The sequence below is a fragment of the Cucumis sativus genome, chromosome 3, assembly GCF_000004075.3.
Source record: "Cucumis sativus cultivar 9930 chromosome 3, Cucumber_9930_V3, whole genome shotgun sequence".
In the NCBI taxonomy this organism is placed as follows: domain Eukaryota; kingdom Viridiplantae; phylum Streptophyta; class Magnoliopsida; order Cucurbitales; family Cucurbitaceae; genus Cucumis; species Cucumis sativus.
In genome coordinates this window covers 17,574,304-17,718,482 of record NC_026657.2, presented here as the reverse complement: position 1 = coordinate 17,718,482, position 144,179 = coordinate 17,574,304, and the positions used below count along the sequence as shown (strand labels likewise).

Here is a 144,179-nt window from a genome sequence, read left to right as displayed (position 1 = left end):
CTTGGAAACATATATTTGCTAGTTAAGTTAAGCTAACATTGGAAAAATTAAAAAAAAATTACAAAATTTATATAATTATTTTAGTTTATAATTTTATATTCTAAGTCAATTAATTGGATTAATTAAATTACAAATTTCATATAATTAAATAATATTTTGATAGTGGAAAATTCCAAAATAAATTTAGTGGATTTATCAAACTTTTCATCTTAAATGAATTATGGTGAGTTTCTTTGGAAAGTTATTGTAATTAAATGTTGGGATAAAAATATTTGAACCCATAGACTCTTGTCCACGAGTACATACAAGTGTTGAGTGAGTTAAGCTCATGTTGATGTTTATGATGAATTTTCACTTCAAGTTCAATGTAATTTGAGGTGTCAAATTCTTGTTAACTCATTTCATGCATGGCTAATGCTCATAAACAAGTGAGGATTAATTTTTATCAATTCTGAATTCAATTTCCTTAGTTTACATGTAAATTAATCAAATCTCACTAACAACTCTCTCAATTTGTTGTTTAAAATCACATTTTAACTCTTTTGAACTTTGTTTTTCAAGTTATATATGTTGTAAATAAATCGATGATGACGATCAAGATCAATTGCTGCGTCGTGATGAATCACTGCCTTGAAAGCAAAATTTAGCCAGATCGTGGTGCTAATCTCATTGTCGGTTGCTTCTCAAGGTTAACACAACTCCCTATTTCTGACGTGCACTCGCCGGAAACAGGAATAGAAACAATGAAGAATTGCTCAGAACTATGGGTAGAGAGGAAGATTTAGAGAGAAAGGTAGAGATTATTTGTTTCAATGAAAAAAATGAAGTGGAGGAGGCCTCTATTTATAATGGAGTCCTCCCCAACAAAAATCTAAAAGTTCGTGAAAAGAAGGGAGGAAGGTACGGACGCGGCACTTCATGCAGTATCTGCTCCACAATTGGCTTATCATTTGTCATTTAGATCGTGCATATTTTCCGATTGACAAGAAACAAATAGAGATCTCTTTAAAGATAGTACATGCTCAAAGAATTCTACATCCCTAGATTCATTTATGCTTTTATCATTCAAACACATAAACCTATATGCAACACTATTTTGAGCATAACCAATAAATATACAGTCAAAGGTTTTAGACCCTACCGTGGATTTCTTCAGTGCAGAAAATGGTACCTTAACCAAGCAACCCCACACTTTCAGGTAGTTGAGATTTGGTCCATATCCTTTTCAGAGTTCGTAGGAGGTTTTGTCCAGTTTTCTGTGGGGAAACAAACAGACAACATGGCTTCCCCCCACATATTGTCAGATAGACCCGAGCTTAATAACATAGCATTCATCATTTCCTTAAGAGTTCTATTTTTACGTTCTGCTATGTCATTTTGTTGTGGTGAGTAAGGGGCAATAAATTCATGAATAATTCCATTTGATTCACAATATTCTTTTAGAGTTCTATCAGAATACTCACCACCTCTATCTAATCTTAATCTTTTTATTCTTTTGCCTAGTTGATTTTCAGACTTTGCCTTAAATTTCATAAACATGCTACTAGCTTCATCCTTTGTTTTTATCAAGTTAAATCTTAGTATATTTAGAGAAGTCATCAACAATATATACATAATAATTCTTGTCTCCTCTACTAGGGTGTTTCTAAAATCAGCTAGATCTGAGTGAATTAACTCTAATAATTCAGTACTTCTTGTCATAACAGGTTTATAGGGTTTCTTAATGCACTTACTTTCTACACATACAAGACATTTACCAGTTTCATGCAATTCACATGCATTAATTAGCTTTAAATCCTTAAGCTTCCTAATTGATACAAAGTTTGTTGTCCTAGTCTACCATTCCATAGATCAATAGATTCAATTATGTAGGCAGAACTAGAAACATTTGCATTCATAAAGGCAGTATTCAGTACAAAAAGTCCATTAGACAGATACCCATTATCGACAAACACTCCATTTTTGGTGAGGACCACTTTGTCACCTTCTAGTATAATTTTAAGACTCGCCCTATTCAACAGACTCCTAAACAACAAGTTCCTACGTAGGGAAGAGACATACAAAACATTACTTAAGGATAAAGTTTTTCCAAAGGTTTATTTTAAAATAACCTTCCCTTTCTCGGTTACTCCTGTGGTGGCTGGGTTTTCCATGAACATGTATTCTCCATCAGCAGCGTCTTCGTAGTCATGGAAAAGATCTTTGTTGGTACAGAAGTGTCTTGATGCTCCAGTATCCATAATCCATTCAGTCTTGTTTTCAATTAGGTTCACTTCCACTACTGCACCTATGACTTCATCATCTTGTTCAATAAGGTTGCCTTGAGGTGCTGGTCTTTGGTTATTTGGTTTTATCTTTCTTTGATTGCACGAGTAGGATTTGTGTCCTTCCTTTCCACAAACATAGAAGATGAGTCTCTTTTTCTTGATTTTTCCTCCAAGGGCATTGAACTACATCTTTTTTGGGGTTTTCCCATCCTAGCTTTTATCTTGTTTTATCATGTCTTTGTTTACAAAAGAAGACTCAACTAGATTAGCATTAACAGAATTTAAATTTTTGGAAGCTAACTTATCTTTTAATCGGTTGGCATCTTCTGTACGCATGTGGCTTATAAGATCTTGGAGTTTTAGATCTTTCTTCTTGTGCTTCAAGTGATTTTGGTAGTCGGTCCAAGAGGGTGAAAATTTTTCCAGTAAAACATTAGCTTGAAGTATCTTACACATCTTCATACCTTCAGATAGGACATTGGCCACAAGGTTTTCATACTCATGTATCTACTCCACAATTGGCTTATCATCTGTCATTTGAAATTGCAGCCATTTTCCCACAACGTACTTCTTTCTCTTTGCGTCGTCTTCACCATAACGAGACTCCATAATGCACCAAATGTCCTTGGCAGATTTTTGGATTACAAATAAGTCAAACATGGGATCCAACATATAGTTCAACAGATGCCCACGAACAATCTTGATGTCCTTCTTGTACTTCTTGGGATCAATTGTAGATGCTTCCTTTACCTGGTCAGTAGTGACGACAATGGATCCCGTGGAAGATTCTGGATCAGAAGGTGCTGGAGGATTTATTGATGGTGCTAGAGGATCGATTGGCGGTTCGACGGTGAGAACATAATCGACTTCAAGTTGTTCGAAAAAGATCGATAACTTCTGGGACCAGCGGCGATAGTTTGTTCCGTCGAGTGGCTCCAGTTTAGACAAGTCAGATAGAACTTTGCTTTTGATTGACATCGTGGAATTTTGCTTTCAACTGTTGTAAATAAATAGATGATGACGATCAAGATCAGTTGCTGCGTCGTGATGAATCACTGCCTTGAAAGAAAAATTCGGTCAGACTGTGGTGCTAACCTCACTGTCGGTTATCGAAAATAGGAATAGAAACGACGTTGTCAGGGACACGTGCCAAAACCATACGACTGTGTACACATGTAAAGGGAACCAAAAAGAAAAACTATTCGGATGAGTATCAAAAAGTACATTCTTATTCACATGGTTGCTCAAGCCCTCCTACCCATCTAACTGGGTGACAAGGTCATACTATCACCATCAACACAATTCATATTCCTCTAGTGGTGGTGCTTCACCACTTAAACACATTTGTCTCTTCCAAATTTTTCAACGTGGGACAACAATAAATGGGTAACTTTGAATTGGGCCAACAGGCCCACAGGCTTTTCCAAGTGATATCTAGATCATTTAGCTTTTGTTGCATGCTTTACTACTTCTTCATTTTCTTCTTTTTCTCTGTAGTTGTCTTTTAAAATTATGATTCAAATTCTCAACGTGTTTTTTTAAAATCTCATATGGCGTTTTAACTCAGACTCAACTACTGTTATTTAACACGTTAAAACATTTAAGTTTTAAGGATTATACTCTGTTGGGAAAACCTCTCACTTCTACGGTAGGAAAAATAGAACGAAATTAAAACAAAGCAATGAAACTGAAAACACAAGAATTTTCGTAGAAAACTCACAACTCGAAGAAAAACCAAGACTCACCAAAAATACATATTCTATGTGAAAAATTGTTACAACCACATATAATAATTCTATCATCGATCTCAATTATAAGAACACTTTCTCAATTGTCCCACTCTTAAACTAAAGAACACATAAAAGGAACTTAAACATAGTTAGCACAATATTAAAGTGTTTCTTAACTAGGACAATTTAAAACCAAAGGCATAAACTTCTTTTATAACCCATGATTTTCCTAAACCTTTTTAATGTAGGATAAACCTATGACTTTTCTACCTTTTCAATGTTGGACAAGTTCACGAATTTTCTAAATCTTTTCTATGTAGAACAATTGTGCTTCTAAAATATTCTACTAAAAACACAAAAATTTTCACATTGGCAAGATATTTGAAGAATTCACAGCTTCTGCAATTACATTCATTATCTTCACCAACAATTAGAACTCTCAATTAAGTGAACTATAATTCACTCCACCATGAAGAGTAGATCATTTGGAATACTACCTCCTAGGACTTTCCTCTTTTGTCACATAACGATAAATCATGTTGATATTTATGGTGCAACTTCTATCTACTTGACTCAACTAGAAATCTATTAGCCATCAATATAATATCCACCACACACCTTTCATAGTTGCCAAGTCAATGCGCACATGCAAACTTTTGGACTTGCTAACATCACATTCTCTATTATGGAAAAGCGAACATACCACAAACATGAATTTCACCTTCTTTGGAGGAAGTCATTATCTCCCTTGATGAGAAAGACATTGCCAACATTCAATCTAGAGCCTTAATTTTGATGAACCTAGCTACTATGTTTTTCGTGTGCACAGACTATCCACATCCCCAACATCCTGTCTTTTGCTCGAAGAAAATCTTCTTCGAACCTTTGGAATAATAACTCTTGGACTGCACTAGAACACTATCATAGTTTAATTTGGACTTATCTTAGCCTAGGAATGTATAAACACTCTTTTACTTACACTTGCCACAAGTTGAAGATGATTCTTCCATTATTTTTCTCCTCATCAAACTTTATTGAACTCTTAATACCTGACACATCCGCTTCTCTTTCTAGCAAAAGAACACATAGTGAATAACCCACACTATCCACAAATACCACAACCTGTTTCAAGAATTTTTTCTGATGAGGTGGAAGGTTAGACAATGTTGCAATCATAGAGTATATATTCTTAGAAATTTAGAAACTATGATCCTTCCACTTTGATACCACTTGATGGAAAACCTTCCACTTTTACCCCAAGAAAAAACATAAAAATAGTTGAGAATTTTTTTTAAAAAAAGCATCAAATTAAAACTGAAACACAAGAATTTATGTGAAAAACTTCAAACTCAAAGAAAACCACAGCCCACCAAAAAGAAATCCACCATGTGAAAAATTGTAACAACCACACAAAATAAAATTTTGGATCTATCCCATTTACAAGAGCACTCTCAAAATTTTCATACTACTCACACTCATTTTCCACTTTCAAACTTAAAGTGTTTCTAATTGAGATAATTGAAAACTAAAGGCATAAGCTCATTTATAACGAGTGACTTTCCTAGACCTTTTTAATGTAGGACAAGTCTATGACTTTCTTTAAAAAAAATTAATGTAGGGCAAGTCCCGTGACTTTTCTAAACTTTTTTTTTATGTAGGACAATTGGACTTCTATAAGTTTGTTGAAAAACCAATCCAGTTATCCTACTATTCTGTTATATAGTAGTTGTTATGTTTTTTTTAAGCCTGTATACCTTGATAATCAAGATGACAGATTTAGAGATAGAAGAATGCAAGGGGAGTAAGAAGTTGCATAAAATAAGGAAGAATAGAAAAGTGTTAGGTCATGGATTGAATTAGAGAGAACAGATGTAAAAGAAGATGATGAAGTGTAGAATTAATTATGATTTTTGTCCATAACCTAAGGATCGATGAGAACATTTCTACTATTTCAATTTTGTGTTATGAGTTATGAGGTATTTGGTTATGTCTACCTATATACTAACCCGAGTATTTTTCAGGCGTAATGAAATTTTATAAAATTTAAAAGTATTGTTTTAAAGAAAACTTTTAAAGTATTTTTTAAACAAGTCTCTCTCATTTGTAATTTTTTTTCAATACACTTTGAGAGAACCAATTTTTGACTACCATTTTCACACACTCTTGCCTTCAACGACCAACTACGAGCTTCAACAACCACCTTTGATGACAAATCCAATGGCCAACTCCAACGACCACCTTCTGCGACCAATTTCTGGCTTTAATGATCACCTTCGTGCAACTAACTCCTTGCTCTAACAACCATCCCAAACTACAAACTTTTTAACTAAAATTATACTTGATGATTAATTTCAACCACCACCTTCCATGACCACTTCTAACGACAAACTCTAATGATGAACTCCTAAACCACCTTCGTGTGAACAACTTCGGGCTCCAACACATTTGCTACAAAACTCTAAGAACACTTTTGATAATCAATTTTAACTTACCTTAATTCAAACAACCAACTCTAACAACCATCTATTGCTTTTTAGTATGTAAGTAAATCCTAATGAAAATTTCATGTACATATTCAACTCATACGTTCTATGACTGTTAATAATGTAAAATTCATAAATATTTGTGACATGAAACGATGAAACAAACTTTTTTTTTTTTTTTTTGGTAGTTTTTCAACATAAATTTCTTTAGAAATCAAAATCTCTAAAATGATAATAAAGTTCAAATGGAGAAAAATAACTACATATTTAGTTAAAAATGATAAATTAGTTATGTAATTGGAATTAATAATGTAATTCAAAAGCTTTAATAGTTAATAGTTAATAGTTAATGTACCTATTTTTTTAATTAAAAAGTACTCGAAAACTTCATGAAATTTTGTGGAAATGAGAGGAAAAAGGAAATTTACCCCAAATCAAAATTGGGAGGCCATCCAACTTTGAAATTTTGATAAAAAGTTTTCAACATGGTTGAAACTTGTAAATTTCCAATAGTATTTGATTAGAAAAAGTAAAAAGTTGATGGTAAAAATACTTCAGCCTTATTTATTGATATAAATAAAAATTGGGTTGTAGTTTTAGTTATAAAATAGAATTCTGGGTTTCCTCATAATCACAAATTTCAATATTCAACGGTCAACGGTCAAAATACTTGAATTTGTACAATAAATAAAACAGCTAAGCTTATCTAACTACCGCTCTTCCTCTCATTATTCCATTTCTCTCTTCCCCTCAACTAATCAATATCCTTTTTCTTTCTCTTTTAATATAAAATAAAACTAATTTTCCCATCTTGGCTGATTTTGAATACTATTAACGTGTTTCATTCATCTATAGTTTTTTTTGCTTACATTATAGTTTAGGCTATTTTTTCATATTTATATTTAATATTTTAATATAAACGTTATGGTAAATAATCTTTTTAAAATTATTTACAATGATATCGATACCAATATTCATGGATGATTGAATTTAAAATTTTGTTGTATGTTATAAATATTTTGATTCATTTACTTAAACTTTAATTCTTGTTTTTATATATAAATTACGATTAACTTTTTAACTTTTTTATTTTTTAGATAATAAATTTAAAATTGACGGAGTGATTTTGAGATATATTTGTAAACCAATGTCAATTGGAACTTTTACAAATTATTATTGATTTTACTATTTTGTTTAGTTTTCAAAGTTCATCATCAAAAACAAATTTTGGAATCTAAATATCGACCCTAGAAATGATAATTAATTAGTTAAGGCATAATATTATTATTGCAACTTCACTTCTACCATACTCATTGTTGAACTTAATTAACCAAAACTATAATGTACTAACTAAATACTTTTCATTGAGAACCATTTTAAGCATTAGCAATATGTCTCTCCGTATTATCTTACCTCTTTTTCCTCACAAGGTTGATATATATGATTTACAAGATAAAAGTTTTTATTTATAACAAGAATTGTGCTGTACATTTACCTTATTTTAATATAACTGTACAAATATGCATGTAACATTTGTATGAAGTTTAAATTTCCACTAATGAAAATATAATAAACATTAAATAATAATAATCATTATTAAAAATTTCTAGATATTAATAGATAGACTTTAATTGAAGTTTATCGATAATAAATTTGAAAATTGGTTATATTTTATAATTATTTCGATTCATTTTATCATATTTAAAAATGTTTTCGTATTAAATTTATTTCTAGTTGGACAGTTCATCTTCATTTGTGTACATCACATATGAAAAATGGACCTTTCACATCAAAATTCAGAGTATATACTTGTTGTGAATTGATATTTGACTTATCTAATTGGGTTAATGATTAATTTAATAATATATCGATTTTTAATTGGAAAATCTTAATTTATTTTTCAAAATGACCTAATTGAAAATTTCTTACCAATGAAGAAATTTACCATATGTTGAACTTTCTCTACACATATATAAATACACGTAGATAAGCAATTTAGGATTTGATTTGATGTTAGAAATAATTTATTTTGTCATCAATTCCCCTTTTTTGGGGCAAAATTATTTTTCCCTTTTTTTGGGGGTACTTATCGAAATTTGTCAACATTTTCGGTCGCTTAATATAAAAGAAAGAAAAAAAAAACCCCTAATTTTGAAAATCCCGATCTCTCCGTCCCTTTCTCTCTCCTCCATTAACACGCACAATACAACAAAAAAGCAGTCAAAGCTCAAAAAGCAGCTCAATTCTAAATTAGGGAGCCAGTTCTCTTTGATGAATTTCGAATTCATCAGCGTTGAATTTTGACCCGCGTAACAAATTTTCAATCCATCTTTCTCTCTCTCTCTCTCCTCTTTCCGATGATATATAAATCCACCCCATTCATTTCTTCATCAGCTTATTCAACAGGAACAAGGAAGAAGAAGAACTAGAGAACAGGATTTGTGTTTCAGCATTCGTCTTTCTTCTGGGTTTTCGTTTGATTTCTATTGCGTGGAAGCAGCAATGATCTTTTCATGGAGGAAAAACAAATTGGGGTTTCTTACAAAGTTGAAGAAAGAACTTCCAGGTGTCGATTCCGGTTCGGAAATTGCGATTCCTTCACATTATATGTGTCCGATCTCGCTTGATTTGATGAAGGATCCTGTGATTTTGTCCACTGGGATTACTTACGATAGAGAGAGTATCGAGAAATGGATTGATGGGGGAAATTTTTCATGTCCTGTGACGAAACAGGATTTGACTGTTTTCGACCTAATCCCTAATCATGCGTTGAGGAGGTTGATCCAAGATTGGTGTGTTGCGAATCGTTCATACGGGATCGAGCGGATTCCGACGCCGCGGATTCCGGTCTCCCCGTATGAAGTTAAGGAGATTTGTTCGAGAATATCAATCGCGACTCAAAGAAGCGATTCGAAGAGGTGCAGTGAATTGATGGGTAAGATCAGGAATTGGGCGAAAGAGAGCGAGAGGAATCGGAGGTGTATTGTAAATGGAGGAACTGGGGATGTTTTAGCAGCCTCGTTTGAGCATTTTGCTGGTGTTTCGATTGAGAAACATGTGGGTTTGTTGGAGGAGATTTTATTGGTTTTGACTTGTGTATATCCAGTCGCCATTGAAGGCTTATCTAAGCTTGGATCTGCGGATTCTTTGAAATGCTTGGTTTCCTTCTTAGTCGGTAAAGATCTCTCTCCCAAACAGAGCGCAATTTTTGTTCTGAAAGAACTCTTGGCAGCTGATCGAAGATATGTTAATTCATTGGCTGCCATTGAAGGAGTATCTGAAGCTTTAGTTAGCATTATCAGGGATCCTCTTTGCCCCTCTGCTACAAAATCATCCCTTACAGCGATTTTCTACATGATTTTACCATCAGATATTGGCGAGAAAATGGCATTGAAATTTGTGGAACTCGGCTTGGTCTCTCAGCTACTAGAATTTTTGGTAGATGCAGAGAAAAGTCTATGTGAGAAAGCTTTGGGAATTTTGGATGGAATTTGTGATTACAAACAAGGGAGAGAGAAGCTTTACAATAATGCACTAACTATTCCACTCTTAGTCAAGAAGATCCTAAGAGTTTCAGAGTTAGCCACTGAATATTCTCTGTCAATATTGTTGAAGCTCTGCAAGAGTGGTGAGAAGGGCGAGAATGAGGTGAGAGTTGAAGCAGCCCAACTGGGTGCTTTCCAGAAGATATTGGTTCTCTTGCAGGTTGGTTGTGGTGGTGACATGAAAGACAAGGTCACTGAGATGTTGAAATTATTGAATCTCTACAAAGATAGGCTAGATTGTATTGATTCGTCCATGCATTTTAAGTACTTGAAAAAATCATTTTGATTACTGTAAGAAACACAGATTTTTCTTTTGTTTAGATAGTGAGAAAATGTATATAGATACACAGACACAGTTAAATTAATGATTACAGAGAAGAGAAATTTATACTTTTACTGGCTATCCTCATCATGTCTTATAATTTTTGTCAAAGTATGAGAAACTTATAACAATAATATGAACATTTTCTCATCCCTCCTAACTTTTAGCTACCATTAACGAGTTATAAACAACCACAGTTCTCAGTTAAATTATCACCAAAGACCTTTCGGATTCTTTTCCTAAATCTAAATTATTTTCATGTGCCCTTGATTTTCTTCATGAGGTTCGTTTATCATGAGGAAAAATCAGTAAGCTGGTTTGGTGGTTGAGGTATTCTATTTGGAGGTTCATTTACCATGAGGAGTGTTTGATGGTTTTGAAACTATCCATTGACAGAATGTAGTTAAAATCAACCAGGCCTTCCAATTGCTGAGAGACTGAGATTTCCAAGAATGTGCATGAGGATGACTTGATAAATGGTATTTGTGGTATCGAAGTTCTCCGAAATAGTTAGGCTTCAGACTTAGAATTCTCTCATCCCTTAAAGGAGGGCAGTCCAAAAATATATGAATAACTGTGAACTCTGACAATTATGCAGTGGACTCGGTGGATTGAGCTAGATGTGCCCGGCTTATGAGATTATGAGTGATCTCCCTCAACTTAGGGGAGCTTCTGTAGTTGTCTGCAACATAGTTGGAACATCAACAAGAAACATGAGTTAGTCCTCATTACTGGACTATGTTAAACAAAGTGGTTTACTTTGTGTCTTGAAGTTCTGGAGGGTTCATATGCTGCATTTTGTATTTCAAGCTTTTCCTTGATCTCATGTGGTCTACATCAACTTTTATTGTGTCTTATTGATACAAGCTTTAATTCTTACCTCTTATTTTGAATGCACGAGAATGCCAACTATCAAGGGGTTATCTTCTTGAGCCTCTCCAACTGTTTGCTAATTCTAATGGGGTTTTCCTTTGAGAAGCAGCCTTGGATGGCGGAAGAGGCCAACCATAACTTAGAAAGGTTCAATCAGCAACCGCTCGGACTCCCTTTAAGCATGTCTATAAGAGGAAGGGTAAAAACGGGTTTTCAGCCCAGAGACTTGGTAGATGAGGTGGTCCTAGGGCCTTACGTGGTAGAGGGGAGTGCTAGTATAAATGTGGGCGTTTTGTGCTAAAGTTAGTCATCTTCAACTTTGTGTTTGTGTGGATGAACCTTTGTTAATTGCAGAGAGTACAACCTTCTTATTAGATTGAGTTTCTAAGGGTAATTTTGTGCTGGAATTCAATACACATTTCTTGTGTTACTTGTGCTTCTTTTTTTTATAGGATTCATGAAGCCTTGCAGTGATATTGGAGTCGGGAACTGAACCACTCTAAATGGTTTAGGAATGGTAGTATTTTTATTTTGAAACCCTTAGTGAAATTTTGGTAGGTGCGAGATAAATCATTAAGACCTAATAAACTTGCTAAGCATGCATAGAATCACTCTAAATGGTTTATGAAGGATAACAATTTCAATTTGAAACTCCTAGTGAAATTTTGAATTGTACAAAATAGGTGTAAGATACGTGCGAGATGCATGAAGAGACTTACTAAATTGATGAAGAGACTTACTAAATTGAATTGTTTTTACTCCTAAACATATATTGTAACACCTTTACTAAAATGATTAATAGTAGGAGGAAAGCCTACATTTCCTATGTTTAGGTTTAGGAATAAAACTCATTGACTAAAATGAACGTAGTAAAAACCATACAAGAATTAACAATCCACGTTAAGTAAAATGAACACTGTATCTTAATCTATAGATACTATAGCAGCAAGATAACCGTTACACTTTGATTATACCAAGGTAGCATAAGTAAACTTCCATACTTTTGACATTCATGAAATTACATAGTACATAATGTCCAACTTGGAATTTATATACATTGAAATTCATTGTTAATTTATATTCATTATCAAACCTAAACAATTGTCATGTACCACATAGATATTTGAAAAGATGAAATATACAACTTTATTTTCATCGAATCACTTGTTTTCAAATTCTCTCTAACAAATGAATCCTAAATAAACTGGTTGGACATGAGACGAATTTTGCTTGGTTATACAAGGCAACAAAGGTTGCATTTTATTGAAACTATATCACTAAAAACATCAACAAAGTAGAGAATAACATTGCTCCTTTTGATTATAATATGTGATTAACTCTAAAAATGATAATGTCTTTCAACATTATTCTAGTGTAAGCTTTGCTGAGTTTAGATGGGATACCAAATATGCTAGGATTAATGTTCTCATTTCTAAAGTAAGTATATATATATATATATATATATATATATATATATATATATATATATATATATAGCATGCACAAATGTACTGGATTGTTAAGCCAAAAATTATCTATTATTACAGTTGGTGATGAGTGAAAATGGTTTTTCGTCCAATATGTTTATTAATTATGCTAATAAGTTCATATGCTCTCCCTCCTATCAGTTACTTACTTACCAGGTAATTAAATTCTCTTTCTAATCATATATGTGTGCCTGTAGGAACAAATAATTTTTATAAATCAAGTGTAAACCAATCATGAGAAAATAAAACAATCATCATATCAAATTTCTGGCATTCCTTTAGTATATAATACCGTGGACATATGCATCAATTTGTTTGCTGAAAAATCTCAATGACATCAAAACAAATTGAATGATATATCAAAAATGTGCCCAACAAAAATCTCATATCACAATAGACAACTTAAACAACACAATGATCTATTAAAAGAAAAAAATCAATTTGATTACTCACTTGACTTCAAAGAGGATGAATACGACGCTGAAAACAGAGAGGATTGGAGAAGAAATGGAGAGGTCTAGTGAAAACCACGCTAAAATCGAAAAGGAGTGGAAAGAAATGGAGAAATGTTCACCGGAGTTGAAGTCAAAACAAAAAATAGAGAGGCGTTCACCGAAGGCATCGAAGTTGGAGTGGAAGCGGGAGAGTTCACCGAAGAATGAGTTTTTTTCTTCTTCTTTAAATGTTTTGTTTTGTTTTTAGGTTGAAGAGAAAAAAGAAAAAAATGGGGGAAAATAAATGAAGGGCAATTTGGACCTTTCACTTTCAATTTGTCCTAAAAATCTATTTTTTCAAAAATAATCTTAAAAGTCATTTACTTCTCTCTTTAGCTTATTTTTGACAATTTTCCAAGTTTCTCGATATTCAAGACACAGTACGTTGTCGAGCTTTTTATCTTTGATAGAACCAACAAAGGAATTGTTTCTAAAGCTAAAGAGGAAGTCAATTGGTTAGTTTAGGGAGCTAACATGGGCATTTGTGACACAGTTCCTAAGTGGGTGAGATTAAAGGAAACCAATGACTCACTTGCGTTCCATTAAGCAGAAATTGGAGAAAACATTGTGAAATTACATAGCATGCCTTCAACAGTGTTCTAGAGGTAGAATGTTACATTGACGAGGGAGTCTTAATAGTTGTGAATGGATTGGGAGACGAAAGATTCTTGAGGTCGTTAGGGAATAGAGAAGCCCGATCATTTTCTGTAGAGATAATAATATCCCAACAGTATCACATCGATAAGGATATGAGAAAAGATCACCAAAATCAACAAACTCAGAAAGAAGATTTAAGAGGACAAAATATAGATATGATGACTAGATGAAGGAGAATGAGCTTGAATCCGATCAACCTATAAGTTTGAGAAGTATACCTTAATCGTAATGACTAGAGCCCAAAGAAGTTGTCATGGAGATATGTCACATGAATTTATTAAAAGAATTAGAAAGAATGAAAGTAGAACCGGATAGGAGGGAGAAAGAGAAATATTGCCTACTTTACCATGATCATCATGGGCATCCCACTAAGGTATGTATCCGGATCGAAGACAAAATTGTGAATTGTCAATCAGAAACAAGTTCTTGAAAGAGTACGTGGGTGAAGGAGATAATCAAAGGTAGAGGCAAAGCCAAGGTAATCAATTTCATTTTCCATCTAGAAAAATTCAGACTATCATTGGAGGACCAACAATGGAAGATTTAAGTAAAAATTAAAGGCAAGTGTGCCACAAGTGCGAAATGAAGAAGAAGGATTAGGTGATATACTCAGTAATGAAAAGAAGGCATAGATACAAAATTGGAGTTGAATGAGGTTGAGGCTCAAAGCCTTCATCAACCTCGTAACGTCGTCTCGATAATAACCCTCATGAGTGCATGCAGCTGTGGATGTTCCAACAAATTTTGGTAGATTGAGAGAAACTTTAGCATATCTATTATCAATAGTGATGTTCACAAAGATGGTTCGAAAGGACTCAACTAAAAAGTAGCCCTACTTTTTTTATGGGATTTGGAGGATAAATAAAGTTCATCTTGACGGTATCATAGAATTGCTTGTATACTTTGGAGAACCCCATCTTATAATGAAGATGATAAGTCTTCTTGGTTGTAGATTGTTCAATCGACATACAATATTGCAATTTTGGGATGACCAAACTTTACATGATTGGAAGACAATTCTACCAAGTTATCATTGGACCATGAACTTTCCCACCATTAGAGGAATGTGACTAAGTAATTAAAGGAGAACAAAAGACTGGAAGAGAATTACTTTGTTATTTTACAGAAAAACAAACAAGAAGTCAAGTCGGATGGAGATTTAGGAGGTGGTCAACGTCCTTTTTTAGTTCTCTCAGCTGTATGTCTATAACTAAATACATTTTTATCATTTTGTATAAAATTTTACTATATTTTGTAAATATTTTGTTTCATCTTTACTATATTTGAAAATGTTTTATTATAGAAATTTTTAAAATAAGCATACGTCAAAGTGCATATTGGTAGAGTTAATTCAACAATTTAGAAATATGAAGTCTTGTTTTGGTAAATAATTTTTTGTATTATTTAATTAGCTACATTTAACACTATTTCAAAACTCTTATTTTATATTGTATTTACTATTTTATATTTATCACTTTTTATTATTTAATATTTGATACAATGTTTACTATTTTTTTAAAACTAAAATAGTTTATACCCTAAATACATACTATTATAATTCAAACTAAAATAATTTACACTTTTAACATAAACTAATAAACTAATATTACCCGACTATAATATTTTAGGACTATAATAAACTAACTCCTGAAATAGAATTCAAGCTTTTCCTTTTTTATCTCTTCCTAAGGCTGTTGTGGCCTAAAGAATGTGGAGTACCTCTTCTTCACCAAGACCATGATATCCATGTATGCAAGTCATGAATGGCACGAGTCAAGCTTAAAAGTCAAGCGAATGAAAGCAAAATAATTTAAAATTTAATTTTTAATTGCAATAGTTGTATTAATTTATAATTTCACCGATATAAATCAATTCTTTTTAACAATTCCATCAATTTAAATTTTCAATTTTCAATTTGAATACAAGTATCAATTTATTTTATTGATTAAGTTTTTGGTGAAAAATTTTACACATTCATCCGAAGTAACACTTCTATAATGAGACTGCCAACTTGGCCTACTTTGAATAAGCTATTGTTCCTATTTTGATAGAAGAAGAAGGGAATCCCTAGAACTTGGCAAAGTTGACAACAAATCCAATAGCTAGGGATATTGCTAACAATGAAACTCCTAACCAACGATCATATGACCGAGGATCTTCTCCTCTCTTTTGGCCATTGAAAGCATTTCAATTGTTCTTAGGATTTTTTCAAAAGAGCATTTCCCTAATCTAACACCATATCTTATGTCTTAATCTCCCTATGCTTGTACTCCAATAGCTGACTGGCGTAGTTGGTTTCTTTCCCTTACTTTATTTGATTTTCTTCCCACGCAACATTTGTTGTAATTGGTGTACAGATTCCACCTTTAATCCTTCCTCAATCCTCTTACACCTATCTTTCTCATTTGTAACTACAGTCATCGTGTACTTGGATAATATTTTGGTATTATGCCACTGACAAGTCTTTTTGCTCCAATTGCAAAAATCCATTCCTTTCGCATCATAGAATGATTGATGATAAAAATTGTTGTAAAATGCTTCCTTAAACTCTTCCCAACTAAAGATATTTTGGTTTCCTCGTCTGCTCTCTTCCATCTACCACCAATCCTCCTCCCTTCCTGCAATAGACAGGTAGCAAATTCTACCTTTCGGTTTTCAGGGTATCTCATCACCCTAAAGCATTTCTCCATTACCCTTATTCAACTCTCGACATTTGTAGGATCTGTTGTTTCAGTAAAAGTTGTCGCCCCTGAAGCTTTCAGGTACTCTATCCCAAACTTCCTTTTAGAATCTTCTTGTCTTGCTCTCAGTCTATCTACTAATTATCACTGAGCCACCCTATTAAACAATTGATCATCTACGTCTCTTTCCATTTTAGGGGTTATTGATTGCACGGTTAACTCCATTATTATGGGTTCATTGGTAGTTTCTTGAGTACCTTCTGCATGTTGCCTACGTGCTCTACCTCGCTGCAACATACTCTCTATAATGCACTAATGTTAGACACTCATTTAAAAATGCATATTTTACCTATTTACCTGTTATGCAAGATCTGGTGACCCATTCTTATGTTTTCCAAAAGCTTTGCTCTGATACTAACTTGTCACATCCCCTCCCCATTCACCTACTTAGCGGGGAGAGAATGTGACAGGCGAGAAAAGTGCGGACATACATTGGTGGGATAACACTCCATCAAGGATACAACTTGCAAATTCAACTCAATCTCCAACCTCAATGCATACTCATGCATATTTAGTTGCTCCTTTTAGAACTTAGGTTAATCGCTTAGTATGATCACACAAAGAAACAATAAAATGAGAACCCACACTTTTATTGACTTTAATTGTTTGATACAACCTGATGAGCTATCACAAGCTACATTTGGACCAAAATGAACACTACACTTTTTACAGACTAGCTATGACTTCCAACATACAATGCAGAAAACTATCCGATAAATAAACAAGAACTCTGGCAAGAGCAGACATCAACTATGGTAGGTCGCTTGAAACTTTTAGCTATCTGGGGGGACAAAAACAATTGAAAGAGTAAACTAATAAGCTTAGTGAGCGACATACATCAAAATGTTTCGAAGAAATTAGAAGTTTTTTAATAGAAACCACTTTTTAAAGCAAAAACATAATTTGAAGACCATTTTTATATAACTTAATGTAACTTTTTAAAACCAGTTTTCTTCCTTTGCACTGATAATGGGCCAATCACCAAAAACACCATATGTCAACTCTTCATCAAATCCATAGATTTACACCTCTAAGTCGAACACAGCTCAACACATCCGAGTCTTGAATGTGTATAACAACTTAACACACTCAAGCACTGAGATGGGTAACACACACATTCAATTTTCCATTAGGCACACCTCACGCGGTCAATCCTACTAAGGCATATACATCTGAACGTCTAACGGTCGATCATCTGTGCGCACAAATTCAACATTTTGTTATGGATACCATATCAAATAGTTTTAAAACACCAGTTTCAAGAAAACATTTCAAAACATATTTTAAGAACATTTGCTTCAAATACATTTCAACACATTTATGTTATACATCATTTTAATTCATTTTGGCTCGAAGGGCTAACTCACAATTAACTCCACTTCTCTTCCCAGCTTTTCTTCTTCCTTAGCATCGTCTCAACGTCTTCTTTAAGCTTCAACTCTAGTAGTACTTCAATCTTCCCTAAATCTCTTCTTTTTTTCCCTTTAAAATGAACATACCCTGCTATATGTTTATACCTTTCTTCAAAATTCTTAGTCAATCCTTAGGTCTTATCTTGCTGTTACCTCTTACTAGACCCCGAAAAATGTGAGTCTTTTGGCTATCTTCAGTTTAACACTCCTTAATGTCACCACAAGTCCAAAATCCCAGTTATACAACATCTGTCCCTTTTCCACTCTTCTCTTTCTCTACCCCAAAATCTCTTCACGTCCAGAACTTCAATGTCTAACTCATTGCCAACCATTTTCAACGTCAATATACCTCAACTTCCCTTCCAAAATTTCACTTTATTTCTTCTTCCCATCAAGAATGTCTTCCTTGCCTCACCCCCACTTCATCGCCTCATCCTTGGTACCAACTTTCGATTCAAAGACGAACGCTACAAATCGTAATTCTTGTTCTCTGTATTCCATCTTAATATTTTTACTATTCGTCATATTATCGTTGGTTATCTGACAAACTTTTCATCGATGTTTAATTAGAAGTTTTTTATTACCATGACATGACATATAATTATATGTTAATCATTAAGAAGTAAGAGATTAGATTAGCTTGTAATTAAATCAACATCAATGAGTATTGATTAATCAATTTAGAGAGAATCTGTTATATATTTATCCCAAGTGTAGTCCTCCAACTTAATGTGGTAGCATGCGTGTTTGGTATGTTTTCCATCTAATTAGGACAAGTAATTAGCTTTTGTAAGCAAATTGGCTAGGCCCTAGACAAGAAGTTAAAACCAATTTTTGAATTAGGGAAAACTCCAAAACAAATCCAAGCTAGGTCTTTAATTCATAGTATTTCTCTTTGATCCATTTACTTTTATGCAATTTTGCAAATTTAATCAGCCCCTCGATTACCTTGAAGTAGTAAGTATTCTAACTGAGAAATTAAAGGTTTCTTGTAGACTCGACTCATACTTCCACTGTTACATAATTAAAAAGGAACAAAACTTCATTAGACCCCACTAGAGAGTTTGACATCGTTCAATGTAGCGATCAAAGGATTTTACTTGATCCATTTACTTTCTGTAGAAACAAAGCTTATTTGCACAATATTTTCCCTAAATGAAGTACTCTCATTCTCAAATCATTTGCTAGTAGTGGTTTATTGTTCCTTTTATTTCTCACCAACCTCAAGCTTGATTTGTCTTCCACTCACCGAATGGGCGTGTTGATTTTGAGATTACGTAATGAAACAAACTAAATTCAAAGTTTCCTCATCCACTCTCTTCCTCCTCCTTTTGTTAAAGAGTTTCAGTGTAACTTTCAAAATCTCGAAAAGATTGAAACATAACATAATCATCTGGAGCTTTCTTCATTAATGGAAGACACCACTTTCTATGGGAGTTTTGAAACCACTTTCAAAGATAAAGGCAACAAGATTGGAGGAAGAGAGATGAGAGAAAAATGAATTTTTAGGAAAGAAAGGAAATCTTTAAAAAATGGGGTCTTTTTAGGAAAGGGGAAAATAGGGTTTTTTTGAAAGTATTAGAAAAAAAGAAAGAAGAATAGAGTTTTAAAAAGGTGGTTAAAACCTTTTTTGCCTCCTAAATTAATCGACAAATATCTAAAATATTTGCCTACACTGAATACGTGATCAAAAACTAAAATAAATGTCGATAAAAAATCTTAAAAAATTTCTTTAAGACTATATAACATTTTTTCAATGTATATATTTTTGATGTGCCAGCACAATGAAATTACGTGGGTCCAACGTATCTTTGCCTACATTTTTTTATGTTGTCAGAAAAAACTGTCAACAAAAAACAAAATTCTTATAGTCTACCCTCACCCAAATCACTTTTGCCTTCTTTATCCAACATGGATGTTACCTTCATTCTTTGTGAGGTGGTTAATGCGACTAATAAAACCATCTACACAACTAGTCGACCCTTATATTCATGAGTGTCACTTCGTTAATCGTCACCTTTTTATTCTTCGATCTTGTCAATATTTTAATAGAGCTGAAACTTCAAACAATTAAGGTTGTCATGTTAGTTTGTCATATATCTAGTCATGACAATAAAGTTGAGAGGAATACAAGAGCTTTTTTCTTTTGGGTCGTAGTTTTGCGAGTTAGGTTCATGGCTTTTATGTCGATGGATGATTGTCACTCTACTTGGAATGATTTAGTTATTTTATTAGTATTTTTAAAAAGAAAATATATTTGATATTAGTGCAAAAATGTGGCCTTGAGCATGAATGGAAGACCAATGTGACAGTGTTTGAAGTAAAAATTGATTGTTATTGAAGTTTTAGATTAAAATTAATAAAATTATAAATCCATAGTTAAAAATGATACAAACCAACCATCCAAGTTTAGAGTTAATTAATAAAGTTTTCTCAATAACAAATCTAATTATTTTAAGTCTTAATTTTATGAAAATGTACGTTAATAGATATTTTTTTAAAACAAAATTATAAATAAATATTTTTAAGGTTAATTTTTATAAATGTAACAAAATGCCAAAATATTTACCATCCATATAACAAAAACAAAAAAAATTATGAAGTCGGTAAAATATTTTTATAAATTATAGATTTGTCTTTGATATTGCAGACGGTTCGTCACTTATCTTTCTTCTTCTTATTCTTTGCAATTTATTCATCTTCTCTTCTAAATTTCTTAAGCTCATCTTCTAGATTTTCTTTCTTTTATTTTTATTCTTCTTTTTCTTTCTTTCTTCATTTTCTCTTTTTTTCTTTAGGTCAACTCTTCTTCCAGAATATCAAGATAATTTAAATATCACTTTGATATGATCTAAACGATCACATACCTAGTCAACACGATCATCTAGCATGGTTAACACGATCGTTTAGATTTGAAATTCTTTTTCTATTGTTTAAAAAGAATTACACGATCATGTGGACATGATCTAAATGATTTTTACCATAGTCAACACGATCATTTAGCATGGTCAACACGATCTTGTGGATGTAATTTAAACAATCACTTACCATAGTTAAAACGATCGTTTTAACATGGTCAACACGACTGTATAGATTTGAAGCATGTTTTCCATCATTTAAAAAGAACTACATGATTATGTATCATTTCCTACACGATCGCATATCATGATCGTTTAGAAGAAGAATTATAAGTGCACGTGTGGTCGATTAATCACGTGTTGACTGCGACATTTTTAGGATTTTTCATTTTGGGCCTGGAAACTTTTTCTGTTTTCAAAAGTGTTATATAGGGTGTAAATATTTTGAAAGCTTGTTATATTTTTTTAAAAAAACCCATATTTTAAATTTGGTAAATAAGTTAAAAATTTATTATCTATACTATATATATCCGCATTAATGATATTTAGTTATTAATGTCGTGTTTAGTTGTTTCAAACTCATAAACATATAAAAGTATGGATGAAAATGACCATAGAGCAAGATCCATTGCAATGCTTATTATGTTACGAGCTGCCCACCTCATAAAAGCGTTTGTGCTCGATCTTATGTTTGTGCCAGTGGCAACGGTTGATGTTAATGTAGTGATTCTCTTTCGACTTCAACTGCCCATGGAGTGGTTGCAACCAATGAATATCCAACGTTTATTCTCATAATCTTTAGAAAAGAATAAATAAATGATGAAAAAGAGTTCGTTTCTTAATAAATAGATGATGAAAAAGAGTTGGTTTCTTGATTTTGAACCTTTGAGTATCTCTTATTCTCATCTCCTCCATGACCTCGTTGCCTACTTGTTCAATTATTCTATTATTCAATTATTCAATTATTCTAGTTTTCTCTTTTTTATTATTATTATTTTTATTAATAGAGTCATCTTGAAGCATATGACTCACCTTTTCCTTTTCTCTTTTCTTTTTCCCCTCTTTGCCCCACCTCCGAATATGCGTCCCGATTTTTTTCCCTTTTTCCCTTCTCCACTTTCACTATTCTATGTTATCTCCCCTTCATCAAATTCCTTTCCTTTTCAATATATGTTTTTTAGAATAAAACATGCTTACAAATAAAGTTATGTCTTACAATTTTAAAACAGGTTTGTTATCCATTTACATATTATTAAATAAATAATATACTCTTAAAAGTTTATATTTTATATGTTATAAATAACAAAATATCCTTAAGTGTTAAAAAGAGCTCATTCATGTTATTTTAGATGGAAATAGTTATTCTTTGATGTCCAAAAAGATTTAGAAGTTTCAAAAGTTAAAAAATATCCTTAAATTAAAAAAAAAAGTAAAAAAATGCTTAGATTTTGTGTAAGAACATAAATCGTTAAGACCCTTTAGATTACAGGGGAGAAGTAGGAGTGTACTAGTTATTTATGTTCATATACCAACAATAAGGTTATACCCTAAGACAAACTCGAGAGTGAGAGCAATTATTATGGATGGATTTTAGCCTACTCAAGAGAACCCATGGAAGAGCTAAAACGAGTTCAATGGACCAATGAGGTGTTCAAGAGAAGCTTAGGAGCCAAGGAGAGAGCTTAAGTGTACTTATGGTGAGAGATTAAAGAGCTCGGTGGGGCCTCTAAGAAAGGCCAAGAGAAGCACCCATGTGAGATAACTTAGAAAGATAGTGGTACTCAAGCATAAAGCTCAATGAATCCCATCAAGTAGGTTTGAGAGGAGCTCAAATGAATGTTTAAAAGAGAGCTCAAGAGGAACATCCACATAGAAGAGTTTAATGGAATCCATGAGGTAAGCTCAAGAAAAGTAAGTGTCGGTTTTTTGGCCCTTAATCTTAAATTATTTAATTTTAAGTAATTAATTAATCAATGTTTTGATGATAACAAACTCAAATTATTATATCAACAATTTGAGTGTTTAGATGAGTCTACAGCGTAAAGCTCGAAGCAACAACTCCAACACAATTTTAATCAACTAAATCAAAAGCGAAGAAGTTAAAACAAGTTTAATGGAAAAATACCGAGTGGTGACGTAGTGCCAATCAGAGTCTTGAAAGTGTGACACTTGGTGAAAGTTGATTGGCTTAAAAAAGAAAAGGATTTTGGAATTTAATTAGTTTTAGTTTAAAAAGAAAATGAATTTAATATTATTTTAAAAAGAAAATAAATTCAATATTAGTTTATATTTATGTCTAGCGGTTAGTTTTTAATACACGTTGGATTCTTATATTTGTTGGGTTTAACATAAAGGATTTTATAAAGAGATATATTATTATTCTTAGAGAGAAATTTTATATTTGTGAAGATTGACTTGTTGAGTGCTTTAAATTTATAAATCTACTATTTGAGAGACTTTTCCTTGTCTTGTTCTTCATTTCAAAATTCATTGTTAAAGGGGTTGCTCTTAATCCTTAAAAAGTGTCGTTTATGACAGTTTGATCGCAATCCACGGAAATAATTGAGTTTGCTCTTCAACTTTTAAAAAGAGCAAAATATTGGTTGTCTCTAATTCGTGGAAAGAATCAAAGAATTTAGTGACATACCCAAGAGGAGCTTGGAAAGTGGAAGTAGGACGGTTGTGCCGAACTACTATAAAATTATCGTTCTCAATATCTCTATCCCTCTTATTGATACAAATACTCTATTTTCTTGTTGATCGAAGAATAAACCACCTCTCATTTCTTTAGGATAACCAACAAATTACATATGAACGACAGTCTCTACTGCATACCCCAAATATGAGCTAGGCAATTGAGCATAGCTTATTATTGAACGAACCATGTCTAACAAGGTTCTATTTCTTCTTTCTGATACACTATATTTGTTGAGGTGTACCAAGTACTGAGAGTTGGAATTGGATTTCATGTTCTATCATATAGTCCTGGAATTTCAAATCCATGTACTTTTCACTTAGATTATATCGAAGTATTTTAATTTTTTTACTTAATAAGTTTTCAACTTCAGTCTTATGCTTTTTGAACTTTTCAAGAGCTTCAGACTTATGCCTCATTAAGTATAAATAACCATACCTTTAATAATCATTTATAAAGGAGATGAAGTATTCAAAACATCCTCTAGCTTTTACATCCATCGGACCACAAAAAGTTTGAATATATAAGTTCTTGGGGCTCTTTGGTTTTATAACTTTTCCAGTAAAAGGTCTTTCATTCATCTTTTCTCTTCAAGAAAAAATTCACATGGAGACAATGAACCATCTTCTAACTCATTTAGAAGTCCATTCTTTACCAATCTCTTGATCATATCGAGATTAATGTGACATAATCTTAAATGTCAAATATAGGTATTGTTATTAGGAGAAACTTTTTGTCTTTTATTTTGAGTGTTAGCAGTTTTAAACATCTCATGATTTAAAATCGTTTTTGCTTCGTTAGGTCTCAATACATACAAGTTGTTTTAAAGCTTAGCCAAATAAATATGTACACCATTCTTAGAAATGAGTGTTTCATTTAAAGAAAATGTTACATTATATGATTGTTCAATAAAAATAAGAAAGAGATATAAGGTTCCTTTTAATTTTAGGAACTATGTACAGGTTTTCTAAAAATAGGAATCTATTTCTTAAAGGCAACTTAACATCTCCCACGGCATGAGCTAGAATGACAACTCCCGTTCCAACTTTGAGTGTCATCTTACCCTCCTTGAGCTGCTTAACGAAACTAGTTTCCGGTAAAGAAGAGCAAACATGACTAGTGACTCCTAAATTAAGTATCTAGACATTTTGATTATTTTCAACTAAATATGTTTCTAAGACAAGTAAATCACATGTACCTTCTTTTTTATTATTCTTAAACATCTCTTGGAGGGAGTCCATGATCTGAAGTGGAGTGACCATGATCTCGTGTTTTTTGCTTAGTATATCAGACATACTGGACACAAGATTGAAGCGGGCCTAGTCATTGGCCTTTGTCCAATAGTTATATGCATCTCTGACATTCTGAGATGAACTTCGAGTAGGGAAAGGAGGACATTTCTCCATTAAGACGAAGCATAGATGATAAACCAGAACCATATTCAGATTTGACTTCCACATCGCATAATTTTCATCGGTTAATTTTTTGTTTTTAAGCAGTTGAATAATTGAAGAGGACATGCTGAAATAAATATCAAACAATTGACCGTATTAGCTATCTTTGTCTTAACCCATTAAATAAAATAATCCAATAATTTTAGCAAAAACAAGCAATCAAAGAATCCTAATCAAACAAATGATTTAGTTTGTGCTACGATACTTCAGAAGTTTAGAGCAACAACCATCAAAGGGTGATCAACTACTCCTCTCCTGAATTGAAACAATCTCAGCTAATAACTAATACCAGAGTAACTCATATTCCTATAGTTCTTAGCTACCGTTATTTGGTTAAAGATTCATTAACTAACTTAATTTGTTCTGTAAGAGTGACCCTACCATTTTCAGATCCTAGAGGTACACTTCAACAAGCTACCGAAAGGAAAAACAACTAGTGAAGATTAACCTAAGAAACTCTATCCATTTATGGAGTTTGCATTGTTTCGACTTTTATGATCAGGCCATTCGAAGGGATTGTCGCTCTAGGATGACACACATGTTTATCATAGAAATCTCATGGTGCAACCTAATAGAGGAGACTGTAGGATACGTTGACACACATCCATCTCTCGCTTACTATGAATATTTCTCCTATCGGCCACCTTATTATTGACCCATACAAACACTTTCCGAAGGGAGACCACGCCCAAGGCAACACAAAGTCGAATATGAATCTCACGTGTGAACTCTTAGGGACGTGAGATCTAAAAATTGATATATCATATATACCATTTTTCTCCCACTAAAATGTTATATTAATTTAAGGTTTGTTGTACTTAGCTAAATTTTGGCTAAATGAATCTATTTAAGTCTATTCTTATTATAACTCTTATAATAATATAATAAAACTTTACTCTAAAGTTTCTAGGTATATTAAACCATTTAATTTACCTAGTGACATCTTATACTAATAGAAATAAGGTTAATTGCACGCTAGTTTCAGGTCAGTTTTCAGGTAGGAGGTGTTCCATAAACTGTCAACTTAAGTATCCCAACCTTAGATAAACTTTACCGGTGAAGTTCTCTAACCTTAAATCATATTTGTCCTACTTAGTTTCGTTAAACTAAAATAAGACATAATTATAATCCTATTAGAATTAATGTGATCTTAGGACAATTTAATTTAAACAATTTAAAATTAAATCAAATTAATCCTAAGATCATATGTTTGCATGCAATTCTTTATTATAGGTTGACAGTTTCTAATTATCAAAATTTTAAACTATTATAAAATTAATTAATTAGTCCTATGATATGCATACTATGGATTAATTAATTAAAATGAAATTATAATTAATAAATCATATATCATGCAAAAAAAAATTTACGTTAATATAACAATTATATTAAGCTATGGATGTATTATGCTCAACGCAAATTGGTTTTAACCTTAATTAATATAACACTTATATTAAAAAATATTTACAAAAATCAACAAAGCATACACAAGACATTTATTTAAATATAACAAGTTATATTTAACTAAGTAATGTCATGCATCATGCTTATCCAATTTCGTATATTTAAAATATCATCATATTTAAAAAACTCATGAAATTCAAAATCATGCATTAAAAACCATATATTATAACGTTTATAATATATAAAAATGCATGAACATGCTTAGAAAATCATGCAACTAAAATATAAATATTTAAGAATGATGCATGATAATTATAATCTTAGGTTGAGATTTTAATCTACATGACATACATTATGAATATAATTAATTTAATCAAATATCACATGTAATAATAGATTAAATAATAAAATAGATCGAATTTGGTACCTCCAAAAACAATCAAATTATATTAGTTTAATTAATTAAAATAGAAAAAAACGAAAAAAAACTGCAAACTGGACAATCTGGAACTAGGAACTCAAACCAATAATTTTATGCATCAATGATGGATGAACAACCACTGCACCAAAAACTCATTCATAGTATTTTACACACGTACAAAAGGAATATATTTGTTTCATTTTTCATTTTTTTTAATCAAACGTTGTTGCAATTACGTAGAGATTGAATCTACACAACCATTACATCATTCAAATTAATAAAAATAATTGTAATCTAGGGTGCCAAAATCGAAAAACATCTATTTTGCAAACAATTAAAATTTGAGATGACTCTAATACCAATTAAAAGGATAAAAGTCCTACGCAACGTAAGATTTTACAAAATCAGTTTTCAATTTAATTTGGAATCCAAAAATATCAATACAATGACAAAATAATACAAAAACTAATTTTCTTATTATAACTTAAATGCTAAGTATGCTTTCTAATTATAGATTAGAGAAAGAAAAACTTAGGTAGTTTGATGCCTCTTAATCTATAAAAAAAAATCTAAATTAAAACAACACCTCTTAGGAACTTTCCTATTCTCTAGGATGAGATTGGTGTATGAGAATCAATTGTGATGGTGAAAAGTAGAAAAAAACTAAAACATTGACTTAGTTAATTAAGATAAATTGTTTTTGTTTTGAATATACTTATTAATTAATCAATCAATTAATAATTAATTAAATAATATTTTATTACTATTTTATTTAAATTATATTTAATGAATATATAATTTAATTAAACCATATTTAATTAAATAAAACTATTAATTGATTCAATTAGTTAATAGCTAAATTAAATATGTTATATTTAATTTAAATTAAATTCGGATCGTATTTAAATATAAATTTATCTCATAACCAACAAAAATTTTAATATGAATCCAATTCACATTAAACTAATATTTGAATTCATTCAAATATTTTATCTCTCATAAATTAATTTTGAGTCATATCTAAAATTAAATTTATATAATAAAGGTTGATTAAAGTATAAACTTTATATTTATATTATAATGTATCACCATACATTATACTAATTACTAAAGTAAATTTGAACCTTTCAAATTAGAATAAATATAAATAAATCTCATTACTCTTTACGAGCTAGGAAAAAAACCTAATGAACCTACAGATCATAAGCTATAACGATATGAGATTAATTGGCTAAACTCATCAACCACATTAATTAATATTCGTTAACTGTGTGTACACCCCACTAAAGACTCACAACTGAACTTTTCTCATTATATATATACTTCTGGGTCAACGGATATATACAATAACAATAAGTTAGTCCTTCATGAGTGTTCGCAACACCAGCTGGGTCAAATTGTCGATTTACCCTGCGATTACCTTTAGTCCTTAAATACCAGTGAGTCTAATGAACAACCTGTTTATGGATCAACCAATAAATAGAAACTCCTCTCGTGCCATAGAGAGAGTAGGACCCTCACTTGCATGTTACTTACACGAATGCGTTTGATCATTGAGTTTGTATCAAAAACAAAGTGAGCCGTATTGATAGTGTTACCAAGATAAGGTACCCAACCTTATACTATAGACCATTTTAAGCTGATCTCGAACATTGATTTTTGTATATCTTTACATACTGTTCAAGAATTATCAAGCAGCTTAGGATGTTAGTTTATTGAGGTTATTAATACAAAATTAATAATATAATTAGTAACATTTATTGAAATTATAACAACACTTTATTAATGTAGGCCAATGAATTATATTTACAATCTACGAGTTTTAGAACATAAACTCCAACATATATTTCCTCGACATTTCTTTCTTGTGTGTCGGAAAAACATGGATGATAAATAAAAAAAAAACGAAAAATGATGGATCAGCAAGTCTGACATTTTGTATTAAGATGTTGGACTTGCTTGTCTAAATTGACGCACATTACTTATGTCGGCAATGGTCGTTTGTGTTGACGTTTGGTTTTTTGACGTCCGTCTCGACGTCGAAAATCTCTCAATTTCTTGTAGTGATAAGAGAGTACATCCATAGGAAAGTGCTCAAGAGAGCTCATAGGACCCATAGAGGAAGACATCCGAGCAATTGAAGAAGAAACCATTTGGATTCTGAATGAATGAGAACCATGAAGGAAACATTAAGAATTTGGACAGAAGCACCTAATAAAGTGTCTCATACGTTGTGATAATAATGGTCCAAATTGTCCATCTAGCATTAACTCGATAATTTTGCAAATTAAGAGACACATTATAAGCTTGAGTAACCATTACAATCTAGCATTAATCATATAAAAGTGATGAAATTAGTTATTGGTTGAAAACATGCCTTGAATTAGGGGTGTTTGTAATGTATTTGAAAACTGAACCGATTTGATAATCTGAATCGAACCAAATTAAAATTGATTGTATGCGGTTTGGTGTAGTTTGTGTTATGTTGAAACAACTTCTTATGTTGTTCAATTCGATTTAATGTTTTAAATCGATTCTAAAACCAAACTGAACCGCTTCATTTTTTTTAAAAAATTAAATAAATTTAAAGAAATGTTCATAAAGATTTTGTTTCTAAAACTCGGTTAAAGATGTTGACCTGAGATTCACTAAGATTTAAAATAGAAAAGGAATTTTTATAGATGTCAGTGCTTTGGTGGTTCAAGATTGTCCGAAATTTAAAACAGAAAGACAAATTTTATCGAACTCGATGATTTTGTGGCTTGAGATTCTCCGGAATTTAAACCGAACCGCATATGCGGTTTGGTTTTGATTCAATTTGACACAAAGGAGCGGTTCGGTTAATTTCATATGAGATTTTTTTTTTTTTTTTTACATTTTGTTGTTCGATATAGTTTCAGCTTGAAACTAAACCCGTGGATACCCCTACCTTGAAAGCCCTAATATTTTCTCTATTAATTGTTTAGTTACTTAGAAACACAAGACTAACTCGAACGTCAAAGTATATGTAGTTAGACACACCACATCCATACCTTCTTTCGTTTTGTCGGCACTTAGACAGTTTTGTCTTATAAAACAAACTTGTTAATCTGTTCAATGGTTGGCGCGTTAGGTTTAAAATTTTAAAATAAAATATTTTTTCAAGCTTTAAAATTTATTCTAAACAACGGTTCATATTCAATTATTGCCGTTATAAGTTTTTGTTAATGATGGTTCAAATGTTCATCAATGAAGAGTAACATGCATGAATTTATTTTATTCATAATTGTTTGACAATTACAATATTTACTAAAAGTTTCATATAAGATTTCTTTTAATTAAGGCTGAGTTAACTTTCAACGTTATTAACTACAAATTAATTAACATAGTGATTCAATCACCTATACTCCAATTATTATACTTGAAAAAGAAAGTTGTCTACTAAATGGGAAGTCCACATTCCACAAACGAAATTGGGACTCACCATATAATTTTGAAAACACAAACTCACCATCCTCAATGTTATACTAAGCACTAATTTAGTTTATGAATCTATTTGGTCTATAATTTTTAATTTTGTATCCTTTTAGATTTGGAGCACGATAAAATAAGTTATGATAATTAGGTTTATAGCACACACATTTTATTATTTGCAAAAATGAAAAAACGAAGCCCAACCCACACATCAAAATGTAAAATATCACAAATGTCATTGTTACTAATATACGTTTGATACACCTTATACATGTCTGATACACCTAATACACTCATTGATACACCTAATACACCCCTTGATATACCTGATACATTTGTTTGATACACTTGATGCACCTGATACTCTTTAATACACTCGATACCTTTTGATACATACCTGAAACATTACTAAGATATGTTTGATACACCTGATATAATGCATGTACATTTAGTATTCTTCACTTATACAATTGATTGACTAAATGCACTTGATATGTTTCAAGTCCTACTTATAAACTTGATATACTATTGATATATACTTGTAAACTTTATTCATATACTTGATAATGATTCACCTTACCGACATGCTTTAACAATATATTATTGATATACTTAATAATGATACACTGAGTTACATCATTAATATATTTAATAATACTCTAATAAATTTCATAAAATTTGAAAAAACAAAAATCAAGTGGTAAGTATATTAATCAAATAATATATATAATATAAGTATTTCACAACACTAATGTACGAAACCGAGACAAAGTAAAACAAAAAAATTAATGTAAAAAAATAAAACAAAATAATTTGGAATCATATTCAACTTAAAATACACATCGAAGAAAGTAAAAAAAAAATCACAAATAAAGTTAAATTACTCCGATCAACAACCATTATATTATATTTCATATTATAATTATTGTACAATTGATATTTTAAAATTAAGATTATGACAGAAATAATAAATAATATTTCTAGTATAAAAATAAACAAATAATTAGGACCTTAAAAAGTGAGAGATTAAATAAATAATGAGTATGACATTAAAAAGACGAATCGAAATAAGTTATTGAATGATAGTTTAAAAATAATTACAAATTTAAGATGGAGAAGTGAAAATTTTGCCATATTTACAAAATTCTAAAACAATGTGTTATCATTGATATATCATATTTTCAAAATACTATCATATCCAATTTTTTCTTAAATTTTTGCAACCATTTAAAATTTATAACACTTTTTTTTTCTTTATCAGACTAGATTACTACGTGACAATCTCTCCAACCAAATTAATTTATTGATATACAGTTACAAAATATTCCGATAATTCTAAATTAGGTGTCACATAAGTGTTTGGATGGATGAGTTATTGAATGAGATGAAACATACCTAAGTTTATTGTTTGTTTGGTCTAAGGAGTTTCAAAACTTCTTACCTGTCTTATTCACATCAACTTAATAAATTATTAACTTCTTACCTTATAAATCTACTAAGCAACTTTAATTTTTCTGTTCCAAATATCATTTAAAAGTTCTAAAGATAAATAATTTATTAGGAGACGGTAAAAAATGATAAATTTAACAAAATATTTATAAAATATAATAAAATTTTAAATTTTATTCATAATAGATATATTGATGTACTCTGTAAGTACATTGATAGATACTATAAAAATTTATTAGTGTCTATTATTGATATAATCTAAAATTTTAAATATTTTAAATTTTCTTTTTTACGAAAGAAGACACTCAAATCTCACAACCAAAGTTGTACCAATATTAACATCCTAACATATTCTAAGAATAACATGATTACATTTCAAATAAAGTAATTAAACAAGCATGGGTTTGGGTTATAAAACAAAAAATTAATGAGAACAATGAAACATGATAGAGAATCATAATGTCATTCTCACTCATCTTCAGTACAGAAATACATATTCGACTTCCACAGTAAAAAAGAAAAAGACAAAAGTTCTTTCCTTCCTTGACATGGAAAAGAGATTCGCAGTAGTAAAAGAGTAGAGAAGGCCATGGATGGCGTAAAACAGGCGCTACCTCACAAGACCCCACCGCATAATTTTGCCTCAAATCCGCAAGTAAACCAACCCCTTCTCTAACACTTGTCTTCAATTTCACAAAAAACGCCCACTCACTCCCCACTCGCTCGCCACTCCCTCCTCAATTCTTCTAACCGCCCACCTGGCACCACGTTTCAAATTCCGTGGATGCTTTCTGTTTTTCTCTTATAAAGCCTTCTTTTCTCAATTGAGTCATCCTCTTCCACTTCATCTCTTTTCTCTCTCGCTTTGCATTTCTTTTCTGTTGTTTCGCCATGGCCTCTGCTGCTACTCTTAGCCCTGCTGATACTGAGAAGCTTTCCAAGCTTAAAGCTGCTGTTTCTGGACTTACCCAGATAAGGTATGGGAATGTGGGGTAGACCCATGTATGTGTGTGTATTTGTGGCCTTTTTTGGTTGTGATTTCGATCTGTGGGATCTGTTTGAGAAATGGGTTGTGGGTTGTGATTTCTGTTTCTGATGTTTTTGTGCTGTAATGGGTTTTTGTTGAACTTGGGTTTAGGTTATTGGATCTGATTGTCTCTTGGTTTTGGCAGTGAGAATGAGAAATCTGGATTTATCAACCTTGTCTCTCGCTATCTCAGGTGATTCTAATACGTTTTGTGTTCCTTGCAATGTGATAGGATGTGGTTGTTTTTTGAACCTAAGAAGGTCTAATTGTCTTGTGGAGCTTTCATCGCAAGTGTGGTAGTGTCCATTGAAATAGCTGAAGTCTAATTTCTTCTCCTTGATTTTATGAATTTCTGGTTGAAGTGGGGAAGCACAGCATGTTGAATGGAGCAAGATCCAGACTCCAACAGACGAAGTAGTGGTTCCTTATGATTCCTTGGCACCTGTATCTAATGGTATCGTCAATCGTCAACTGTTTTTTACTTTTTTAATTATTTAGAAAAATGATCTCTACATGGTCTTTTTATCCCTTTGTTTTTATCCTTCTTTCCATTTCTCACAGGGTTGATCATTATTCGGCATTATCTACATCTTAGATTCATGTGATATTTTCTTCAATTTCAAAACCCATCAAGATGGTTGTACAACCCATTGAACAGATCTGTTCATGTGATATTTTGTTAATAAAGGCTTATATAGATCTTTCTTGACTAGATCCTGCTGAAACTAAGAAACTATTGGACAAACTTGTTGTTTTGAAGCTTAATGGAGGTTTGGGGACCACAATGGGCTGCACAGGTCCTAAGTATGTCACTTTCAACCCATTTTCTTTCATTTTTTTCTCCTCATATTGTCTTCTGCAGATGCTGCCGTTTTTATGATGCATTTGATTATTGCTTTGTTTCATTTTATCAGTTTTGCTATTCACTTATTGCTTAGGGAGTGTACTTTGAGTTTCAATATGAGCATAGGATCAATTTTTTGTGTCCCCATAACGTAGGTTGCTTGAGCTTTCAAACCTGTACCCTTTAGGACTTCCACAAGAGGTGGTCTTCCAAAACGTTTACAAGGACAATATAAACATGTAGTTCAACTCATTGGCCTGAAATCTACCACCAAAACAGAATTATTCTATCTGGAGAAGAGAGTAATTTCAGATTCTAATGCGGTGATGCAGATAAGAACTATTGAGAGCAATAAACATGAAAAACTAGGCTTACGTGGAAACCTGATTACCGGGAGAAAAACCATGATATTATTACTTTTATTTTACGATGAATGATACAATAGGCACAATCAGGGAGAATAATACAAAAGTCAAAGTTTGGACCAATAGACCCTAAATATCATTTAGGCCCAACTTGCTAATACAAAAGTCAAAGTTTGGACTAAGAAGCCCCTTGGTAAGAACACCAGGATGTATGGATGTATATGCTCCCACTGTCAAGTCTTTCTTTGATTAAATGTTGATTAATCTCAACATGTTTAGTTCTATCATGTTGAATTGGGTTGTTAGCAAAGCAATACATAACGACTTTATTATCACAAAAAGGCTTCAATGTTGTCTCACATCCCTGATGAAGATCAAACAAGACTTTTTGGAGCCAATTTTTCTCAAATATTCTCAAACCCATAGCTCGGTGTTTGGCCTTAGCGCTGCTCGTGGCCACAATACTTTGCTTCTTACTTCCCCAAGTTACAAGATTGTCCCAAACAAAGGTACAATAGTGAGAGGTAGACTTTCTGTCAACAACAGATCCTGCTCACTCTGAGTCAATATGTGCCTTAATTTTTGTCTGTCTTTCTAAACATCAACCATTACTAGGTGTCGTTTTCAAGTATCTCAAAATTATGTTGATAGTTTCCATGTGTTCCTCGTAGGGAGCTTGCATAAACTAGCTGACAACACTCACAACAAAAGAAATATCTGGATGAGTATAAGATATGTAACTCATTCACCTACAAGACGCTGATATTGTTCTTTATCAACTGGAACTTGATCATCAGAGTTTCTTAGTTTATAGTTGAATTCAATAGGAGTGTCAACAAGACATCTCAACATGCCTGTCTAGGTTATCAGATCAAGGGTGTATTTTCTTTGAGGTATGAAGACGCCTTCTTTAGATTTGGCCACCTCCATTCCAAGGAAATATTTTAAATTTTCTAAATCTTTGATTTCAAATTCACCACCCATTCTCTTTTTTAGTTGACTGATTTTTATCTGATCATCTAGACAAAACAATGTCATCCACACAAACTATCAGAACTGTAATCTTGTTTGTCTTAGAAACCTCTGTAAATAAAGTATGATCAGAATACCTCTGACTGTATCCTTGGAGCTTGACAAATGTAGTGAACCTGTCAAACCATGCTTCGGGTGACTATTTTAGATCATATAGGGATTTCTGTAGTTTACACACCTACTGACCAAACTGGACTTCAAATCCAGGCGAGGGGCTCATGTAGATTTCCTCCACTAGGTCTTCATTCAGAAAAGCATTCTTAACATCCAGCTGGTATAGAAGCCAATCTTTGTTCACAACAATAGATTGCAAGACTCTAACGATATTCAACTTTTTAGCTGGAGAAAAGTTTCTGAATAATCAACATCATAGGTTTGAGTAAATCTCTTTGCAACTAACCTTGCCTTGTGTTTGCCAAATGTTTCATCTGCTTTGTATGCATTTGAGAGAGAACACCCATTTGCATCCCACAATTTTGTGTTCCTTAAGTAGAGCACAAATCTAAGTTTTATTATTTTCAAGAGCTTTTTATCTTTTCCATGACAATATTTTTCCATTCAAGACACTCTAAACCAGTGTAGATATTTTTCGGTATTATGGTAGAGTCCAGGCTTACTGTAAAAACTCTGAACTATGTAGTGAGAATATCATAGGAAATATAGTTACAAATGGGATGTTTAGTACAAGACTTGGTATCTTTTCTCAGAGCAATGGAAATGTCAAGAGAGGGATCATACTGATTAAGTTTTCCTGTATGACCTTGTTCAGCTTCATTATTACTGGTTCCTGCTTTGACCTCAGTCTCATCACAATTGTTATTTTCTTCCACATTTTCAAGAACAACAACATCAAACCTATCATTTTCATTCATCTTATTATATTAGTAAAAGGTTTAGTAGGATTTTCCATACCTTGATCTCGAGAAGGTTTAGAGTCTTGGACTAGAGCCGGCGATTGACTTGTAGGGGAGCCAACTTCTTTTATGAGATTCCTCATATGATATGTTTTCCAAGGAATTTGGTTTGTGGGTAGGAATATGGGATGGAGATCGAAGTTAGACAAGATACTAGGAGTAGGTCTAATAAACTTTAAGGTACAGTTGGACTCTTCACTCACACTCTCTCCCTGAAGATGGCTAACAGAAAAGTAGGGTCGATCCTTACAAAAATTAACATCCATAATGATGAAATATTTTATGAGCTCGAGGTGTAAATTTGGTCTGATTAGGGCCAAAACTATGGACATAAGCGGTACACCCAAACACGTAAAGAGGAACCTCAGAAATTAGACGAGTAGAGAGGTAGGACTCCTTAAGACAATCTAAGGGAGTCTGAAGGTGGAGGATACGAGAAGATATTCTATTGATTAAATAAGCTAGTGTAAGAATAGCATCTCCCCAAAGGTATGAAGGAAGGGAAGTAGATTGCACACAAGAATGTGCTACTTCCAGAAGATGATTTTTTCGCTCAGCCACCCCATTTTGTTGAGGAGTGTAGGCACACGAGTTTTGGTGAACAATCCCCTTGGAGGCTAGGAATTCACTAGGGTTATGGTTTTGGAATTTTCAACCAATTATCACTCTGGAAATTGCAATTTTTGTATGAAATTGTGTTTCAATAGTATGATAGAAGTTTTGAAAAATAGAGGAAACTTCAAATTTATCGGTGACAAGGTAGACCTAAATAAGACGGGTATGATCATCAATGAAAGCTACAAACCACCGTTTCTTAGATGAGGTGTTGACTTTGGAAGGACCCCAAACGTCACCATGGAATGGGTAAATAGTTGTGAGGGAAATGAAACCTGATGTTGTTTTGCCCAGCTACACATATCACAAGATAGAGAGGGGACATCAATTTTAGAAAAAAGATGGGGAAACAAATATTTCATATAATTAAAGTTTGCGTGGCCCAACTGAAAATGCCATAACATACAATCATGTACAAAAATGCTAAAATAGGAAGACTGTAAATAGCCCTAGAGATACTACGATGTATCATCATCAAGAATGTGAAGTTCTCTGCTATGTCGGGCAGTGCTAATTGTCCTCCCTGAGCTCATGTCCTGAAAACAAACAGATTCAAGTAAGAAGATAGCTTTACAATGCAACTCATGAGTAATCTTGCTTATAGATAGCAAATTGTAAGACAGTTTAGGCACGTGCAAAACATTATGGGGAGCAAGACCGTCAAAGGAAACTATTTATCTGTTGCCAGCAATTGAGACAGAGCCATCGACTATCTGGATTTTTTCATTATTGGCATACTTGACTGAACAATGGCACCTAGAGTAGGTGTCTTGGTCTGGCTTACAGTAGAGCCAATTGACTGAGTAGTGCTAGCAATGGGCACTAACGTGGGCATGCCTTGAGTTCTGTTTCTTGTTGGAGGACCATTTCTTACCTCTTGAGGGACGACCGTGGAGTTTCCAACTGATCCTTGGTGTGTCATTGTTTCTTGTCGTGCTCACAAACAGGGATCAATTTCCCATTATTCTTGTCATTATCATGAGTGAAGAACCGGACACTAGAGACAGCAGAGTCAGTGGCAAGGGTAGTCAGTACACCCATGACATTAGTACGGTCTTCTTTAAGACGGACTTCAAAACACACTTCCATTACAGAAGAAGAGGTCTTTGTCCAAGTATACGGCCACAAACAATATCAAATTTGGGATTAAGTCCTGCAAGGAAATCATAAATACGGTCAACCTCCTTAAGTTTAACATATTGTATACCGTCATTTAGTGTGTCCCAAACTGTCTCCCTATATTAATACATCTCTTGCCAGAGAAGGGAGAGCTTATTAAAATAGGAAGTCACGTCTAGGGTCCCTTGTTTGCAATCATGGACCTGTTTTCTCTGTGTATGCAATCGAGAGGTATTCTGACACTTTGAGTAAATGGTATGAGTTGTATTCCACAAATCTTTTGCAGTGGTTGCGTACAATATAGGCTTGCTGATCTAAGGTTCAATGCTATTAATTAGCATGGACCGAATGATTGAGTCCTCCCCTTTTCAAAGTTGTTCCAAGGTGTCACCCAGTGGAGGACAAACAATCTCTCCAGTTAAGAACCCGAACTGGTTGCAACCTTTGAGGAACATGTTGGCTGATTGGGACCATGAAAATAATTTTGCCCATTTTATTTCTCACTTGGAAAATTTCCTGTAGACGATCCCAAAGAGCCAGTTATAATTCGAAGACAAATTAGGAAACAAAGTTATATCGGGTTCTTGAAATACATTGGTAACTCGGTTGGTTTGGGGTGCGCCAATGACTCATCCGCTTCAACCCCAATCTGTTATGGAGTTGGTCAATCTTGTTACCATAGAAAAGAGGTTGCTGTAAAGGGTCAATGGACAGCAGAGCCTTGCTGTACAGATTTGCGGTAGAGTGTTGTCTGAAGGGCATAGGCGGCATGTGGGGCTGCGGCTGACCGGAAAGGTAGAACAGTTGGAAAGAAAACGATGCATAGAAAAGGCTGGGCTGCGTGGTGATATGAAAAGGCGGCGGCACGTGGGACCACGCTCCTGATAGGGGCGGCACGTGAGGCTGTTTCTGGCCGAAGGGTGGTGCAGACGCCGGTGAGGGTGGGCCCACTATGTAGATCCATGGTTTCTGAAGTTGGAGTAATTTTTCCATTGTGGCGGTGATGGCGGCGTCCACTGCGGCAACATCTGATTCGGTTCGGGTTTCTACTAGACTATTTTCTAGGATTTCGTTATTGCTGGTCTCTGATACAATATTGAAAGCAATAAATACAAAAAACTAGGCTTACATGGAAACCCGAGTACCGGAAGAAAAACTACGATATTGGTACTTTTATTATTTTATGATGAATGATATAATAGGTACAATGAGGGTAAATTTTTCGATAATCTTTTCTTAAATACCCTAAGGGCGACCCTAAGGGCGAAACCCACTCATTCTAATGAGAGCCATGGAAGAAAGTATAGACATGAGTAGATAAACTCAACATGTTTTTAAGCTACAACTAGAACTCTACTGTAGTGAGTTTCTTTCTAAGTAACATGGATGGTCTTTTTCCTCTTGCGAATCCACTAAGCTTAGAAATTTTGATGGAAGAAAATTATTCAAAGGTGAAAAAAGGTTATTCAAAGGAATTAGAAATTTTCTTCCCATTTTTCAGAAATTGGAAGGAAGAGTAAGAAACTTCCCTTTTAAGATGATTTTTGATCCTCTTAAGTTTTTGCGAATACTCTTAAGTATCATGACATGCAAGTTTAATGTGAGCCAATTTTAATAGCGTCAAACTGAAAAAGAAACCCCCCCAAATATTAGGAACTAGAGCATATAATTAACCTTGAAACTAATTGAAGAAAGAACAAAGATTAAGAAGAGACTTCATTATCTTCTTAAAAGTTTTGGCTTTAACCACGGGGTCTGGGGGCTTTTTACTTTGCCTTTCTTATTAATGACAATGTTTGCCTTTTTTAATCTTTGTTTTTCTTATTAATGACAATATTATACATTTTTTTTAAGAAACTAATGTTTCATATTGTTTTTATTCACCATGAGGTCTTTAGGTAGGTAAACATATAAACCGATTTTTGTCTATCTTCTGTGCTGCAGGTCAGTTATTGAAGTGCGGAATGGTTTGACATTTCTTGACTTGATTGTTATCCAAATAGAGGTTTTACTCCTTATCCTATTTACTCTTTTATGAATTTCTTTACCTTCTCTCTTTTATTTGTATTTGTTTTTATACTTGATTTTGAGAACCCAACCATCCTTATCACTTTTGACAGAATCTTAATTCCAAATATGGGTGCAACGTTCCTTTACTTCTGATGAACTCATTTAACACTCATGATGATACCCAAAAGGTATACAAATCGATATGCGTACTTCCCATGTTTTCCTCAATATCTTTTGCTTTACTAACGCTTCTTTAAATTAGATCATTGAGAAGTACAAAGGTTCAAATGTGGATATTCATACTTTCAACCAGGTGTGTACAAGATAAGCTTGCCTAGCTTTTCTCATGTCTTCTTTCTAGTGGAATAAATTGTTTATTTTTCCTATCATTGGATAAACAGAGCCAATATCCACGTTTGGTTGTTGATGACTATCTTCCACTCCCTAGCAAAGGACGCACCGACAAGGATGGATGGTATGATAAAAGTACTCGGTTTATCACACAAAATACTTCAATTAACTTATTGTTGGGCATTTTCTCATTAAAATTAATAGTGGTTCTTTAGAACCACTTTTGTTTTTTGTCTGAGGTGCCAATATGTTCCATTGTGCTTCATGTCTTTATTTATACATTGATCAACATATAGAGGAGATTTTTTATGCCTCCTTATGTTTACCTCTTTTATTATTGTGAGTCTCTGACAAAAATTTTAAAAATATTTCTGATTCCTTCTTTCAAAACACCCACCTCTTTTTTAATGTTCTAAAATAAAAAAAACTATTCAAATTTATAAATGAGCTATAAAGTACTGTAGGTTGTCTTTATTTTAATTTTTTGGTACTTGTGTACATGTGAAGGTACCCTCCTGGACATGGTGATGTTTTCCCATCCTTGAAAAACAGCGGCAAACTTGATGCCCTGATAGCTCAGGTCTTTGCACTTGATCCAGCTGAACTTTTATTACTTTGACGAATCCATGTATTTCTTTCTCCTCGTATTTTACTTTCCATGTTTGCTTGTGCAGGGTAAGGAATATGTCTTTGTTGCAAACTCTGACAACTTAGGTGCTGTTGTGGACTTGCGTATCCATATGTAATTTTTCAGAGGTCTTAGTTTCTGTTAAGCCTCTACTTTACTTGTTACTGTACTTGTTGCTTGTTACTAATAGCATGAAATTTGTTCCTTGGGCTTTTATTATCCTTGACCCTCTATATTATAGAAATTTTAAATCATTTGATACGGAACAAGAATGAGTACTGCATGGAGGTACGAAAACCAGTTCAATCATTTCACGAGTGAAAATATATTTTCTTACGCATTCGTTCCTTATTCTCGGTGTTTCTTGGGCTTATGGCATTTGCATCATTGATGTGTAGGTGACTCCTAAAACCTTGGCTGATGTGAAGGGTGGTACTCTTATTTCTTATGAAGGGAAGGTTCAGGTATGTATATTACAGCATATTAGTGAAGATTATGTTGATAGGTCGATTTGTCACTTACAGTTCCTTCGTGGTTTTCCCCAAAGTCCTTAGTTCTATTCCACCACCTGTTCAATTGGTCTGCAGAGTGCAGACAGTATCTTTCTTTTTGTAACCTTTTTTTCATTCTCATGATGCAGCTGCTTGAAATTGCTCAAGTCCCTGATGAACACGTAAGTATATCAGAGATGATTTTGTTATTTCACGTTGTTGAAACTCTTTGTTTTTCAAGTAGTTATCTGTGCTTACATTATCATGGAAGATAGTTTTATAGCTTCTATTTCTTTGTTCGGTACAGGTCAATGAGTTCAAGTCAATTCAGAAATTCAAAATTTTCAACACCAACAATTTGTAAGTCATGTTTCCGGAGTGTTTCTGATACATATTTATCAACTACTGGGAATGCCTTGCTAATAAACTATTGCTAATGAATGACTCAGGTGGGTGAACTTGAAAGCAATTAAAAGGCTTGTGGAAGCCAATGCACTTAAGATGGAGATTATTCCAAATCCCAAGGTAGTTTCTGTTCCTTGTAATGGAAGGCCAATGCATGCGGTGCGGCTAATCTTTAAAATAATGTTGGTCTGCATATCAATCCATAGGTTCTTATTTAGGTGATTTATTTTTTGTATTTAAAAAGATATTGGTAGTGTATCTATTAAATGCAACATAAATAGATCCATCGAAACAAACCGAAGAAGTAGGAATTTCTAGTGTTGTTTTTAAATGGTCAAGGACTGATGTTCATATATAATCATTCTAGGAAGTTGATGGGATTAAAGTTCTTCAACTCGAAACAGCAGCTGGTGCAGCAATCAGGGTACACTTTATTCTTAATTTTTTGTGTTCTACGTTTGTATACATGGATATTACTGTCTTTTACTTATCTATAGTTTTGCCAAATAGTTCTTTGATCATGCAATTGGTATTAATGTACCACGATCACGATTTCTTCCCGTCAAAGCAACTTCAGATTTGCTTCTTGTTCAGGTTCATTCTTTCATCCATCATTACAGGGTACTATTTTATTGGCTTGGCGTTTCTTAATAAACTAACATGTGATGGCTTGTCTTTTCTGCAGTCTGATCTCTATACTTTAGTTGATGGCTTTGTCCTTCGCAACAATGCTAGAAAAGATCCTTCCAATCCTTCTATTGAATTGGGGCCCGAATTCAAGAAGGCAGGATATCTTCTATGTGGACTTGGTGTCTTAAATGCATGTAATTTGTTGAATGTGTTAGCTAACTGTAGTTTTTTTACTTTCATAGGTCGGTAACTTCCTGAGCCGATTCAAGTCAATTCCAAGCATCATTGAACTTGATAGCCTTAAAGTGGTTGGCGATGTTTCGTTTGGGTCTGGTGTCGTTCTCAAGGTATGAATCTGCTTGTCTGGTTTCCTTCCATTTTTTTTCTAAATTTTATCATCCAATTAGCCAGATATCATATAACATAATGACCATGTAATTAGGAAATGCAAGTTTGTTGGTTTGGGTGGTGGTGCCAAAATGAAACCAAACTAAACATTTTCAATTTTACTTCAAAATCAAACTAACCCGTCAGTATACTCAACTAAACTGGTTCAATTCTAGTAGTTTCGACATTTTTTTTTACTAGAAGTTTTAGATGTATGTTTGCACCACAACTAACAAAATCTATGGGCCCCTCATGGACACGTAACGACCTGTCACACGGCTCTCCCTTGCTTCTCAGACACTTGCCTGTTCACACACGTTGAAAATTCAAGACCTCTAAAAAATAACACCGCAAGCGTTTGAACGTTGGACTTCTTACTTCTCTGTCATATTAAATCACCTCTTTCGACTCACTTCGGTCCTATTTTACAGGGGAAAGTGACTATTTCGGCTAAACCAGGGACAAAATTGGCGGTACCCGATAATGCCTTGATAGCAAACAAGGTAAGAAAAAATAGTTAAAATCTGTTATGCAGAATCTTGATTCTGTGCTGTAGATAAATTGACCTGAATGTTTTAATAAACTTCATATACAGGAAATCAATGGCCCAGAAGATTTTTAAACCTTTGGTTGCCTTTCACAACTCTTTCAGAGCAGAAACTTTATGGCATTTGTGTACCCCTTTTTTCTTTTCTTTTAATACCAACAAAATCATGCAGTTTTGTCTGTAATATGCGTCCAGTTTGGGAACTGGTGTTTTTGATATGATGAACTTTGTTGGGATTAAAAACAAAATGAGTTTATATTAATATATAATACAGAATAAGCAAAAGTTAAGATTCCTATGAAAATTTGGGATGGGTGCTTTATGATCCTTTTTGTCTAAAAAGGTGTTTAGATTGTGTTGGGCTGAATAGTTCATGACTACATATTTCCTTTTAGCTTTTTGTTTTTTCTTCTCTTCACCTTCCTTGTGAGACTCAGCGGTTTTGCTAGTTTTTTCCTTTCTTCCCTTTTTCTTTGTTTATATAAATGATTGCATTTAGAAAATTAGAATTTTTTAAAATTAAAATAATATGATGATTAGTGGTTACTATTTATTTTGACCTTTTAAAAAATTCTTGTTGGGTAGCTATCTTGATTTTGATCTTTTGTTTTTGAAAATGAGGTCTTTCCTATCAAATTTGTACCATAAATTATATGAAGTTTTTTAAATCACTTTCTTATTTTGAAGTTGAACTCTTAACCCCTTTTCTTTTCTAAAACAGTACAGTACTCTTTCAAGTTTTCTGATTCTCATGGGAGAAATTTTGGGAAGTAGTACCTTTGTTGTTTTACCTTTCAAAACTAGAATACTAGTTTTAAAAAATTCGTAATTCATAATTTTGTTTTTCTATCAAGATTTTCTTAAAATATTTAAAAATTTTAACCTATGAACTGTTTTGGGTTTTTTTGGTGAATTTTCTTTTTTCTTTTTTTACCATTTTTCAAAGCTTTTTCAATTTTATTTTATTTTTCTTTTCACAAATTATTCAAACCTTCACTGCCAAATTTATTTATTTATTTTTACCAATTTTTCTAACTATTTCTCGTAAATTACCATTTTTTCCCTTTCTTCTCTTCAATCCAAAACCTTCTTTCACATTATTCAAAAATAGTAATGGACAAACATGATATTAAAGGGAAGGTATTAGGAAAAGAAAAAAACATGATAATTTACAAATGGAAAAATGTAACAAAAAGATTAAATAAGAATCGGGAACATTTTAAAATTATAAAATCTCAGTCTAATTGTCTACCGAGATGCAATGAAAAAACACAAAACATTTAATAAGTTAGAAATTTCTTAAAAGATCTCGTGGCCGATCTCTCCTGGAAAAAATAGTTTTACAAGTTAAAGAAAAAGTAATTTCTTAAAAGATCTCGTGGCCGATCTCTCCTGGAAAAAATAGTTTTACAAGTAAAAAGTACTATCCTCCAGAACAAAGATAAAAACAAAAAATGTGTGAATATTGTAGTCTAATCTAAAATAACTAAAATTTTACATAAATTTGTAATTTGAAAATTTAAGCCTCTAGATTTAATTTATTCAGACGTATGAATTTGATGGTGTCTTAGCTAGAAACAATAGAAGGTTGTTGATTGTTGTGAACACTTTTATTTATCTACTGTAGAATAAAATTGATATTTTTTATGATGGAAACCTAGACATGTGCAGTGGAAATTGGATCAATTTTTATCCTAATTGTACTAAGTTAACATGATAAACCTTAAAATAAAATCAATTAAGGTTTAGTGATTATACTTCTGTAGCTTCTAGTTTGTTCTTCTTTTCATGAACTCGAATCGAACCACTGCTATCGTTGACCCACTATTCTCTGGACTTAGATCTAGATTGTGAAACTTGATGAGTGAAGGATTTGAGAGAGTGATAGAATTTGGAGGTTAGACTTAGGGTTGAGAGTTGGAGATTTTTTTAAAAAAAGAATGATTTCAAAGAAAAAATTATTTTAAAGTGTCAAAAGTTTTTTTCAACATGAAAATCAACACTTTATGAAGACAAATTCATGCAACTATCACATTACTAAACTTACTAAAGCTAAACACCTCACATTTCATTAACTCTTAGGGGCTGTTTGGAAGAAGAAAATGAATATGGGGAAAGAAATTTGGAAAAAAGGAGGAAATTATTATTATAATCTTTGTTTGGAGGAAAAATTAAGTGGAAGGATATGAGGAGATTATTATAATCTTTGTTTGGGGGAACTATTAAGTGAAAGGATATGAAGAGATTATTATAATTCTTGTTTGGGAGAAGGATGGAAAAAATTATGGCAGAAAAAATTATTTTTTTTCATTTGTGTCAATTTTTTTTTGTACCGCAACCCCACTATGAGAAAATAATTGAATTACATTTTGTTTTCATGTGTACGAAATGCTTTTTTTTTCCTATCGTAAACTGAATAAAAAAAATTGTATTAATTATTTGTACATTTGTCTTCAATTTGTATCATAAATCCTGTACAGTAAAAAATTGGATTTTTTTTTTCTTCAAAATTCGCTTTTTCATTTATTAATTTCGTTTTCTCCAAGACAACAACGAACAACATACTAGCAGTTAAAGGAAACAAATGTTTTTTTTCTTTTCGAAATTTAGTTAAAGGGAACATCAATCACATAGTTCATGAGTCTAACGAAATATAAAAAAGAAAAGCAATAAAAACGAAACAAATAACAGGTCAATGGTGGAAAGGGACCAACAATAAGGGGTTATCCAAGAGAATGATTCTGCATTAGGCGGTCTTCAGGTGATCGGACATGTCAAAAAATGTATGCATTATCGATGTTTTTTCTATCATGGCCATTATACATTTCGTCAGGTCCTCTTCACTAAGGTCCAAAATGGACTCCAAGTGTGCTAGTACCTCCCACCGCACAACAGCTTCACTTTGTCGCGCCTTATCTGATCATTCTGCGATAGCTCTCAGCTGTTCATTCGTATAGTCCATGACATTATGAATGAGTTCCAAATTGTCAATCTACTGCATGGTCTACTTCTTCATCGTTCCATTCGAACCAAGCCTACCATTGCTTCACCTAGAAGGTCGTCTGCCCAACATGTCTTCTTGGGACATGTTCATTCTCGGGCTGCACATATTTAGGAACTCCATATCAAGGTCGTTGTTCGATCATACTCCATTGCTGTCGGTTGGCTCATTAGGTTCGATATCTATGAAGGTCTCTACACGTGCCCCTGTAGCGCAATATTTCTTGAATACGTACGACAATTCGTCGTTTTGCGAAAAAGGTTTGTTCAGTAGGCCTTTCACTGTAGGATGTGTCTATGGAAAGATTAAACTACGCGTTAATATTGAAAAAATTGTTGTAAACACATGAATATGTTTTCTTCTTACCTGGACCCAAGTATCGAAGACGTCCTTCTCGGCAACGATGCACTTCAACTTGTCATTTTAGTCGAATTCATTGTACGCGGGACCACACATTTCAGTGAATGACTGGAATGTTCTTCTAAGTAACTTTATTATGCTTTCGATAATAGTCGTGGACATCAATCTGCACCCAGACATTCTCTCAGATAGCATTCTTACCAACTGTGTTAGGTAATCGGATCGAAAGGTCCCGTTGTCCGACCTCCACCCTCCTTCATTTACCAGGTCCACAAGACATCCAACGAGGCAGGACTCCTTCACCCTCGTCCATAGGTGCTTTGGATTTCTCGACAAACTGGCCATGCTGACAAACAAAAATGAAAAAACACGTGCATACACGAAAACATGAACACACCAAATATTAATCTTATCATTTGTATTATAAGAGTACATATAACATAAACGAAATAAAAAAATCAGACTATAGCAAAAATACAATTTTTACACAATCTTTTATCACGTGCTTGTCCTACAACTAACTGTGACGTACTAGTCGTTCCATTCATTGAACACCGACTCAACAAGGCCATCCCTCCATTGAGTCCATTCATTTAAGGACTCAATGTAGTTGATGTCGTCACCTCTAGGCGTTGCGTAGTTTGAGTCACCCTAGTCGTTGTCATCTAGCATGTCGACGTTCGTTATCTCTTGATTTATTAAATTGTGGAGTAAACAACAGACTATAATATTGCGACACTAAACCTAAACAAGGTAGTACGACTTTCCACGAAGTATTGCCCTGAATCTTCAAAAGACTAAACACTCGTTCAATAACATTACGTGCAGATAAATGTTTCATGTTGAAAAACTCTTTTGCTGTAGTTAAAGCATTTTCGGCGTCACGCCACTCTTGCAGTTGGTATCGTTGGCCTCTATACGGTGCAAGAAAACTCTTCGCATTTGGGGTAGCTCGCGTCGCACAGGTAATAGTACCCTGGTGTGATTTGTAATTTAGTTTTTTTTTTTCCTAAATTTTTGGTATTAGAAAAGAAATAGGAATGTTGTAGTTTATAGACATAGTTGATGTTACCCTTGGGAACCCTTAGTCCATTGGGTTGTGAAATTGCATCGTGCAGAATATGGGTGTCCGCTACGGATCCTTTCTAGCCTGATGAGACGAAAATGAAGCCCCCTTTTGTGTTGCATACACCGAGGATGTTCATCATCACTTCATTCTTCTGTGTTCGATATATAGGCTGATCACTTGCTGACACGTTCACTTTGATGTATGTGCCATCAAGGGCACCAAGGCAATTCTGCATTGCATAATTAATGGCCAATAGGAAATGGGATAAAGTCGATATATATAACTGAACCAAATTCCAAACACCTAACCTCGAAACACCGCCACCTAAAATATGTGCAGGAACTTGTGACAGGATGTGGTTTCGCTAACAACTCATCGTATAAAGTAAGCATGACCATAAGGACTAGGTTGAAATGTTACGAAACTGTCTCCTCAACGTCCATGACTTTCGTCGACGTTGTCTGCAACAGATGACACAAAATTGAGAAATAATGTCAATCTTTGCGTGTACTTTGTTGACATACAAGGTCAGACATGTGTATCATGTGAAAATACGCAATCTGCCTAATCCTATGCTTAGTGTGACATGGAACTTGGGGAATCCTCTTGTGGTCATTGAAAAATGCCTCAAACGCCAGTATATAATTTGACGTTGCACCATTGTGAAGGTAGTCAAAACATTGGCCAGTTTGTTTGGATCCATTGCAAGGTATGCTAAAGGCCACCCTGGTAAATACTTTTGTTAGATGGACTCCAAAAATTTGCTTTTGTTTACTACATGGTACGTATCGTTCTTAGTAAGTGGAAAACATGTTCATTCCATTTACAAAAGCAATGTTGGAATGTGCTTGTGATGAATGCGTTGTATACATCGTTGGAAGGTCTTCTGCCCTATTTGTTATACTATACTAATTTCGGTTCTACAGTTTTCATCCTAAACTGTAATCTTTGAAAATTTTCCTTAATCGTTTAGTTTGCACTTCAGAAGCGTAACCACTGAATATTTATATGATTACAAAATATGTTTGTAGGGTTACAAAATCTATGTTGTTTATATGAAATTAAGTCGCTAATTTTCTCAGTATATAATAAAAGTTTTGTAATACCAATTGTTGTATTGTAAATTTATTTCGTCTAAATAAGTTTAGTGGTTTTAAAACGTCTTATTTATGTCATTGTCATTTTTTTCAAAGTGAACTAAGTAACTAGAAGAAGATGTGCATCAATTTATTTTAGCTTGAAGTAGTGTTGCAATAGTGTGTCGTAAACGAAAAAAAAAAAAAAAAACGAGCATGTGAAACTTGATAATTATTAGAAACTAAAATATCAAATACATCCTAACAAAGAAAAATAATTACTTTCCACAAAACTTCGGTTTATGCCATGTCAAACGAATGTCCCATTATAAAAAGAGTTATATGAAGTTTTCTTACATGGTACGTATTAAACATAATACATATACATGCAATAGAGAATGACCTACGTTTGTTGAATATGTAGATTTTCTAGTACCTCGAAATAGTAATCTACGTACTGGAGCACACTGCAATTAACAAATATGAAACGTACATAAGGACAACATGTATTCAATTGTATGACCGAAAAAATTGTATAGAAAATAGGGTGCGAGCATACCTTTTACATTTAACCTAACGACACTTACGAACAGTGGCCAAATGAAACAGTTAACAAGTAAAAGGAACAAAATATTCGAAATGAAAGCAAATTTGTTTTGTCTGCCTCAGAGAACCAAAGTTCATTCAACGATATGAAATCGAACATCATAGAAAAATAAAATATCATCAAATAGGGCAATATGGATCCAATGACTACATACTTGATAAAATGTGGTGATATAAAGGACATTGAATTCATATCAAATGCGATGATATGAAAGACATGGATAAAATGTTATGCAACATACTGTAATGGGAAACTGAATGATGCACACCAATGGAACAACATAAACAAACCACATGAAGTAAAGAAGAGGGACCAAGTATATGTAGGAAGAGAATGACAAATTTAATGATTCAACCAACAACCCAACTAAGAAGTTAACATGACTGTGCAATGTGATGTGTTGAGGGGACAACAAACAGATGGAGATGATCAACAAAGCATTCACGGGTGGACCACCGAAGTCAGATAGAGATAGTGCAATAAAAGGACAGAGAGACTACCTTTTTTTTTTTTTTGTACAAATACCAATAGAACAAATATAGTCCATGGCCAAATGAATATGAAAACAAAAAAATAGCAAAGGACAGGCTGCACATAAGTTTTTCAATTTTTTTCCATTCTATGCTGCCAAGAAGTGAAATAAATTAATATAGTCCACGGCCAAACAAAGAGGAATGGAAACATATAGCAATCCAACAACAGAAGGTCAGTAAAAAACTGTATTATTTTTTGTTTTTTTTTCCATTTTGTACACACATAAAGTCCAATAAAATAGAAAACACAGAGAACGAGAACATGAACAAGAAGAAGAACAAGAACATGAACAATATGCACTATCCTCGACAGTAAAAGAAAGAACCATAACAACAACATAGCAAAAACAAACAAAATATAATGGAGAACACAAAGAACATGAGGAAAAATATGCAATGATAACAATATGTGAATCAGAAAATAATACTCATCATCGGTAGACGTCAAGAAAGAAAAGAGTTTACCTTAGTCCTTACCTAGCTTGGAACCACCGAAGCCACAACCCTCAATTAGTATCTGTCACTTGTTAGTGGAGGGAAGGTCGTCATGACAAGAGGGTTAATCGAGTGGCAAGGAAAATACAATGAATAACCTTCGAGCGGCAAGTCCCTAGGACAGGCCATGCAAGGAAGCAACCACAAAGTCAATAAACGCCCGACCGGAGATAAGGTATCAGAGGCCATCGTTTATTTCTAAACGTGGCTCGTCAATGAAACCGACACCCACGGGGACAACGGAGACTGACAGACAACAGAGAAAAAAATGTAAGGTTTAAGACATCGGTGTAGATGAAAGTACCGTGAAAAAGATTATGTTAAACGGTAGAGAAAAGCTAGGTGAGCGTCGAAGATGGTAAAAAAACCGTAAGATCTAGGGAAATGGGTTGAGAAAGAAATCAATTTTGGGGAAATAGATTTGGGCAAATGCGTGAGAGGAAAAGTGTAAAGAAGGAGAGATAACTAGCGGTTGGTCGAATGAAGAAGACGAAGCAGATGCACAGAGAATGAAGAAGAAGAGAGAATGATTGTGGTAATTCGTTTGGTTGTGATAAGAAGAAAGAGAAGAAATAAATGAGAAAAGAGAAGAATAAAAAAAAGAATTATGTTCAGAAATTGAAGGGATTAAGTGGGGCAAGAGGGGGAATAAATGAGGGGGAAATGGGGATTATTTGTATTACTCCCCCCTCATCCCCTCAATATGTGGGCCAAACAAGGAAAGGACTCCTTTCCTTTCCTTTCCCTCCTCCAAACGGCCCTTTACTGAGTTAGTAGCCTTGGTGTCATCACCATGAGCTTTCACTTAGCCCATTAATGAATTAGCGGAATTATGCAACATTTCAATATCCCTTAGTCAGTTTGGTGTCATCACCAAGAAGCTCTACCTAACCCGCTAAGAGTTAGTGGGATTATCCAACAAAATGTTAGATTTTTCCACTAATTTTAGTCAAAGGGTAAAATGGTCATTTCACCATTTAAATTAAAGTCAAAAGTCAATATTTTGAATTATTTTACCATTTTGTCCGTCCTAACTAATGTTGACCTTTCAAGCATGAATCTGCATTTATTTTTTTAAAAATTCAAATAACATTTGAATATATTGTCAATCAAAGTTTGACTTTTCAACGTCAAAAGTCAACCCATTGACTTTTTATAACTTTGATCATTTCCATCGTTTTCAAGCTTCTAAATACGAATCCACATTCATATTTTTAATATTTAAATATAAAGCTTTTCTAAACTGAATAACTAATCACTGTATCACATATACTTGTCGATTTCTTTCTCTTGACCTAATTCGCTCTTTTGAACTAATCCAACATACTGTTCTAAGTTAATTCTATTTGAGCTAGCATAGAAACCTAATGGACCTATATATTATGAACTTCAATGGTTCGAGATTAACTTGCTAAATCCTTTTAGGTTAAGTTAATCATTATTCGTTAACCAATGAGTCATTCCAATAAAGTTTTGTAGTTTAACTCCCCTCACTATAAATATATTTATGTTCATCTGATATAACCATGATTAGTAAGTTAACTCTTCACAAGTGGTTCGTAATCTCAATTGGACCAAAATTATTGTTTTACTTTCGAGATTACATCTTGTTCCTTAAGTCTCACTGATCCACTATCGAACAATTGGTTTAAGGTCTAACCTATAATTTGAATACCTCTCGGGCCAATAAGAGGGTGAGACCCCTTGTTTAAGACCTGAATCAATCATTAAGAGAATGACATATCTACTAACTCTAAAGCAATCATAAGTGAATTCCATCTTGCAGCTTATGTTCCAAGTTATCCACCTAGTCCTTGAAATAAAAAGCTTATTGGACCAGTGCTGATGAGTTGCCTTCACCTATGCAAATCTAAGGATAATCCCATGTGAATATGAGTTCATAGTGAGCTCAGGATTAAGATTAAGTTACTTAGGTCATCAACAATCAAAATAGTCAATTTTGAACAGTAAACGATATTATAACGTAAAAATAACTATTTCATGGTTTAGTATTATGTAAACTCTTTATATAGGATGCCCCCACTTTCATATATCTACATGAACAATGTCACATCGTTTGTACTAGCTACAAAGGGGTTGCATCCATATTATCCCTAGAATAAGAATAAGTCGCATAACCTAATTCATATACTATAGATCGTTTAGATTATATATTGAAACTTGATCCATGTTTATGTCTCTACATAAAGTTTAAGTTTACCCAAGATAGCCTCGGGACCTTAGTTTATTGGATTCAAGATTATAGTATTCAATTTCACTTATAATTCCTCAATAAAAACTTTATTGAATCGAATATGATTTTAAGTTACATACTATGAGTATTAGGACATAAATTCCAACATTTTACATGTTGAAGTTGTTTGTAACTTAATTAGAAAATCAATTTAATTGAAAAATCAAGAGACTTATAGGGGAATTGAATATGATTTAGTAATTTTAATAACTTCTATAGCACACATGGAATAATACGTGAGAAAACATCACTCTATTCTCCCAAAATGAATGATAGAGTCAAAAGAAAAAGTAGAACTTTTTTTGAATTAGTAGCTGCTAGTTTACTTAATTTAGAAGTTGTCCCATATTGGCGGAGTGAAATTATTCAAAACATGTGTTATGTTCTTAATAGAATTCCAAAATCTAAAAATACAACTTCATTCTATGAAGTTTTAAAGAATAAGAAACCAAACTTGTCATATTTAAGAACTTAGGGGTGCTTAGCCTATGTTAATTCCATATCCTAAAAGAAGATAGCTTGTTAGTGAAGCATATGAATGTGTCTTTATAGAGTATGCAGTAAATAGTAAAGTCTATAGGTTCTATGACCTAGTAAATGAAATGACTATAAAATCAAATAACGCTGACTTTTTTTAAGATAGATTTTTCTTCAAATCAAGAAATAGTGGGAACTCAAGTTCTAATAGTCTAACTAATGGAGGCTCGAGTTCTAGTATTCTACCTTTAGTTAGAAATCAAACTTCAAATGAGGAAGTAGAACTAGAGCCCAAAACGAGCAAGAGAATTCGTACCATTATAGATTTTGGAAATGACTTTGAAACCTACAATGCAAAAGAAAATCTTAAAAGTCTAAAAGAAGCCATGTCCTAAGTAAATGCCAATTATGGCAATAAGTTATTAACTATGAAATGGATTCTCTTGAATCAAATAAACCTTGACTCTTAGTAGGCTTACCCACCGGTTGCAAATCAATAGGATGCAAATTGGTTCTAAGGAAGAAACTCAAACCTGATAGAACAATAAACAAATACAAGGCAAACTTGTAACTAAAGGTTTTAGACAAAGAGAATATGTAGACTTCTTTGACACCTTCTCCCTAATGACTCAAAACATCTCAATTTGAGTGTTGATTTCTATGGCAGTCCTAAATAATCTTTAGTACATCAAATGGATGTAAAAATCGTTTTTCTAAATAGTGAATTAGAAGAAAATATTTACATGGAACAACCTGAAGTTTTTTATAGTTTATGGTCAAGAGAACAAAGATTGTAAAGTAGATAAATCTCTTAATGTTTTGAAACAAGCTCCTAAGCAATGACAAGAGAAATTTGATAATCTAATCATTTATAAAGGATTCAAAGTTAATGGAAGTGACAAATGCATTAACGGTAAGTTTGAAGATAGTTTATACACTAGTATATGCTTATATGTAGATGATATGTTTATCTTTAGATCAAACTTGCATGTCATAAATGATATAAAATTAATGCGAGTGCAAATTTTGACATGAAAGACTTAGAAAAAACTAATGTAATCTTAACCATAAAAATAATTAGGTTTGAAAAACAAAACATCCTTTTAAGTTCAATAATCGACTTTTAAACCATGATTAGTAATTGTATCCACCAAACTATACCATTTATTTTTCTTTTTGAGTTCAACATGGACTTTTAAATAGTAATTAGCACTCTGCATCTATCAGACTATACTCAAATTATTTGTTTGTTTTTTTTTTCTAAAAAAAATGAATTGACTTGAAAATAGTAATTAATATCTTTATTTATCAAAACTAAACTAAACCCATTTGGTTAAATTTATAATTTAACGAAAGTAAGGGAGGTAAAGGGTAAAGTTGGTAGAAAAAGAGAACTTGAATTGGGGCAAAACAGAAAAGAATACCTGAAAATTAAATAAACAGATAATTTAATGCAACAAAGAATTTTTTCTTTAAACTTCCCTTCGTATTAAAGCCTTCTTAGCATTCTTTTCTAATTAAAACCCCCCACCACCGGAGTTTATAAGCTGCTACTACCTTCCGGCGAGACCACCGGCCACCGACGAACTTTCTCAATAAACCCCTCTTTGGATCAGAACCGACGACGGTATGTAATTTTTTGTTCTCCTAAATTGATAGGTTCCTTATTTTTCAAGCCAAAAACCTCCCCACCAACCTCTCTCAATCTCTCGACCTATTATATAGATCTCCCTAACAAAGGAATCAAAGATTCTTAATGAACACAACATACCCGGAAATACCCACATCCCAAAACTCCGTTTTTCCATCAAAATCCGTCTCTGAAATCAGATCATTTGGTTCTGTCGACGGGATTTTTGTAGAGGGGAAGTTGGAAATTGGGGTTTTATTATGTTAGGCGGTGTTCAATTGGGTATTTTGGCTGCGTGTATTGTGTTGTTTGTGCCGATGGGAATGGCTGGATGGCATTTAAGCCGTAATAAGATGCTGTTCTTCAGCGGTGCGCTTTTCATTACACTCGCAATCGGTGTTCATCTCACTCCTTACATCCCTTCGGTTTCTGATTTCGTTACCACTGTTTCTTCTGTTGTTGTTTTCGATAGTCGAGCCTCTTGTGTTTCTCAGTTACATGAAATTGTGTGGGATGTCAAACAGAGCGATGGATTTAACCCTTTGAGTAATAACTCTGTTAATTATGAGAAATCGTGGAAATGGGGAAGATCTGCTCCTGTTATTGCTTGTGATTTTCAGAAATTGGCTCCCACGGATGTTGCTGATTTGCTTAATGGGTCATGGGTTGTTGTCGCCGGTGACTCACAGGCGAGATTGATGGCACTGTCACTGCTGGATTTGACGTTGGATTCTCAAAGAATGGAAGCTGTTAGAGGCGATCTGTTCAAACGGCATAGTAATTACCAAATTCTGATTGGTGAAACTGGGATGAAATTGGATTTCATTTGGGCTCCTTATGCTTCTAATTTGACTGATTTAATGGGGGAATTCAAGAAAAATCGTAGCTACCCTGATGTTATAATCATGGGGTCTGGATTATGGCATATGCTTCATTTTACTAATGCATCGGATTTTGGACTTTCTTTGGAATCACTTAGAAGTTCTGTTGTTTCACTGATTCCATTGACTCCAGAACTTGGTTCTGACGGGCCTTTGACGGGTTCTGTATCCATTAGAACCCCACACCTGTTCTGGATTGGAATGCCGACGCTGATTAACTCCATGTTGAACACTGAGGAGAAGAGGAAGAAGATGACTGATACAATGAGGGCAGCTTATGATGCAGCTCTTGGCGATAGCAAGCTTCTGCGCTCGTCTGGTGGCCCCCTCTTGTTGCTGGACATTGAAACTTTGAGTTGGAATTGTGGAGTTCGATGCACAGTGGACGGGATGCATTATGATGGTGTTGTATATGAAGCTGCCATTCATATTATGCTTAATGCTTTACTTATTGAATCTCATCAGAAGCTGTGAAACAGAAGGAAGTTGAGATTCCATGATGCTTTGTAGAAGAGTTCGTTTTCCAGGATTCTCTAACACGACGTTCTTAAGATGAGAGGTGAATTCTACCCCATTTTCGCTTTTCTTAGTTGATTTCTTGAGATTAGGAGTTCCATTATTCTTTGTTTTTTTTCGCCCTCCGGTTAATGCAATAACTCAGAGAAACTCATTTCATAAATGACAGGCCACAAAAATTATATTGTATAGTTTTGGAATGGTTCATCATTCATAAATTCTTTAGGAATGTTGTTTGATTGATAAATCCCTTGAAAATACAGCCTGCCGAAGTCATGGTGGTTTCTATTTCTTAGAGATTTGTATATATCTGGACAAGATGTGGCATTTTTTTTCTTCAATCAATAAATAATACTTCTTTGTATAGATTTCATATTTTATGCTGATGAAGATGAAGATTGTTATCTGTCTATCTAATGGGGGTTCATGGGCTGCTCCATTTTGGTGACTTAAGTAAGGGTCTTTTGCTAGGTTCATAAGCACGTGGTAGGTAGCCAAGCAAAATCAACAGTGACAATAGCTAACCACATTAGTGTCAGCCTAAGTGACAGACCATATTCATCATATACCTGTCAATCATCTTGTGCGACAACAATTGGATATCTCTGTTGTTAGAGCCATAGGGGTTGCCATTGAAAAGGAATCTAAGAAGGGTTGAAATTTGGTTAATATCCTAAAAGTTTTTTTTGACACCAAAAGTTCCAAGTTGATCCAAAGAAAAGAAAGGGTGAAGCTTAGTGCTAAGAGTAGAGGGAATGGATGATCACATTGAAAAGGGAGGAAAGGGAAGAGTGGGGAGAGGAAAATATCTTAGAATATGAGATGTTAAGGTAAAATGAATGGCGTCTATAATATAACATTACAAGTCTTCCCAATCTAAACGCTTTTATTTACAGGAGTTCTTAAATCTTATTTTATTTCTTGTACTTCCATAGTTCATTTTTATCCTTTCTTTTTTTATTATTGTTTTTTAAATTTGTACTTCCTCAGTAATTCTAGTTTGATCATCATACTTCTAAATGCTTTGCTTTGACCCATAAATTTTACTTAAAAATTCATTTTAGTCGTCATATTTAGAACTTTTCTATTGAATTAACCAGAATGGTTGCTGCTTGCAATAAAAATACTCTCATGAGTTTGAAAAGGATTTACAACTACTTGGAGTTTGAATACCTTAATTGAGGCCTAAAACCATACAACACAAACTTTTTTAGATATGGGCATTATTTAGCAGATGCAAATATTTAAGTGTGTGTTCGAAGTCATACTTTACTTAGTAAAATTAACAAGCATTTGTAACATATTGTAAAGGTTAGTAACTTTTTATTTTATATATTATGTAATACATACTTAGAGTATGAAACTTGATCATAAGTCAAAAAGTATAGCTTGAGTTGACCATTTATAAAATTTAGAGAGTTGGAAGTCGCTACAAGAATCACTTCAAATGTCTAAAAAAATTCACTAAATTATAATCTTCATCAATACATCAATCACTCAAAACTAATGGGAGGGAGAAGGCAACTGAAGAAGAGGCAAACAAGATATGCATAAAGGTCCCTGAGTTCAAAGTTCCTACTTCAATATTTCTTAACCCATATTTCATAATGTCTCACCTCAGTTTTTTCAATTTTTTTTTTTTTTTATGAGAATAGTTAATACGAAATTTCCAGTAAATTGAAATAATTTTTCTAATTGTCTTAACTTAAAAACAAGTTCTTCTGTCCAAGATTCGAAGCACAAGATAGGATGATTCAATCACATCTAAAATGTTCTCGTCAATTTGAACTCCCATGGCTAAACTAAAGCACAAGTCAAAAAAATTAATTTATTGATGGTAAGATTCTAGATGTCCTAATAAAACTTGAACGCCACAGCATCAAGCACAACAGAATTATGAAAATACTCCTACTGAACAAGTCATAAAAAGAATAAAATTAGAATGAGTGAAGTTACATCCAAACTATTTTAAACAAAATACTCTTTCATGAATTCACTGTCCACATAGATTGATGTACAGTTATATTACTTGATGAGTTTAAAGTAACTTTTCATTTTAAGAGAATGCAGAGATGAATCAAAAGAGAATGATCAGAGTTTCATAAGAATCCCTTGGAATATAAAACTTTATTCTCTAGCTCCAAATAGATGCTTACAAGCCAAAAACTCGAGAACCTATTTGGGTAAACAAGAGTAAAAAATAATCATTTTTATTTAAATTCATTTGATCAAAATTGTTTAAAATAAACGTCAATCACTTCATTTTTTTTCCAAAACGACGTAAAGCCTACTCCCAACACCATCCTTACTGGAATAAAGAATACAAAACTAAAAATAACAAAATTTTAGATTTTTGACACTACAAAATTAAGAATAAAAAAACAAGGTACAAAAGAAGCAAGTGTCTTTTCACATAAATTACATAAAATCTGATTTTTTTTTTCACATAAAGTAGTTGGCAAATTAGGAGCATAAAGCAAATGCAAAAGGAGGCAGTCGGTTCAATGCTATCGTACTCATACCATTCTGATCTTTTTACCTATAAAATTCATTAAATAGCTAATTTAAATTAAAACCTGAAAATAACAACCTGAACCAGATTAAGAAGAAAGAGAGCAAATAGTTGTGGTGCAGTAACCTATGCAATCAACCAACGCCTTCTTGTACAAAAGCCTCCACTGGACTGCTAGTTTCCATCTGTCTAGAGAGCGTTTTAGTTTCTGGGATGAATGTGACTCTGCTTCATCTCTATTCACCACACCATTGGTTTCCAAGAAAGCACAAAACTCGCCTCCATAGGTCAACAATGTCTTCTGGAGCTCCCTTGGTACCTGCAGGTCTTGGACTTTGGCGATATTGCACAGAAGCTGATTGTCTTCTTCAATTGATGTTGGCAGATTGTTTAAAACAGTATGGCAGTTCTTGGATAACCACTGCATGACTAATATTTCATTCTTGACAGAGAGTTGCGATCCGGCATAAGCAAGATGCCCGACACCTCTACGCTTGTTCGGATGGGTTGCCCATAATCTCAGAGCAGAAAGTAGAGCAAATGATGGGTTTCCATTTTGATGAATATAAAGAGATTCCTTGGGCCAAGAACTGGAACCATAGATATCATGTTCGATAGGAATAAAAACTTTGTCATTTGGATTTTCCTGTAGAAGAAACCCATAGTATTCAAGAAGCTCTAAGTTTGTGTATGTACCATAGCTTAAAAGAACCTGCAGCAAACAATAGAAATGTTTTAATCGTTACTTTCTTCTGATATCCATGAGTGTCTGGGTCAGCTTACGTGCAACTCGACTAATCTCACAAGACAACCCGTCTGACCCTACAACATTTGGGTGTTAAGAAAACTCGTAGGAAATCAAAGATGCCTACCATGGATTGAACCCATGGCCTCTTAAGGTTTCAATTGTTACTCACCCACACACACATTCTTTTTTAGTGACTCGTGCAAAGCATTATTTTTTAGAGAACATTTATTTTTCTTTTCAAATTAAAAATGGACTTATTGATATTCATGCCTTGAGACATGAAGAAACAATCTCGGCCTTGAGACATGAAGAAATAATCTCGAGTTTTATTATGGAAATCTCAAGGTGCAGATTAACAGGAATGCATCAGAGAACAAATAAAAAATGTTAATGCAAATTTCAACCTTCTTCAAATAGAAATCAAACTCCATAAATAAAATGTTAACCTTCTGTTTATTGTATTTTGCATTAACTCCTCTTTCCATATGAGTACAAAATATATAAATGACACTAAGAAAATATAAAATACCTGCTCTCCCTTCCTGTAACTTTCCCGAGCATAGAAGCAGTAGGCAGAAGCATTTTCCTCAAATCCGCCATCTGTCAAAGCCCATTGACTATCTCTTTGCTCTTCAAGTAACTCTAACTCATCATTCAAAGAAGCATGTGATGGAAAGGACAAAACATCCACAGCATTAAAGGATTCCCCTTCAGGTGCAGCATAATTAAACAGGTCACCAACTGGACATAAACATCCGGCCTCATCCCATGGTACATACAATGTCCTAGATGATATCTCTCAAAGGGCAACATATACTTTTAGTTTTTAGCTACTAACGTCAAAAAAAAAAAAAAAAAAAAAAAAAAAAAAAAAAAAAGAATTCAACAAACTGAGGTTAAGATTGAAAAAGTTTACATCGGACCAAACCATGCTCACATTTAGACTCATCATACAATGCATAAGACAAACAAAGACTTGTTTTTCCATAAGAAAAATAGATACAAGTAAGGTCAATAATATATCCTCCAAAAGAAGGGTAAGAGAAAATTACAAAACAAGTTCTCGAGTCTCAACAATTCACATTCATAAAAAAGAGGATGAATTCTATAGTTCTATTCTATGGCAACAAAAAGCTATTGAGACTTTGAAGGGATTTTAGTACAAAATGCAACCGTGCTTGAAGGAGCATCCAAGTATTCTTGTATGGGACGATCCAAAAGCCTCTGTGCAAGCAACTTCCACTTCACAAGTCAAGGAAAACAATGAACTATTAGAGGCAGGGTGGCACAAGGTAATCTTTCACAAGGAGAAGAACTGACCTCAATAATTCTCACCTACATGGAATAAAATGTGTCTTTGAGTTCAGCTTAATGATCTCAACAGTAGTCTATTTCCTATACGAGATTTATTCAATGCAAACACATAATCCTCCCTATAGAGTTCTAGTGGAGGAGCACGCCTATGTAGCAAGTTTTAATCCACGAGAGGACCCCATTGATGAGAGAGATGGAGGAAAAGTTATCCTTTCCAATCCTAGAGAGTTTTGGTTTGCTTCATCTATAACCATCCACCCTCAACTTCAATAATTAGGTCCTATCACGAAAGGTCAGTGACAGTAGTTTGAGACAAAGAATACCTAAAGGGGAACCTTAAGTGAAGGGGATAGGACTATAGGAGGAGAGCAAGGTGGGATGGGAGAGAGAGCATATTAGATAGAATAGGAGTCTAAATTATGCTTACTGGCTGGTAATGGGAAATGCGTACAGGACTACAATTACAAGGTAGTGGGTAATGGAAGGATAGATAATCAGCAACTGGGTGTCAATTAGTGGAATCTTTCCTCGATAAGAAAAGCATATTTGCAGTGACCTTGGATAGTGGTCTTGGATAATTTACCCATACGAGACCTCCAGCTAAACCAACTTTAAATGATGCATAAATTTTTCACCAAACAAACAAATTAATTAATTGTTAAAAAAAAATTGAAACCTAAGCCCAGGTTTTTGGTAATAACTAATAAGAAAATGTCTATTAATCCTATATCGTAATTAAGAATTTGGAATTTCTTAGATTGGAACTCTTTTCAAAGTTAGTTGGGGGCCCTCTTTCACTCATTTTTTTTCTCAATAAAAGTTTGGTTTCTTACCAAAAATAAAAATAAATTTTAAAATCCAGGTCCAATCTAACCATGCAATATACAATCTTCTAGCATGAATCCAGTGTGCTTACAGTTGCAGAGGCCCAAAGCCACGCCTTGAATGTTTGGAGTTGGCTTTTAATATTGGATTCTTGCATTAATCCTTCGACTCCTCTCCAATCCGTACGAGACTTCAAAGCAGCCTTCTCTGTTGCCCAGATAGCATAATCAACCTGCTAATGACTTTAACTATTTTATTATAAAACAAAGGTCAAAAACACATGTAAAATATCCTCATTGAATATGATTCACGAATAGGAATATGATCCTAAGAAATAAATCAAATTGCCACAAACGGAAAATTGAACCTGCAGGGCTTGCTTTTCAAATTCTCCAAAAGTTGCCAGTATGTCATAGCTCTGGGGCAAATGCTTTAAGTAAGGAAACCACCAAGAACTGGGTCCTTTACTGATCTCATAGAGCAAACAAAAGGTCAACTTCTGCATTTGAGTAGGGGGAGGGATTGTGAAATTAATATCAGTACACCTTTAGAACTAACAAGAGAAAATGTGATGTTTTTTCTTTCTGAAAAGGAAACCAACCTCTTTATTGATAAGAATAAAGCTCAAAGTACAAAAGGTTCGTACAAAGAGCGAAACAAAAAGAGACCAAAGAATCAGCTGGCGTAGCCCAACATCTCAACTAGGTTTACATCCCCCTAGCGCCCTAGTCATATCCAACAAAAATACAGCCTAAGATACATAAAAAGATCTTACAAGAATCCAACAAGTAGGGGCTGTAAAGCAACTAAAATAAGAAACAAGAAAACGGCACAAGTGAGGCACGAATGGCCTGAAGATGTGAAGACAAAGAGCTTTCAACGATGGCTGCAAAAACATGAGTCATGAAGCGGCTTCCAATGATCCGTAAAGTACACCAAGCTGCAGCATTCCTATTAGCTATCTCAAAGAGGTCTAACCAATACATCTCTCCTTTGATTTCGTTCAAACCAAATTTCTGCCAACACGACCTTTGATAAATTTGCCCAATTAGTCTCATTCCTTTCTTTAAAATGGGCCCCATAAAACTTTCTGTACATTTAGGCTAAATGATTCTCTAAAAACCCACGCAACTTCAAATATTGAGAAGAACTTCCACCAACAATTAGCAGAATAGAAACAGGAAAAGAACAAATGCTGCAAATCTTCTCCTTCTTGCTTGCACAGTGGGCATATTGAGGGTGAAAGGCAGCTGTTTGGTAACTTTCTTTGCATGACTAAAGAGCAGTTTTGAAGTCCAACATGGGTTATAAGAATGTTTACTCTTCTCGGGCATTTAGATTTCCAAAAATCTTTTAGAGGCCTCTATCCAAAAGAGATAAAGCCGAGAAGTGTAATATGAGATTCCACAAAGCTTTTAGAGGTCTCTATCCAAAAGAGATAAAGCTGAGAGGTGTTATGTGAGAGATTTGACCGAGAAACTGCCAGAAGCTTCCAAAGACCATGGCCTTCTATCAAGGTTTGAATTGACAGTTGAGCCATCAAATTTTGAAAATCCAGAATCTCGTTATCTTTAAGAAGGCTTCTAAAAGTTATGGACCAAGAGGATATTGGGTTATCCCAATGTGCTGAAAAGGATCCATTTGGTTTTAGATAATCTGTCCCAATTGCACTAAGAACATTTAAACATTAACATAGAATAGAATATAAAACATCTTTAAGCATAACTATGGTCATTCATGTATAAAGATCTCCTCTTTTTCCATTTAGGTGGCTGCAGGCTTGTAATTCTTAAAGAGAAAATACTAAGGTGCATCTCAGGTCGTACCTATCTTTATCAAAGAACTCAATCTCTTTTTTCGTTTTTCTTTATGAAAACAACTTTAATTGAGAACAAATGAAAGAATACAAGAGCATACAAAATAACCAACCCACCAAAACAAAGCCCAATTGAATAATTACGAAAGGTCTTCAAAATCAAAGCCCAAAGAAACACGTGAAATCCAACCAACAACCAAATCCCTACCAAGAAACACCCAATCATTCCTCTTACCCCAAATGTCCTAGTTAAAGGCACACACCTCGGCCAGCCATAAAAAAAACCCCTTTTGTCTTTGAAGAACGGATGGAGGAGGAACTCCTCAATCGTCGCTTTGACACTTTGAAGGCCGGCATAACTATCACCAAACTCCTGAAAAGAAAATTCACTCAGCCCACATAAGGGCAATCCCAAAAAAGATGATCAAGATCTTCCTCTGCCTTCTGACAAAGCATGCAACAAAAAGGTCTAACAAGCAAAGTACTCCTAAGAAGCCTATCAACAATGTTAACCCGACCAAGCAAGACTTGCCAGATAAATAACCTAACTTTCTTAGGAACCTTAGTCCTCCAAACGCATCATAAACCGACTCCCTAGGGGGGTAGGGATCTAACAAAGGACTAAACCCATGCAGATAACCCTAACTTGGATTACGATTCCAAAAAACACAAACATCCCTTCTCCCCTCCCTAAAACTACACCCCTCAACCAAAGCAAGAAGAGAGGTCACCTCCATCGTTTCTTTAATGGTCAAATTACGACAAACCCGAAAGAAATAAACATGGGATTCTCGAACCCAACCAAAAGATCCAATATCATACCTTTTTTGGAAGAAGATAAATAATAAAGATGTGGAAATAAAGAACAAATGGAATTTTCCCCCACCCGCCGATCCTCCCAAAAGCACGTATCCTTACCATCCCCCACAAAGCAACGAGTAAACCAAGAGAAAGTAGGAAGCTCGAAGGAGATATGCTTTCAAGGATATCGGTCTGTGCCATATGCTTTCAAGGACATTGGTGTGTGCCTTTAACCCCCACCGCTGTCCATTCAAAAGGATGGGTGTCATGCTTACTTACAATAATCCTATGCCATAAAGAATCAAGTTCAAGACAAAAGCGTTGGAGCCAAAAATAAACTTCCTAATTCCAACATATTTACTTCAGACTTCATATGTGACATCCCCTAATTTCCTAGGTAAAATTTAAAATCATTGCCTTCAAAATTTGGTTATATTTTAAACGTCGGAGTTAAAATTGAATTAGATTCAATTTTGAAATAGGTATAATAAAGGTTTTTTTGGAGAGATTAAGTGAAAAGGATTTGAATATTGGGTTTTTTTATAAAGGTTATGGAATTAATTCAGACAATAGAAATTTAATTTAATTTGGAAGGTTGGATTTATTTTTTATTTCGAAATGGGCTAAGGAAAAGAAAGTAGTATATTTCCTTTATTTATCTCATCCTAGGAGAGAAATTTGGATTTAAGTATATGAATATGTTTACATCTAGTTCATGGAAGAGGAAATTTATTCCGTTATTAAAAGAAATTAGGGTTTAAAAGTAATTATTTATATCCTTTTAAGTCACATATTGGAAAATGTGTGTGCCAGGCACCTATCAACTGAAGCTTCTTGTGCAGCAGTTCGTTTTCACCATTGATCCGCTACCCAGATGCGCCATTCAACTGCCAGTCATCAACGACATCCTCTTCAGCCACGTTTCCCTCCATCCAGTCGTCGGAATCTTGAGGTTTGAAGTAAGTGTTGGCTATTGTTTATTCTCGGTTGGTTCTTGAACACCCACTATATGTGTGGGTTTAAAATCATGTTTCCCATGATATTTGAAGGTTAATTGGTAGCTTTTGTTAGAGATTGAACTGCTGTCCCTTTAGTTCGAGCAAGGTTTCGGTAAGTTTGGGTTATTATTGATAATTTTTTAATACTTAAAAAGCTTGTGGGCTAATTCTCACTTTATCATTCTTAGTTTGGTCTTAAATTGGAATTTTGGAGGGATTTAATGTGCTGTCCAGCGGAGTGAAAGGTTGGTTTTGTGGGTGTTGCTGGTTCGTGGTTGACTTAGGAGATTGGTAGCACATGTTTTGGTTCAAGCCACACTTTGGTTAAAAATTGTTTGGATGGTTCTGGTCAGATCCACAACTGGACTTAGGCTCTAGATATTTAATCTAAGTTTGAAATTCATGTTCTAGGTTTGATTCGACACTTTTTTGGTGGAGGTTATTGTTGTGATAATATTTTTGGACCTAATTTCAAGATAAGTAACCCTACTACTGGAACTTCCCTTGAGCGAGGCAATTTAGACAACATGATTTAGTTGATCTGTTTGACTGATACGGGGAAGCATGATAATTATTATGAGTTGAGCCACTTGTGAGCTTGAGGTTGTTAATATATGTTTATATGGTTTATGTTGTGAGATGTATTTAGTAAGCATGTTTTAAGATAAGTTATGAGGAGACGGTTTACCCTCCTTATACTACTATGTTATTGGAGGCCAACAAATTTCCTAGTATGTTATCGGAGACCGACGAGTTTCCTACTATGTTACCAAGTGCCAACAGGTGCCCTACTTTTTTTGTGTGCCTTCAAACCACCAAATGCTTGTCAAGTTAGGTTAAACTGTTCATTAGATAGCCATAAATGATTAGTTGACTATATGCAGGACCCAAATAGGTCTTTTGTGTTTAGACAATGGGGAGATTTCAAGAGATGGCAAGGTTATTAAGGAGGAAATCATTAAGTTCTTCTCAAATCTTTATAGCCCTGAAGTTAGGGTCAAACCATTTGTGGAAGGTATTGATTGGAGCCCTATCTCAACTAGGGTGAATGAGGATTAAACAAATCTCCATGGGCGGATGGCGTTTCTTTGGCTCTCTATCAAGGCAGTTGGAGTCTGGTCAAAGGTGATTTAGAGGGAGTGTTTAAGGAGTTTAAATAGTTCGCTGGTTGAAACCTTCGTATGTTTGATTCCTAAAAAGGATAGTGCGCCAGAGTTAGGATTTTAGGTCTATTAGGCTTGTTGCCAGTGTTTATAAGATTTTGACTAAGGTTCTTGGTAATCATTTAAGGAAAGTTATGTCATCTACTATTTCTGAGGCCCAAGGTGCCTTGGTGGCAGGAAGGCAGATTCCGGATCAAGTCCTTGTTGCAAATGAAGCTATCGAGGAGTACAGATCTAGGAAAAGAGGTGTGTTGCTTAAACTTGATTTTGAAAAGGCATACGATCATGTGGAATGGGATTTTTGGATAGAGTTCTAATTAAAAAAGGGTTTGGCTCTAAATGGATAATGTGGATGTGGGGGGTTGTGAGGAATGTGAAGCATTATATTCTCATCAATGCTACCCCCAGAGGGCCTATTCAAGCCTCCAAAGAGTTAAGACAAGGATCCTCTATCCCCTCCCTGTTTTTATTGGTTGTGGATGTTTTAAGTCGGATTATTTATGAAGGGGTGGGAGGAAACATTGTTGACCCTTTTAGTGTGGGAGGAATATTGTTGACCCTTTTAGTGTGGGAGGAATGAAGTTGCCTTATCGCATCTTCAATTCGCGGATGATAACTGTGCTTCTTCGTTCTGGAAAAGAGAGTCCTTCCTTATTATCAACCATATTGTGGCTTTCTTTGAAGATCTATTCAGGTTAAAAATTATCAGAAGAAAATATTCCATTTTTGGTATTAACACTGATCAAGCTAAGTTGCTAAGTTGGGCTGAGATGTTTGCTTGTAAGGTTGGCTTGTTCCCTTCGACGTATCTTGGGCTTCCCCTTGGTGGAAATCTGAAAGCTTTGACTTTTTAAGATCCTCTTTATGATAAAATTCGTAAGAGACTGGCAGTATGGAAGAGGGTTCTTTTCAAGAGCTGGTAGATTAACCCTAATCAGGTCTGTGCTTAGTGGGATTCTGGTTTATTATTTGTCTCTCTTCAGGGCTCCTAGGTCAGTGTTCAAGAGCCTAGAAAAATACATGAGAAATTTTCTTGGAAGGGGTGGAGGAAGGTCATGGCCCCCATCTGGTTAATAGGATTGCAGTGGGGCACCCTGTTGGTCAGGGGGGTTAGAGATCGGTAATCTAAGTCTCTGAAACAGAGCCTTGTTGTCGAAGTGGATTTGGCGCTTTCCCCTCGTGTCCGACTACTTATGGCATAGGATTATTGAGAGTAAGTACGGTACCCATCCTTTTGAGTGGTTGACGAAAGGGGTTATACGCACAAAACGCAATTCTTGGAAAGATGTTTGTCTTGAGTTCTTTTTTCCCATTTCATCCCTTGTTCTGTGAGGGAGGATAAGGACATGATTTTCTGGGAGGATCAATGCTTTCTCTTTGCTCCTTGTTTCTGCATCTTTATCATTTATCCAATTCAAAAAAATTGTACAATATTGGACTTTTTGGTCAGGTTCGATAATTATGTATCCTTCTTTTTCTGGTTCTGTCGTAATTTGACCGATAGAAAAATGACGGAGGTGGTCTCTCTTCTTTCTCTGGTTGAAAGGGTCAGTCTTAAGGAGGGAAGGAGGGATGTTTGTGTTTGGAGTCCTCATCCAAGTTAGGGATTCTTATGTAAATCTTTCTTTAGTTTGTTATTGGATCTCTCCCCCTATAGGGGGTCTGTTTTTAATGTGGTTTGGAGGACCAAGGTTCCTATGAAAGATAGGTTCTTCACCTAGCAAGTTCTGTTGAGTCGGATTAACACTGTGGATGGGCTTGTGAGGAGGAGATCTTCTCTTGTTAGGCCTTTTTGTTGCTTGCTTTGTCGAAGGGCAAAGAAAGATCTTGGGCACCTCTTTTGGGATTGTCATTATGCGCTTGCTTTGTGAAGTATGTTGTTTTAGGAGTTTGGCATGAGATATGTTGATCTTAGAGGGGTTCGTATGACCATCGAGGAGTTTCACCTCCATCCACTTTCTCAAGGGAGGTTTTCTATGGATCATTAGGGTGCGTGCTATCTTGTGGGACATTTGGAGGGAGAGGAATGATTGTGTGTTTTGTGGTAGGGAAAGGAAAGGGATCTTATTGAGGTTTGGTCTTTGATTAGATTTCATGTGTCCCCTTAGACTTCGATTTCAAGATCATTTTGTAATTATTCCATAGGTGATATCCTTTTCAGTTAGTCCCCTTCCTTTAGTTGGGGTGTTATTTGTGGTTTGGTTTATTTGTATGCCCTTGTATTCTTTCATTTTTTTCTAAAGTTGTAATTCCTCGTAAAAAAGATTAATTAGTTAAGGGTTAGCAAGGACTTCGTTTGTAATTTAATAATGTTTTGTTTTAGAATTTGCAAAAGATCTATTTTCAAGTAATGCATGCACGTAGTCGTTACATCATAACTAAACCTAGCGCCCTAAACACCCAAATTTCTTCCTAGCTCTCCTACTTCCTAACAAAAGTTCGCGCAAATTAGGTTAGCAAGGGAATAACCTGTGTCGATGAAAGAGATGGGTATCTCTTTAGAGCCATGTCGAGCTTCTCATCTTCCAACGACAAACTTTGGGTGGTCAACAAGATAGATTTTGGAGCTCTCAGCACTAACTCTCCTTTCTTAAGTTGACGAACAGCGGCCAAACCTCTCCTGAAGAACAATCCGTCAAAATGAACAACTTACAAGCGGCGAAAGAAGAGAAAAAGAGTGATGTAACTAGAAAACGAGAAATAAAAGCATACCCGCCGGTATCAGGGAAGAAAGAGACGCACAAAGAATGACCCAAACAAGAATGTGAAGTGGGTTGATCTACAGAATCTGAAATTCCATGATCGGCTGCCCATCTCAGCAGGCTTCCCAAACTACCTTCGGTTTCCATCTCATAAACCCTCCATCAAAACCTTTCAACAGACGCAATTCACCTTCTTTTTCTTTATCTTTTTCTTCTTTTTTTTCCTTTTAATTTCACACATCATTTATCATAACTTTTCTCATTGCTCTATTTTATTTTTTTTGTTCTCTAATGCATTCTACCCTAATTAACTAGAGTGTTTAACTAACATGCCTAAAATAGTATACATATTACAATATTAACTTAAATTTCTTAAAAAGATCTAAATGACCGATGTAATTCTATCTCTATTATTAATAATAAATTAAAAAGTAGAAAAAAGAAATTGGAGCATGATTAATATTTATATTTATTAGATATCTTATTTAAATAGATTAAGTGATTAATTTTGTTATAGTAATATTTTAACAAGGATTTTCTCTTAATTATTTTTATTTTGATGATTTTGTTCAAAAAAAAAAGTTCTCTCGATCTCTCTCACTTTCCAATCTCTCCCTTGGTTCATTCTTTTTTTTTTTTTCATTGTTTTTCATATATTTCATCCAATTATAGTATATATTGAATAATATGGTGTATATTTTATGAACGAAAAGTTATTATTATATCAATTTGTCTATATAAGGTGGACCGACAAGGAGAAAAATCAGGGATGTGAGTTACGGTTTAGAAAATTAAAAAAAATAAAGTAAAAATTTCATTCTTCGAATACATTGAATATTAATTCTTCATAAAAGACGAGGAATAAAAGAAGATTGGGGAAAGTATAAGCGGTGAAGAAGAAGAACATCGGCGGCTAACTAGTACAGTGATATTTCGAGAAAAAAATTGACAAAAATTTAAGGTTAGTAAGAATCTATATTTTGTATTTGAAATACATTAGGGGTATATATATCGAGTATATTGAAGATAACACCATTTATATATTATTGAATATATGAAGTAGTATATATGTAACAAATAATATAAAATATATGTATTATGCAGTAGTATATATGTATGAATTTTTAAAAAATACTGATCGGATATATAATATGTGTATACAGTAGTGTATAAATGCAATAAGAAAAAATCACAAAACATGAAGAAAAAAAACATATGGATGTATTATGGAATACATGCAGTAGTATATATATAATAAATCACAAAATATGAATGAATTATTCAGTAGTATATATGTACAAAATAATAAATAAATAGCTGAATGAATATATAATCTGTATATATATTGATATATATATAATATACAGATTATATATATATATAATAAGAAAAAATTACAGAACATGAAAAAGAATATGGGTATGTATTATTGAATATATGCAATAGTATATATGTGATAAATCACAAAATTTACTATTCAGTGGTATATCATAGTATATACGAATAACAGGACATTTAATAAAAAAATTATGTCGAACATGACAGAAAGATGAACTGTATAATAAAAAATTAAACAAAATAGAAGGAACATGACCGAAATATATGCTACAGAACATAAGAATAAATAAAATTTTAAGGAAAAAAATATATATGTTACGAAACAAAAGAAGAAAGAATATAAGAAACGAAAAATGAAAGAAGAAAAAAAAAGATTAATTACATATTCTGTAGCAAATCAAAATAGAAAAGAAAATAATTTTTTTGAAATACAAATCAAAGAAGAAAGTGGATACCAGAACTGATAATCATCAGAAAAAAGATTTTAGTTTGGACATGAAATTGAAAATAATTATCTTATAGTATAATTAAAAATATTATTATCAAATAAGATAATAGTTTATACCATATTTAATTTATCACAAAGATAATAAGTATTTTATTAATAAATACAAATAATATTTTGTAGTATAATTAAAAATATTTATATCAAATAAGATAATAATTTATACGATATTTAATTTATTGCAAATGTAATAATACAAATATATATATATATATTAATAATTAAAAAGTTATCTTTTCTCTAATAAATTGAGTATAGTATAAATAAGAAAATAATTTAAATTTAATTTTGAAAATTAAAAATAATTAATAATTATAATAAAGTTATAAATGTCCTAAAAATATATGAAATTTCAATCGAAAATAAATAATAATTTAGTAATTCAGGATCTTTGTAAAATTTACTCATAAACTGAGTTGTTTGGTATAAATTTTGTGAGTATCCAAGATAAAACATTTATCTTTAACATTTTTTCTCTCAAGCTCTATTCTTTTTTTTTTTCTCTTTCTTCCACTCTTTTTCTTAATGATCTCTTAATCATTAAATACTTAATACTTTTTATTCTTTTCACAAATTCTTATTTACTTTTTAGTGATTATATGTTTAATTATTATTTAATAGTTTTTAATGATAGGTAAGAACCTAAAAAATTAATTATATTTTAAAGAGAAATAAAACATGGTGGGAATTCATCACAAACGAAAGCACCTTGTTGACACATTATGAAATAATAAAATAACAATAAATTAAAGAAACCAAACAATGAATATCTATGCATTTAATTATATACCCAAAAAGAAGTGACCAAGTTATATTTGGGTTTCTATGAAGTTACCACCATGTTTTATCAATTTCTACGAAGTTACCATCACGTTTTACCCTCAATGAAGTTACCACCACATTTTATTTCTTTTTAAAACATAATTAATTTCTTTAAACGTGGTGGGAATTCATCGTTAAAAAAATTGATAAACTATTTACCCTCAATAGAACAAAACCACTAAAAAATAAACTTTATTACACTTAATTTTTATTTTGACAAATTTTTATTAATTAATATACATTAATGATAGATTTAATCCTTAAAATTTACTCATTAAAATTTGAAATTTAGAAAAAATAAATAAATTCTAAGTAATAAATTGTAACATTTTGAAATTTAGATAAATTAAAGTTAAACTCAAAACCTACGAATTAAAACCTATTAGTATTTGTTTCGTTTTTTGTTTTAAAAAATAAATTTATTTTCTTTCAAATTAGAATTATTAGCCTATTTGTAAGTGCAAGAATTCAATACTGGCGAAGTTTTAGAGATAAAACAATTTTTTAGAAAGGTTTTTCTTTTCCAAAAATAGAATAAAGCACAAAAATATTTACATGGTAGAGAACAATTTTGATAAAGGAAAAAACCCACAACGTGAAATAACAAAAGTACCCCACGATTAATTGATTACACATTAGTGAAAAAATGATTGTGTACCTAATCTAAATGATCTTGTATCATTGTACTAAGTCTAAACGATCTTGTATCATTGTACCTAATCTAAACAATCTTGTGCCCTTATACCCAGCTTAAATGATCTTGTATCTTTGTACCTAGTTTAAACAATCTTGTACTCAGTCTAAACAATCTTATACTAAATTTAAACGATCTATTAGTGATAATGATATATCTTTGTCTATCTGGGATAAATAACTAATTGTTTAGATATTGGTACACAATTGTTTAGATCCTTTACCAATATAGTTTAGATCTTATATCAAGAAGAAAAAAAAGAAAATGAAAGATGAAGAAGAGGAAAGAAATTATGGAAGAGGAAATAAAGAAATCGAAAACAAGAAGTTGCAATATGAAGAAGAAGTAATAATATGAACAAATTAAAAATATGAAGAGGAGAATAATAAATCGTAAAGAAGTAAATAATATGAAGGGACAGTATGAAGTTTTTTTACGTAAATTGAGGTACGCATCTCCATGCACCTTTGCCTAATTAACTGTCATTATAGCCTTTAAATCCCCATTTCATTTCATTAATTGGATCATTTAATCATTTCTTAGTTGGTAAGCAAAACTTCTCCCAAATTAGTGTAAAACTCTCTTAATTACTTAATTCTCTTCAATTTGCTTCAAGAATGTTCACCTTTCTCCAACAAATCTTTTTTGCATCTTTACTTTCTATGATAGGCTAAGGTAACTCTTACAGAAATTTGGTATATTTACTTTAATTCAATGAAATTCTTTGTATAATTTTGCATTCGTAGTTGATCTTGAGTCTTTTTCCTTGCTTGCATTCGTAAAAGTAGGCTTGATCACTGGTAACTTGTAGAAATACAAGTTATTATTGTCTTTTAGGTAGAATAATGAAATCTCAACGTAGAAAAAAGGAAGAAAATGCATAGCAAAATAGATAAAATAAGATGATTACGCATTATAAGTGACAAAAGAGTATTATGCCTATTTATCAAGATTTTAAGTCTTAATGCAAGAATTTTTTAAGTGAAAGAGAGAAGAGTGACCGAGCGACAAAGTCAGACGAGGAGACACGTGCCAATTTGACAATAAGAGAAATGACGCTAGGCGATCTACATCATTAGGAGACAAAATTGGTTGGCGCGAATGTCAGAAAAGGATGAAAGGTAAATGAGTTTGAAATAATTATGTGTATATTTCTTCTCATTGACAAGTGGTACATTTATACAAATTACAAATGAGTGAGTATGGTAAAATTAACAATGGAATCAATTTAATCAATTTACAATAAATGCCTAAATATTTGGAGAAGATTGTGGATCTTGAAATATCTCCTAATAACCTCCCTCAAACTGATGACTCACGTTGAGTCAGTAATTTGTCTCGAAGATGAAGGAATATTGGAGACAGATGTGGCTTTGTGAGTATATCAACAAGTTAGTTAGTTGTTAGAAGAGATGTAATAAATGAAGATGTATTTGCAAAGAACTTTTTCTCGAACAAAGTGAGAATCAATCTCAATGTGTTTGGTTCAAGCATGAAAAACCAGATTATGAGCCAAAGATATAACGAAAGCGTTATCACACCATAATGTTGGTGAGGTCTTGATAGAAGCAGATAGATCACAAAGAAGCTATTGAATCTAGTAAAGATCGACAGTAGTAGTGGCAAGTGAACGATATTCGGCTTCTATGGAGGAACAGGAAACTGTAGGTTGCTTTTTAGAAGACCAAGATATTGGATTAGAACCGAGGAAGGCAATGAATTCTGAGGTGGAACATCAAGCAAAAGTATCATCTACCTAATTAGAGTCGCAAAAGGTTTGTAGAGAGAACGAGAAGTGAATGACGGTTGGAGTACCGTGTAGATATTTGAGGATGCTATTGACTACTGTGAAGTGAATAACGGTTGGTTTGTGCATGAATTTACTAACACGATTTATAGAGAATGCAATATCAAGACAAGTGAATGTAAGATATTGCAAGGAACTAACTAGTTGCGATAGAGGAATGAATCATTGAATGATGGTGTTGTGGTATAAAGATCAAGAGAAGTAGACATGGGTGTGGCACAAGATTTTGCAAAGGTCATTCCTAATGTGTGAAGAATGCCATTGAGATATTTGGGCTTGTTAACAAATATGCCATCATTAGAGAAATAAATTTCGAGACCAAGAAAGTACTTTAAAGGAGCAAGGTCGGATATTTAGAATTCAAGGGCCTTGTGAGAAGGGATATGCATGAAGAGTCAAGATCGGTGACAATGATCATCTACATACAAAAGTAAGTGAGAGAAGATCCGACTAATCAAATGAATAATGAGGGATCAATGGTAGAAACTACAAAACCAAGAGTAAATAAATAAGATATAAAGCATTTAAACCAAGCACGAGGGGCCAATTTGAGACTACAGAGACTCCTATGTAGGAGATGTTGGGATTGATGCCCTAAATCTTGTGGTCTTGTAGTTTATAATTGTATATATTATACAAACATTTTATTTATCTAATAAAATAAAGTGTGTTATTTTATTTGACATTTAGTTGCATTAACCCACAAAACCAATAAACTAACATCAAATGTTATCTTCTATAGTCTAAACATGTATATGAAGATATATAAGTGGATCATGTTTAAATGGTAACCTAAATGGTATGTAGTAGATGGATAAGGCTGGATACCTTATCTTGGTGACACTACGAATACGACATGCTTTGTAGTTGTTACAATTGTTCTAAAGTGCTACAAATTATTTGATCCTAATCATTCATGTCGAGATATTAGAGCAGAGGTATTATATACAAAGAGTTAGTATAAGATCAGACTATGAAATGAATAATCTCTCTTATTAACACCGTTACTAGTTGAGATTACATTTCACCAATATGACCATAGGTGACTTGACCAGAATTCTGAGTGAGTTGTGAACTCCTGTCTATGAAGGCAGTCTTTTGATTTGCATGTGTGAGAGTGGCCTATATCGCCGACTCAATAGGCCTACCATTTTGGAGTTTCGTTTGATTATGGAGCTGAAGGAACACAACTACACAAGAAGGAATTTACTCCTTTTCTATAGATAGAGTAAGTAGATAAATTGCTCTATTGAGGGTTGATTCCAGGGCTTGAACAATGTGACGCCACACCCTATCTTGACCTGAGAGAAGTTTAGTTATAGTGAGACTATAATTATTGTTCATTAGAGGAATTGGTGGTACTTAAGGAGTTAATGTTACTATAAGGGCAAAACGATAATTTTTGACATAGTTGTACTTATGAGCAATTTGTGAAAGGTCATTGCACTGTTGATTGGTTATATCTAATGGACATAAAAATATATCTACAGTAAGAAGAGTGTAAACTATTGGTCTTTAGTGGAATGATTGATAGTTAATGAATAATGATTAATTTAATTAAAGAGTTTAATTAATTAATCTCATATCATTGGAGCTTTAATCTGTAGATCCATAAGGTCCCCTTGTTAGCTTAATAAGAATAAATGAGAATAAAATTTATTTTGGTTTAATTTGAATCGTTCAAATTGATTACAAGGAATAAATTGTATATGATACAATTAATATAATGTATTTGATACATTATAATATAAAGTTTTCATGAGAGAAGTTAATATTTGAATATGATTCAAATAATAATAATATGAATAAGATTCATAAATAAACTATAGATTAAAAATTAATATGAATTCTATTCATATTATAACTATAGATCATATAAGAAGATCTAAACTATTGGCTATATTATATATGATATAATATAAAATTATTATATAAGATATAATATAATTTAAATTTATATTAGGTTTATATTAATATGAATTTAAATAAAAGGGAGTTATTCTATGTGATGGAGAGGGAGGAAGTTATTTGATAACTTCCCCCATCTCTCTTCATATCTTTTGGTTAAGATATAGAAGGGGGATGCAATCTTTTCATGGGAGAATTTGACGATCTATTTGTTTCAAAAAGAAAATCTCTCTGCAAATATTCTTTCCTTTAACAAAACAAAAAAACACAGAAGCCCCACAAACTCTCTGTTATTTTTTTTACCTTGAGGATAACAAGGAAGACTTCGTGGTGTTCTTTGGGAGGTTCTACAAAGGTTAGTTTTCTTTTCTTCTTTTCCTCCATAGAAGCATGTTTAGGTGTTTTCTCTGTGTTTCAAGTTGAATTTCTTTTGCACGACATTCACACGCTTTCGCTATGGGAATTTCATTCCTTTAGGAGACACACGTGATTTTGATATGTTTTGTCCTGGAAGTTAGTAGGTTGAGACATGTATGTTGTTTCTAGGAGAGTACCATGAAGAAAAGGACTTTTGACATCCATCTGGGTTAAAGACCAAATTGTATTGAGCAGCAAGAGGAAGAATGATGTATGGTGGGTTTCTTAACAATTGGATTAAAAGTTTCATCAAAATCAAAACCTTATACCTAATGATAACCTTTAGCAACTAGTTGTGCTTTGTGACGAGCAACATAGCCATCAAGATTATATTTTGTTCGAAAAACCCATTTACAACCAACAACACTCATAGATGAAAGTCGAGGAACTAAGGACCAAGTACCTTGTGCTTGAAGAGCATTGAATTCCTCACACATCGCAGTTCGCCATTTATGATATTTGGAGGCTTTCGTGTATGGTGTGGGAGTCAGAAGAGTAGTTCTGATGTGGAAGGCCTTTGGCTTGAAAATACCTGATTTTGCTCAAGTTCGAATAACATGAGTGTTTCGAGGAGGAGCTAGAACATGTAAGTTGGTTGCAATAGCATTTATCTCATTTCTTGTATTGACTGTAGATGGAACATTTAGAGACTGACAAGTGGTATTAGTATCCATAAAAAATGAGCAAGTAATGTTAACAACGAGAAGAAGGAGGGGATTGGATATTGGAGATGGAGAAAAAAATTCAGGGTGTATGATGTGGAATGTTTAGTAAGCTGAGTAGTATGCTTGGATCAGGATTGGGTAGGGATTAAGATGGAGAAAAGTGGTAGAATTTGTGTAAGAAAGATTGTTTCATGACAGATGTTGTTCAAGGAAGCACACACTTGGAATGATGGGTGTTTATATTGGAGAACTTAGACTTTTGTATGCGTGTAATACAATTGCAATACGTCATAAAGCAAGTTCACCATGCGTAAGATGCTCACCATATCTTTTTGTATTGCATGATTAGTTATGTGCGATAAGTCATGGATCATGATCACAACATGCGAAATGCTCACGATATCCCTCTTTATCACGTAATAGCTAAGTCCTCATTAAGTACAAGTTTTCTTATTGCTTGCTCAAGTGCAAACGAAACAGTAGGTTTACCTGGGTGATCCAGGGTCGAACATGGGAAATTGACTCAAGACATTAGTTCTAGGCTCTACTTAAGGGTTGAGCGTTATGATAATTACGTTAAAGAATATAAAAAATACTAAAGTTACTTAATTGCACCTAGAGACTCAAGCACTAGAGAATAAATTATGGTAAGATGAAAGATTGAGTGAACTAACTTGCATTAAAGAAAGTGGCGAATGAAGGTTTTCACTATCAGACGAATAAGCTATATGACCACCTCAATGTGAAATAACTTACCAAGTTATCTTATGATTAAAGCGTGCTTGGTTTAATAACTCCTTAAATGCCACGTTTGTTTTATCTTCTTTTAAATCTACCCCACTAATAAATGACATTTCATTCTCCAAACCTTCCTTCATCTCTTCTACGTGTTCAATACCCGCTTGTAAATCATGCAGCATACCCAAAATTTCGTTTTCTTCAAAAAATGGGTTACTGCTAGTTCCTTCATCAAAAAGATTATTACTACTACTCGTTCCTTCATCAAGTCTTTGCATACCTCTATACAAGTTCAGGGGCTCTTCATGATACACCTCGTATATGTATAAAGAGGCTATTACAGTGGTTAATAGATGTCGCTCCACACCCTCTAATGAGTCTCAAGTCGAATTCATACATCTCTTACATAGACACCTTATTTGTTCGTAATTATTGACGTGATATTTTGTAACCTCTAAACATTGGGAAGCTCCTTGTCTGTACTCAACCGAAAACCTATCTCTGATTTTCATCCAACTCTTATCCATTTCGTTAAAAACCCTAAAACATAAATACATTGGATTAGTTTTATATCTCTCCTCTTAATTACTCTAATTTACTCCAACTTACTTCATGAATAAACTATATTGTCCAATCTCTATCTTGCACAAAAATTAAGTTTAAATCTAACTAACACTTTCAAGATATCTAACAATTCATACATACTTAATGAAAAGCTACTTAAGAATTCCAAAACTATTAATTAACATATTAGAAACTAATTTTGACATAAATAAATAGGCTATCATAATTGCAGGATAGCCATACAATTCAAATTTGTATTCAACTTTAAATTAAAATTCATATTAGAATTGATATTAAACAGAAATTCATATTCAAACTCAAATTTAAATTAACTATCAAATTCAATATCTAATTCGAATTCAAATCTTTAAAAAACAAACATTACACATACATTATATAATATCAACATACAATCTCAAATTTACACATACAATCTCAAACTTACATATAAAAACTCGTACATTTTCACATAAAAACATACATAGTATATGACACATACATACAATAAATTTCAAACTACACATATTATCAATAGACACATTACACTTACATTTGTGTAATACATACATAAAACAATACATACATGCATTTTCATAGTTTCAAAACAAAAAAAAAAGGACAAAATCTTATACCAAGAAAATCGACGACGAAGGACGAGAGAGGAGCACGAAGTGATGGGCGACAGATGATCGATGACAAACGAGGAGCGAGGAGCGACGATCGATAACTTCTTCTTCTTCCCTCTCTTTCTTTTTTTCTTTTCTTTTCACTTTCGCAAAGTGCTTATGCGTTCTATAATTACAGAACAAATAGGGAGAGGAAAGACCAACGCCGCTCGAAAATGCCGGTCTTTCTCAAATACCCCAATGTTTCATTAATGGCATTGGGGAAATCCAACCGTAAACTTAAATGTTGGCCTTTTCCGACGCCACTTCACAAACACGTTAGTGAAAGAATAAAAATATAATTTAATTGTCTAAGACATTTGTCAACGTCATCAACTCTAACGTTGATAAATGTTAATGTCTGTATTATTCTTTGACCCTTTGCCGATGTTATCTGACTGGCATCGGGGTATATCTCAGACATTCCCCGACGTATGGTATGACTTGTCGGGGAATGATATTAATAAAGGTTTAATATTTAACTTTCCCCAATGTGTTTTGTGGTGGCATTGAGGAAAGTTTAATAAAAAATTTAATTACGATATAGCCCAATACCAAAAATGTGCGCGTCAACCTTGTCTGTCTATACTGACGTTGTAAATGCAACGTCGGTTTTTCATTTGTTTGCCAACGTGTGATTTCTTGACGTCCGTGACAACGTCGAAAAACCCCTATTTTCTTGTAGTGTTGCAGCTAAGGACCTCCTAAACAAAATTTTCCTTTTTATGATGATCTGTCATATGTTCTTTTGCAAAGATCGGACTACGGAGCACGATCAGAGACCTTTGCTGATGTAAGGTCTAATATGCCAAACGACTTCGATGGTGTTCCTTGATGAGTCTTATGATCCGAAGATCTCGACGATGTATAGTCATGGACTTGATATGTCACTAGATGAGCTGATGAGACATAAGCAGCCGATCTAGTGAAGGTAGAAATGCTTCAAGTGGAAGCAAGATGAAATGAGGCACTGTTTGAAACAGTAGAGGTTAGTAGAAATGTAATGGAATTTATAAATGACCAGTTGAAGGTGATCGTAGATTGGCCAAAAGAAAACATGCAACAGAGGTCGAACTGTGTGGAAAAGTCGTGAAATAGTTGCAAGATATCCCTGAACATAGTAGCTAATGGAGGGTGAAAATTATCTGAATCATATTTCACACTGTGGAAGACGTAGAAGGATTTCTATTGGTACCCACAAAGCTCAAGTTCGAGTATTGCACCATTATGTAGGAAGATAACGTTTAATTGGATGTCAATTACTTTTCTTTCTTTCCTGTGTAGGTTGGTTGTAATGCTTCGATGAACCTTTTTTTTATTTGCCATGACAAGAAATGAGCCTTTTAATAGTCTTGGAGGATAGCCCATTTTAAATAGAGTTATTGAAAAATGAAATGAGAAAATAACTTAAATTAAAAAATGTTGACTTTGGATAAATGACAAAATTTAATTTAAATTGTTAATACAAAAAAATCATAAAAAAATGAAAAAAAGATGAATGCAAAAATGTGTTAAATGACTCTACTATAGTGATAAAGCACAACACCAAGTAGAATTATTCCAAAAGCCAAAATATCACATAATTATTGAACTAAGCTCCCCAACCATAATTATTTGAGTTCTCACCTAAATTTACCCTACCAAAACCATCAAAACAATTAAAAGGCATCAAATATCTAATTTTCCCAAACTCGTTCGTCTTCTTCATCTACATTGAAGCCAATTTCAAAACCTTCATTCGTCTTCTTCTTCTCTATTGACGTAAAACGTCAAATGCCATAACCCTCGAAAAAGTAGCGACCATTCACAAAAAATCCTCTTAGCTAAAAGAAAGATCTTCAGCCTCAATTTCTACAGAAACAAAGCTTGTTTTGCTTCTTCTTCTTCCGTTCATCTTCTGTTCCTGCAACTTAGTTAATTGATGGTTAATAACACATGGCCAGATACCTTGACGACATGCCTAATCCTTGTCCAATGTGACATGCATGAGGTGATAGGTTGGCGAACAGAAATTTTTTACCTTGATAGACCGATGCAAACAGTCATTCACCACCATGAATTGGTTGTGATAGTATCCATTGAATATCTTCCCTAAAAAAAACATGCCTAAAAGAAATTTAAAAGCCAAAAAACAATTTTTATTAAAAATTCAAATTATTAAAAAACGAAAATACAATAACAACAAATAACTAGAATTATGATTTGATTAAGAAAAATCTCAAATTAAATATCAACAACTTCCATTGAATAACAAATTAAATTCTTAATAAATAAATAAATAACAAATTTCAAATCCCAACCACTTCAATTAAATAACAAATAATATTATTAATAAATAAACAATAATTTTGTAATATAAATTATTAGTAAATAGACAATAATTTTGTGATATAAATTATTAATAAATAGATATCATAAATTACGATTTGATTAAGAAAAATCTTAAACTCAAAAAATACAACAAATTTTAAGTCCCGACAACTTCAATTGAATAACAAATAATCTTTCAATTCATAAGATAATTTTTTCCATCTTTTAAAATTAGAAATTCTATAACATAAATTTACATTTTTTTAGAAAAAAATATGCATTTACTTTATATTTGAAAAACACACGCAAATACCTAGTCATTTAATAAATAAAATTCGTTATCATCTAAAAATTAAATCATCCTGTAAATTGATTTACAATTCCAATATAATTATATAAATACTCTGTATTTGTTGGAATTGAAAAATAAAATTCAATCGCCAAGATAGAAGGGTAAATTAGTGTATTAACAAAAATGAAATTTTAAGCATACTTAGATTTTAAAGAAATTAAGAAAACTTTACCATTCAGAAAATAAAAAATGTGAAACAAAATACCTTATATTTGCTATTTAATTCAATCCGTTGAATCACTAAATATATTTTGGGTACTAGGTAGTTCACTATTCAAATAAGTTATACTTCCAGCAGCATAAGCCGATATAGAGTCAACAACTCAACGTAATGATTTCTGTAAACTGTAACAAATGGGGTTCAAATTGTTACAAGTTATCCCAATAAATTGTCAAATAAGACACAAATAGATTGGAGGACAAAAGGTTTACCTTGAATAAATTCAACAAATTGTTGAAACGAATATGCAAATGGATTGAAACATACGCCTCAAGAACGAAACGAAAATGTCATAATGATGAATCCTTCTGCTTTTCATGAAAATTAAAAATGCTACTTACCCTCTCTGGCAGTTGACGACATACACTGGTCAAGTGATAAAAATAGCTTAGCTAACACGATAAGCATTATAAGTAAAACTCCTTATCAAGCATGAACTATAAAACTAAACTACAAATACAGTAAAGACAAACGAACAGTATAGAGACGGATATATTGAAAAATGTATAAGAATACATTGTATTAAAGACTGAAGGCCTTCGCGCCACTATACAATATGAACTCATACAATGTAAAGAAAATATAAAATGGAAGTAAGAGAAAAGACATAACAAGTTAGAGGGAGATGGGTGTGGCATCCTCTTTACTTAAACTATAAGTTTTCAATATACAGACTGACCAGAGAAGATGAAGATGAACTTTAGGGATTGCCACTGGCTCTCTAGGGATTGTCGATCAATTCAGATTTCTGGCCTCCATGACCGATACAGGCCTCCTTTTCTCGGTGGTGATGGAACTTCTTACATAGGCATCTTTCGACATAAAATCTATCATACTGACATGTCAGCACTGAAAGTTATTCTTTCCGTCATGTCAAATCACTTCAACTAGCACTTTTGTCTTCACAAACCTCTTCTCGCTTGGTGATTTGGTCTCTCACCTTACCACTGTGCGAGTTCCTCTGCGATTTTCTAACTTATTATTTTGTTAATAATCTTGCGTTTAGACATTAAAAATGAAGTAAAATAGGCATAAAGCTTATGTAAAATATATTTCTAAGTAATTGTGTATTTACAACATAAGCTACACCTTTTGGCACACTTACTCTGCGTTTTGGTCTTATTATTCCACCTAAAAGACCATAATAACTTGTATTTCTACAAGTAATCAGTTTCTTAGACTCTTTGGCTCTTATTTTGGCTCTCTTTTTGTTTTCAACTCTCACCTAAAACTCAAGACAAAAAGAATGAAAGATAGAATGCTGGTCCAATTTTGCACACATTGTTCTAAAGTAGAGGCTCTATTTATAGAGGGGAATGATGTTGACAGCACATTCCACGCCCCATCCATGCTTCTTATTAAAGTTGCATTAGCGCTGCTCATATGCCCGTTTGTTCTTTTTTTTTTTTCTTTTACATTTGCGCAACCAAATTTGTCTACCGATGCATCAAATCATCTAGCTTGTTTGCTTGTCACCTTGTTGGTTGAAATGTGTCTTCCCGCATGATGTTCTCTCACAAGCTTTACTTCTTTTTGCCTAATATCCTACAATAAGACATATGAGAAAACATGATAAAACATGGATAAAATTTGTAATATGCGATACACAAGTTAATTAAATCATCTACTTTTTCTCATATTTTCTTCCACTCTTATGCGATAAGGCTTAATTATTTTACATAAAAGGCTATAATAAATTTTATTTTTACAAGTTATTATACCTCTACTCTTAATTTTAGATGGTATAAATTTTATATAGTTTAAGTATAAAGCTATACTAATGTAATTATTTACGCAGAGGATTCTATAGAGGGGAATGGAATGAGGTGTTTATGGAATGCAGACTAACTTGTATTGAGAATGATGAAAGAATATTTCTATATTCTAGGAGATCTAAGCCATGCAATATGTTATTGATGCAATATAGATCACTTATCCATATTCTATTTAAGACGATCAACCTCTCGACACCAAAACACCACATTTGTTCTCCTTTTGGGACACACATGATAAAGATAGATTAATCGATATCTATCTAGGTTTCCTTAATTATAAGCCTCATATAGATCTCTATTTACGCAAACCAACCTCTCAATACCTAAACACCACATTTGTTCTCCTTTCGGGACACAAATGATTGGAGCCAAAACACATTGTCTTTGTTTCCAAACTCCCTTTTATGCATGTTTAACGATGTCCTTGCTACTTACTCTCTCGAGTAATTGGCGAGGAACACTGGCCAAGTGATTTAGTTAAGCTCAAGCTAACCACGATGAGCCTTATAATTAAAAAATCCTTATCAAGCACTTAAAATACACTTAAACTACTTAAAACATTTCAACAAGATGAACAATCATAAAATGAAAGATACATTATGGATAAAACATGCATTGTATTGATAATTAGGCCTCACAACCATAAAGATGAAAATATTCATACAATACATTACAAAATACAAAAATAAAAAGTAAAGAAATGTGTCGAGTCGCAAAATGCATTGTCATACATTCCATGGCTCTTTTACAAGTAAGAGGAATATAGATGGTGAGCTTCTCTCTCTCAAATATCTTTCTAACTAATCACGTAGACATTGACATGAGAAGAAGTGGAGGAAGAATTACTACTACAAATGGTGAAGGACTTTAAAATTTGTCCTTTAACCGACCTCCTTAGTGGTTGTTTCTTGTCACATCAAATCCAACTACTACTCTTGTATTCTAACGAATCATCTCGCGTAGTGATGTGCTAGTATCTCGCCTTATGACTCGTCAAACAGCTTCTTGTTGTTGAATTCTGACACGCGATTCATTTTGCTATTCCCTTCACTTCTTTTTTGCCATTCTGCGTGAAAAATACTTGAAAGCATAGTTAATTAGTCATGATGACTTATGTAAGGTGCATTCTAATCTTAACATTATAAATTTTCACTAAAAGCTATCGTTTTGGTCCTTTATTTTGCGTTTTAACTTCATTGTTTTACCTAAAAGGGCTATAATAGCTTGCATTTCTATAAGTTATCAATAGACCATACCATCAACTACCTTAACAACAAAAATTCCACATTCCCCTTCTTCTTCATCATCATCTACGGAGAACTTCCTTAAAAAATATATGTAAAAGAATGATGCCCTTCTGCAAAGCCAAACCACGACCATCATAAATTTGGAGATACAAATAAGGCAGCTAACAAGCAATATCATTAGGTAAGGGCATTCAAAAAAGAACAGTGTCAAGCTGTGACATTGCGTAGCGGAAGCAATTTGACCATCTGCAAGCCATACCCAAAATGCAGACCTTCTACTTCTAGGCCTAACACCATGAATGAACACCTAACAAGTACTAATTCTTCTCCCTTTATCATTTCTTTAACCGATGATTCTTCTTCCTTGCAAAAAATGACGTTTAGAAAAACAAAAAAGTGAAGACTTTCATGTGCGATGTAGAACACAAGGAAACGTCAAAGCATGCTTCATTTTCTAATAAGTTTCCTCCTCTTTCATTTCCTAGTCGCCTAAAGAAGAAAGACGACGAGCAACAATTTTGCAAGTTTTGGAATATACTGAAGCAGTTTTACATCAACATCTCATTTATTGATGTGTTAGAGCAAATGCTTTCATATGTCAAATTTCTTAAAGACATACTTGCCAAGAAGCAAAGGTTGAATGAATATGAGACTATAGCTCTAATGTAGGCAACAAGCGAAGTCTTCAAGAATGAGGTTCTAGATAAGATTACAAACCCTGGAAGCTTCACGGTGCTCTGCTTTATAAGCGGTATGGATCTTGGTCGTGCAGTATGCGACCTTGGAGAAAGTATCAACTTGATGCCACTATTTGTTTTCAAGAAATAGGGAATAGGAAAGGCAAAACCAACTATAGTAGCACTCTACTTGGCTGACAGATCAATTGCGCGTCTAAAGGACAAAATTGAAGATGTGCTAGTCAAGGTGGACAAGTTCATAATCCCCACAGACTTCATGATTTTGGATTATGAGGTTGATTGGGCAGTACCCATTATCTTAGGGTGGCCACTTCTGTCTATAGATTGAACCCTAATTAATGTCCACCCAGGAGAGTTGATGATACAATTTAGCGACCAAGAAGTTACATTTAATATTATTGACACAATGAAGTTTCCCAGCGATGTTGAGAACTGCAACCCAATTGAATCCCTTAGTTGGGATTATTGTGGGGAAAAAGTAATTATTGAGATATTCAGCTCTAAAGTATTTGATATTGAGTTCCCTGAAGGCGTTCTAGAAGAAGGGTATATCATGTCTAAGGTAAGAAAGTTTAAACCTTTAGATCTGAAAACTAAAGGCGACCAAAAAATAAAGCCAACAATTGAAGAGCCATCAGAATTAGAGCTCAAGTTGTTGCCACACCACTTGAAGCATGCATATATGGAGGAGAATGACATTATGCCTGTCATTATCTTCACACACTTAAATTCGAATATGAGAAGACGTTATTGAAAATGATAAAACTCCACAAAAAGGTGATGGAATGGACTCTAGCCAACATTTAGAGAATAAGCCATCCTATTGCATGTATAAAATTAGGTTGAAAGAGGGGCACACTGATGTCATTCAATATCAAAAGTGATTAAACCATGTGATGAAACAGGTTTAAAGAAAGAAATCACCAAGTGGTTAGATGTAAGTGTAATCTATCCAATCCTCGATAACGAATGGGCCAGTCCAGTCCAATGTGTGTCCAAGAAAGGCAGGAAGATTGTTGTCACTAATGAAGAAAATCAATTGATTCTAACAATAACAATAACGGGGCTACCCCAAGCTAAATGCGATGACGAAGAAAGACCACTCCCCCTTGCTTTTTATTGACCAAATGTTGGATCGACTTACATGCAATAAGTACTACTATTTTCTGGATATAACTATATAACAATTCCACTAGAAGACTAGCACAATACAACTTTTACTTGTCCCTACAGCACATTTGCTTTTTGTCACATGCCCTTTAGGTTATGCAACGTGCTAGGGACATTTCAAAGTTGCATGACCATAATATTTTTAGCGTTTCTAGATAGACTAGTTTAAATTTTCATAGATGACTTCCCAGTCTTCAGGAACTCCTACATCAAATGTCTTAATATCTTCGCCATCACTATACACAGTGGATTCTTGTAGATTGTCATGATTTGGCAAAGAGGAGCTCTTTTTGCTTGCTACACCAAGGATAGTTTGTTCTCCCTTAGCAAGTGAGTCATCAACAATAACTCACATTTCATCTTTTTATTACGGGTTGGTGGTTTGTAGGATTTGTGTGTTGGACTTAGTCTTAGTAGTTTTGCATCTGTGTAGTGCAATTGCAATACGTCACTAAGTAGGTTCATTACGCATAATCTACTCATCTTATCTTTCTCTATTGTGTGCTTACTTCTAGGCGATAAATCATTGGTCATGATCATAGCATGCAAAATGCTCACTATATACCTCTTCATCGCGTAATACATAAGTCCTTATTGTGTACAAGTTTTCCTACTACTTGTCCAAATGCAAGCGAAACAGTAGGTTTACTTGGGTGATCCAAGGTCGAACACAGGGAATTGTTTCAAGACATTAATTTTAGGGTCTACTTATTGATTAGTTGTTATGATGGTTGTGGTAAAAGAATATATAAGAAAAACTTTAAGCTATTTACTATCACCTAGAGACTCATGCAAATGAGAATAAATGATGACGAGATGGAAAATTGTGAACTAACTTGCGTTAAGAAGGCGGTGAACAAAGATCTCATGTTATTAGACGAATAAGCTATATGACCACCTCACTGCGACATAACTCATCAAGCTATCTTATTTTTAATGCATGCTAATTTCGGAGTCGTTAAACGCCACACTTGGTTTTTTTTAGAGTCCAAATGACTAAGAATGGCTAAATGATTTATATTTAGTAATACTTATTTATTCAACTTAGAGTGCTTCACATTTAAGGACAACAACCTCTCGACGTCTTAGTCAACACTTGTTTGCCTTTCGGAATAAAAATGAAGGAAGTCTTCTCGCAAGTCTTCTCGCAAAGTTGAGAAAACTCTTTCTTACGTGTGTTAGCCACGCCCTTGCTACTCACCCTCTCGAGTAGTTGGCGACATACACTGGCCAAGAGTAGAATGTAGCTTAGCTAACACACTAAGTGGTATAAATACGCATTACTTAATGAGAGCACATCATTGACCTAAACTAAAAATAACATGAAGATAGATGAATAGTAGAGGCATGGATGGATTGAAAAATGCACAAATATACATTGTATTCAAGGATGAAGGCTTTCGGCCATTATACAATATAACATAGTACAATGTAAAGAAATAATAAAATGGAAAGAGAAGGGAAATGAAATACAAGTTAAGAGGACTAGGGGATGAACTCTTCTCGTCTCAAACACTAAGCTTATGCGTTGCAATCTAATCAGAAAATATGAAGAAGTGTTGTACAATCGGTGGTTAGGCTTATCCTAACCACCAACTCTCTAGGTTTTAGCTCATGCAAACTTCCTTTGTGGTCTATTCAAACCTTCATCCATACAGGCGGTCATTTGTCTTAGTGAAGATGAAGTACTTTCATAGGAAACTTCAGATGGAAAATTTCGCGTTAAATTTCTTTCCAACATTTTAATTCCGCTTCGTAGGCAATTGACGTGTTACTTCACGAAGAATATTGCGTAGATTGTCTAAGCAGCCACATCTCCATTCCATCGCGTAGAGGGAATTAGGGCAGGACTTGACAAGTTGGTATCAGAGCATAAGTTCTTAGTAAAGGTCTTGAGTAGAGTCATGTATTAGTACAAGGTCTAATGTATTGATGCGGTATATGAATTATAGCACCACGAGGAAAGCCAAGGCGAGTCAGGCAAGTAGCAACACATGTTCAGCTACTGGGAGCGCCAATAAAACACAAGCATTTGATGATATTCTAGTAACCCACTTGATTCAATGCAGAAGAGAGTCGAGAAAGGAATGTTTGATCGTTTTCCTCATAAGTTAGACAAAGATTCAGCATCGAGAGGTTAAAGGTGTTGGGAGAAATGACCTTTGCAGGGACTAGTAATCCAATTGACGCGGAGAAGTGGTTAAGTTTAGTTGAAAAATGTTTTCGGATGATGGACTACCTCAAAGAGAGAAAAGTGAAATTGGCAACTTTCTTGTTGCAAGATAACATAAAAGACTGGTGGATTCTTCACACGACATGAACAGGTGGAGAAGGCCTCATTGCATGGGAAGAATTCAGAAAGGCGTTCAAGAATAAGTTCTACCCTCATTCCTTCTGCGATGCAAAGAGAAACAAGCTATGAGTTTGGTTTAAGGCGACATGACTGTTGTAGAATACGAAAAACAATTTACTGAGTTGGCTAAGTATGCATTAGCCTTTGTGGTTGACAAGGCGAACAAGTGCAAAGAGTTCGGGGAAGGCTTGTGCATTAAGATTAGAGCACCGGTCACAACCAACATGGATTGCTCTAAATTTTTTTTAACTGATTGAAGCTTCCATGAGGGTAGAAAGATGCATGGTGAATGATAAGAATTTTTTTTTTGAGGAAGGACCCCTACTATCAAAGCTTTAGTAGCTTGAGGGGTAATTAACGACGTGGCAAGATTAGGTGCCAAGCGGGCGTTCAACAACGATGAAGTTTCAAGACTCCTTCTTTTTATCCCTCTGGTTCCAAAACTAGCTATGGAGAGAGATTTCAAAGGCAAAATCGAGGTCAAGAAAAGGGAGGTACCCCAGTATGGACGGAGAGTGTGCCCCAACAAATGGCAGAAAAGAGGCAAAATCCAAATTTTCAGGAAAAGATTATCTTTTCAAAGAACTGTTTCAGTTGCAACAAGGGTATTTCTCCAAATATTGTCCAAACATGGAAATCCAAGGTAACCCACGGACTACATCACAATCGATCAATCGACCTTATAGCTAAGACGAAAGTGAAGCTAGGCCTAGTGGAGTCATAGAACCTAAAAGGCCCACGTCGCAAGGAAAGGGAGGTCCTAAATAGCACTCACGTGATTACAAGTTCGTTGATGATTTGTAATTCTTCTATTGCTATGTTATTTGACCCTCGAGCTACCCATTCTTTTATTTCTCTATCACATGTAAGACTTCAAATGATCATATAAAACCTTTAGAAAGTGGTTTAGGATTTAGGGTTTAAAGTCCCTCGTCTCCTTCATTATCTTTTCAAAATTATACTCTCTTGCCACTAATTTGTTTGGTGGATTCCCACACACATCCACGTTTTGAGAGCAATGCAAACTTTTTGTAGTTTGTGCCTTTTCTTATTCTATTTTGAATGCTTATTTGGTTGTATTGATTCTTTGCATGCAAATTTTGGAATTGAAGAAAAGTTTTAATTTGGAGCTTTAAAGTCATGTAAATTCTTTTTTTGTGTGCACTAATTAAACAACTAAAAACAAGAAATAGGAAATGAAAAAGAGAATTGCAAAGATCTCTCTTAACCATCGGCATTGTTGCAATTAAGTTTTCAGATGTCGATTTATTTTCAAATTTTCAATTTAATTAATCACCTACTTTAATTAGGAAGTTAGAGGTGTAATTAAGTTTAAAAAGTTTCGAGTGCAACTAAGTTTCAAAGTATTAATTTAGTATTTCGAAATGGAAAACCACCTTTGGCCTACAAAGAGATGACTTGGCCTACAAAGAGTTCCTTCATACAGTCATTGAACTACATGATTGTAACAGTTAGATCTAAAGTAATTATATCAAGTTCTGTGGTTGAGAAGATTGTTGTGGCATCAAATATAGCAGAAATAACCTTACATTTGCAAGCAAAAGCTTGACAATATTCCATTGAAAAATAAGCTATATGGAAGAATGGATTTCATTTAAAAGATGAAATGAATTGTATATACAATATCCGCCATATACAAATTCTCTTTCCTTCCCATTTCTGAAAGTGCATAAATCGTGAGACCTTACGTTACACCTCTCGTCAATCGTCGTCCTATACTCTCCAACCATTCGTGAAAAAGCTGCACAAGCCCCTGGGGAAAAAGGGGGAGTAATTGGAATGGAAGTCTTAGGGAAGACTTGAAACCTATTGGTTAAAACTGTCAAAATTTGGGCCTTACAATCATCTCCCACTTTATATACACTTTGTACATAGTGTGCACACAAGAACTTCAGCCATTAAGCTTTGCTAAAAACTGATTTAGATTGTACTCTTCAGTGTATTGAGATTGGTCCCAGAGTTCCTCAAGTCCTCCAAGGATGGCTTTCAGACCCTTCTTTCCACCCATTGCTTTTACCTCTCCATCAAAGTCACCATCTGACTGCTTAGATGATGCTGACGCCGCTCCCTACATTTTATGAACCGAGTTAAATCAACAGTTATTGATTCCAGAGAGAGACGGTGAGAACTTAGAACTACTCTACTTACTTTCAATACTTCATATAGTCATAAGGGAAGAATAAAAGGTTTCATAGATTGAAATTCAATTGTGCTACCAATATCTATAATCAAATTAATAGTAATAATACCTTCTTGGAGGTTTCGGCAGTTGTGAAAAGATCAAGCAATTGATCGGTATTCATCGTTTTCATACTGGCATTCTCAGAATTGATGACAGCATTAGCAATAGAAACTTTAAACTTTTGAAGGCTCATAACTTTTTCTTCTAGCGTTCCACGCATAATGAGCCGATGGACATTTACAACCTTCCGCTGGCCTAACCTGTGGGCTCTGTCCATAGCCTACAAAAATAATTACATCAATCAAGATCCATTTAGTTGATAAACTAATTTTGTCTAACAAAGAGAACAAAAAATTATAATACTTCAATTAGAATCCTCAAACAATTTAAAATATTATTTAAAATCAGTTTGAAATTTTAGTACTTCAATTAGAATCCTCAAACAGTACAGAGTATTGTTTAAAATCAGTTTAGCTATTGCACTGCACGTTCCCTGATTTTAAGTAGTTTCTAAAAACTGTAAAGATGATTATTCTAAAAGAATGTGAAATAAGAGCATAACTCAATTTGCAATTTCCTCATATATATAAAATATTACAAAAATTTGAAACAATAAACCAAAACGCTACCATAATATTCCTTAGGAGTAGATGGAGAAACAGCACTATAACAAAAAAAAAGTCCCTACACCAAGACCTCCCCGAAAAAATTGCCCTAACCTACTAATTTGACACATCTTTTCCAAAAATTTCATTTTAACCTCTTCGAAGTTATCTCAAGTAAAAACCATTTCTAGCCACCCAGAACTCTAATGAAAATAGAAGTCCATCCTTTTTGGGTAAAAAAGATTTCTTGGAGCAGTTAGGGAGGTTAGAATGTGAATTCTTTCAGTTGATCGAGATAGTTCATTGACTGTATGCAACAATAAAACGAGGGAGAAAGAAAAGGAAAGGTATAGGCTCACACTAAAACTACAAGAGAGCAGCCAAGTTTCAGAGTCAGAACCCAGTAAAACACAAACTGATTTTCAAGTGGCTTTGCTAAACTTTCACACATTTCCCAAAACTCAAGAGGAACCAAGTTTGATGCAAACAATCTCAGTTAATTTGGAAGAAGCATTGCACTGTACAGGTGGATGAGACCTGAGCAAGATTTACTCATTTGCATATTTGTTCCGACAGGGTCGTCGCAAAGATATTTTGGAGATCATCATCTTTGCAAAAGCTTTTTAAGTGGGGAGGGGCCTTTGTTAAATCACCACTGACCCATCAAGATATGATAAATTTAATATTATTGTTAGACTTAGTGGGCTTGGTCCATCAGAAAATTTGCTCTAATTTCTTTCCTTGTATAACTCATTGTGTAATTATATTTATTTCCCCATTTGTATCATCTGTAATTATTAGGAAATAATAAGAAAAGTAAATCGTGGTTTTTCTCCCGACACTCGAGTTTCTACGTATTTCGATGTCTCATTAGTTTCTTGCTTTCAGTATCATATCAAAGTGAGGTAAAGACGAAACCCTAGACACCAGTATAAGTGAAACCCAGACAGAGACAGAAGCTGCGGCCATTGACACTGCAATGGACTAGCTACTCCATCAGATCCAGAAGATGTCGGCAGTCACTTTGGAGCCACCCTCAGAGCAGTCCGCACAGCCCAGCACCAGGAACGACCTTCACGCGCCTCAGCTTGTGACCCACGCGCCACCGCTGTCATGACCGTCTACCCACGCGCCGCTGCCGAATACCTCCACGAACCAGCTTGTTTTCTCCCCTCTGTCATCCCATGTCCAACTGCCATACCCTCCCAGCCATCCACACCTCCACGCATCGCGGCAACCCTCGGTTTATGGACTGCCATCCACTCACGCGCCGCTGCCTTTTCACCCTTTACAGCAACCACCTATTCATGGTTCCGAGATCGATCAAGGGTATAATCAATCTGGATTTGAAGTTGGTGAATCCTCAATGCAGTCTTAATCAACCTATTTACCAATGTATTCAAAGAACCCGATAACTTCACTCCCTAATTTGTCCTCGAACTATATAACTGGTTCTTTGGCACCATCTACACAAGGGAATTTTCCAGGGGAGAAACTAGATGGTCCAAATTATTTTTCGTGGTCCCAACCAATCGACCCGCCACCAATTTGGTTTTTTGACAAGAGAGACTGTCCGTCCTCCAACAGGTGATGCCTTGGAACGCTTCTGGAAGGGGAGGACTCCTTCATTATGTCGACCCATGAAAGTGAGTAATGTCTGTGAGCCCTACAAGAAACATTGGCACACCAAGAATCAGTGTTGTAAACTCCACAGTCGTCCCCCAAGAGGTATGAAACATTCCTCCAATTATAAATAAAACTGAGAGCGTGCCTGTGTAAGTATGATTGCCAACACCTCCCAGCCGACTGACGCTACTGCAAGCTAGAACAATCCCCCTACTCTAAGATCTACTGCTCAATCAGGTATGCCTCAATCACTTGGTCTTATCAATGTTGATGGGAAAAATCCCTAGATTTTAGACTCGAGGGCTACAGATCACCTGACAGGTTTCTCGGAGTACTTTATCTCTTATCCCCCCTATACCAGTAATGAGAAAATCCAAATAGCTTATGGTTCTTCAGCCCCGATTGCTAGCAAGGGACAAATATTTCCCTTTGAAGGGCTCTCTTTCCATAATGTTTTCCATGTATCTAAGCTTTCCTATAATTTGTTATCTATCAACAAAATCACTCGTGTGTTGAACTGTAAAGCTACCTTCATATCTGAATTTGTTTGTTTTCAGGACTTGAGCTCGGAGAGGAGATTGGTATTGCCCGACATAGCAAGGAACTCTACATCATTGACAATGATACCTCCAGTAGTAGTAGTATCTCTAGAACTAGTTTACTATCTTCATATTTTACCATTTTTTAACAAGATCATATGTTGTGGCATTTCCTATTGGGCCACCTGAACTTTAACTATATGAAATATTTGTTTTCCCATCTATTTTCTAAAATTGATGTCACCTCCCTATCTTGTGATGTGTTTATTTGAACAAAACATCAGGTTTCATTTCCCTCAACCATTTACCCTTAGCAATAGTGATGTTGGGGGTCAATCAAAGGTCACAACCTCCTCTGGGAAATGTCGGTTTGTGACTTTTATTGATGATCATACTCGTTTTACATGGGTCTTCCTTACCACAAATAAATATGACGTTTCCTCTATTTTGAGAAACTTCTATCACACCATTGAAATACAATGCAATACCAAAATTGCAATTCACGAAAATTCCAAAACCATAACCTTAGTGAGTTCCTAGCCTCCAAGGGGATTGTTCATCAAAGCTCGTGCAGAAAAACCGTCATCTTTTGCAAGTAGCTCGTTCTCCTATGCTATCTACTTCCCTTCCTTCATACCTGTGGGGAGATGCTATTCTTACAACAGCTTATCTAATCAATATAATGCCTTTCTCGTGTTCTCCACCTTTAGACTCCCTTAAGTAGTCCTATCCCTCTACCCGCCTAATTTCTGAGGTTCCTGTTCGTTGTGTGTACAACATATGTCCACAATTTTGGCCCAAATCAGACCAAATTTACCCATCAGGCTCAAGCATGTGTGTTTGTTGAGTTTCCTCTTCATCAGCGCGGTTATAAATGTTTTCATCCTCCTTCCAAGAAATACTTTATCACCATTGATGTTTCTTTCTGTGAAGACCGACCTTTCTTTCTTGTTAGTCATCTTCAGGGGAAGAGTGTGATGTGAAGAGTCTAGTTGTACCTTAGAGTTTATCAAACCTACTCCTACTCTCGTGTCTGACTTTGATCCTCATCCCATAGAACCCACAAACCATGGAAAACGTACTACAAGAGGAATCTCATAAAGGAAATTGAGTCCCCCACTAGTTAGTCGGCTCCGGTCCAAGACTCTAAATCTCCCTGAGATCAAGGTATGGCAAACCCTATTAAGACTTGTGTTGATAATAAGATAAGTAAAAATGGCAGGTCCAATGTTGTTCTTGAAAATGTGGAAGAAAAGGATAATGGTGATAAGACTGAGGTCAGAGCAGAAACCATAGTAATGAAGTTGAATGGGTCATTCGGGAAAACTTGATGAGTATGATCATTCTCTGGATATTCCGATTGCACTTAGAAAAGGTACCAGGTCTTCCACAAAATTTCCCATTTGTAACTATGTTAATCCATCTCTACAGTTTAGAGCTTTCACAGCTAAGCTTTGACTCTACCATAATACCAAAAAATATCCACACTACTTTAGAATGCCCAGAGTGGAAGAATGCTTTCATGGAAGAGATGAAGGCTCTTGAAAAGATTAAGACATTAGAGATTTGCGCTCTACCCAAGGAACATAAAACTGTGGGATGCACATGGGTGTTCACTCTCAAATACAAAGCAGATGGAACACTTGATAGACACAAGTCAAGGTTAGTTGCAAAAGAGTTGAATCAAACCTATGGTTTGACTATTCTGAAACCTTTTCCCGAGTTGCTAAATTTAATAGAGTTAAGAGTCCTACTACTAGTTACTGTGAACAAAAACTGGCCTCTATACCAGCTAGATGTTAAGAATGCATTTCTGAATGGAGACCAAGTAGAGGAAGTTTACATGAGCCCTCACCAAGATTTGAAAACCAGTTTGATTATCAGGTATGTAAGCTTTAGAAATCTTCATGTGGTCTGAAACAGTCACCAAGAGCATGGTTTGACATGTTCACTACTTTTGTCAAGTCCCAAAGGTACACTCAAGAGCACTTTGACCATACTTTGTTTACAAAGGTCTCCAAGGCTAGGAAGATCGCAGTTCTGATTGTGTATGTTGATGACATCGTTTAATCTTTGAGTATCAAGAAAACTCATAAAATATTAAATCCTAAGTAGCTAGCTACCACAAATTGGCCTTTATTGAAGAACATGGAATAAATCACCTATTTTTTATATCCCTTTAATACTATTCATATTTTTCTATTTGCTAGTTTTATCAACACAAAGCACAAATGCACCACAACACACTTCCTCATGAATTTATCTTCATCGGGATCTTTTGGCGCAACTTTATCCTAGTTTTGCTGAGGGAGCAACCCCATTTTTCACTTTGAATTGGTCAAAATATGCAGAATTTCTTACTTTTCGCGGAGGGTTAGATCCAGTAACCGGGGGTCTATGGTTAACCGATATTGCACACCATCATTTAGCTATTGCAATTATTTTCCTGATAGCGGGTCACATGTATAGGACCAACTGGGGCATTGGTCATGGTATAAAAGATATTTTAGAGGCTCATAAAGATCCATTTACAGGCCAGGGCCAACTTTTTTTTTAGTTCAAACATATAAAGCACGATGACACAATTAAAAACTATGATTCCCTCTATTTGAGGCCTTACCAGCATCCGAAACAGTAGAGCATTTTTGTTTTAGCAAACCAAAAAAATAATGATCTGACAGTTCGCAATCAGTAACCATATAATCACCAAGTAAATGTGACAGAAATAACTTTCTTGAAGCTACTACCAAAAGAAATATTTAATGTCAGTAACTGTAGTATCTAACATTTATGCTTTCCTTTCAGACTACCTGATGATCACGCATTGGATTCCAATCATGCTCCATGAAAACAAGGGTGTCTGCAGATGTCAGATTCAAACCAAGACCGCCAACTGTAATTGCAATTTTGTTAGCATATACAATCAGATCCCAAATTGTGAAAAGGTAAAACGGAAGAATAAGAACCAACCATGTGTTGTAAGGAGCAATACATCAATTGTAGGATCAGAATTGAAGGCCTTAACAATGTCGAAACGTTTCTCCGGCTCAACAGATCCATCCAGTCGCAAGTACGTAACACTGCAGGTAAGAAGGAAATTTATACTGTTGGGATGAAATGGAACTAGTCTGAGCTACAGTAACACTATTTGAAGAGGTAACGACCAAGAGATTGCCAAGTCAAAATTGCAAGAAAAGATTATTCCTTAAGAGAAGACAACCGTGGGTGATGCCTCAGTGTGCTAGAATGACCGAAGTAGGCATGAAGATGAATAAAAAAGTTGACCGAAAAAGAAAGAAAATCCAGCTATTGTTATAATTTAGTGCATCCCATTACTATAGAGAACACAACCACAAAGTTGCATGCTAATTTCTTTGATGAAAGCAAAAAAGTTGGTATACTAACTTCTTCATGTGAGCATGGAATAAATCTCTTTCAATAATGTCCAATAAGGCCTGCAGAAAAACCTCAGATATTAAATTATTGCCCAGTAAAAAACAGAGGCTCAAATTCATGAACAAATAATCAATATCAATCAATTTACTTTATGCTGTGCAAATATCAAGACTCTGTGCTGGCCACAGCTGACAGCTCCATCAGAACCCAAAGTATCAACACCAATGCCACACTCCTCAAGAATTTCCGAAAGAGCAACTAATTTAGGAGAGTGGTGTAGTTTATGAAGTTCAGAAATAATGTCAGAGCTGTCAGGTAAGAGTTCTGTCAGGATGCATTTCATCGAATCTGACATTTTTTCTCCCGTAACAAGCAAAGGATGACTACAAAGTTTAAGCAAATACTGGAGTGCCTGAGAAAGGAAAACAATATATGCATCAGGGATACAGTGTTGAAAACAAGAATAGAAATAAAAAGCATACCTGAAAAATATGTGAGGATGCCTTCGTTGAACCACTGCTTTCCTGTGGTACTTCTGATTCATTTGATTTGACCATACTTGATATTTCCTGTCTAACATGAGAACCAGAGAACCTTTCATATAATTTGAGTTGTACAGGGCTCAAGTCACAGAATCTGTCTTGAATAATTTTTTCTGGCAGGTCAGACAGCACTTCATCTTTAGTTCGCCGAAGAAGAAAAGGCATGACCTATAAAAACAAATATAGAGATCAAAAGGCAATTATCTAACATCTATATAACACAAGAAAAAGAAATGGACAAACCTGCTTGTGCAATGCTTCCATGGCGAGTGCCCCAGCTTCTGCATCCCTAGCAGAACATTTGGAATCTCTAGCTGCTAGTAGTGGTTTTCCATAAGTTGATTGGAACTGCATATGAAAACAAAATTACCAAACTTTGCACAGATGGTAGCAGCAAAAGGCAACTAAAATAAGAATGCATTTGACATTTCAGTAAGTGAAAAGACCTTTTTTTCTCAAATAGGAGTGAGGTTACTTCACAAATGAGACATAAAAAAAGTTGCCTTCCTCGATAGACATAGAAGAAGTTTATACAGGTATACCTACTGGCATGGAATCGGAAAATAATCCCTAACAAGTTCGCAGACAAAAAAATCCTTTATGGCCTAAAACAATTCCCTAAAAATCTGGTTTGAAAAAATTTCAAAAACAGAACAAAAGGACTCTTGTAATACTAATCTAGTTACTCTTTTTTAAAAAAACGAAAAACAAGCCTCTTCATTGATATAACGAGTGAGACTAAAGCTCAAGTACAAAGTACAAAGTAATGAGTTGAAACACAACAAGATTATAAGGAATAAAAACGACAAACCCAAAACATCTAAACCAAGAGAACAAGATAAACCAAATGGAGGAAAAAGTGAACCAACAACTTCCAATCGCCCCTACATTACAATTCGAGATGAAACAAGGAAAACCAGAACAAACAAAAATTAGATGTAGCAGTCCAAGAGGCTGTAAATCGTCCAAGATGGTATGACAGAGAATAGAAGGAATGTAAAGGCAGCAGATAACTTGCAAATACTTTATCAACTTCGAACGGAGAAACACAGCTTCAATCTCTAGGAAAATGAGCACCTGGATTAGGAATAGGATTAAAAGCTGGGTGGATGAAATTCTGAGAAGGCATTGAAAAAGGTTGATTATTCGATGGAAGGAAGATGCTGAGCACACAATGAGTTGAAAGTAGAATAAGCACCAAAACTCGCTTTTTTACTAACACTGAATGTAACGAAAGAATAATCCAAAAACAAGATTGCATTCTGCTACCAGTGACTTCAAATGTTCAGGGATAGCACAAGAATGACTGAGATAGATTATCCCAGGACAACTAAACATCAATCGAATATTCCTCACACTGAAACAAAGCATTCAGATATGCCTCAACTGTCTCTTCCTCTCATTCTCAGCCGACTTTTCGAATTGATCAACTTCCTCGTTGCTTACACTGAAAGGCAAATCAATGACTGACTTTCCTTTCTTCTTAGATGAAAAACTTGGGTATGACTTCGAACTCCTCTAAAAATTTCACTTTCAAATTCAACAAAGAGAAAACAGAGTACTTGAATTGGTGAGTATGGGAAGCTTGTGAATCAGACCTGGTAACTTGGTTAGAAACCTGGAATTGAGTGCATATTTCTTCCAATATATCAGAGTTAATTTCTGACATCAACTTCGCCTTGAAGCTTTTCTTCTTAGTGTTGGCCTTCTTTTTGTTCCTTGAGACGAAATGTTTTGGAAAAGGTTTGAAGGGATGTAAAACTTTTCAGGCCTTTGGTTAAAGTGAGCCCTCATGTCTTTTGGGCTTCCAGCTTGGGTAGGACATCCAAAATTAATTTTTACTTTCCTTTAACCAAAATGGGAAAATCAGCCTCTTCTGTTGATGTGAGGCCACAGTTTTACCACTCCTTCCTCCCTTAGCAGGTCACTTCCCTCTGCTTCGTCAAAGTCTTCGTCACCATTGTCGGTTATGTGCCCACAGAAATCCCCTCCGAAAAAGCTCCAACTTCCAACTATTCCTCCACTAGTCTTTCTCTGTCTTCCCTCTCATCCTTGGCTAAATCTGGGTCAAAGGTCAACTCTAAAAGACATTCAAAATCAAGGGTTCTCCCACATCCTTTCAAGACTTTCCCAAAGCAATTTGTTAGAAGGAAAAGGGTAAAGGAGGCCTCAAAAATAATTTACAAAGGAAAAATTGATTTCAGATTAGAACCCTGATTTTCTGGAGGCAAATTGTGCCCTTGTTCAAGCTCCTTCTCAATCCTCAAATCCTCAAAGCTCCGTTCATCCTCATTTTAATTACTCCGTTTTCTCTATGCCTAATTCAAAGGTAAATTTTTTGAGAGGTTCTCCTACCCAAACTCCACAATCTCTTCATCTAAAAAGAAGAATGTAGCAGACTTCGACTCTCCTTTTAGTGTGCGCAGGGAGGAAGCCAATCATATGCCAAAGTCAGCAGGGATGAATGACCTTCAAGGATCCTTTAGAATCTAATCTCAGTGCCCTGTTTCGAACAGAGGAGGATTTAATGACTGAGAAACAGGCCTCGTTAATCCCCTCACAAGTTCAGCATTGTGAAATTCCAGATCACTTGAATGCATTGTTGAGAAATGTGGAATTATTTTGGTTTGCGTTCAGAATCGAAACTTGATCACATTTTTTTAAAGCCAATTATTACAATTATTATTTTTTCATGTGGTTTTAGTGGTTCACGAGAAGTTCAATGGATGCTTATATTATTTTGGCCCTCTAACGTTTCTTCTGAAATATTCTGGCTCTAGTCACTCATTCATGATTTAAGGACTACTTGGGAGGCATATTTTTTCAACAAACCTCAACTTGAAGTTGCATGGTTGTTTTCTCTCCCTTGGTGTTTTTCTCTCATCCATTTTGAAGTTTTTAGTCCGCAATCTTCAGCTTTCTCTGGGCCTTCTTGTTTGATTTTTAAGTTTGCTTTATTCTTATTTTTCTATTGTTAGGCGCAGGGTTTCGTTTCTGTTGTCCAATTCGTCTGTACTTTTGTTTGTAATCGCTCTTTTTCGTTCTTAGTATAATTCTCTTGTACTTTGAGCATTAGTTTCTTTTATTAATACATTAATAAAGATGCTCCTCTCCGTTTCAAAAGAAAAAACTCCAATGAGCGGAGGAAGAATATCAAGCCATCATTCCCTTTGCTGTGTTCTCTTTAAGGTCTGTGAATGGATTCTTAGTGAATCCTGGTTTTGACTAATCTGAATTTAAAAACGCCCATTTAGGCTTCAAGACATTCAGACCCTTCATCTTTTAAAACTTGATTCAATCTTGCTAAATCTATCAGGTTGGATAAACCTTTAGGGGCTGTGTGGGCCCCGGTTTATTACTGTGGGCTTGGGTTATAATAACCCAAACCCACGTCTGGGGCCCGTATAATGGAAACCCTAGTTTTAGGGTTTCCATTCGTTTTTCTCCCCGATTTACTTCCTCTCAACTCGTCTTCATCCCTCGCAACTCGTCTTCAATCTCTGTACACTACTCGTCCTTAAAGCCGTTTAATCCTTCCAATCGAAATCATCCGCTCTCTTCAATCCTTGTAACGACATTGATTTCGATTTAATTTCAGAAAAAACTTTTCCATTTTTTCGTCAACTCACCTTCGATGTATTCCGGTTTAGGTTTGGCCGTCGTTTTCTTCTCGGTAAAAAAACTATCTTCCTCTAAATTCCTTTCTCTCCCACTCTTCGTCCTTCCAATTTTCGTTGAAGGCTTCGCTCACCGTGTTGCCTCCGAAACAAATGGGTCTTCTGTCGGTTTCGTTGAATGGCTGTGTTTTACATTTTGCCTCTGAAACCTTTGCGCTTGCATGTTCACCACTGTTATTGGTGAACATGCAATCCGACTCAGTTTTCCCCTTCCAGAAGACCTTGTCGCTTGGACTCCCACTTGCCGATCGGGTAATTTTTTTCCCTCCGATTTGGACACATTCTACACTACGGATACTATCACCCACTGCATTTGGGATGTTCGAGCAAGGTATGGTTGGAGGTAAGTGGTTGGATTTCGAGTTTCTGTCTTCACCGATGATGAGGATTAGGGTTATGCATTGTCTGAATAATTTTGTTTCTGATTAGTTCTGTTCTGTGCATAATTATTTGTAATCGTTTTTGTTTTTTACTTCTATTGTTTTTCATATTCGGTCATCCCAATTTGAAACTACACTGCTGTTTACTTTCCACGTTTCTGTTTACTATTGTTCCTGTAGCTTTTTGAAGTCACTTCTGTGTATGTGTATCTGTGAAAAATTTTGTCTATGTGCTTCAACATATGTCCCTGTTTGCCATGTTTCTGATCTCCTCCCATATTGCCCATCCATATTGTTTAAATTATGCTTCTGTGAACCCTAATTTCCTGTTATATTGTTTAAATTCTCCCCATCTCACGTGGATCTCAATGATATGGAAAGTCCTTCCATGTCCAGCCATAGGTTTAACATGTCACAAGACGACATCGCACGACCAGGTCGAGGAACCGATAGTAGGACGACTTCAAGCGGCTCGAAGCGCAGGCGGGGAGGGCAAACTTCAGAAACAGCTGATGTCATTAAGGATGTCATGGCTCTTCAAACTGACTAGCTGAGACTCATTGCAGAGTGGCGCGGTTGGCACTGGAGGATGAAAGAGAGTCCGTAGAGAGGTGGTTCGCGCATTGCGTGCCATACCTCAGCTCAGTAGGTTGGACAGGGCACAATGTAATCGAATACTAATGAACAATTTAACGGACATGAAGGGTTTCCTCAAACTGTCAGATGAGAAGCTTGACTACTGCACGGTGCTCATACGAGGTGCTAGCTGATTGTTTGTTTTACTTGCACGGAGTATTGTTATGTTTTCTGTTTATTTCTGTACCTGTTAACTGCTTTTGATTGGTGTTTTCGAATGATATTGCTAGTCATTTGTGTTTTCATATATATTGAACTAGTAAAATGAATGTGACATAATTTAATTTTCATCTTCAAAATTTCCAAATAATTCACTTTGACCATTGGATTTTAAATATGAATTTGCTAAAAAAAATTAATTAAATAATAAATATATCACATCACTACCAATACAACACTTCCCCCAAACACATCTCTTATCATAACCCTATCATAACCCTACCCACATAACACTACCCCCAAACACATCTTATCATAAAACTATCATAACACTACCTAAATAACCCTTCCCCCAAACACATCTTATCATAAAACTATCATAACACTACCTAAATAACCCTTCCCCCAAACACATCTTATCATAACACTACTCACATAACCCTTCCCCCAAACAACTTTTATCATAAAACTAGTTTTATCATAACACTAGTTTTATCATATAACTCTAACCCTTCCATAACTCAACCCTTCCCCCAAACGGCCCCTTAATGAATAATGCTTCCAAAACAATCTTTGGTTCTTCAAGAGCTTCAATATCTCAAAAGTTGAGGAAATCTAATTACTCTTTTAATCAAACATTCTTAAATCCTAAATATAGTGATTATTATATGAGGATGACACATTATTCCTCCATGTGATGTCATGAAGAATAAGTAAGAAACCTAAAATTACTATTAAGTGAAAGATTTAGGCAATCTGAAATATTTCCTAGGATTGAGAACCACTCACTTAAACAAAGGTTTGTATCTCTTAAAGAAAATTTGGGCTTTTGGACAGATATTTGGGTAGGTAACGCCCCCTTTAAAGAGCAATATTCTAGGCTCTTTAGAATTACTCTTTTGCCCACTGGATCAGTTGCAGCACATTGGGACCAAGATACCTCCTCTTGGTCCTTTAGAAGAAGTCTGAAGGATGATGACTTTGTAGATTTTAAATCACTGCTTTGCCTTCTCTCTTTTGAAAAAGTGGTAAACTCCGACAATTATAGATCATGGTCCATTGATCCTCAAGGCTGATTTTCCGTTAAGTCTCTTTCGACTCACTTAAAATCTGCCTCTCCAATGGATAAACGTCTTTTTTCAGCAATTTGGAAAACAGGCAGGTCACGTAGAATCAATATTTTGATTTGGACTATGGTCTTTGGGTCCCTCAATAGCTCTGAAATCGTGCAAAAAAAAGCTCCCAAAAAATGCCTCCCCCTCGATCTGTCCTCTATGTTTGAAGGCTAGTGAGAAATTTTCTCATATTTTCTTGAACTTTCTTATCTCCTCCTTCTGCTTGGAAAGGATTTTCTCCTTGTTTAATTTATCTTGGGTATTTGACTTTTCACTAAGTGCTAGTGTGGTTCAAATTCTGTCGGGTCCAAGATTGCCCAAAAAATCAAGCATCATTTGGGACAATTTGTCAAAAGCTTTACTTTCAGAATTATGGTTAGAACGAAATCAGCGTATCTTCCACGATAAAGCTAGACCGAGGGCAGAAACTATGCTTGCAGCATAATTTAAAGCTGCATCTTGGTGTTCCCTTAAAAAGGAGTTCGTTCATTTTTCCATTCAAGACATTTACCTTAACTGGGCTGCTCTTCTTTCTCATCCAGCCTAATCCTATGCTGCCTCAGTTTCAACGTTTGCAGATTATTCAGCCCGAAGCCCTCTTCTGCTTTTGAAGCTTTGAAGAATTGCCCCTGTTTAGTTTTGTTTGTTTTTTTTTTTGCTCCCCCACTCCTCCTCGTGTTTCTTGATGTTTTCTCCTGGTCCTTTTCTGTTTTTCTGGACCTTTGTTCTAAGCTGGTCGCTTTTATTATTGTCTCTTTTTTGTTTTATTGGCTATTGCTCGGGATATGATGTTTGGCGTTAAGGGGGTGTTAACCTAGTTGAGATGTCCAGGTGCGCCTCCTGATCCCTCTAGGTCTTACTACTTCTTTTTGGCTCTCTTTATATATCTCTCTTGTACTTAGAGTTCTTATTAATAAAGAAGTTCTTGTCTCAGTTTCAAAAAAATATCTCTTAAAGAAAATTGGCAAATTACACTTTTGGTCCCTTGAGTTTGAAGTTAATGTCTATTTAGTCCCTAGAGTTTCAAAAGCAACACTTTAGCTCCAAAGGTTTGGAAAATCATTCTAAATAGTCTCTGGGTTAAATCGATCGTTAATCAACTCAAAGTTGTTAAATTGTGAAACGTAACATCTATCGAAATTGATTTTTAGTCTATCGTGTATCGTAAGTTTTAACTGACAAAAAATGTTATATGGCATTGATGAGGTGACTGATTTTACATCATATTTTTAAAGATTATTTTGGTTAATAAGGAACAATGTCAAAGACTTGTTAAAAAATTGATTTGAACGCCTCTCAATGATCCTAATTAACACTCGAGCAAAGAAAAATAGTGGTTAATAAGGAACAATATCAAAGACTTGCTAGAAAACTAATTTACCTAACTCACACTAAACCTGATATCTATTTCGAGTGAGCGTTGTAAATCAACTTATGAAGAACTCTACCAAGGAAAATATACAAACAGTTTACAAGATACTATACTTAAAAGGAAATTTGGAAGGGGTTGCACTTTAAGAAGCCCATGAAGAGAAACCTTGAAGTCTTCACAGGTGCAGATGGGGCAAGCTAAAATATTGACAGAAGATCAAACACTGAATATTGTACCTTTGTTTGGAAAACATATCACTTAACGATTGCATCTAGGAGTAGGCGAGTAGCACTGAAGAAGAATTGAGAGCCCTTGCTTAAGGAATATATGAAGGAATATGACTCGAAAGCACCCTATCAGAACTGAGAATCACTTCAAAAGAACCAATAGATATCCACTTTGACAACCAAGCTACTATAAGCATTGCCAAAACCCACTCCATCATGACCAGCATGTAGAAACTGGTCCTCACTTTATCAAAGAGAAAAACAAAGGCATCTCTCTTTACTAGATACCTAACAAGATGTAGATCAGACATTCTCACAAAGGCCTTATTCAAGGCTTTTGAAGTCGTAACGAGTGAGCTAAACTTGATTATCATATCAGCCCAACCAGCTTGAGAGGGAGTGTTGAAAATAGAAAAGCTCTCAATTTTTCATCTGAACAAAATTACTCTTTTTAGCATTGTTTCCTTATTGTAAGATTCTTTCCCTTTTCTTGCTTACCGATGGTGTTGTCCCTTATTTGGAAAATTCTCTCCCTTTAAATTTAAGGTTCATTTTTTATAATAATTCACAAAATTTTATTTAAGGTCTGTTTGGAGGTTTTTTTGTGAGCAAAGAAAACATTAATGTTTCCATATTATTCACTTTTGATAACGACAGCTTACTGGTTTTCAAGTTTGACGATGTAATGCATGATAATTTAATCCATCCCCACATTTTCAAACTTAAAGATGAAACCCAAATAGCATGTTGCTGTACTCCGTGCTTGGGTAGAGTTAGAAGCCATCGAGCAACATGTTTTAAAAGGCCATCGAGCACCATTAAACAACAAAAAGTGTAAGTGGAGTTGGCCACAATGCACATATGAAGATGTTGACTAATGTCACCAAATGATCAAGAGATGGTGGATGTCAGTTTAAGCTACAGACAGCATGTTCAGGGTCAAGTTGAGGAACAACAATGATAGTCAATTATGATTAGTTAGATCAAGATCCATTAGTTTATAATAAATGAAAAGTCTGGTAGAGAAAATTGATGGTTATCACGAACCCAAATTGTCAACAGTTGAATGGATTCATGATGTTGCCTAGGGAAGTAGGTCATCGAAGTGAAAGGCTAAGACAATTGCTAAGGTCAAAGATGGAGTCTCTTATATGGCTGTAGGCTTGAAGGAAGGAGTCAAGCTACTTGCAGAATGTATCTTCTTCAAGATTGAAGATGTCAGTTATTACTGTTTAGTTGAAGTGAGAGTACGTGACTATCTTTTATGTCTAGGAGCAACTATACGTAGCTTACTCATACCTCAAGACAAGCACAGATGATAGTTTGTTGTTTTAAAAAAAATTTGCTGTTAGAGCCAAGAATTTTGGGCACGTACGAGTTTCAAGGCCCATTCGTCTTGTTTGGAATAGGGTGTGGCCATATATACATAATATATATGCCATGTGTTTAGTTTGTGGGCGCCTAAGTGACTGCAGTTGCAAAATCAAGGATAGCAAAGAAAGTTTTTCTTTATTTTCATGTAGCTAAAGCATATGGGGGAGATAATTTTGAAGGCAATTGAGTGATTGTGAGAGAATAGTGGAGCGTTGTCTTGGAGTGGGTGTTTTTCTTTGCCATTCATCTTAAGCTACCAAGTTGTGATATGTGAAGTCAAAATTTTTTGACTATTTGAGGCAGATTGTTAGCATGAGTTTAAGTGCTCTTTTGTAATCTCCATCATAATAGAGCATGTAGAACATGTCCTTTATTTCAGTGCATGGTGAGTTTGTATTTCTATTGACATGAGAAGTGAAAACATATAAAACCAGCATAAAAATGGTAATAACAGAAGTAAACAAAACTTGATCGAGGAAAAAATACATCTATATGGAGCCATTACCTGTCTCTCTGTTCCAAGAAAACCAGGCATTAGAAAATCAAAAGTGACCACAAATCCATGACATTATTCTGCCACAGAAAGTTGAGAATTTTATCAGACAAAAAGCAACAAAACACTATTTTGATTATATAACTTAATAACCTTGATAGAATAAACTAACCTGAATGGGGGTTCCACTTAGTACCAGACGATTTTGGGATCTCAATTGCTTTACAGCAAGGGTTATTTTGGATTTTGCATTCCTAATAATATGTCCTTCGTCCAATATGCAATAATTCAGTGAAATTGTGAAAGATACTCAACATCCTTACGCACCACACATGATACGACGTTATGATGACATTATATTTGTTGAAACACTCTCGAAGAGATGTCCGCTCCTGTACTGAACCAACATATTGGAGAGTAGAAAGAATAGAGACATCAACATACTTCTCTATTTCAAAGGCCCAGTGTCCAACTAGTGTTGATGGACAAATTATTAAAGATGGCGGAATATTCTCTCTATCATTCAAAGTAAGGCGTTCAACTATGTCGCATGCCACAATTGCTGATGCTTGAAGTGTTTTACCAAGACCCATATCATCACACAAGATTCCATGAAGTTTGAAACGTTTTAAGAATGCCAACCAATTTATCCCTTCTTGCTGATACCTAAAAGCAAAGGAGCTACAGAGTGAGGAGAAATAAAACCAGAAAGTACATCTACAGTCCTAACTTTATAGATTGCAAACATTAACGACCTTGATAAGAATTAAAAAGTAAAAATTAGAAAAGATATTAGAAACACATCACAGAACAAACTATAGTAAACTACCGTTAGAATCTACATCATTGCAATGAAGGAAAAGTTGACAAAGTTCATCAATCAATCAAATCGTGAAAATGTTAAAATGAAATATTTAGATCCAGAAAAGTTGATGGTTGACTAAAATGTCGATTGCTGAAGGTAGTATAATAACAGGAGGATTAGACGCCAAACACATTATGATGTACGAGTAATTTTGCACGGAAAAACATTGCATCATGCAATTGTTACTTTGCTTTTACAATAAATAAAAAAATTAAGTTTACCTTCTCAATGTCATCTTAAGTTCAGTACAGAGTTTGTAGTCCTCAATGTGGGAGTTGTCAAGTAGTTGTTCCAGAAATTGTGCATCTTCCTTATTTTTAGAGAAAACTTCACTGAGTCCAGAAGGTGGTGGAAGACCACGTGCTAATGGAAGAAGAGGCACAAGAGCAGCAAAACTGCGGGTCACAGATCGTCTAACAGACTGATCACAATCGCTCATACACCTTAAAAGTGGAACCACCAATAAAGGAGCATAAGGCACCAGCTCTACACCCATTCCCTGAACAAGCAAGCTAATAAGCATGCCAGCACCTTGTCTAGAATTTACGGAATTCATATCTTCTAACATAGGAATGGCGTTTACAATCACAGCTCCCATGACATCTGTGGTCAATGACTTGGCCATGGAAGTGATGCATCTAGAAGCTGCTAATCTAACAGCAACATGAGAGTGCCGAATACATCTAAAAATGCAGGGAAGCAAGGTAAGTAGTCTTGGTTTCAACATTTCATTGAGCATTGGAGCAAGAGATCGTACCACCTGAAAATCCAAAATAATACTCACTGAGATAATTCAGAAACAACTGTCTAAGAAATTCTTAACCTTAGCATCCTTCAGGAAAAAAAAACTGAAGTTATCCCCTGCCTTAACACACTCAGATAATAATATAAATAATTTCTGTAAGCTGTAAGAAAATAGTTTAAAAAATAGAGAATACCTAGACAAGTACAACCATATTCATTCTAAAGGAAGACTAAACTTTCCTCAATCATTAGGGGATTAGTTAAGTTTTACCTGGATATTATTTATCAAGGTCTGAGGATCCTTCACAGACTCAATGGTGTGCATTATTTTCTGTTCATCTTCAGCAGTAACATTTTCAACAGTAGCAGGCAACAATATTTCGGTAAGATAATCCCAAAGCTTAGGAAGCTTCTCAAATAATGCAGCCCCAAGCTTCTCACAGAGACACCTTAAGACAAGTTCAGACCCACGTCTGCTAATGAAGCCCTCAATTCTTGATCGATCATCAGTACCAGACGGAACATGAACTTTTGTTCTTGATTTTCTCGTATTAGTCCCAGAAGAAAGAATATCTTGTTCATCGATTACCTCCATGGAGCAAATAACTGCCGCTTGAGGTGTTTCAGAAGCGTCCATGCAGGTCAAAGTACAAATATTTTTTATTAACTTATCATTTGGCCCAGGTTTACGTAGAACACACTGACAAATTAGCTCTGCTAGTGCATCTGCTGCTTTTTGTTGTAGTATTTCCTCCTTCAAATAATTCCAAATGGTCTTTGTGATTATTATATTACAACTATGTCTGAATGCTATGTTTATACATCAGCAAATATTTACCTGCTCTCTTTTTATAGAAGCCATCAAAGGCAAAATGATTGGATTGAGTCTGGCTGGAAGTTCAGACATCCAAACAACTGCAGCAGCAACCATTGCAGAGACCGAGATATGCAAATTACTCTGGTAATTGTCCAAGACAGATGGAATGTTGAGAAAAATTAAAATACAATAATCTATCAAGCCATTATCTTGAAGTGGCATGATGAACACCAGTAGCTAAAGATGATAGAACAGTTAGGAAAAGCTCTCCAATAATGATGGAAACAATTTAATTCAAACGCAAAAATTCAATGTGGTGCACTTGCTCGTACGATATCATAGTTCAATTACCCATGTTTTATGATGGAAACTTCACCTACAACATTGTACTGTGTAATGTGTAAAATGGACGGAAAAAGCCAACATGAGAATTCAAGCATCAAAGAAAAGAAATACAGCTGCAAAATTCAAAATCTCTAAATACCTGAACGCATTTCAAATACCCTGAAGTTGTCAAAAGACGTTGTTTCAATGACTCTATATCATCAATAGCCTGCCTTCCCTCCAACCCATTTTCATCAATATCTCCAATGGGTGTTGAAATTTTGGGTGTTGAAATTTTCGATGCAAAATTAATTGCATCATCAGCAGTCAAGTTTTCAAAGTCAATCTGAGTACCTGAAAAGGAATCCTTAAACAACCCAGATGACTCAATAGCCCGTACTAATTGTGTAGCCTCGCCACGCATCTTAGAATATGTTCTTGAAAGTTCAGTGTAAGGAAGCGATGAATCCTTTGTAGGAAATGCAGGATCAGAGCACGTTAACAGATCCAACAACCATTCTCGTAAATAATTGGGCAGGCAAGAAATAGCTCCATGACCTATAGAGTTCTCTTTGTTCCTAATCTCCTTGAACCAAGAAATAAGAACAATGGAGGCTACCTAATGGGATGTGAGCAATCAGAAAAAAAATTGGTGCATGCGGAAGACAGAAAACAGGCAAAAAAGACTGAGATAAAACTCCAAAGTACCTGCCGCCGAACTCCAGATGAGGATTTAAATGCATTCCATAATGAACTGATTACATCTTGCAAAGATCCTTCATTCAGCTTGGAAGCGAAAATCCCCAAGGCTGTTGCAGTGACAACTCGGGTAAGAGTCACTGAGATATCCGCATCAGCACCGACAATGATCTTAGAAAAACTGGACGAAGAATCTCCATTTCTTTCATGTGAAATAGTTACCTTTGCCAACTCCATGCCTACTCTGCTGGAAGACTCATTTTCAAGTTTTACAGCTCTCATTTTAGCAGCCGCCCTAAAATGACTTTTTCTGGGAAGGGCTACTGGCCAAAATAATTTTGAACTGTCCAACGTGGAACCATATGGAGTTGTTGCAAGCTCCATCCACGATGATGCGTATGATCTTGCGACAAGTTCCAACTCCTTAACTTGAGACTAACACCAGAAGAATGAAAATATTTTCAGCACTAAGGATCGAAAACACTTTATATATTCATACAGGAGAAACATGCAAGAGACAAAAAGATGAGAAATTGCCTTCATACAATTAAGAAAAGGAAAATAACTGGAAAGCTACAAAAGATTGATCGTCTACAATACAAGGAGGCCAAGGTAACACCAAAATCTATGGACTAAAACATTTTGGCCTGAGAAAAGTTTTAAAAAGAAGATACAGGAATAACTAAGGGTCATAGCCAATTACAAATGCTCCCTCCAACTGACAATACCCAAAGAGCAGAATCACCAAAATGCAATCTAAAACACTTCAATGGAGAACAGAATCCCAATAATTTCACCAAATTCAAATAAATTCCTCTAACAGTTTTTTTTTTTTTTTTTTTTTTTTTGAGCAACATTGATTTTTTTGAAAGGGAAACAAGTCTCTCCCAGTAATATTGATAATATTGGTGAAAGAAACCCACTAAAGTACTGTTTCCAGGGAACTAGATGTGTGTGAGCATATGTCCCATTTCCATTTCGGGGGGATAGATGGTGTTTGTTTGATTGGAGGAAGTAGTCACCAAGAGTTATGAAAGGTTAACGTCTCATTAGATTACTTCAGGGCTTTATAACAAAACTCAACTAGCTTTACCTTTTTGTAGACTTAATAAACACACATACAAAGAGAGTATTGCATAGACAGTTTGACACACATAAAGAAAAGAAAAAATCACAAATAAACCATCCAAAATATAGACCCTTTTCCATTAATTTGGGCAGTGAAGACCAGTTGGATACAAATACAAAGATAAAACACAAGACATAAGAACACTAAGGTAGAATGCAGTCTAGCCAGCATAAAAACACGAGGGTGTTTATTACATTCACAACACAACAACAACAACAATAATAATTAGCTGAAGCAAAAACAAAAACCTGGAGAAGAAGCCTCCAAACCCGCTCTGAACATTCCAAAATATCATCATTTGATTCTAAAAGCAAATTCTGAAACACAATCCTAAGAGTGTCACCCAAAATGGTCGTCGGCCAAATAGCAGCAGAAGGCACAGAAATATTTTGTTTCAATCCTGCTTCTAGCAGCCGTTCCTATAAAATTGAGTATTGGTTGATGAAAGAAATGAAAAAATCAATATCAATTTAGCATGGAACATGTAAATGTAATCAACGTTGGACTAAACTAACTACAATTTCTCCATGGAAAATAATTAGGTAGTAAACATTGAAGATATTCTACCAAAGTACGTATAGCTGAATAACGAACTGATGTGATACTGTGCCTCATAAACGGCCATAACCTTGGCGCCAATGATGTTAATGCATATGGGTTTTCTTGTAGACATATGCCCTCTGGGTATCATGCACGCGAATAGCTTCATTTAGATCGTACTCTTGGGTCTCTCTTAAGGTTAACACCTCAAACATGTTTGGAAACATCTCTTTCTGGGAATAGATTTCCGCTAATAGATTCATTACACTGCATAATTGGAAAGCCATGAGACAATTTGTGATGAGGATGAAATGGATAAATTAGAGCGTCCAAGTTTATAAATGGATTTTCAAAAAAAGATTGCATTGAGTCATATTGAAACCAATCATCTTAAATTACTGATCGACCCAAAATGCTTAAGCTGATGGGTGAAGATAAATTTAATATTATATCATCTAACTCCTCTCACTTGTTGGCTTGAAATAGGTAGAAAACCCAACAAATGAAAATCAATATTAACTGGAGGGAAATAACATTGGAAGGTCTGAACACAAGATCTCTTCGATCATCTACTCTAATATCATCTTAAATCACTGATTGACCCAAAAACTTAAATTGATAGGTAAAAGTAAATTTAATACTATAGTATCCAACAATTTCATTTTCACATTTTCAACTTGTACCATTGACCACTATTATCATAATCCTAGCCAACAACCAAATCAACGACAGTGACAAGTATAGCACATAATGAGAAAGCAAAGACCAAGAAGTTAAAACTTAAAAGTTGGATAGGTGTTGATTCTACTGTAAAGTGTCAGGGAAAAAAAAATTCAGGTGGAAAACTAATGTGTCGTGAAAATTGGAAATGATTCGTTACAAGAATTAGAAAAAAGATTGCCCAAGAACCTGACCAATTTCCACAATGAAAAAGAATCTTCATAACTTGACTTCAAAAGTTAATCGTACATTGTTCCTCCAAATTACCCACAATATAGCCAGTATGTCATGCACCCACAAAAATCCTTAGCTAAGTTGCTTCTCCTAAACAATCCATCAAGGAGTTTGTTGATCCATTGGCATTGGCTTTGAACTCAGACCAAAGCCAACATTGACTAATCGATTGTCGACAGTTTTGGAAGGGTAAGGTACACCGACCAACCGACTATGCCCAACAGTCAGTCAGTTTTGTGAATGTAGTGAAGTGAAAAAAATAATAACAAAAAAACTAAAACTAAAACTACATTCCTAAAGGAAGAAGAAACGCAGAAATAAAAGGGAAAGGAGAAATGGAGAAGAAAGGATGTTAAGAAAAAGATAATGGAGAAGCAAAGCAAAAGGGAGACAAAAAAAAGGAAGGAAGAAAGAGAATAGAAGGCGGTGGTTGCAACAGTGGCGTCAGCTAGTGGCAGCGGCCTTGAGCTCTCTACAGAAAAAATGGTTGTAGAAAGAAAGAAAGAAAAGAGATGGAGATGGAGTTTAATGGTCCACGACAGAAGTTGGGAGGTGAAAGAATTCAAAAGATTAAAAGTAATAATAATTTATTTTTTAAAAAGAATAGGTAATCATTACAAAGAGATAGTGAGATGGTGCCAATGATAATCAGATGGGTATGATGTACAGGAATCCAGCCCTAGATGATTAGAAATGAATGTTGAATAGATAATACTTGGATTGTTCTACTTCTCAGTGTTCTGTGTGAGTGCGGTCCGGTACAAATTCCCATTGAATTTGAACCCTGATGTGGCATAGGAAAAACAATGTGCTCCTATGTAATTGTAAAAACAATGTAGTACGAGTACGACTCCTTGTCAATATTTTGTGTTGTAAACAAGATTTGACATTATTGGTGTTTTCTGTAAGAGTTTGTTTCCTTTCCCCAAAAAAATAATAAACAAAATGAATAAATCCCTCAAGTCTCTCCCTCCTCCAATATCTCACCATAGTGACCAAAACTCTCAAATTTGAACAAGATGAACGAGTAATACAACACGAAAAGAAAACCAATCATTTCTCCTTTTTTTTTCCAAATAAAATCCTATTAATCAAAAAGTACAAAAGATGGCAGCAGGAAAGTTAAACAGGAGACCTCTAATTGCACGATTAGTCATCATTTTTCTCTCTTTTGTCACTGAAGCAAATGATTTCTAATAGATCAAATATGAGGTCAAGAGTAGCATTAATGAAGCTGATTTTCTTGGAAAAAATCTAGACTCGGAAATTTTATTAATGAGTAACAATTGGGGAAACAAGCCTACTTATAGACAAATCACAAAGCTTACGGTTTAGAAATAAACTACAGCCATTACATGAAAACTTAAGATAAATCCTCACTAAAGACAAATACCTAAAGGCTTTAAACAAACAGAAAAACATCAAACATGATTTACTCAGATGAATTCTGCCAAGACAAACATGGGGTTATATCTAAACATTACCTGCTGGTGGAAGGACTTAGATCATCCAAATCAAGCAGGATATCCCAGAGCAACATCACAATTGAATGCAAGGTCGGACCCTTGAGAGAAACAATAGAATCAGCAGCCGGTATTAAAGCATCTGCTGCAACAGCCTGGACATCATCATCAGGGTCCTCAAGGCCCTGCTTTACACGCAGGGAGAATGCGTGAAAGCAAATCATGAAGAAGTTCCTGGAACAAAGAGAAAAGCAGCAAGATGATAGACATGTGAAGCTTAAACAACAATACTAGAGCCCAAACTCCAAAGTATTGGAATGAAATATCCTTTACTAATAAAAAGAAAAAGACAGCATAAAGCCACCAATGTTACAAGAGATTCATTTTTGGTCACCCAATCAGCCAATCCTGCAAAAGGGTTTTCTTGTCATTCTCTCTATTGCAAAAACTACCATACAACTAGATTTCCTATTCTCTTTTGCGTTGAGCTACATATTCCCAAGATTACATGGCAGAACCGAAGTTATGGACTGAAAATAGACTAATGCTCGAACTACAAAGTGTTATAATTATATTATTGTAAGTATGTTACATTTTCCTTTTTTAGGTTTTCCTACACTTCCCTTATTTGATCACCATTGTATCTTGTATCTTGTATGTACATTTCTTTAGTGAATGAGTGTGATGTACTGATTCTTTCTCAAACCTAAGTGTTTACATTCTTCGGAAAATTAGAGTTTTAGTAGGGTTTTAGAATTTAGAACCCTTTTTGTGTTACATTTACGGTTTTGCAGAGGGTGGGTTTATTCTTTTCTCCATCGCCATCATTAGTTTGTTTGTCTACACTGCCGGAAATTCGTTCTTCTTTCTTCACCTTTTTTTTCAACACCGCCCCAGTTCAAAGAGGAGCCCCACCATCGATTTACCTAGCCCAAAATTTTGAAGCCATCTGACCAAAATGTGAGGCTCGCACGCCACCCCCTCCTCCGCCCCAAATCCACGTGCCAGCACGTGTGGGCTCATTCTCGTCTTTTTTGGTTTGTTTTCTGAGGTCTCGTCAGGGTTGTTTTCTCTCTTTGTGTGGTGTGATTGTTTGGGTTATATACTCATTGTTTGTAGTTCATTCAAAGAAAAATATCTCTTTGGAAAGCTAGGGTTTGCTTCAACTCAGCATTCCTTTAGATTTTAAGTATTTCTGTCAGTTTTTGGAGATAATAGCTGACAAAATACCAATAGTCACATCGGAGATGACCCTATGATGTCAAAAGTAACTGAACACAAGTTGAATGGATCAAATTACTATTCATGGAGATCAAATATTCGCCACTTTATTAGAAGTATTGAGATGGATGAACACATCACATAAGAGCCACCAATTGATGCTACTAAAAAGCTTTGTTGTAGGACGATTCAAGAATGCTTTTACAAATCAAGAATTCAATTAACCATGAAATCGTTGAGCTAGTAAATCATTGTGTTAAAGAACTACTGGAATATCTGGTCAAGCAGTTATGTCATTTGACTCTAGCAGCGCTTTGATTGGGTGCACGAATGACTATAGAGGTAATAAGGGGGTTGGATCAAATACCTCCACAGGTTTTCCAAATAACCAACAAACAAATTCAAGAGATGTTGTTTGTTATTACTGTCGTAAACTTGGCCACACCAAACGCGAGTGCAAAAGATTGTTGAATATGGATCAAAGGGTTGTTTCTACTTCTAATAATCTTGACAAGTCAATTTCAATTTCTTTAGAGGAGTTTGCTAAGTTTCAAGTGTATCAGGAGTCATTGACAGCATAACGTTATACTCCCTTTATAAGACAGGTAACATCTCTAAATGCCTTCTTTCCTCCACTTAGAAATCGGTCATTGACTCTAAAGCTACCGACCATATGACAGGAAACACCCAAGCTATTCTCTAACCTTTGACATCTACCTCTTCGCCTAATGTCACTATAACTGAGGGAACCTCCACTCCTGTCATAGGATCGGAAACCGGCCATCTTATTAAATCAATTTCTTTGTCTTTAGTTTTAAACCTACTATAGTTCTCTTTTAATTTGATTTTGGTTAGTAAACTCACTCGTGATCTTCATTGTTCTCTTTTTTTTTTTCCTGATTATTGCTTATTTCAAGATCTTATGACAAAGTAGACTATTGGTAAATAGCATGAATTTGGAGGTCTTTACATATTTTAACCACAAATACCTACAACCATCACATGCTCTAGCATGTTAACTCTCGTTGAAGAACATTATCAGTTGGGTCATCCATCCATCTCTGTCTTTAAGAGTATGTGTCCCCAATTTCAGCATTTGTCTTCCTTGGATTATGAGTCGTGTCAGTTTACTAAATTTCATCATTTGAGTTTGTATCCTCGAATCAATAAGTGAACTAGTGCTCCATTTGAATTAGTTCATTGTGATGTTAGAAGCCCATGTCCACTTGAGTCCAAAGGAGGGTTTTAATATTTTTACATTTGTCAATGATTATTCTCGTGTAACGAGTAACGGGGTTATATTTAATTTTCATGCTGAAATCCAAACTTAGTTTAGTGGTGCTCTTAAAATCTAACAGAGTGATAATGCTAAGGAATATTTCTCTCACGCACTCTAAGTCTTATTTAGATTCTCATGGCATTCTTCATCAATCTTCTTGTGTTGATACTCCATCTCATAATGGGGTTGTAGAACGAAAGAATCATCATCTTTTTTAAACCGCCAGAACCTTAATGTTACAGATAAATGTTCCAGAATCTTTTGGGTTGATGTTGTCGCAGCATGTTTCTTAATAAATCGCATGCCCTTTTTCGTTCTTAAGGATGAGATACTCCATCACAACATTTGTTTCCCATTCCACCCAAAATATTTGGTTGTTGCTTTGTTCGAGATGTTCAACCTCAACATACAAAGTTGGATCCAAAGGCGTTAACGAGTATCGTCCTTGGTTATTATTGTATTCAAAAGAGGTGTTGATGTTATTGTCCCAGTCTAAATAAATATCTCGTGCCTCCTGATATCACATTCTTTGAGCATCCTCCTTTTATTCCTCACCTTCTTTCTCTTTGAATACGAGTCAGGGGGAGCATCAAGAGGATGATTTCCTTGTCTACATTGTTGTTTCCCATTTAGATCCCCTTCCCAATTCATCTCTACCTGTGTCTACATGTATCCATCCACCCATCACTAAGGTCTATGCTCGACAACAACCTCCTTCAGTTCCATGCCCTATACCTGAGGGTTCTCTGTCTCCTTCAATTCCATGCCCTTTATCAAGACCTTCTTCGTCATTGGATCCAAAAAAAGTGATGATCTTCCTATTGCTCAAGGTAAACGTAAGTGTGCTCAACCTAATTCCTCTTTTGTTTCATAGAACCATTTGACGTCTTCCACATGTTCTATCATTGCATCATTAGAATCAGTATTCATTCCTAAAACTGTTCATGAAGCTTTGTCTCTTCCTAGTTCGTGTCTTCTCCTGCCTTAGATGACAATTGTAATTGGGATTTAGTTTCTCTCCCTGCAAGAAAGAAGCCTATCGGTTGCAAATGGGTTTTTGCAGTTAAACTTAATTTTGATGGTCTTGTTACTCGATTAAAAGCACGCCTCGTAGCGAAAGGCTATGCACAAACATATGGTGTTGACTATGCTGATACTTTTTCCCTAATGGCAAAAATGGCATATGTGAGGTAATTTATTTCATTAGCTTCAATCAACCACTGGGGTTTGTTGATCAAGGGAGAATGGAAAGGTGTGTCACATTCGTAAATCTTTGTATGCACTAAAACAGAGTCCACAGGCTTGGTTTGGAAAATTTAGTCATGTGATTGAAAGCTTTAGAATGTGGAAAAGCAGATCGGATTATTCGGTCTTTTTTAAGAGATCAGAAAGTGGTGTCATCTTGTTAGTCGTATATGTTGATGATATTGTGATTACTGGTGATGAAGCTTTCAGTATCTAGTCTCTAAAAACTTCTCTCCACAGCCAATTCCAAACAAATGACTAAAACAGGGAAGCTAGGGGCTAAGTCATGTAGTACCTCAACGATGCCCAACTAACATCTCACAAAAGATGAAGAATTGCTAAAAGATATAGAAAGATATAGGAGGTTACCGGGAAAGCTTAATTACCTTACAATGACTCAACCTGACATAGCCTATTCAATGAGTATTATGAGCCATTATACGCCATATCCTACTATTTATCATTTGGGTGCTTTGGAACAGATTTTTTGTTATCTGAAGGTTGCTCTCCAGCTTGGTTTACTTTTATATAAGGATCATGCTCATACTAATATTAAGTGTTTCTCAGATGCCAATTGGGCAAGACCTAGAGAAGACAAAAGATCAACTTCAGGATATTGTGATTTTGTTGATGGTAATTTGATTTCTTGCAAGAGTAAGAAACAAAATATGGTGTCATGTTCAAGTACAGAATCAAAATATAGAGCAGTGGCACAATCTATGTGTGAATTGGTTTGGATATATCAACTTCTTGTTTAGTTGGGATTTGAACTCACGACACCAACAAACCTGTGGTGTGATAATCAAGCAGGCACTTCATATTGCATCTAATCCAGTGTTCCATGAGAGGGCAAAACGTATTGAAGTCGATTGCCATTTTGTATGTGAGAAAATTCAACAAGGTAAATGTACAGAATTGAGAATAAGTGAAAGACTAGAGAACAACTAGGAGATATATTCACGAAAGCATTGAATGGAACACGTATAGATAATCTATGAAACAAGTTGGACATGAAACATATGCTCCAACTTTATATATTTCTTTAGTGAATGAATGTGATATACCGATCCTCTCTCAAACCAAGTGTTCAAAGAAACAAGGAAATTACAAGAACTAGGGATCAATAGGTGCAACCGGCTATCCAACAAGGTTGCCACACTCATAGCACCCTCTTTCTTTGATTTAGTTAGGTCTTTGGTTGTTTCTTTCGTTTTTCTTTTCAGGTAGGGTCTTCAAGATCACGCCACAAAAAAGTCAAAATTTCAACATAATTAATTTAGTTCTTTGATGCCAGCTTTTCCTTCGCCTTCTGAATCTTCAATACGCTTCACAATCTTCTGCCCTTCAACCAAAAAGGCTCGAATAATCCTCTCCCTCACTGCACTACTAGATAAAACGCCATCATACGCACGATTCACAATCCTCCAATTCCTAGCTAGTCTAGTCCTCTTATATTTAGCTGGCCTCAAGTGAGAAATCCCTTGAATCCTTTTGCCGATAACCAAACATTAGGTCTGCTAGCACTTTTCTTGGCAGTCAGATACACGTGCTTCACACCAGGGGTTTTAACGACACAGTGCTGGTTAGACTTGGTAGCATAGTTATGGCGCTTGCGGTATGTAAGACGCTGCACCATTTTCTCTTCTTGGCTCTGTGGTCGTCGTTTTTCGGGTAGTGGTCTTAGTAAGCCCCTTTCCATTTTATGACTTTGCTCAACAAAAAATTGGTTTCTATAATAATAAACCAAGGTTGATTTAGGTGAATGCAGTCCAGAGCTCTTTACAAAGAAACCAAAGAGTATTTCAAGACAAAGCTTCCCCTTGGGCAATTTGATTTGAGATAACTCGACTCAACGCCTCCTCGTGACGCTCCCTATCAAAAACCTTTGATGCTTTATCCATTCAGGATATTAGTCTAAACTGGAAGGCCTCCATCGTTCCTCCATTTCAATCTTGATTTCTCACAAAGAGGCTTTGCTGTTTTTACTTTACTATTATTTGTATTGGTTTCAAGTATGTAATGTTTTATTTTAGCTTTGTAGTGGGTCCTGATGGGTTTGGAAACCTATCTCTTATCTTTACTTACTTTAGATATGATGAGACTGCTAAGGGGCCTCAACCTAGTTAAGATGTTCGGATGCACTCGTCGATCCTCTCTTATGTCTCTTCGTTGTATTGCCACTTTCTTTGTATTGTCCATTCATTATCTTAGTGAAGAGGCTTGTTTCCTTTTTCAAAAAAAAAAATCTGAATAATAATAATAAAATAAATTATTTAAGAACTACAATAAAAATTCTTGTCCCTTGGAAAGGACACCATTTCCAGCTTTCGTCTTAATAAACACACTAATTGGTGGATATATAGATGTTAGTATAGGATATGCTCCTTGTACCTTGTCGTTGTCGATTCCCCTTGAGTCCACCAACTAACCAATAAACGAATTTTATACCTGAATGTTTACTTCTCAAGACCTCTTTGCAAAGCTTAGTGGGAAAATCTCTGCTCCTTTCACCAAAGATTTTATTGCTTGTCTGCTAGAGAATAACCCTGAAGTTTCCAGCTTCCAAGACTGATCTAAGAGGCAAGACAGAAAGCTCCCACAAGAGAAGTTCAACATAAACCTCTATGTTATGATGGGGGATGCATTAAATACAAAGGCCCAAGATCATCCAGTAAGAGCTGCTCTTGGAGATGAATCCAATTATTCAAAAAATGAACAAAAACACCAAGCTCCAACAACTGGGTATGGGAGGGTGCAAATTGTGAACTTAATTTCAACAAGAAATTAGACATGGAAGAATATGTAGATAAGATGCTGAACGTACACGGCCTGTTTAATTACATGGATCTCATAAAAGAAAAATGGTTGGCAGTTTTAAAGATCAAAAGTGTGTAAGCCACAACCTCGTTGATTAAATGGGACCGCATAAAGAAAAGGAAAATAAGTTGGCAGTGTTGAAGCTCAAAAGTGTGTAAACATCAACTGGTGAATGGTGAGACCAACTACAATCCAAACAAAGACATTTGTAGTTGAAACTCTTACCAGAGATGCATACTTCTTTTCAAAAGGATATGAAACTTTCCATTAAAATAATGGAAGAGAATAATGCTCAACCAAAACAAAAAACAGCGAGTACACATACATACATATGTTTCAAAAAAATACATACTTATATAGAGCAAAGGACTATGTTGTAAAGTCAAAGAAGCACTCCAAATTAATTCTACGTGAAGATAATAGTCCAAGCTGGTTGCTCGGACAACCCAATCAATTACTTTTCTTGAAAAAGTATCTGATTTCTTTTGAACTAGATTTCAGCAAGGCTTTCGTAGTTTAAGTCCTCAAGAATATCTATTGCACCCCTGAAATTGTTGACCAAAAAACACGAACGCCCACTTTGTACCCCATTCAATTAATGTGTCTTGAGAAATGATCAATGCTTGGAAGGTGCCCCCAATGCATCCTCTCGAATAAAGCCTTGCTGATTTAGTTTAAAGGGTCACCAGTATAAATCTTCACAGTGAGAAGAAATCCCAAAGGTCCAGTTACAACTCGAATTCCAGCCAAAATTGAATCGGCAGGTGGAGAGGTAAAAACAACCCACAAATAAATGATGATAGCATTCCTTCCCCAACAAATCCACTATGTGCAGGCTCCATTCCACTTTCACTGCCACATGTCCTATTTCTTCATGGTTGTCGAACTTGAATCCACCGAGTAATATTAAAAACTCTCCAACATACCAAGGATCTTCAATTAAAGAAACAAAGATTCAATTCTTCCCATAAGAAATACCTTTCACGATGCAATTGAATCGACCGAGTAATATTGAAAACTACTCCAACGTACCAAGAATGAATTCCTATTATTACGAGCTTCTCATGATGCAATTGAAAAGAATACAAGTTCAACAAATCTACTTTAATAATCTTCTTAGCTGTCTTTTCAATACTGAAGTCCCTCTTAACATTTTAGCCTTGAGGTCTAACATCAAACCAAATAACTAACCTTTAACCGACCTTTACGCTTGAGGCCCTCCTCACATGCATAAAGCAAAGTGAGGTTTAGGGATTCTATTTTGATAAAATAACCTATGCTAAATCAGGAAACCCAACATAATACAAAAAAGCTACTAGACATACAAGTAGGGACAAAATTATACCTTTCGTACGGCAACCAAATACTTTATGCCTAAAAGACTCCCATGACGAATTTCCCATTCCTGCCTGAACTGAATAAAGGAATAAAAGTAGTGTTAAAAATAACAAACAGATGCTTTAGACTTGGATTGTTTCACAAAATCAATCATACTGCTAAACAACAATACCATATATACCAATTGTAGACGTACTTACTTGAAACTTACCTGCATTTGCAGCAAGATATGTAATGTTTCGTTAACTAATGTAGGATGCATGTACTTGAACACTGCACCCAATGCTTGGGCGCAGGTTTCACGCACAGGAGCAACAACCTGATCGGATACATAATCTCCAAACCTGCAAGATATATAGAGAGAAAAGCATCTCTCAACAAATGGAAAATAATTTTGACTCTAATCTCAATAAATGAAAAGGACCACAAAAAAGTGATAAGATAAACCTAAAAAATTACAGTCTAAGCAAGAAATAAAATCATACCGATCTAGAAGTAAAATACACAACAGACGAATTGCACAATCTTGAAGAAATTCAAAATTTTTCAGCCAAGAATGCCTAGTCAATTTAACCAAATTCCTCAGCTCGCGATTTTCAGAAAAGTTTGTCAGCATAGTAGTATCCTCACAAGGTAATTTACTATCAGGGCACTCCTCGACCGCGGCAGTGGGTGTATCAACATGCGGATAGCATGAACCATTGGGATGATCCTCCACCTTTACAGAGCAAATTTCAAATTGAACTCCAGGCTGATCATCAGGCATAAGCCTATCATCAGTTTCAACTTTCAAATTGACCCCTAAGTTAATGTCCTCATCAGCACTGACCATCACATTGACATGGGGACATGAGGCATCTTCAAACTTTGGCCTTTTCGGTTTAAACTCAAATTCGTCCTCCATCAACTGTGTATTTAAATCAATATCTCTTTCTCGCTTTAACTTATTTGGCACGCTTTCATCTTCTAACGTGGAGAATGGAGCACCGTCTATGCTAATGTCAGACAAAATTACTCCAGCACAACCTCCTTGATGGGTTAAAATTTCTCTCAGGGCCATCACACTACCATGACGGACTTCCCAATCTGATATTTTATGAGTAAAAGGTTAAAAATAAATACAGCAACTCAGTAAAAGAGAAATCACTGTCAGTATATCCAAAATTTAGAAATTAATATGAAAATTCTTACTAGAATCAAACATATCAAGAAGAATTTGCTCGACGAAATTATGAAAAGGCCATTGTCCATCACCATCATGATCACCAGAATCGTCATCATTATTTACACTCACAGCTGACTGCAGATGGATCGCCAACAATTACTTCACTTTCAATGTCTATATAAGTTAAAATAATAGGCAGAGAAATGGAGAAGTTGATGAAAAAAAAATCCAGGTAAGTATAGAAAACATAAATTAATTCAGCAGAAAAACTGAGCAACCATCATATATTAAGAATCATGACACGGTTATCACCAACCCGTGGAAGCCACAGTAATTTATAAATCATAGACATCACTAACTACCACTGTTTTTAATTTCACTCTTTCATATTATGTTCAATAACAGAACTTCTTTCTCATAGAAGAAAGATGTGGCTTTTATTTTCACTCAGATAGCTTCTTTCGAGGAGTTGGCAGGGAAATAGAAGAAAATGGAGAGTTATAAACGAAAGAAAATATAGCACAACTGCGCAAAAATCATGCCTCCAAGGTACTTGCAGAAATTTTCTTTCGGAGCTTATTGACATCTGATTTCCAGGCTCCTTTTTGCTGAATGTTATAAGAATAGAAGGCTTAATGCTTGCATCAAAGAGAACTTTACTTGCTAGTCCAGAAGATGTTTCATTTGTCAAAGCCTCGAAGACTTTCGGCCAATCAGTTTAACCACTTTGATTTACAAGATAATTAATAAGTTACTTACATCTTATCCAAAAAGAAAAAAGAATCAATAAAGTACTTACTGGAAGATTGAAGGAAGTCATGCCTAGTACTAATTCTTCTTCCTTCCATGCTTTCATTGAAGGGAGACAAATAACAAATCCAATTCTTATAGCTAATGAGATTGTGGAATATCGTTCCAACAGACAAAGGGTTGGATTCCAACAAGAAAAAGGGTTCAGCTGGATTTTCTAGAAGATATTCTCATGCATTAAAGGCTGATTGCAGGGATAAAAGGATGTGTTCGGAATCCTGAGTTTTCAGTCTTTATTAATGGAAGACAACCAAGGGAGAGGACTCAAACCGGAAGAATTAGACAAAGAGACCGCATCACCCCTTTTCTCTCACTTAGTAAGTGAGATTTTTAACTGAAACGGAAACAAAGTTTTAATTGAAATAATGAAAAGAGCCTAATATTCAAGATACACAGAAACAATCAAGACAAAGAAAAATTCAAAAGCAAAACAAAACAAGGTTGAAATAACAAAATCGTTCCAAAATAAACAAAAGATTGGATGTAGAAGACAACAATGAGCTTAGAACACCGAAGGTAGGCAATAATTCAAGCAGCTTTGAAGCGATCTTCTCAAATGAAAGACTTGACTCAAAACCTCTTTGAAACTCCTTCGAACAAAATTAAATAAGTTGGGCCTTAAACACAGATGACCAAAATATCTAAGACTTAAAATGACAAGAATGGAGTTCCACAAGCCTTAAGAAGATCTTCTAAAATTCCATTGAGAATTTAAAGAGCTGGCAACTTGTATTCAACCCAAAATGCTAATAAGTCACCTGGACTTTTTTTATTAGACAAAGAACCAACCAAATATCTTTGAGGTTCAAATGAAAACCAAGATAAACTTCAAGCTACAATTACTTCCACCACCAGCAAATTAGGATGAAAGAAGAGGAATTTACACAATTGTAGTCCACAAACTTCAAAAATGGAGAAGAACTTAGACGGGATTTTAGAGATAGAGAACCTTCATTAGTAGCATGATCAACTATTACTTCTTCTGAGGTTGGAAAAAGAGATACTAGAGCTTCCCCATTGTTTTCCTCAGAGAAATCAACTTAGCACGGTCTCTGAAGTATTAAAATCTAATTCTTCACTACTTACATTGGCATACAAATCATCTTCAAATTCCAGAACAAAAGTATCTATTGAATATGCATTATCTGAAATTCCTCTTATAAACTTGATTTTTAAATTCGAAACAAGAAAACTGACTGACTAAAACTCTGTTTAGGAAAGAGTTTCTTTGTAGAAATGCAATTCACCTTTGAAATTAGCTCTTAAACCCAGGTGCAACAGCTTCTATCTTCAAGTAAATCAGCATTACCCCATTGAGGATGAATGAGCGAAGACTTTTTTAACAAGAATAATAGGGGGCAAAAGATGGAAGGAGCCTCCCAAAAACGGCCAACTTACTTGAAGGTAATGCCTTTTCTCCTTCCAAAGGAGAAGAAAACTCTTCATATAAAGCTACCTTTTTCACTTCCAAAAACCATGGCATCATCAAATCAAAAACCATCAGATTAGGTTTAAGGAACTGGGGAGAGATATACTCAATTGAATGCGGCCAAAAAACATCCACTTTCTCTTTATGAACTTAATTGAATAGTTTGCTTTGAGCTTGCCACATGGCTCCGTGATGTTCAGCTTTCATTTTCTTAGACACCATTGTTACGTTTTTTCCGACTTGTCTACAAAAGTGTCCAAATAAGATCCATCCAAAGAATCTTCTTCCATCAGAAAACAGATGTTCATTAAGAATGTAAATAAGAAGGTTGATGAGGTCATTCAGAAAAGTTGTGAACCACCAAAAGGTGGTAATTATCTCCATCCAAAATCTGACTGCACATAAAGAAGATGAACAAATGACTTTGGATCTCATTGATTGTTTTAAAAATTGTGTGGTAATGAAGAGATGGCTTCAAGTAAGATAAACAGTGCAAAAGGTGTTTTGGCTAAGCTCCCAAAAGAAGTTGTGGTTTTTTTTGGGTTAAAATCTGTCCATCTCATCTCTTGATATAGACGCAGAGTTTCTGATAAATTATTGTCCAAATCAAGCAGCAGTGAGTTCATAGACGAAAAAATCTTTGTGCGACAAGTTTCCACGCGTCTATTTCATTATTAGTGAGGATGTTTCTCAATCCAAGACTCCCCACCCTCCATGTTGTTCATTCAATGTGCCTTGTATGGAGATTAGCATAGACAATTTAAAAAAATAAAAATAGAAGGTGAGAAATGAACCACTAATGTCTCTTCTTTCAAGTTTTCAACCAACAATCATGCCCTAATGATGTATTAGCCAGGCTCCCCACCAATCTCCAGCTGTCCAAGGCCCCCTTGTATAAGCAGAAAATCTATCATTTGGCCACAAATTCAATGGGGTTTTCCACACTTTGCATCAATCATTTTACGCCATAAGACATTCTCTTTCTATTAGTATCTCTTTACCCACTTAGATAATAGAGGTCTGTTCTTTCCAACCGAACATTGTAACCCAAAGCCACCTTGAGTGATAGATCAGGTGACTTCTTCCAATCCCACAAGGAGTGCTCTGGTTTCGTTAGAATCCCATCCCAAAGGAACTTTTAATATAATCTTACAACAATCAATGCAATCTTCAAAGGGATCTTGAAGAGATCCCAGAAATATGCGGGAAACTTCAATAATCTGGCTTGTAAAAGGTAATACAACCCTCCTTGATATGTGTAATTGTATCTATGGGTGGAGCCTTCTTTCAATTTTCTCAACAATTGGGGCCCAAGAGGATGAAGATCAAGGTCTTTTGTACAACGGAAGAAGACCAAGATAGATGTTCTGCCATTGCCCTTGACTACAATCAAGCTTTCCTGATACAAGTCAACAACCTCCATTTGATCTTTATCCCAATGATTTCTGATTTCTGATTTATATTCAACGTGGAGCCCTCTCAATTTAACAAGGCCAAAGGGGTTTTCAAGTGCCAATCAATCCATGGATGAAAAAAGAATGGTGTTATCAGCAAACCATTGAACTCGATCATTCAAACCAAAGCTTCAACAGAAAACTTCAGCGCCAACTAAGCTTGAGAAAAAGCCCACAAAAAGGTAGGTTGCAAGACTATGCAGAAACCAAACAAAGAGGGAAGAACATTGGATGAAGAAAAACCCACCATATGCACCAATAGCATCGACCCAAAGTACTACAACTGAAACAAAGCGCAAAAGAGCATTCTAAACCCTTTTTATATATAAGAAACAGATATATTAATAGAACAAAAGAGAAACAGCCTAAGTGCAAGGAACAAGAGGGCCCTCCCCAAGAAAAACTAAAGGATAAGGGTGGCCTTCCAATGGTTGAAAATCATGGAAAGGCTGTAATTACAAAGTGTTTAATGTAATTCATACTCCACCTAAAACCTTAAATTCACTTCTTCTTCCATTAGGATCTAAAACTACTCAATGCCAGATATTTTTGCATAGCAGCAGCTTTCCTAATTTTCTCCTCTTTTAACGGTTTTACCAGAGACAAAATTTGTCTAAACAAGCATAGAATAACAGCTTTCCCTAATGTTTATCTGAAGAGCATTCAAAAGGAGGTCCTTATAGTCTTCCAAGGAGCTTTCACCAAAAGGAGTAGACAAGATAATGCATGGTTAGGAACATTTTTACACTTTGTCGCCCGTGTTCAACCCCTCTTTGGAAAATATCTACAAAAGACCGCAGAAGAATATTAGTTTTTAAAGTGGCCTCTTGACCAAGGAGTTTTGATTGAGGGATTCTTCCATTGCAGGGGGCAGAAAGACGTAGATTTGCAGGTAAAGAATCCACTACATTAAGATATGTTCCTGCCCCATTCTTCAAGTGATCGATGATTCCCCTGCCCGTTTGGGGTAGGTTTCTGTAGGTTAAATTGACATCCCTAACTACTATTCAACATCCTCTTATAATAGTAATGACCTCCAACAAATTACATAACCACATCCAAACATCAGAATACGTATAGGAGCCAAACAATACTGATACATGCATTTGATACAAGCAAAAAGTACCAAGAAAAGCACTAGAAGCCTTATAGAAAAAGCAAAGAAAAAGGTATTTGTCCACAAGATCAGGTAGCCATTCAAAGAAATGATAGAAGGATAGTACCTTTTGTGAACTTAATAAATCCGGACCTAAGCCCCTTGGTGTTTCCACTAGTTGGGTGCCTGCTACGTCTGTCTCTCCTTCCTCAGACCAATGTTTTGTCTGGTCCTTGGAGTTTATTTTTGCTTTCCGTTTCAGAAGGTTCATTTCTCGAGCACTGGGCCTTTTGGATACAATATATGGGACCATATTAGCGACAAACTGCTGGATATTATGTATAGATTTTGATGGAAACATCTGCCTATCTCCACCATTATCATACATGTTAACCTTGTCCAAAATAAGGTCCTCATCTCTTATCATGTCATTAACATCTATGAATTGCTCACACGCATCCAAACCTGTGCAATAGGAACAGAGATGGTTAGCTAACAAGAAAACGTTAAAGAAAAAAAAATATCTAGGAGAACAAACACTGATAAATGGAAATCAAATACAAGTGGTGAATCAAGATGAATAATAAGGTACAAAATTCAAAAATATTTGAAGCATGTATATTACTGAATCAATATTGGGAACTCCAACAATCAGCTTACAAAGCACAAAAAAATCGTAATAATTAAAATAAATAATCAATTATGCTCGATAATATCCAATCTTGGACTGAACAGTCCATTTCTGCACACAAAATGGTCCTTTCTTCGACCCCTGTTACAATTGGAATTAGAACGACCTAGATTCACTTCTTTTTCTTTTGATATCCGTGAGTGTCAGTGCGAGCTTATGCACACCTCAACTGATCTCACATGATAACCAATCTAACCCTACAATATTTGGTTGTCAAGAAAACTCGTAGACATTAATTCTTAGATAGATGGCCACCATAAATTGAACCTCTGACCCTTGGTCATTTTATTGAGACTGTGTCTCTTTTTTATCCCTAGGCCAACCATGAACCAGGTTCACTTTTACTTTATTGTTTTTCTTTTTCATAGTTGCCTTTTCAACCAAGATACGAAGTTCACCAGCACTCAAAAGGAAAAGCTTGTAGATCATTCCCATGTCCAAAACTTCTAGTGATTCAGTCATCCTAGAAGACTATGTTGGCGCACTATCAAAGGGTGAGAAAAAAGTTATGTCAATTGATTGAGAAAATGATTTAGTGGTTTTTCTCTTCTACTTCAATCATTTTCTTAACTACTGTTTCTACACTTCTATCTTTGTGTTTGAATTTGACCCTTTTACCTTGGTGGAACTTTGTAATTTTGAACATTAGTCTCTTTAGTCTTTCATTTTAGTAACTTTTCTGGATAAGACACAATTTCATTGATAAATGAAATATCAAAGAATAACCAAGACTACGAAGGAACCAATCATATGGTATAAAAATGTGTTTCCAATCAGCAATAAGAAATGAAAACTATGGCATTTAAAAGCCAATATATCCTTACACAAACAAAAGAAAGCATTATAATATAGATTATAATGTAGATTGCATACAATGCTTACATCATCATATATCATTTTCAAATACCATATATCATATATCATTTTCAAATGCATGCATGTGTGTATGCTAACCTAAACGACGACGAAGGTTTTGTTTTTGACGAGCCAATCGCTCCTTTGGACTTTTGATGTTTTCACTGGTGACATCAAACTCCTGCAAGGTTATATTTAAAAATCAATTCACAAACCCATCAAACTCACGAGTCTTTCCTGCTTCATTAAAACACATCATTTAGACATGTAAATACGCAAAACTTTCAACTTTTAATTTATTTGCACAATTAGGTCTTTTTGCATACAAAATATACTGGAAACATGTTGGGTATCTTCTTGCACTAAGAAAAAACCCAACAAAAATACGAAAACAAGGGAAAAGGATCCATGATGCAATATATCTTTTCAAAATGAAAAGTTCACTAATCCTTACAAGCCAAACAACATTAAGATAACGATTAAAGAAAATTTAAAAAAAAAAAAAGATAAAATTCCGTTCATCCAAGAGATTCAGTTGAGTCTCAAACCAGCTTCACCACCTATTTATGTCCATCATTTCTCCTTCACAAATACCCTACACAAACCCCTACCAGCCCCACACTAACCAACTGTTCACAATGAAGTCATCTTTCAGCCCTTCCTTTCGGACATATGTATAATAGGAGGTCTCACAAAATACTTTACAACTTAGGATGATGATGATCAGGCCAATTAGTGAATCCTCTATCTTCTAATAACCCTATCCTAGCACAGCTACAAGGGCCATTAGAATAGCAACTCGTATAAAAATATAAAAGATCGTAACTGGAATGCTGAAAACTAACAAGTAATAAATAGAAATAGATATAGCAGAAAAAAATTGCCAGAAGATTCAAGGGGTGGTTTAGATAATGTTAAAGTTTGAGAAGTGTTGGAAGCTTGTTTGTAGTAAGAAAGAATATTGGTGCATGAACTCTTTTGTAACTTTTCATTTAATCAATCGCAAATATTCCTTTCTTTAATTAAAAAAAATAGAATTATATATATTTGCACAAAATAAACTAGTAAAATAGATGGATCACCTGTCCTCCAGATGCCACCAAGGCGCCAAATTCAAGCACATTATTCATATCAAAACTGTTGTGAAGAAAATGCAGCATTCAGCAAGTAAACTACTGACATGATGCATCTGCATAAATTAGAAACTCTGAAAGCAAAGAAAAACCTTTTAAAGGCAGACTGAACATCAGAAATTGTCAGGACATCCTTGATACTAACAGACAAGCCAGCCTCAGAAATCTTTAATCCAACACAGTCAATGAGCTCAGACACAGATGTGTGCTTAACATTCTGTGCAATAGCCCCAATAGCATGTGCAGCCGCAACCCGTGTATCCCAATTTTTACTGCGTAAATACTGAGATACCTGTTTACATAAACTGACGGTTAAATATTGATTCAATATAATAAATTCCATTCCACCCGATTCTTCAACCGAAAATACAAAGTGCTGCAACCCATTACCCAAAAAAATAACAATAATAACGTCAATATAAAAAGTAAAATGAAACCTCAAAAAATTTAACCTTTTTCAAAAGAGATGTCAAGTCCTGAGGATGGGATTTTGCGATTTCCCCCAACTGACGAGCTGCAGTAAATCTTGTTGCTTGTGTTGAACCAGCTATTAGGATTCCGTTAAGGAAAAACCCAACTCAAATGTGAAAATTAATGGAGATATAACAATGAAAAATACAGTTTCATTACAAGAACATCAGAAATAAGAAGGATACTATCCAAGAGAGTTAGAAGACGATGAAGTCGGGACGACTGCTGTGCCATGATGAAACATTCCTAGCACGCTGGTGGACTTCTCCTAATAAGAATTAATAAAAATTGTGACGGAACCGCACGACTGACCGTGACCACCATCAAGTCCCGTTCACTCCGCTAAGCCCTACACTCCATAAAAAGAACAAAAAGCTAAACACCCATGAGAGATTTGAGCCTTCAAAGAACAAGCACTTGAGTTATAAGCGGGGAATCGAATGTCTAAGGAGGAATTGGTTCTGGGTCAATGACATTTCGTAAAGAAATTGCAGATTTCGAATACCCTTAAACGAATTGGAGATGTAAGCCCCAAAGATCTACGAAATGTTGAAAATATTGAAGGATTTGAGATGGTAAAGAGAAGAAGTTAGTATGATTAGGGTTACCTTGAAAGAGATGAAGAGATATAAAATGGGATTGAACAAAACTTGTTATGTTGAATGTTTCTTCCTTCTCCAACTTGGTGAATGGTGCTCAGTCGATAACCGACGACGAAAACCCTTCTTCCCTCCCTCGTTCTTGCATGAGTTGCATTTTATATATTTTGAACATTTATTCACGATATGTGTTTCTTTTAAGCATAAAGATGTGTTTTTTTTCTTTTTTCTTTTTTACACCCTTGAATGGAAATCCAACATCTAACTTATGGAGCTTAGCAGTATTCACATAATATATTGTATATTTCTTTCTGGTCTTATTTTTTTGTGTTTGATTTTTTCAAATTTATTATTTTGTTCAACAATATTTAAAGTTGTCCTAACGAGCATAACTCAATTATTGAAGTATGTGTTTCACATATCACCTTACCACATATAAGAGGCATGGATTAATGGCTTGGCATCTTAATTAACAATATATGCATTAAACGATTTAACTATATTTGTGTTAGATTGACAAATCTTCTATTAAATGATAAAAGTGGTTTTGGATCACATATTAATGAATGTAGTTTTTAAGAAGGCTGACTAGAAAAATAGCAAAAGGAATTGTTAATGGAATTGAAGAAGAAATGGCGGTTTTGAATTTTAGTTGAAAGAATTGAAGCAGTCGTTCACAAAAAATCATCTTAGTTGAAAGAAAGGCATCCAGCTTCGATGTCTGCAAAAACAAAGTTTGTTTTACCTTTTTTCTTTCATTCAACTTCGGTTCATGCAACTTAGTTAAATTGATGGTTAATAACACAAGTTTTGCGAGTGGCCGAGAAGGCTCGCGAACACGTGCGAAGGTGCGCATGCGTTAGACAGCCCAGATGGCCTCAGACGGCTCTAGAAGCTTCCAGACAGTGTCATGAGCGCTCGTAATTTTTCCAAATTATTTTGCCAATCTTATAAGGCGGTTTAGGGCTTGAAAGTCGGTTGTGTACCTCTATAAATACCCCCAAAGGGGTTCATTTGTAAGCACTTCTTAGAATTCATTGGAAATCCTTGGGAAACCTTTATAAAAGCTCTGTTAAGCATTTCATCAAACACCTTGTGCAACTCTTGCCTACTTCTTGTCTACTTCTTACCATCGAATTTCCTTATTCCTTAGATTGTTCCAACAAGTCCAATTGTCTCGTAGGCTTACATTGGTGCAACCCCAACACATTTGTGCCGCACGTTGGTTGAGTGAACAAAATAACCACGTGACAATAAGCTTACTTGCGACATAAACATTTGGGTCATATATCCAAAGAAAGAATTAAAAGATTGATAAAGAATGAAATTCTTCAAGATTTGGATTTTATTGACCTTGGAATTTGTGTGGATTGTATTAAAGGAAAGCAAACAAAAGACACATTTAATAAAGAAACCACAACAAGCTCACAACTTCTTAAAATTATACACAGTGATATTTGTGGACCTTTTTGTGGAGAAAAGTATTATTTTGTCACATTTATTGATGATTTCCCACACTATGGATATGATGAAAATGGTAGACATGCGCAATGAAAAAATGAACAAACTTTACTCTAATTGCAACCAAACAAATTTAGTAATCAACATGCATAATATCCCTAATTGAAACAAAGACAGGGTAAAAAGAAAAACTCACATTTGACACTTTTCTCTTCTTGTAATCTCCTCATGAACTCTTCGCAATCCCCACACGAACTTGAAGTCGGAATTACCACTAGTGTTGACCTGCTATTCTCTAGATTTGAAACTGAGTTGTGGGACTCGAATGGTGGAGGAAAAAAATAGAGAGAGGTGATACTTTTTTCAATGAGGAACTTAACTTTTAAATCTTTGTTAAGAGTAAAAATAAAAGAGTTCTTGGTTTTATTTTGTAATTCTTAATTACAAAATTAATTCTCACCATTTTTAAAAACCAAGAGATCTTTCACCTTTGCAAAAAACCTCTTTGCAAATAAACTACATGCAAGAGCTTTCCTATCTCACCACTTGACATTCCACTAACTATTACTAGGGTACGTATCTTGCATGCAATAAGCCACTTGTATATCACATGCAAATGCTGAGCTTGCCAAATCTCAACAAGTGTTATTATTTAAATTAGTATAAAATTAATATGGTAATTTAACATTTAAATCAAATTCAAAGTTTGACTTTTTCAAGTACAAAGTCAACATTTTGACTTTTTTTCATTTTTTCGTCTTGACTATTTTCGACCTCCGGAGCATGAATCTGCATGAATTTTTCCGAATTTCAAATCACATTTGAATATAAAGTCGGTCAAAGTTTAAATTCTCAAAGTCAAAAGTCAACATTTTGACTTTTCACATCTTTGATCACTTCCATCAATTTTAAGCTTCTGATATGAATATGTATTCATATTTTTAATATTTAAATAAAATTTAAATATAAAGCTCTTTCCTAAGCTTATAGCCAACGACTATATCAAATATATTCGTCGATTTCTCTCTCTTTACCTAATTCGAACAATGCAAATTATTCCATCATAATGTTCTAAGTTGATTCCTTGTGAGCTAGTAAGGGAACCTAATGCACCTATAGATCACAGGTTCTAATGATATGAGATTAACTGGCTAAACTCTTTTGGATAAAGCTAATGAACCTTCATTAACTAATGTGTCATTCCACTACATCTTGCTCATTAAGTCCAACTAATTCTCTGTTGAACAATTGGTTTAAGGTCCAACCTCTAAATCTAATCCCTTTTGGAACAATGAGAGGGTGGGCCCCTTGTTCAAGACTTGGATTCAGTCATTAAGGGAACTGATATCTACTAACCCTAAAATGGGTAAGAGTGAATTTTGTCTTGCACCCTATGTCCCTAACTATCAACTCATTCTTACCCCTAAAATGGAAGGCTTATTGGACCAACGTCATTGAGTTGCTCTCACCTATGCAAATCTAAGGATAATTCTATGTGAACAGAAGTTCATAGTTAGCTCAGAATTAATAAGTTACTTTGGATATCTATAAACAAAATTGTCGATTTTATTAAAGTCAACGATGTTATAACCTAAAAGCGACTATTTCATAGCTCCAATCTTATGTAAACTCTTTACATAAAATGCCCCTACTTCCATGTCTCTACATGAACAATTCAAGATCATATTATTTGTACTAACTACAACGTGGGTCGCATCCATAGTGTTCCCAGAATAAGGTGCCCAATCATATGCGTATACTATAAACTATTTAGGCTATATACTCGACATTAAGCATTAAACTACATGTCGAGAATATTTGTTAGGAGCATTTGAAATTAGTAGACGTGTCATTAGAAAGTTGGCTATGAACTTCTTTCTTAACGAAGAAGTATTGTACAAGAGAAATTACGATATGACTCTTTTAAGATGTGTGGATGCATCAGAGGCTAAGATAATTCTAGAAGAAGTTCATGAGGGAGTTTGTGAAACACAAAATGGACACATAATGGCAAGTCAAATTATGCATGTCGATTATAATTGGTTGACTATGGAGTCAGATTGCATCAAATACGGAAGAAAATGTCATAAATGTCAAATGTACACCGATAAGATTCATGCTCCAACTTTTCCTCTGCATGTATTAATAGCTCCATGACCTTTCTCTATGTGGGGAATAGATGTAATTGGGCCAATTGAACCAAAGGCGTCGAATGGTTATCGATTCATTTTGGTAGCTATATATTATTTTACTAAATGGGTGGAAGCTACATCGTACAAGAGTGTCACTAATCAAGTTGTTGTCAATTTTCGGAAAGATATTATATGTTGGTATGGTCTGCCTGTACGTATCATCACCGATAATGCAAAGAACTTAATAATGAAAGATTTATGTAAGCAGTTCAAAATTAAGCACTCCAATTCAACCCCGTACCATCTTAAGATGAATGGAGCAGTGAAGGCAGCAAATAAAAATATTAAAAGAATGATTGAAAATAGGGCTGAAATCGAGTTGGGTTGGGTTGGGTTGGGAGAGATTCTCAACCCAACCCATATTTTCGGGTTATTTGGATTGACCACCCGAATAACCTTAATTTAGTTTCCAACCCAACCCAACCCAACCCGTAAAATATGGGTTGGGTTGGGTTGGGTTGTCAGGTTATATAGGTTTTTTTTTCTTCTTTTGTTTCTAGTTACATTTAAATTGGGTTGTATAAGATTGTTACATTCAAATATCAAACATACATAATTCAAAATTTCATATAATAAATTCAAACTAAGCATTCATAAATTCAAAGCTACAAACACAAATAAATTCAAAATTACAAACACAAATAAATTCAAAATTACAAACACAAATAAATTCAAAACTCTTAAAATACATAAATCCAAAAATTATCTATAAATGTTTATGAAGTTCATTTTTAATAATAAATGAAAAATAAAGTTCAAGATACACCATAATCTGAACTTAAAAAATAAGAAACCTAATTGTTTTTTATTAAATAATATATTATTATTATTATTTATATATATTATATTAATTCGGGTTGGGTTGGATTGAACCGAATTTCTCAACCCTCCAACCTGAGACCCAAACCAACCCGAAAAAATCAATTTTTTAATCCAATCCAGTCCATATTTTAATCTAACCCAACCCAACCCTTATAATATGGGTTGGGTAGTCCAGGTTATTCGGGTTCAACTCGTATTCTTACACCCCTAATTGAAAAGATGACTATCATGTATAAAGATTGGCATGAGATGTTACCATTTGCATTACACGGCTAACGAACTTCAGTTCGCACATCATCTAGGGCAACTCCATTCTCTCTGGTACAAGATGTGGAAGCTATTTTGCCTATCGAGGTCGAGGTGCCATCCCCCAAGGTAATCAAAGAAGTAGAGCTAGAAGAAGCTGAGTAAACACGGGTGAGGTACAAGGAATTAAATCTCATAGAAGAGAGAAGGCTGACTGCGTTGTGTAGTGGACAACTTTACCAAAGGAAAATGACTCGTGCATACGATAGAAAAATTCGACAACGTTGTTTTCAGGAAGGGGATTTGGTTTTAAAAAGGATCTTGCCATTTAAAAAGATCATAGAGAAAATGGACCCCTAATTATGAGGGACCATACGTAGTAAAAAAGGCATTCTCTGGTGGAGCTTTGATCTTAACAAGCATGAATGGAAATGATTTTCCTAACCCATTAAATGCAAATTTTGTGAAGAAGTATTATGCATAAGAGTAGTAACAGTTTCCTCAAAGTTTGTTTATTTGTGCTTTTACTTCTTTGCACTGTTCTAAAAGGATTGTATCCATGCGTATATCAAATTTGTGGCAAACCTTGCAGAAACTAATGTTACTCAGGAATTCATACAAGTTATTTTGTACTTTAACCTTTTGGGAGTATAAAAGAAAGTGATGATTTAATTAATATGCTTGTGCATACATGCATAACTTACATATGCCATTTGACGATTTAAAATTGTGCTTTGTAGCGTTTATGTTATTTTAGTTGTGATGCAGTTTGTTTTATCCATGATCTCTGACTTATTTATTCTTTTATCATGAGGTGCTTGTTTTATCCCTGGTCTTTGACATCATATTTTTGTGATGACGTTTATTTTATCTCTGGCCTCCAACTTATTTATTCTTTTGTCATGAGGTGTTAGTTTTATCTCTGACCCTTGACACCGTATTGCTGCGGTGACACTTTTTTTATCCTTGGTTTCCATCTTATTTATTCTTTTGTCATGAGATGCTTGTGTTTATTTCTGACCCTTGACACCATGTTGTTGCAATGACGCTTATTTTTCTCTTTGGCCTCCAACTTATTTATTATTTTGTCAAGAGGTGCTTGTTTTATCCCTAGTCACTGACACTGTATTATTGTGGTGATGTTTGTTTTATCCCTGACCTCTAGCTTATTTATCATTTGTCATGTGACGGTTGTTTTATCCATAGTCCTTGACGTCAGTAATTTGTTTAAAACATCTTAGTGTTCACACGAGATTTCAAAGAAACGTATTTCGTGAAATTGAACTTTGTTATATTGATGAATATTGTGAATACAGTCTCTAGTATTTTACTCTTTTGATGCTTTCTCTCGAATAAAAGTTAAAAGCTTAGAACTTTTTGATCTTCGGTCTTCAGGATGTTGTTGTTGCAAGTCGATTTGAACTTCAATCTTCTGGAATCCAAGGAAAGTTTAATCTTCCAAGTTTTCAATCTTTCAGAAGATGTTGATCTCGAGGTTGAAACGAACTTGCACGTCTAGAAAGCTTGTAGAAGTTTGAATATTCAATTCTTTAGAGCTTCGGTACTTCAGAGATTCAATTCTTCCTTCAACCAAAGACCTCTCAAATGAATGACAAAGGTCTCTATTTACAGAGAAAATTTATGGGCTTGAGTCCAATTACTTGTTGGGCTGTTGGACTTGGACTTGGGCTCATCTGCTTGTTAAGCTTGGACTTGAATTAGGTTGGATTAAGTAAACTTAATTATCAAAATCCAATAAAAATATAATTATAGAATATTTGTTGTGATGATGTGGCAGGATTTAATTGGCCGAAATTTCTTGCTCAATAAATGCCCCTTTCGAGATTAGTGCACGGTGTATGGGTGGACGAGTCTCGAAAACAATAAGCTGAAACAAAAAAATACAAATGATCTGTTCTTGACTATGGTTTCAGTTAATATGACAAATTAATCACACTATGCATTTGGACATAAGTGTGGTTAAAATGCTATATGAAGTTTGGTGAATTTTGAATATACATATAAAAAGATATACATATACATATACATCTATATACATATACATCTACATCTATATACATATACATATACGTATACATATACATACATATACATATACATATACATATACATACATATACATATACATACATATACATATACATATATATACATATACATATACATCTACATATACATATACATACATATATATATACATATACATATACATATATATATATATATACATCATATGTATATATACATATATATATATATATCATTTTGAATATGACCAAGATATTTTTTTTCACCAATGAATTTAATGAGATAATTATGACTCAAAAAGAAAGGACAGAATTGGAATATTGCCAATTCATTGAAACGTGAATTTAAGTCAAAGTTTTGATTTTTTTTAATTCCTTAAATTTTTTAATCCTCTATGTTTTTAGCAAAACTTATGCTATATGAATTGTCTTTAAAATTTGAAAATTTTGCCAAACTTTTTTTTTGAATTTGAATTGATGAATTAGAAGAAGCAAAATGATTTGGATTTTGTTCTCCAAATTTTTTTAATCATGGATTTAATTAGAAGAAAAAAAATTAAAAGATATTTTTTATATAAAAAAAACTTCTAATTTATTTGTTGTTATTATTATTTTTAAATTAGGAACTAATCTCGACTCTTAACCCAATTTTAACAGTTTTGTTGAAAAGTTGGGGGAGAAGTTGGAGATTTGACACCTTTCCTACAGCATGTTGAGAATAAAAATCATTCCTCATATCACCAATATTTTGGCTCCTTCAAAGTTTTTCGAATGGCTTACAATTTGAGGACATAGAAACTATTTTTTTTTAATGGTAGTAGCTCAAAGAAAAGAAGGATTTTTTTTTTTATTCAAGTTATTTTCTCTCTATTTTTTATTTCTTTGTTCATATGTATTTTTTTTTTCATTTTTGTTTCTTTTTTCTTATTTTGTTTTATTTCTATTATTTTCTTTTTGTTTTATTTTGTTGTCTTTTTCAAATATTATATATATATAAATTTTTCTTTCTTTCTATCTTAATATATATATATTTTTCAAATACTATATTTTTTCTTAATTTTTTTTACTAAGCTTTCTTTTTGTCTTTTTTTTTCCAGCCATTCTTGAAGGCTCTATGCAAGCATCTTGGCTTCAGGTTTGTACATGATAGACGATGCAACTCTATCATGACACCCATTGTTTCTTTGGCTTCTGCTTCTTGGGTTTGTACATGATAGACGATGCAACTCTATCATGGCGCCCATTGTTTCTTCGGCTTCTGCTTCTTGGGTTTGTACATGATAGACGATGCAAGTCTATCGCCCAATGTTTCCTCGACTTCTGCTTCTTGGATTTGTACATGATAGACGATGCAACTCTATCATGACGCTCATTGCTTCTTCGGCTTCTGGTTCTTGGGTTTGTACATGATAGACGATCCAACTCTATCATGGCACCATTGCTGCTGCGACTTCTTAGGTTTGTACATGATAGACGATCCAACTCTATCATAGCGCCCACTGCTGTGACTTCTTGGGTTTATACATGATAGACGATGCAATTCTATCATGGCGCCCATTGCTTCTTTGGCTTTTGCTTCTTGGGTTTGTACATGAAACTCTATCATGGTGCTCAATGCTTCTTCGACTTCACATTGAAGATGAATATGCTGATGATGATTCTTTTGGTTGCGACACATCGAAGATGGAGATGAAGATCTTATCAGTTATTGCACGTCGAAGATGCAGATGATGACCGTTATATAGAACGTCAGAGATGCAGATGATGACCGCTATAGAACGTCAGATATGCAGATGATGATGCATGCAACACGTCACGTCAGAGATGTAGATGATGATAGATGCACCACGACGGAGATGCAGATGATGACAGTTGCCGCACGTCGAAGACGTCAAAGATGCAGATGATGACGAATGCCGCAAGAAGTCGAAGATGCAGATGATGACAACTGTTGCAACACGTATGTGCGAATGAAGATGAATCCTCTCAGCTGCAACACCTGTGAGAAGATACAGATGATGACGGCTGCTGCAACAGGTCGAGAAGATGAAGATGAATAATCTCGACTGCAACACATTAAAGAAGATGAAGATGAATCCTCTCGGCTGCAACACATCGAAGAAGATGAAGATGAACCCTCTCAACTGCAATACGTCAAAGAAGATGAAGATGAATCCTCTCGAGTGCAACATATGTGAGAATGAATTGAAGATGAATCCTCTCCTGCAACATATGTGAGAATAAAGATGATGACAACTGTTGCAACACGTCAAAAGAAATGACGATGAATCCTCTCGACTGCAATATATGTGAGAAGATGAAGATGAATCATCTCGGCTGCAACACCTATGAGAAGATAAAGATGAGGACAACTGCTGCAATACGTCGAAGATACAGATGATGACAACTGCTGCAGCACGTGAGAGAAGAAGATACTCTGCTCTCAGCCACAACACTTGGGAGAAAAGCTAGAGCTTGCTAATTTGACTTTGCCCTATGTTGTAACTCCTCATGAATTTCATTCTCTATTGAGATTACATCATCACGGTGAAACATAATACCTTTTCTTTTCATGCGACTGAACTTAAGGTAAACTTTAAGTTGCCTACGTACCCTTCGTATAACATAGGAATCAAGTCATAACGTAGTTCAATTGAGTTTTTTTTTTTTTTTTTTTTTTTTTGTCATTCACCTTTTAAGCTCTTGTTGACTAGGAGCTTAACACATTTAACAACTTATATTTTCATCAAATATTTGTTCACCTTCTTCATTTGTAGAATTGGTGAATATAATAAGTCTTGGCTTCACGATCAAGGGATCATCTGTGTTTATGTCAATAAATAACTTCCTCTTCATGCGTGATGGACACGACTGTATCTTCTCGCCATTGTTTTCTTCATGAAGTGATTTTACCTTCAAAGTTTTCATCTTTTTCATGCTGATCGCTTGTCATATTTAGTCGATCAAAAACAGATGTTGAAGGTTGACCTTTCTTCGATGTGGAGATACTTAGCATTTTGAAAGTTGAAGTTCTAGTGGAAGTAGATGTTGAACATTGGTTTCTTCTTCTTTTGCGACCATACTCAATCTTTGAAAGACTGAAGATTGAGTAGTTGAAGGCTTAATTTCATTTGAATTGTCGATTTCTTCAGGGATCATCTGTATACTGACAACATGACATGCAGTGACTTCTAATATTTCCTTGGGATGAGCATCAAGGAAGCTTTTTGGGAGAAATCCTCTCAAAGTTATCAACCGTCGAGGCTGGCAGAAGTCCTCGTCTTTTTCTTTCACAGACTTAGGCTTCCACATCTTCTTGTTTCTTTTTCCTTGCTTTTCATGGAAGATATTTCCTTTCACATGCTTTTGACGAAATGATGACTCATTTTGAATGAAATTTGGTTGTCTTCCTTTTCGATGAGTCACTTTTCTTTGTTTTGGGAGTTTTTCGTCACGATCCTTTGTTGGAATTGGACAATTATAGGTTCAAAAGTCCCAAACTGAATTAAGCTTTTCTTTAATCATAAAGCTGTGTTGATGGTGGAACACTTGAAGTCATATATACCGCAACATGATTCATCTTAGCTAATTCTTCAATATCCAGCTCGATCTTCTTTTCACGAGTCAACTTTAGAATCAGCTCCTTCAACACGAAACACTTTCCAATCGGATGACTAATGACTTGATGGTACTTACAGTTGTTAGGATCATCTACTTTCTCTGCTTGTTCTGTCATTCGCATTCTGACAGTTGAATAAGTTGCTTCTCTAACAGCTGCTCTAACATGTCTACAACATCAGAGTCAGGAAATGGATAAACTTTTTCTTGTCTTTCTTTCAGAGTTGGGCGTCGCTTTTCCTTGCCATCATGCTTTCCTTCGATTTTTTTTTTTTTTTTAGAGAATGATTTCAAAGGGGTTGCATGAACAACCATAGACTCATTTATGACACTATTTGCAATCATTTTAGTGTCATCAATTTCATTTTTGTCACTTCATTTTTGGAACTAAAATCTTTTGCTCTCTACGTGCGATACTTAGTTCCATATCATGGGCACGAGTCACCAACTCTTCAAACGTGCGTGGTTTTATCCCTTGCAAAATATAGAAGTTCCCAATGCATGCCTTGGGTGCACATCTCAACTGCAGACATTTATGTGAGCCTGTCTTTGCAATCCAGGCTCAGAGCTTTCCAACGGTTTATGTAGTCGATGACTGATTCCCTCTTCCGTTGTTTGGTATTTGTAGAAGTGATTGAGAAAGTCCCCTCAAGTTGCTCCCAACTGTCAATGGATTCATGTTCTAGGTCGATGTACCAATCGAAGGCGTTTCCTTTCAGAGTTCGAACGAACTATTTTACCAACAAATCTCCTCTCGCACCAGCAGTTTCACATGTTTCAATAAAATGAGCAACATGTTGTCTTGGGTTACCCTTTTCCATCAAACTGTTGAAACTTGGGTAGTTGGTATCCATTCGACATTATGAGATTATCGATCCTCTTCGTATATGGTTTGGAATACAAAGAGAGAGTTTGAGCAGATCCACCATATTGAGTTTTGATGGAGTTTTACAATCATTTCTTGCAACTGCTGAACAGACAGCGATGCAATTGAGGTCGAATTTTGTAGTTGAATTTCTTGCATAACTGCCTTCCCTTTGTTATGATTTTTTTATAGTATGTGTATGACTTGATTCAGCAGCATCACGACGTTCAATGTGATTCTTGAGAGATGCAATCTCATTATCCTTTTCTTCAACGACCTTCATGAGCATATTGATCTTCTTTCAAGCTC

At 34.6% G+C, this 144,179-nt stretch overlaps 5 protein-coding genes, 1 long non-coding RNA gene and 1 pseudogene across 10 annotated transcripts; 3 read left to right on the top strand and 4 right to left on the bottom strand.

The window, feature by feature from the left end:
* Positions 1 to 8,781: 8,781 nt before the first annotated feature.
* LOC101220059 (U-box domain-containing protein 21) lies at positions 8,782 to 10,428 on the top strand. Its single transcript, XM_004145793.3, has one exon. The coding sequence runs from the start codon at positions 8,983 to 8,985 to the stop codon at positions 10,309 to 10,311; it is 1,329 nt and encodes a 442-aa protein (XP_004145841.1). The 5' UTR covers positions 8,782 to 8,982; the 3' UTR covers positions 10,312 to 10,428.
* Positions 10,429 to 32,357: 21,929 nt separating this feature from the next.
* Positions 32,358 to 43,432, top strand: LOC101220298 (UTP--glucose-1-phosphate uridylyltransferase). The gene is made up of 21 exons (XM_004145794.3): positions 32,358 to 32,722; positions 32,918 to 32,965; positions 33,135 to 33,226; positions 33,486 to 33,576; positions 39,606 to 39,666; positions 39,782 to 39,859; positions 39,934 to 39,984; positions 40,073 to 40,146; positions 40,530 to 40,602; positions 40,697 to 40,754; positions 40,892 to 40,938; positions 41,049 to 41,114; positions 41,291 to 41,323; positions 41,449 to 41,501; positions 41,591 to 41,666; positions 41,914 to 41,970; positions 42,057 to 42,140; positions 42,232 to 42,330; positions 42,419 to 42,523; positions 42,995 to 43,066; positions 43,159 to 43,432. The coding sequence occupies exons 1-21, from the start codon at positions 32,637 to 32,639 to the stop codon at positions 43,183 to 43,185; spliced, it is 1,431 nt and encodes a 476-aa protein (XP_004145842.1). The 5' UTR covers positions 32,358 to 32,636; the 3' UTR covers positions 43,186 to 43,432.
* A 5,401-nt stretch (positions 43,433 to 48,833) lies between these two features.
* On the bottom strand, positions 48,834 to 50,910 carry LOC116402728. 2 transcript variants are annotated; one of them, XR_004215305.1, is made up of 2 exons: positions 50,222 to 50,910; positions 48,834 to 49,083 (listed from the first exon to the last, which is right to left on the bottom strand). It is a non-coding gene; the product is annotated as an uncharacterized LOC116402728 (long non-coding RNA). The 2 variants fall into 2 exon arrangements; XR_004215306.1 differs by having other exon boundaries at positions 50,234 to 50,910.
* A 3,485-nt stretch (positions 50,911 to 54,395) lies between these two features.
* On the top strand, positions 54,396 to 56,375 carry LOC101220526. Its single transcript, XM_004145795.3, has one exon. It carries the CDS (start codon positions 54,873 to 54,875, stop codon positions 55,965 to 55,967), a length of 1,095 nt encoding a protein of 364 aa, XP_004145843.1. The 5' UTR covers positions 54,396 to 54,872; the 3' UTR covers positions 55,968 to 56,375.
* Positions 56,376 to 58,396: 2,021 nt separating this feature from the next.
* Positions 58,397 to 69,131, bottom strand: LOC101220768 (protein SET DOMAIN GROUP 40). 4 transcript variants are annotated; one of them, XM_031883479.1, is made up of 7 exons: positions 68,899 to 69,131; positions 68,656 to 68,806; positions 64,143 to 64,267; positions 61,776 to 61,875; positions 61,500 to 61,643; positions 59,799 to 60,065; positions 58,397 to 59,233 (listed from the first exon to the last, which is right to left on the bottom strand). In XM_031883479.1, the coding sequence occupies exons 1-7, from the start codon at positions 69,033 to 69,035 to the stop codon at positions 58,610 to 58,612; spliced, it is 1,548 nt and encodes a 515-aa protein (XP_031739339.1). In that variant the 5' UTR covers positions 69,036 to 69,131; the 3' UTR covers positions 58,397 to 58,609. The 4 variants fall into 4 exon arrangements, with proteins under 4 accessions (XP_031739339.1, XP_031739340.1, XP_031739341.1 ...); XM_031883480.1 differs by having other exon boundaries at positions 61,500 to 61,640; positions 68,899 to 69,130; XM_031883481.1 differs by lacking the exon at positions 64,143 to 64,267 and having other exon boundaries at positions 61,776 to 61,907; positions 68,899 to 69,127.
* Positions 69,132 to 90,716: 21,585 nt separating this feature from the next.
* On the bottom strand, positions 90,717 to 132,852 carry LOC101221003 (TATA-binding protein-associated factor BTAF1). The gene is given in 34 exon segments (XM_011653094.2): positions 90,717 to 91,225; positions 91,407 to 91,619; positions 96,920 to 97,002; positions 97,080 to 97,189; positions 97,515 to 97,564; positions 97,654 to 97,917; positions 97,988 to 98,215; positions 98,291 to 98,395; positions 107,493 to 107,536; positions 107,539 to 107,560; positions 107,653 to 107,771; positions 107,774 to 107,810; positions 107,813 to 108,146; positions 108,567 to 109,105; positions 109,361 to 109,843; positions 109,928 to 110,047; positions 110,391 to 110,849; positions 110,939 to 111,364; positions 112,307 to 112,477; positions 112,626 to 112,741; positions 112,744 to 112,865; positions 115,037 to 115,200; positions 115,202 to 115,249; positions 122,923 to 122,991; positions 123,127 to 123,259; positions 123,401 to 124,001; positions 124,107 to 124,215; positions 128,997 to 129,334; positions 130,515 to 130,596; positions 131,498 to 131,552; positions 131,641 to 131,840; positions 132,001 to 132,095; positions 132,205 to 132,368; positions 132,628 to 132,852. Coding segments are annotated over 33 exon segments (6,165 nt in total). The 5' UTR covers positions 132,254 to 132,368; positions 132,628 to 132,852; the 3' UTR covers positions 90,717 to 91,048.
* Positions 115,891 to 122,485, bottom strand: LOC116402932 (annotated as a pseudogene).
* Positions 132,853 to 144,179: the final 11,327 nt, after the last annotated feature.

What these genes read in the sequence shown, in the direction of transcription:
- LOC101220059 (XM_004145793.3), top strand. Translation starts at nt 8,983, where the DNA reads ATGATCTTTTCATGGAGGAAAAACAAATTGGGGTTTCTTACAAAGTTG.
- LOC101220526 (XM_004145795.3), top strand. Translation starts at nt 54,873, where the DNA reads ATGTTAGGCGGTGTTCAATTGGGTATTTTGGCTGCGTGTATTGTGTTG.
- LOC101220768 (XM_031883479.1), bottom strand. Translation starts at nt 69,035, where the DNA reads ATGGAAACCGAAGGTAGTTTGGGAAGCCTGCTGAGATGGGCAGCCGAT. An exon ending in CATCTCTTTCATCGACACAG is followed by an intron (nt 64,268 to 68,655) that starts GTTATTCCCTTG and finishes TTGAATGGACAG; the next exon opens with CGGTGGGGGTTAAAGGCACA. An exon ending in TCGTTGCTTTGTGGGGGATG is followed by an intron (nt 61,876 to 64,142) that starts GTAAGGATACGT and finishes CTATGAGATCAG; the next exon opens with TAAAGGACCCAGTTCTTGGT.
- LOC101220298 (XM_004145794.3), top strand. Translation starts at nt 32,637, where the DNA reads ATGGCCTCTGCTGCTACTCTTAGCCCTGCTGATACTGAGAAGCTTTCC. An exon ending in CGCACCGACAAGGATGGATG is followed by an intron (nt 40,147 to 40,529) that starts GTATGATAAAAG and finishes GTACATGTGAAG; the next exon opens with GTACCCTCCTGGACATGGTG. An exon ending in TGGGGCCCGAATTCAAGAAG is followed by an intron (nt 42,331 to 42,418) that starts GCAGGATATCTT and finishes TTACTTTCATAG; the next exon opens with GTCGGTAACTTCCTGAGCCG.